The sequence below is a fragment of the Squalius cephalus genome, assembly GCF_949319135.1.
Source record: "Squalius cephalus genome assembly, chromosome: 18".
Taxonomy (NCBI): domain Eukaryota; kingdom Metazoa; phylum Chordata; class Actinopteri; order Cypriniformes; family Leuciscidae; genus Squalius; species Squalius cephalus.
The window spans coordinates 10,190,522-10,299,233 of record NC_137139.1 but is presented as its reverse complement, the minus strand read 5'-3'; the positions used below and the strand labels follow the sequence as shown (position 1 = coordinate 10,299,233).

General features: G+C 39.1%; 3 protein-coding genes and 1 long non-coding RNA gene across 6 annotated transcripts; all 4 read right to left on the bottom strand.

Moving 5' to 3' along the window:
* Positions 1 to 7,348: 7,348 nt before the first annotated feature.
* rbm10 (RNA binding motif protein 10) lies at positions 7,349 to 43,942 on the bottom strand. Of its 2 annotated transcripts, none has more exons than XM_079848544.1 (24): positions 43,816 to 43,942; positions 43,577 to 43,717; positions 42,932 to 43,005; positions 39,288 to 39,810; positions 38,876 to 39,064; positions 35,347 to 35,416; positions 31,135 to 31,208; positions 26,000 to 26,086; positions 22,354 to 22,414; positions 22,096 to 22,254; positions 21,861 to 22,021; positions 21,653 to 21,750; positions 20,456 to 20,543; positions 19,064 to 19,253; positions 18,897 to 18,982; positions 18,695 to 18,782; positions 14,909 to 15,000; positions 12,734 to 12,916; positions 12,028 to 12,201; positions 11,860 to 11,922; positions 10,845 to 11,024; positions 9,341 to 9,406; positions 9,091 to 9,179; positions 7,349 to 8,974 (listed from the first exon to the last, which is right to left on the bottom strand). In XM_079848544.1, the coding sequence occupies exons 3-24, from the start codon at positions 42,946 to 42,948 to the stop codon at positions 8,899 to 8,901; spliced, it is 2,814 nt and encodes a 937-aa protein (XP_079704670.1). In that variant the 5' UTR covers positions 42,949 to 43,005; positions 43,577 to 43,717; positions 43,816 to 43,942; the 3' UTR covers positions 7,349 to 8,898. The 2 variants fall into 2 exon arrangements, with proteins under 2 accessions (XP_079704670.1, XP_079704671.1); XM_079848545.1 differs by having other exon boundaries at positions 7,951 to 8,971.
* A 1,101-nt stretch (positions 43,943 to 45,043) lies between these two features.
* On the bottom strand, positions 45,044 to 55,477 carry rhoac (ras homolog gene family, member Ac). The gene is made up of 5 exons (XM_079848547.1): positions 55,345 to 55,477; positions 53,959 to 54,114; positions 53,167 to 53,287; positions 46,366 to 46,496; positions 45,044 to 45,925 (listed from the first exon to the last, which is right to left on the bottom strand). Exons 2-5 carry the CDS (start codon positions 54,112 to 54,114, stop codon positions 45,752 to 45,754), a joined length of 582 nt encoding a protein of 193 aa, XP_079704673.1. The 5' UTR covers positions 55,345 to 55,477; the 3' UTR covers positions 45,044 to 45,751.
* Positions 55,478 to 60,473: 4,996 nt separating this feature from the next.
* On the bottom strand, positions 60,474 to 68,418 carry LOC307146201 (cadherin-like protein 26). The gene is made up of 11 exons (XM_079850077.1): positions 68,317 to 68,418; positions 66,134 to 66,256; positions 65,853 to 66,002; positions 65,511 to 65,634; positions 65,247 to 65,425; positions 64,905 to 65,036; positions 64,590 to 64,772; positions 63,447 to 63,801; positions 61,922 to 62,146; positions 61,514 to 61,646; positions 60,474 to 61,319 (listed from the first exon to the last, which is right to left on the bottom strand). Exons 1-10 carry the CDS (start codon positions 68,347 to 68,349, stop codon positions 61,525 to 61,527), a joined length of 1,626 nt encoding a protein of 541 aa, XP_079706203.1. The 5' UTR covers positions 68,350 to 68,418; the 3' UTR covers positions 60,474 to 61,319; positions 61,514 to 61,524.
* Positions 68,419 to 73,961: 5,543 nt separating this feature from the next.
* On the bottom strand, positions 73,962 to 75,375 carry LOC307145794. Of its 2 annotated transcripts, none has more exons than XR_013819002.1 (4): positions 75,253 to 75,375; positions 74,583 to 74,743; positions 74,173 to 74,295; positions 73,962 to 74,018 (listed from the first exon to the last, which is right to left on the bottom strand). It is a non-coding gene; the product is annotated as an uncharacterized lncRNA (long non-coding RNA). The 2 variants fall into 2 exon arrangements; XR_013819003.1 differs by having other exon boundaries at positions 74,583 to 74,677.
* Positions 75,376 to 108,712: the final 33,337 nt, after the last annotated feature.

Genomic DNA, 108,712 nt, shown 5'->3' with positions numbered 1-108,712 from the left:
TTGAGTAAAAAAAACATTATTTTTGAATAATTTTGGAAATATTAAATGAAATCTGAAGAAAATTGGCACTGTTTATCACACTAGTCTACTTTAATATTTCACCAGGAATTTTATTTTGAAAAACTTTTATTTTGTACAAAATGGCACATTGTCACACTTGTGGTCTTCCCGGGTCAAAATGACCCGCCTATAAAAAATAGCTTATAAATCACTCATTATACCATATTTTCACCCAATCTTGGATTCAATCTTTTTGTCAACTTGTTCTCTTTCAATTAGGACTGGTTTTATATTTCTATTTTCATCTGATTAACCGTAGGCCTCATTTATTTGAGAGTAGGCATCTCATTTTTTGAATAAAAAAAAATTATTTTTGAATAATTTTGGAAATATTAAATAAAATCTGAAGAAAATTGGTACTGTTGATCACACTAGTGTACTTTAATTTTTCACCAGGAATTTTGTTTTGAAAAACTTTTATTTTGTACAAAATGGCACAGAATTACACTTGTGGTGTTCCACTGGGCCATTGAGGGCCATTGTTTCAATGGGCCATTGAAAGTGAATGGGAGAGACTGAAACATTTTCAGGAGCATGTTCATTGTTTCTGTACACATATGAGCATGTGATGGATTATGGTGAGTTTGGGCTCTTTTTAATCTTAACAATCTCATGTAAATAATGATGTGCCATTTTCCACAATTTATGCATGCTTCATTGAGTTACGAGTTAAAACGCGACATAAGTGCTAGGCTACATCTATATTCAAAGCTCTGTGAGCGCCTGTGGGGGTTTGTGTGTTACAACTCCATTAGGAATATCTTTAGATCCGAGTGATGGATTGTGCTGTGTTTGGGCTCTTTTTAATTGTGATAGTCTACTGAAAATAATGATGTACATTTTTCTACGATCTGTGCATGCTTCATGAAGTTATGAGCAAAAACCAAACGTGAGAGCTTCATGAGTATATACTTGGCTAGGTGCGTCTGTGGTATTTTTTGTGTTAGAGCGCCATGAGGAATATCTTTAGATCTTGTTGATGGAATATATTGAGTTTGGGCTCTTATTAATCGTGAGCTCCTGCTGTAAATAACGATGTGTCATTTTCCATGATCGATGTATGTTTCATGAAGTTACGAGTAAAAAGGCCAAGTCTAAGCTACCTTGCTTGGCTATGTGAGTCTGTGTGTCTGTAGTATTTTTTGTGTTAGAACTCCATGAGGAATATCTTTAGTTCTGAGTGATGGATTATGTTGAGTTTGGACTCATTTTAATTGTAAGCATCTGCTGTAAATAATGATGTGTCATTTTCCACAATCGGAGCATGTTTCATGAAGTTACGAGTGGAAATGTGTCTAAACTTCCATCATCCATGTATGGTTTACACATGGGTCTCTTGAAGGGCTTCTTTTACAAAAATCTCACTCAAGTTTAGAAAAAAGCCTGAAACAATTATGCTTGCTGTATTCTACTAATTGAGACCTTTCAAATGACATATGACACAGGACTATCTGAGCTGTATGATGTATTTGACATATTGCTGAATGTAGTAAAAAAGTAGTTTATAAATTATGAATTTGTTTTTTTCTATTTATCAGCAAATAACTCAGCACTACTTAGGAGTTTATCAAACTGGCTACATTCATTGTAAGTTTCAGACTCTAAGCTTTCAAATGACACCTATTTTAAGTTGATCAAGGTAACAGTTTTGAAAAATATTATGATTATTTATTTCGCAGCTAGGTGGCGCCTGCGGGGGAACACTCTTGTTTTAGAGTGATAACTCAGCTCTCGTTAGGAGTTGATCAAAGTGATTAGATGCATTAAAAAGCTGAGATTCTAAGCTTTAAAATGATACCTATTTTGTGTTGTTCCATTCATTGTTTGCATTGGTCTCTCCCATTAACTTTCAATGGCCCATTGAAACAATGGCCCACAATGGCCCTCAATGGCCCAGTGGAACACCACAAGTGTAACTCTGTACCATATTGTACACAAGTAAAGTTTTTCAAAACAAAATTCCTGGTGAAAAATTAAAGTACACTAGTGTGATCAACAGTGCCAATTTTCTTCAGATTTTATTTTATTTTTCCAAAAATTATTCAAAAATATTTTTTTTTTACTCAAAAAATGAGATGCCTACTCTCAGATAAATGAGGCCCACGATTAATCAGATGCAAATGGAAATACAAAACCAGTCCTAATTGAAAGAGAACAAGTTGACAAAAAGATTGAATCCAAGATTGGGTGAAAATATGGTATAATGAGTGATTTATAAGTATTTTTTATAGGCGGGTCATTTTGACCCGGGAAGACCACAAGTGTGACTATGTACCATTTTTTACAAAATAAAAGTTTTTCAAAATAAAATTCCTAGTGAAATATTAAAGTAGACTAGTGTGATAAACAGTGCCAATTTTCTTCAGATTTCATTTAATATTTCCAAAATTATTCAAAAATAATGTTTTTTTTACTCAAAAAATGAGATCCCTACTGTCAAATAAATGAGGCCTACGATTAATTAGATGCAAATAGAAATATAAAACCAGTCCTAATTGAAAGAGAACAAGTTGACAAAAAGATTGAATCCAAGATTGGGTGAAAATATGGTATAATGAGTGATTTATAAGCTATTTTTTATAGGCGGGTCATTTTGACCCGGGAAGACCACAAGTGTAACAAGGTATCAAAACCCCCGCAAAAAAAGTACGAAATTTTTCAAAAAAGATTTGAGAAGTAGTTATACCCTTTGGGAACAGAGTCACTAAGTTTCAGTCCAATGCGATAACATTAACTAGTATTTTTGGGAAAAAGAAAATCTTCTCCGGGTCAAAATGACCCGAAGACCACATGAGGGTTAAATTGATTTTCATTTTTAATTTATTGAGTTGTCCATGCTTGTAGAAGTGCTTAATATGTGAGACCAGCGAGTCGTTGATACTGTATATATTTTGTCCTGCACAAATTCTGTTAGAACAGCACTTGATTGAAGTGAACTTGGCAAGACTGCCGACACAAGACCCTGGGAAACCTAGACTTTGGTTTTTCTGCTTTAAGATAAAATAAATAAATAAATGTGTTCTGTTTTTACTACAGAACTCTGTAAGAATGTTGTCAATGCTCTTAAAGGAATGTTCTGGTTTAACACAAGCTCATGTGAAGCATGCTGTCGATTACCGCTCGTTCCTCAGTACTGTGTGTGAACAAACTTAACTCTTTCCTCGCCAGCGTTTAAAAAAAAAAAAAATTTGCCAGCCACCGCCAGCATTTTTTTTCATTTTCACAAAAGTTTCATGGCCCTCAGAATATTTTGTTCTATGAATATCTGACCATGCAATATATCAAAAGAAAGAACAGAGCCTCTGCTTTTAAACAGCAACAACAAACCCTGTTTTATTCTAGTTTCTTTTTTAATCAACATTTGAATATGGGTAGGTTTCATAAAAAAGGCAACATTTTGAGCAATAAGCTGAGAAAATCTAGATGGAGGAGATCAAGTCCATCAAAGCTTCACAGTCCTATAGAAGTCCTTTCATTCAGTAACATTGGGCAGTTTTGATTTATATGCTGTTTAATGTTGATAAGCGCGCTATTTTACATTATGCATCTGCTTACATATGCTAACGCTTGTTTCTGCTTTTGCGCCTGTTTTGATCAGTATTCTTTCAGAAGATGCATAATAGCGCCCTCTACCATTTAACAGTTTAACCATTTAACAGTGAAAACACAGAAAGCCAGAAAATTCCAAGTAGATACAGCTGCGGACCAAAATGGGGCGTGAACTCCAAAAGGGGGCAGAGCCTCAAAAGGGGGCGGGGTCTCACCAAACAAAGACTTGCGCTATTGGCTCTGGCTTCAGCTAATTGTCATTTCTAGTCGATCTAAAATAAAGTTATTTTTACGTGTGGGAACGTTTGGGGGGGGGGGGGGGGGGGGGGGGGGGAGAGGGGGAGGTCACATATGCGTGTCATGTCTGACTGTCTGTCTGTCAATAGGAGGAAGCCACACCCCGTTTAGGAGATCTCCAGGCTGCAGCAATACCCTTCTCAAACATTGTCAATGGCGGGGAAAGAGTTAAATGTAGTACAATAATGCACTTACAATGGACATTTAGGCAAACATTACAGAGGAAATGTGAAGCATGTGCTTAAAGCACTTATATTAGTTCTTCCTTTTGAAAATGTGTTAAATTAGCTGTAAGGTTGTAATGAAATGAAAAACAAAAATAATTTAATTAGATGAAAAACTCAACGAAAAGAAAATTTGCAATGTTGCCTAGACAACTAACTAAAATAAGTTTAAGTTAGAGCACTAAAATTGGCAATAAATAACTAAAAAGGTAATAAAAATAAATTAAACCTATATAGTAATACGTAATAATAAAAAAATAAAGCACATAACAATATATATGTGTGTATATATATATATATATACACACACACACACACACACACACACACACACACACACACACATAAGCCACTTCAAAACATGAATACAATAGTGTATAAATAATAATAATAATAAAACAAAAGTACACTGGTTAGGAGTTGAATACAAATCCTCAGATAAGTGATTTCCCCCCACTAGTCTTGTGTATTATTTTTGTACAAGTTGTGTGGCAATACTTTAAAACTTTGAAATACTTTTGTGTATTTTTTTTCAACCTAGTGCAGTCCTACATATATACACCAACTGTAAGTGCATTACTGTATTATTTTTATTTATGAATTGTTTTACTGTGGGATGAGACCGTTTTTAGATGTCACAGGTCAAACATATGGAAGCTTGTTTACACCACCGAAAAGAAGAAGATAATTGCAACTATTTTTCAGAATTGCAGGGTATAAACTCACAATTTGGACTATTTTGAGTTTGTCAAAACTCTAAATTGAAAGCTCACATCACAAAATTCTGAGAATAGTTGTCAGAATTGCGAGAACAAGAGTAAGAATTGTGAGATAAAAAGTCGCAATTATATTTTTTACTTGTTATTCAGTGGTGGAGACGAGCTTCCTCACAAACTGAACTTGCACTGATCCTGAACCGTTCCTTAAGGAAACGCCCATGTGCCATGCTGGAATACACACACCTCCTGCTTTGAATGTGTCCATCTGATGTACAGATTGTAACTTCCTGTATTGTCTGTATTTGTGGCTTAGAAGCATGTGATGTACAAGCACACGTTTTAGAAAGTTTTGGGTGTTTTTTTAAACTCTATGGTTTGAATGTGATCAATGACCTTTGACCCAGCACACCTTTCATTGGAAACATTATCTATTCATTCCTTGAATTAGTCTGTCATTTTCCAACAGGATGTGAATAAAAACATTAAAAAAATTGAGGTGTGACTCATTATTATGAATTATGACTTTAGACATTCCGATGGCATGCCGTCCTCAGGCTGTCATAAACAAAAGAGCTTCAGGAGTGTGTTTTGTGCCGTTTGTGTTGTCCATGCAGCGACTCCCTCGAGGACAGGGAGGGAACTGATTGAGCCTGTATTTCCAACCGGCCGTTGCTTCCAAGAATCCTTAAACTGGAATGAAGAAGAAAATGGTCCTTGGATTAAGCGAAAACCAACAAGACTTCACTTGTTAATACCGTATGCTGCCATGCCGACCATATATTTGTATGTAGCAGGTTCATATTCTACACGACTGGTAACGTAATCATCTCAACAGGCTTTTTGGTTCAACAGTCTTGCCCTAACAAGATCTTTCCCATGTTCGCTCTTCAACACTTGGCCTCTGCTGTGGTATTATGCAGTAAATGCTTCCCATGCACCATTTCACTGTATTAAAACTAATCACAGCCTTACCACAAAAATCTAAGACATGCAGCGCAATGAAAATGCACTGGAATGCCAAGAAAGGCGGTTATGACTCAAAATAAATGTTTTTTTGTGTTAAAAGTTTGAGATCGGTAAGATTTCTTAATAGTCCAGTCATTTTATGAAAAAAGGTTGAACAAATTGCAACAGAAGCAAACTCAACTGATTTTGTATCCTCAATATGTCCTGAGTAAGGAAAAAAAAGCCCTGAAGAATCCCATTAGGGGAAAGTTTCGAAAAAGACCCAAATATAGCCTATTCACACGCCTATTCATTCTTTGTCATAGGGTAAAAATTTGAACCTTTAGATTTCACCATGAAAATCACTGAGTTGATTACTTACATCAAGACAACGAAAAAATGTATTACAAGTTTTTTTAAATTGTTTGTTAACGTGGACAAACGGTGCATTATCTAATTACGTGTGTTAATTTGCATAAATACCACAACAGATCTAAACATTGGGTATAGCCAGGTGAAAATGTCTTGTTGAATCTTGTTGACCAATAACAGTAAAATACTTAATGTTAAGGTCTGAATGAACCCATTTAGGCTACCCATGAGCATTAATACATAGAGGCAGGAAGAAGTACTTTAGAAACCAGCCTTTATTCATTATTATTGCAGAGATGGGGTTTGGGGCTGGGTCCGTGGGACTGTTTCTGGGGATTCACTTTTTATTTTACCTACCTTTTGTCTTCTGCATTCTCCTTACTCCATTCTCTTTAGTCTCCTGTTCTTCCCTCAGACTCGTCCCCCAGAAACAGTCCCACGGACCCAGCCCCAAACCCAATCTCTTAAAAATGAATAAAGGCTGGTTTAAAGTACTTCTTCCTGCCTCTATGTATTAATGCTCATGGGTAGCCGTAATGGGTTCATTCAGACCTTAACATCAAGTATTTTACTGTTATTGGTCAACAAGATTCAACAAGACATTTTCACCTGTCTAGACCCAATGTTTAGATCTGTTGTGGTATTTATGCAAATTAGCACATCCGTAATTAGATAATGCACCGTTTGTCCACGTTAACAAACAATTAAAAAAAACTTGTAATACATTTTTGTTTGTCTTGATGCAAGTAATCAACTCAGTAATTTTCATGGTGATATCGGTTAAATGTTTTACCCTATTCATGTGAGAAAAAGAATGAATAGGCGTATGAATAGGCGTATATTTGGGTCTTTTTGGACACTTTCCCCAAATGGGATTCTTCGGGACTTTTTTTTCCTTACTCAGGACATATTGAGGATACAAAATCAGTTGAGTTTGCTTCTGTTGCAATTTGTTCAAGGTTGACCCCCATTTTGGCTTAAAATGACTAGACTATAATGTTTTCAAAATAAGTGTTTTATGCTCACCAAGGCTGCACGTATGTGATCAAAAACAATATCATGAGTTATTACAATTCAAAATAACTATATATTTTTATTTATTCCTGTGATCAAAGCTGATTTTCAGCATCATTACCCCAGTCTTCAGTGTCACATGATCCTTCAGAAATCAGTAATATGATCTGATGCTTAAGAAACATTTATTATCATTCTCAATGTTGATGACAGTTGTGCTAAATTATGTTCAGTTATGCTGTAATATGTTTGTTGAATCCGTGACATTTTTTTCAGGATTCTTTGATGAATAGAAAGTTCAAAAGAACAACATTTATTTGAAATAGAAATCTTTTGTAACGATATAAAAATAAAACGGACCCCAAACTGATGTCACACAGGAAGCTGTATTGTGCAAACGCTCTCTTTCAGTACATATTGGGTTGTGGGGGACAAATTCACATTGCAAACGTCACTGAATCATATTTCATAGCATAATAAAAGAAAAAGCTTTTTTTTTTTTTTGTCTCAAATTACAGTGAAAAAGAAGATGTATTCCCCCCAGACTGTGAATGCTGAACTGGAATGAAAATGTCACAATACAATATAAGAAAATCTTAATGGTCCTAAAAATCAGCTCTATTTGCTTTTTGTATAATTAAACACAATTTAGTAAATTAAGAGATTTTCTTTCTGATTTGGATTCGTGATGAAACGAGAACCAGATGTGTTTTTGACAGGTTTAGTGAGATCCTCTTATTGCATTGAGGCATCAATATAAGAAAAAAACATCACATTATCATCATTCTATATTCACATCAAATAATTCTCAGCCATTTTCTAAATCATAACTATCAAACAAAATAAGCTTTTAGCCTTTTCTGATAACCTTTAAGCAAAATTAGCAAGATTTACATGATTTTGTATGTATGGACATTAAAAAACAAACAAAAACATAACGGCACTTAGTGCTGATAAGGACATATACTCTCAAACTCGCTCTGACCACCATAAATTCACATTTGAAAAATCATATACATCATCTTATAAGTCATTTATGATATATACTGCAAATTAGGAAAGTAAACCATAATAATCTACTGTGCCTTTTCTTGAAGAGAATCACTAAAGAAGAATCTACAGTGCAAGTCTTCACAGACGCCTGCTGTCTGTCATTTCTGCATAGACTGTCATGTCGTACGAGACATGCGAAATGCATAGCGCACTTACATCAGCAAAGCTCCTCCTTACGGCCACCGGCTGTTGCTCAAAGGGACAAAAAGATGTATTCAAAGTCGAAAGAAACTCAAGAAATAGTTTCTGGATTATCGCAGTCTGACATCATTTTCTCAGCTTCCCAGAATTTCAACATCTTTCGCTTAAATTCATGCCATCTACAAATGTTCACAAATTGCTTTCTGGGAAGCTGACGATGGGCTAAAGTACAAGAACGCCACACAGTTGGACTGTATTTACAGTAACAGTGTGCTGTATAGTGTTTTTTTCTCAGGGTCCTGAGGGTTTTTCATTAATCAACCTGAATCCAATATATATACACATGAACATATACATATACATATATATATATATATATGTCTGCATCATTCTAATTGTGATGGTCTCTTAGCTGCATTGTTGCTCTGTACAGAAACACTGTGCACATGTTCCGCATCACAAGATTAAAAACTGCTCACGAGGCGTTTCGTTTAGTATTGAAGAAAGTCCACAGAAGTACAGCATTACTCCACTGGGAGGTTGCGAATGAAAAAGCCTTTTTCCATCCTTCCTGGAAGCATCTGAGATCCGACGCCACTGCTGACCATGTGCAAGAGCAAAACATTAGACATTATACTCAAACACCATGCTATTACCATAGTAAACCCCCAAATAACATGGTGCAATGTCTTTACAACTTCACTCGTTCCACTTACTTAGGGCTGAATCTCCTCTTTTTTGCATCGGGTTGTTGTGGGACGGCCCCTTTTTCCCTCCTTTCTGCTGCCCGGTCCCTGTATTTCAGCTGAAACGAAGAGCGCCACCCAGAGGTCAATACTTCAGAAGTGTCAAATCAATGAATCGTAGAAAAGAATAGCAGTTAAGGGGGGAATTGGTTGTTTGGAAATAATAATTCCACACTGCGGATCCTATCAGAGGAGGTTGGAGATGTAATCATGGGTTTACCTCTGTTTCGGATCGCTCGTGTGCCTCTGGCTGGCCCGGTCTGGCTCTCCTCTGCTCCAGGTTTTGCTGCACATGGAGGAATAAAGACAAGGACAGGAATAGAATGTATTATTCTGTTCATTCATTTGGTTGCTTGTTGCAGCCTGAATTTTGGATTCTTGAATTTTTGCCAGCAAAAATATCACAAGTAAAACGAGACAAAAATGAATAAATCAGACTGAGTGTGAACAATCATTTGGTACAAGTGTTTAGTTGCACAGCTAGCACAGTCGGTCTAGTTATTGCTGGTATTATTTTAGCATTATGGTATTTATTAATATTTTCATTAGTGTCGTTTTCCTAAATTCCATCAGGATTGAAAATGTTTCATTCCTGAACATTTCAGCGTTTTAAACGAATCAGTTGATTCAAAGATTCAATGATCCATTCGTAAACAACTAACTCATTCTTGAATGAATCAGCCGTTTGAACGAATCGTTTCAATGAATGACTCAATGATTCGCTCATTAAGACGGTCACTTGCCGCCACCTACTGGTGGTTTAGTTTCATGTTTAAAAGTATAATTTTCCGTCCAACATCTCTTATTTGTATTTTCAAAATATTATTTAAAACAATCTCATAACATTATCTAATGCAGTAGTAATTTTATTTTAGTGTAAATGATTTAATTTGATTGGCAACAGTCTCTTTGTAAGTGCACTACACTCGCAACTAAATGGATAAGCACATAATCAAATTAATAAATATTACACCATTTAAACATTATAAAAAAATACATAGTGAGTGACTGAAACAATCTGTCATAGAATACACTTGTGTCCTTTTATTTAGATTCAATATCTGAAGTGAATCTGCTCCTGTGTAATATTACTATTTTATTATATTTCAGCTTTTTTAAATTAAAGTCCCCCTGAGGTGAACGTCAAGCTTTTAAATGTTGTTTATATGTCTATGTGGTGTTTTTAATGTGCTTTAAGACAAACCATGTGCAAATTCATAAGTCGACAGCATTGCTGAATATTTTCTCCTTAAAACTGCAGTGAACCAAAGACAGTCTCAAAAACACGGTTTGAAATCACTGGAGTTTCTGACGTCACAAACTACCTTGTAACCAATCAGATCAACGTGTGATCGTCAATGAGTGGATCTCTGAGCTGGTGTGAGTGAGTGAGTGGAGGCGGGACTCATTTGCATATTCATAGAACCAGTATACTAAATGAGGCAAGGCATCTACTAAATGTAGAGTTACATTCAAGCTATTTTAAGGCATGAAGAATTTTTTCAAGGAAATATTTTTAAATATGTAATTTTGGTGATCAAAGATGAGTTTTAAGGGATAAAATTACTGACTACAGGGGGACTTTAAAATAATAGCACTGGTTATTGATAATATTCCTTTCAAAATCTAAATAAATGGGGAGGAAAAATGATTACAAATGAAAACAGCACTATCTTGGCATTCAGCACGGCTCATATGTTGGCAGATCTGCAGCCGTCACTCACTCTGTGAAGCTCAGAGAGCTGCTGATGTCTGATCAGAGCCTCTTTACTGGGGAACTGTCTCCTGCACAGCAGACAGGCCAGCTTAGACCAGTCCGTCAGTCTCTCCTCTCGCTCTCCGGCCTCCTCCTCACTGTCCGTCTCTGCGCCGTAGCCGGACACCAGACCCAGAGGAGGACTCAGCTGAGAGAACAGCACAAACAACCAAGACTTTTAAAACACTGCAGTGCCAATAATAGACAATGTTTTTCAAACGGCACACACACAAAGATGCACAGAATAAAACACAAAACAAAACAAGAAACAAGTCAAAATACTAAAATAAATCCCCCAAAAAACTATTGCTAAGAAACAAAAGCTAAATAATATAAGAACCAAACACCATTATGTAAATTGTTAAGGTCTCAATATACTCAAAGCGAAATCGCAGGAGGAACTGGTGTGACGTCATTTTAAAGTAAATCAGGCCAAAATAAATGATAATAGGTAATATAGGTAGGTGTGGCTCTGGGGCTCCGCCTTCTTCGACGTGTAAATCTTCTCCGGTTCATTTATTCTGTTCAGTCTGTCAATGTCAGACGCAAGTGAAAACATGAACACACTGGAGAGATGATTTATAGCAGACACTGAGGTTGTACTTCTAATTGAAAGCGACAGTAAACCTGCTGGCTTTTAAACAACATATTGTATAAAGTGTTATAGTAATAAATATGACGTGACTACTGGAGTGCCGAATTGCAGAGCTGGTGGAAACATATCCACATCGCTACGATCAGATGCTTTCTTAACTGCTGTTTTCTCACCGCTGCCATTTTTGATGTATTTATTTTGTTATTGAGAGGAAAACGCACAACATATTTACATATTCATCTAACTGTCGCTCTCAGTAGTGTGGACGGCGTTGGGATGTTCGCTAACAGTATTTCAGACTTCTTTTTACCCCTAAGCGAAGAATGGAAAAGAACTTTGCCATGAGTATATCGAGGTCGTAGGGTAACAAAACAAAAACTAAACACACTTCTCTTTCTTCTAGATGTTTGATCTGTTCCATCAGAATCTGAGGTCTCTCCAGCAAGGCACCCTGTGTGAAAAAAATAAAAAAATAAAATAAAATATATATTTCACACCATCAGTCAGACGTGATGTGGCATTTTAACAGCAGGGCATTAGTCAGACAAAACCCAACCTTCATCTCCAGGACGGCGTATCCCGCATCCGCGCTGGCAGACTCCCGCCTGTCATCGGGTCTTCCCTGTGCCATCAATCGAGAGTTAGTGCTCAACGAGGAAGACGAGGACGATCGGCCATTCTCCTTCTGCCTGTTCAGGCTTTTGGCCCACCGCTCCATGTCTTTGGCTATCTGAAGAGACATTCAGATACATCAGGAAGAGATACTCGATTTCAATGACACGCCATCTCACCAAAACCTCACCTCTAAAGTCCACAGTATACTTCGTTTTTTACATTGCCAAGGCCTGTTGTTTCACAGTCGGAAAATAAACCGATGAGATGAAACAACAACAAACTTGTGGAGATGGCAACAACAATAGACAGCCAAGATGACAAGCGTTTGTGTGAGGGGACATTTTAGTACAAAGACTTTTATCGCTCCAAAAAGCTGTGCGTTTCAGCAGAAACTGAAGTGTACTTTGGGCTTAAGATGTGTCAGTGAACCTGAACATGCGAAATGATTCACAAGCAGCGAGCATTTCTGATTTCTGAACACCTTTCATTTAAAGTCGGCATGAAATGGAAGAAGAGGAAGAAAAAAAAGAAAAAAAAAAAGTAGGACGTGACTTGATTTTGTCCATGGGGAATTGAGTGTGAGTGACAGGTTGCGCCAGTAAACACATTTTTGATTTCATGGTGACTTAAGTAGTCTGAGGGTGTACCTGCTGTGCCGTCTTATTCTTGGGCTTGTCCTTCTTGTCCTTGCCGCTGTTGGGAGCACCTGAAAGGTCAGAGGTCACTCCCGCGTCTGTGGTGTCGTCGGATGATTGTGATGGGGCAGGAACATACGTGTGGCTTTCTCCATCCCAGTACATGTACTGCTGGGTATGGGGATTATAATAGTACTAGAAGAACATCACAAAACAAACAAAACATTTGCAGTATCAGTATGCTTGTATAGAATTAGTATTAAGTTGCGCAATAAGCTTGGTCATCACTGACGTCATCAAATAAAGACCCAAGAACCTTACACAATTAAACTCTCCTGAATCAGAATTGGAAATCAATGGGGGCACCAAACTGAACAAAAAAATGCTCATAATAGATAAGGGGGCATAAAATGCCCCTGCACAATTAAACTAAATCTATTGCGACTGTTGAAATGAATGAAAAGTGTTGATTGCGGCATTACATTTAGATCTGCACGTTGCATCAGATTTATTTTTATGTGTTGTTTTTTGCAGCGATGTGCTTTATAACCAATCCCACACGCATCTGTTGAGCTTATGAATGCAGTGGCCAATCAGAGGCGTTTAGATTAGACACAGCTGAAACAGCGTAGTTTTATTAGGTGCGCAATCACTGACCGAATCCTGAGTCTGAAAACTGTTTCTGTCATAATATTGGGTTACACTTTACTTACAGCTGCAGTCCGTAACTTTTTTTGGTTAAAAATTATCCAAAATAAATTGAGCAAGTACATAATCAGCCAGTGTTCAAAACTCTCTGCTTGCCTTAGCTCGATTCAAAACGGTAAGCTTGTAATAATGTTTTTAATTCCAGTGTTAAAACATTACTACAAGTTTTGTATTTTAAATTTTTTTTCTTTCGTGGGAAATTCGAGCATGTCTTTGTGTCATTATGTCACATCTGTACACATAAAGAAGAGTCTCGGCTAGTAGGCTATGAGTGTGAGGATGTTGGAGGTGGAGATTTATAGCCTTTTCTCACAGCACTTCATATAATTAAACGTATCAATTTGATGGCGGATCCAGTGACAACTGGAGATTCACCCGTTGTAAAATGCAAAAGACTTCGGACTTCGGAGTGGCTACAGAAAAAAAGAGACTGCAACTGGCCCATGCGAAAACAAGGATATCGGGAGGGCATTAAATGTAGTCACGCAATGCTGTTGTTAACATTAACAATTTGAGAACAATGTATAATTGGCACGGTTTGACGTGATATGATCAGCGATCGTTAGATTTAATCAGCGTGATTTACTGCAATGCTTTTTTCCCCTTAGTTAGTCAGAACAAAAGTGGATGTTACTTGTTCAGAGGACATTTTCTGGTGAAAATTCTTATGTTGGTCGTACTTCCAAAAAGTAGAATCTGTGATTGCGAATGACAGCATCCACACCGGCGCGGTGACTGACAGCCGCACATTCTCCTCAAAACATCAGATTCATCCGCGCTGTGCCGTGCCGAGACACAACCCACGTAAAGTTGATAATACCGTGAATAACTGCAATTGCAGATTTCGAACAGAGATGGCGACAAAGAGGAAAAACTAAGGACTGCAGCTTTTAAGGTCAGTTACATGTAATTATGCTGATCTGTTATTACAACAGTAAGTACAAGTAACTAATCCAAAACCAAACCCTTAACCCTATAGTAAGTACATGTAGTTAATTATTATTACTCTGTACTGATTTGTGAAATTACACTGTAACAACATCACCTCAAAATTAAGTGTAACATAATATTGCTGCCCTACCTTGTAATAAATTTCATTTTTTTAATAATATAATTGATATACTTTATGTAGGCTATTTACATTACGAAATAGTGTAAATACATGTAAACCACCTTTAAACAGCATTAAACAGTCTTTCAGTGTAAAGATGACTTTTGTTGATGCTGGTACAATTTGAATAAAAACAATATTTTAAAATATGTCAACTTTTCACTATTCCTTTTAAGATGTTTAACAATATTTTATTATTTAAAAACAAATACATATAAAATAATTATATGACAACTTTATTATGCCCCTACTTCTCTGTCAATACGCGTTTGTGTGTAAATTAGCAAATACTCCAGGATACTGGTGTACGCAGCAGCGGCACAGGCTTCATAAACTGTGCTCTGCAATCCCTAAGCCTTTTTTATTACCTGTGAATTTGGGTCATAGTAGAGGCCTGTAAGAGGGTCATAATAATAACCAGAGCTCTCATCGTAATGGTATGTGGACACGTCAGGATCCGCTGAAGGAAAGAGGTAAGAATTCATTAGGTCAGCTAAAGTAACTACAAAACATTTTTGGTAAAATGAATATTAAAGTGCCCCCTATTATGCTTTTTGAATATTACCTTTCATGTAGTGTGTAATAAAGCGGTTTGTGAATGTAAAAGATTGGCAAAGTTTCAAAGATGAAAGTGCACTATAAATGGAGTTATTGGCTCCTAAAAGAAAGAACCAATTCTGAACTGCCGAAATGAGTTATTCCAGTCTTTCTTACTGCATAAACTAATTAGCATAATGTCAGCCTATGGTCTTTATTGGGTGCCCAACAATGTCTACGTTGACCCTCAAACACTGGAGTTGTAGCTGAGGCCTGGAAGAGTTTGGTTCGTGTTGTCGACATGTCGAAAAGACAGAAGAGCCATCTGACCAATCAGAGCTGAGTAGACCAATTACAACAGACTGGGCAGTCTGGACAATCAGAACAGAGTAGACCAATCACAACAGACTGAACCATCTGACCAGTCAGAGCAGAGTAGACCAATCACAACAGACTCAGTCATCTGACCAATCAGAGCAGAGTAGACCAATCACAACAGACTGGGCAGTCTGGCCAATCAGAGCAGAGTAGACCGATCACAACAGACCATCTGGCCAATCAGAGCAGAGTAGACCAATCCAGGGTTCGTACACCTTTTCCAAGGTCAAATTCAAGCACTTTTCAAGCACTTTCAAGGTCCATTTTAAAGCTTTTTCCAGCACCTTAAATTACATAAAATACATACCGGTAGTCAAAATTATTATTTAGTGTTATCATCACATTAAAAGAGATAATGCTATAAACAGCCAAAATTGTGTTTCGTAATAGCAGAAGGATCAGATATTTAAGCAAATCACAAGTTTTATTTTTCAAAATGTATCACTGTCTAAGTAGATAATGCCTATGAATAGGGCTGGGCGATATGGCTGAAAACTGTATCACGATATAAGTGTTTCATATCGGTCGATATCGATAATTATTGAAATTTTTTATAACATTTAAAATAAGGACCAGTCCAGGAGACAAATATATTACATTTAAAGATTTTTTATTTTAAACTTAACCTACCTCTGATTATAATCCCATCAGTTATGAAGGCAGAAATGTCAACACGACCATGGAAAACTCAAAAGTCTAAAATCACAATGAACACTTAACAATTATCTCTTAACATTAAGGTGCAAAATTAAAGAATACGTAAGAAATGCTTTATAAAGGGGTGGGTGATATGGCAAAAATATAATATTACGATTTCTTTCAGGAAAATCACGATTCACGATTTTATCACAATTCTTTTTTATGTTGGTTTTACTATTTTGTGACTGAGCATTGCAGCCAAACTAATGTCCATATTTTAAAAACAAAGCCTTAGGTAACAAAATATAAAATAAAAAAGAATGGCAGACAGGGGCGAAGATAAAAAATGTTCTCATTATTTTCTTTGTTATTAAATATTAAGATCAAAGATACACATTACACATACACAACTTAATATACAAATTAAAAAAACAGTGCTTTATGTTTTCAGCTACAGTAGGTGTGTTTAACAGTAGCATTGCAGAAAGTAATTAAATGAACAAATATGAAAATAAAACAAAACAGACTGCACTGTATAAATTATACATTGATACTTATTAAAGCTATTAGTAAAGTTATCAGTCCAGAGCAGTGAGTGATTTTCTCTTTACATTTTGTTGTTTTATTAACATTAAAGGGATAGTTCTCCTAAAAATTCTAATTTTCATAATTTACTCTCTCACGTTGTTTTAAACTCGAATAAGTTTATTTCTTCTGTTGAAAATAAAAGTTATTTGGAAGAATGACCAACAGTTGATGTACCCCAGTGACTTCCATAGTATATTTTTCTCCTATGGAAGTCAATGGGGACCAGCTACTGTTTGGATACCCACATTCTTCAAAATATTAATATTAGAAAATATTAGAAGGAAATGAATACAGGTTTGGAACAACATTAGAGTGCGTAAATAATGAGATAATTTTTATTTTTGGGTGAACTATCCCTTTAAGGACAAGCGGCAGCGTGTTTACTATTACTACTGTCTCTTTAAAAGAGCTGCGCGCGACGCGTCTAATATACACGCATTTATACACGCAGATTTTCTCTCAATTTTCTCAAGTTTGCTTTCACTTTAGACATATCTGACTAGTTTATGTAAACCTTGTGTGTATATAACAGTATTAGCACAATAAGACTCGAAAGACAGGCTTTTAGTGCATGTGAGCTTCACATGTAACTACGCGCTGAGAAACGCACACGCTAGAACAGCGCATCAGCAGCACGCGAATGACAGAGAAACTGACGGCATAATCTGCAGACGACATTGGTCAGACTACGGTCAGACTTGAAGTCAGGCGAGCTGACTTTTCCTGTTTTATCTAGTTACTAGAGAGTGAGTGCCTTTGTTCATGCAATCAAACTTGCTTTGCTGGTTTCTTCCGACGAAAAAAAAAAAAAATTATCGAACGTTTTATCGAACGCATTTTTTATTGATATTGATTACGTGTCTATCGCGATACATATCGTTATCGTTTTATCGCCCAGCCCTACCTATGAATAATACTTCCCATTATATTAAGTCCAAATATTGCTTCCCAGATAATGTGATTTTCAGGCTGTAAAACTGAAGCAATTTCAAGGGCTGAAAATATGAAGACAAGGCAAGACAGTGCAACAACAACCTGTAATTCCATTTTAACCCAGAAGACTCTGGAAGACTCTAAGCACAAGCACATGCCTGATAAATAGCCTATATTAATAAAAAAAAAATGTATTTCATTGCCAAGACATATATATTTCTCTACTGGAATAGAGCAGTGTAAATCTTGCATAAGGCCATCCTCAACCTTACAGTCGGCTACTTGTATGACACTCCATCTGACACGATTTCTGTTCAGCAATCAACGACTGTTGTTATGCACTGGGCTAAACGTTTGGAGTTTTAATTTGCGGGTAGTTAACGTTACAGTTACTGTGCTGTAACTTTGGCTATGTTCACTGCATATTCCACAAATGAACGTGCCATAACGGACATGCAATACTAACATTACATTATCATACCAAGTACTGTCACTAATGGCCCTTTCAGACAGGACGCGGAATGCGCTTTGCAATGAAACCCATTTATTTCAATGGCTTTAACTTTAAAAATAGTTAAACTTTTGCCGCTGCGATCTGTGACGATTACCCGCGTGGCCAATTAAAACGGGGCATCCAAACAAGTGCGGAAATCAAAATGAAAACTTCGCCTACTTTTGCTCTGGCCAGCATAGCGCAAATCGCTCTGTATCTGAAGGGCTACATTTTATTTCTCCATTTAATAAACAAACTATTCAGTCAGACAGGTATTTGTTGTGAAATTCAAGCATTTTCAAGGATTTCAAGCACCCGTATGAACCCTGCCAATCACAACAGACTGGGCCATCTGACCAATCAGATTGCTCTTGTGAAGGAGGGATTGAGAGAGACAGAATATTGTATCAAACCGTTTCAGAGACAGTGAGAAAAGATGTGATGCTGCAATGTATATTATGAGAAAATTCAAATATTATTTTTTTTTTTTTACTTGGACGCATGTAAACCTGTTGTAGGAGATGAAATTAGGAGCCTTTAAAATAACATAACAGGAGCACTTTAATGTTTTGGGCTGTGTGCTTACGGTACTGCTGGCACTCCAGAGCAGTTCCAGGTGTGGCAGGCTGGTTCGGTGTAGCAGGCTGAGGTTTCCCAATGATCTCCACCTGGGCCTTTGCACACACACACACACACGGTATACAGACAGACAATTAGTGCTTTTTTGACAATTCGAATTTTGATAGTAACAAAGCAAATCAAATAATGAATAAAATACAGAACTCTACCTGGTTGGCCTGTGTGGAGGTTGTCGTTGCAACAAGCTGGGTATGGGATGCTGTGAGCGCCAATAAGGAGGTAGCACCTGTTTCTCCTATGGTGGAAAACACATTCACACTTACTACAATAAAAGATCCACAGGCTGAAAGCAGATGCAACCGAGCTGTAGTTTTACCAGTGAAGGAAGTTCCTCCGCCAGGAGTGCCTAATAAAGTGTGGCTAATCAGTCCCGCAGCCGCTGGCCCTTTAAAGGGTTGTGCCTCTGCCCTGACACCCAGCACAGCCTCCTGCCCAAACACCGCTGCTGCCCCCTGCTGGTGCACACTGAAATCACCACTCGCAGCTGCACCCGAGAGCTGCGCCGTCTGGAACAACAACCAGACATTTGGCAAAATGTGTGTTAAAGAAGGAAATCGCATCTCAACACTGAATGGAAGACAATTATGTTCTGCAACTGTCAATACATAAGCTGAAATTTGTTAAGAGGTTCATTAGTTATTCAAAGAACAAAATCAATGTGTTCTTAAGGAAAAACCTGTGAAAGGGTTAGTATTACTGATGCACCAAAAGGATTTTTTTTTTTTTTCATTTAGCTGAAAACTGAAAAGTTTAAAAATGAATACATTTTTCAAATGTATTTGATAATCCAACACAAATAAAATATAAGTTGTTTATAAACATTTACATTATTGCACATAAGGAAGTTTTTATACTAACTTATTATTTTTCTACTCCAATTTGTTATATAAATATTTAAATGATGGCTGAAATAGCTTGTTTTCAAGAGATTTATTCAAACAAACATAAAAAAAAAATGATGAAAACAGGTTAAGTAAAAATATAATGAATATGTTATGAACTGCATACAGTATATTTGTCAAAATGCTCTTCTATAGAGTAAATTTTCCTAGCCAACTAATGAATTTATGGGCACTGAATGGTTTTCCTGAGGTAAATGTATTACGTCACTATTTTATCCACATCTTTCTGCGGTTGAAACACTGATTGAGTGATTACATTTCTGTAAGTTGGTTGTACTGTTTCTTTAAATAAACCTTGGAAATGTTCATTCAAGCATGAATGAACATAATTAAACATCACTTTTTCAGTCAATGATTTCAGCCTTAAAAATGTTTTTGACAAAACCAAAAATTCATTTTCAGCCAAATATTTCCAGTAGCATCACTAGTTATTATTGTGGTAATATTCAAAATTTTAATACAAAAATTTGATTGGTTGAGACTCATTCAGTTCGTGTGGCTATTAAATCGTTTGTTTATGCCATTAGTTAAACATCACAGATTTTCCCCCATTGTTATGCAAGTTTTGAACTAGTAACAGTGACTTTCAACAATTTCAACACAAGAGCATTTTTCAGTCCAAAACCTTGACAATTGTAACTGTGGTTTAAGTGTAATAATTGATATCAATTCAATCTGCTTTGCAACATGGCCGCATTTACACCTTGGGTGCACATTCATTATCACTAACTGAAGATCCTAGAGTTAATTATTATTTTTTTATTCTTTATGCTGTTAATCAAGCCATTTCCCTGTGCTGTGTGTACCTGAGTGACGGCCCACTGAGCTGCAGCTATAGCTGTACTCGCTACGGTCGCCACACTCACCCGACTCCCATCTGCCAGAAAAACATCGCTGAGAGAGAGAGGGAGAACACTCACAAAACTGTATAACATACATGTAAAGCATGACAGTAATAATGTGATCTGTGAACACTCTCAAATGTGTGGCTGTGCTGCATTTTCCTATTACACAACCATGACATCAGTGTAAAGGTCCTTTCACACTGGACGCGATTTTGACACACGAATAATTTGCGCGATGGTTTTATTTTTTGATCAGCTGTTTGTGTAATGAGTGCTTCCACACCGAACGCGAATGTGCTGCGGCGAAAACACGACTTTTATTTTTGTTCGCTTCTATGCCGATTTTTTTTACTTTTGCGGCAACAGAAAAGGCTTCAGCCAATCACATACTACAAGGACAACGATTTGAAAGACAATGTGTGGCATAGCATTGCCAACCAACTCAACACTGAGTATGTTGTGTGATAGTTTTAGTCGTTGTATAGTCCTGTGCTGTGTAGGCTAGCAGGCTAAACTACATTTGGGATAGAAAGCTAACACTATTATCGTCAAAGATAGAGATAGAGACCGTGTTTACTTTGAACATGTAACAAAATGTAGTGAGACTATTTAGGGCTGCTTCTAGTATACTATACATTCTTTGTGTGATATCTACAGTTTCTAGTCGAATGATTTTAACTTGTTACTTCGTGTGTTACATGTAATGTGTATTGTGTATTACATGTAAATTGTAATGTGACATTACAAAACGCACTGTGTTTAGTTGAAGACGCAAAAAAACTGTGGAAAAACCTCAGGGAAAAGGAGAGAGGAAAAGGAAACTAAAAGTGGACATTAGCATACTCCCCATCAGACTCTCTGTTCTTTAAGATTGGGTGCACCCAAAACCTTATTTTCTGTCTTTTAAAGAAAATGAAAAGCTCGTCTTCACTGGATGATGATGATGATGAAGTGTCCATGTTTTCTCAGCTGTCGGCGCGAAAGTTTTGTAATGTTGAAGCTCTGAACGTCACAGACTTCGCAACTTCGCGTCGCGGCTGATGTGAATGGTTTTGAAGCGAACTATTCGCACACAAACTATTAGCTTTTTCGTTACGCATCCGGTGTGAAAGGGCCTTAACGCTGCAGGATCAGTATTAGAAAAGCATGAACTCGTACCGTTTGGAGCCCTTGGCAAACTCTACAGAGATGAGCTTGCCGTCGATAGAGAGAGGAGGCTGCAGGGACTGGAGGATCTGAAGCAGCTGTGAAGCTTCCTAAAACATGACACAGTACCTGTTTGTGTTAGTCTTACACGTTTTTTGGGGGAGTTGTGGCCACAACACATGCAAGCAGATGCCATTTGCAAGTAGAGTCGCTGATTTACCACGATAGTAGTGAGCTGCAGAAAAGCAAACCCTCGGTTGAGCTGTGTCTGTTTGTCTTTGATGAGCCGAACATTTGAAGGGGAGAGAGTAGCAAACGGGGCCAAAGCGGACAAAATGGCTTCTAGTGTCGTATGGGGTCCCAGATTACGCAGGATCAGAGCTGAAGAGATGTGAACACAGATGTAAACACTGTCTTACCCTAAAGTAAAAGTGTTAAATGCGTGTACGACTTACTGTCATTGGCCACCTCGGCAGCCTGGGTTGAGGAACCTAAGTTGAGAATTGGAGATGCTGTCTGGTATATGATGGGAAGGGGGAGTAAACCCTGAGCTGAGTCCTTTAACTGCCCCAAAGGTAAACTCTTTGGCACCTGAAGGAGTTTCAGCTCAGCCTCTGAAAGGAAGGAGTCATATGTGGAAGAACTTACATTAATATTCATGTCTTTAACCATTTGGAGCAAAGGAACTGCAACAAATTAATTTCCATTCACACCTGATTTTGGAACTCCGCATTTGAAACACTTTTCTCTTCGTTTGAAGTTCTGCACTCCACACTGCCAATCAAAACACATGTTTGGGAAGACAACTACATCACATAGAAGTATTTGTTCACTTAAAGGGATAGTTCATCAAAAAAATGACAATTCTATAATCATCTATACTCTGCTTTATGTCGCTCCAAACCCAGATGACTTTTTTTTATCTTCAAAAATTTGTACGAGTAATTATGCGAATTGAGCAGTTTTATCCAAGTCTTCTGAAGAGACACAATCACTTCGCTTTTCACATAAACACTGATCAACGCACATACACAGAGCACATTAAATATTTAATTATTTAATGTGGTCTAAGTCTCCAGAGTTTTCTATGCAACTGTTTGGGGATAGAACTGCACCATTATGTGGATGTTTTTTCCTCATGGTCTATCAGTGGCTACGTTTACATGCAACCAAATAATCCGTTAGTAATCGGATTGAAGCCTCAATCGGACTGAAAAGCCATCATGTAAACTCCTTAATCGATCCGATTGAGCTCGATACGAATTAGATTTCGATCCGATTGAAAGGGGTGGTTTATTCCTTTTCTAATCCGATTGAGAGAGCATGTAAACACTTGATCGGATTGAAAACAGAAACTGAAAGGACTGCGCATGTGCAATGATGTTGAAATTACATCACGGCGTATGGCGTGCTGGACGAGCTGTTCTAGCTGTTCTTCCTGTTGAATAAACTGTCGTATAAATGAGTGTCCCGTCATTCTAAAATTCTCCTTTCACTCGGCATACATGAAGTGGTGCAGGACAACGTCCCACCAGTCCTTGCTTCGGATTCTCGAAAATAGGCGTGATCCTCCATCAGCAATCTTTCAAATCTGCCGGCAGTCGCGAGTAATCTCCCCCTCGCATTCGTCACGGTGTCACTGAGTGTAAAGCGCGAAAGGCGAAGCTCGAATTTACAGGTATGTCCCTCTTTGGCTATTGTAGTTTCAAGATGGAGGGGCAACATGGCGACCGGCATTCGAACCCCTCACCCGTATGCACTTTCAATGGCAGATTATAAACTTAAGAGAATACTTTATTACTTGAAATAAGTAAATATACATTAATGAGCACATATATTTTTGAAAGAACTAAGTGTTTTTTGCTAAGAATCAACTAAAAAAATTACACAGTGTAGCTTTAAACAAATCTCTGAATATCTAATAAACATTTAATTTTACAAACCTTGCAGAGCTAATGGAATCCAGCTGTGATATCTTGTGAAGTGTGCATTTGTAGCCTGCATAAACGTGCGACTGCGAGTGACGGTCGGTCCGTGCGAAGTGAGTGAATACGAATAGAAGATCAGCTTCACAGGAGACGCGATCGAAAAACTTTAAATCCTATCCTTCATTTTAAAATATGCTGCGATATATCCAGTTGCCCACTGTGTCATATTCATATTGTTTTCACTGTGTGCTGTATGTAATATTACCGTTACCTTGTCTTTATTTGAAAAAATGATTACCAGTGCGCACAATATTACCAGATTACTGCGTGCAATGTTACAGTGTTTGCTTCCTTTTTATTCACATATTCATATATTTTTAAACAATTACTTTATTTGTGAAAAATACTGTAATAGGATTGCAGATTCAAGAAGTTGCCATCTAAAGTATAAGCATGTTTATTTTAAAGATTTGTTTTCAAATTTTTTTAAAATTTATAAAATATTGATTCAAATAAATATAAAGTATAACATAAAAATATCGGCTTTATATCGGCCATCCTGCTCTCTAAGATATCGGCAATCAAAAAACCAATATCGGTCGACCACTACTTCAAACAAACCTCATTGGTTCTACTAGAGCTCAAACGAGCTTTATTAAAGGAGAACTCCGGTCAATTTTAACATTGAGCTCATTTTTTTGTACATTTGGAGTGCTGTCAATACAGAGAACAACGACAAAAATCGGTGTTGCCTACACAGAGTTATTCTATTTTTAAAATTTGCACCCTGTTGACTTCAATGGGGCAAGTACTAAACCTGCTTTTAGCCTCTTAACATCCTTGATGTGTCATTACAAGTGCACAGAAAATGTGAGTGATTCCTTCTGAGTACATCCTGTTTTTCGGTCGAAGTCCAAAGTAGTCGATTGCCGAGTTCACGAGCGTGATCATAGGTATTAAACCTATGCGTGTGAACTCTGCAATCGACTACTTTGGACTTCGACCGAAAAACAGGATGTAAACAAAGGTATTTGCGCTGGCTTAAATAACATCATTTTTATACATTTCTTTCACATCTACTGCAGTCAGACTCACTCGTGTTCACTCAGAAGGAATCACTCACATTTTCTGTGCACTTGTAATGACACATCAAGGATGTTAAGAGGCTAAAAGCAGGTTTAGTACTTGCCCCATTGAAGTCAACAGGGTGCAAATTTTAAAAATAGAATAACTCGGTGTAGGCAACACCGATTTTTGTCGTTGTTCTCTGTATTGACAGCACTCCAAATGTACAAAAAAATTAGCTCAATGTTAAAATTGACCGGAGTTCTCCTTTAATGAGCAAGAACCAATGAAGCAAACACATTTGATCGGCAAGACTGCAGACTGGTGTGATTCATTTTCTTGTAGACTCAGTCATTTTTGCGTAATCCAAAAAAACTACTACAGTGGCGAGCTAACTTTCTTTGAGTGCGGGTAGAGTGTCTCGTCAGTCAGATCCGACGACATGCTTTTACGAAGCAGTAGCAGCTGCAAGCCGCTTGTGTTTTATGACAGGAGGAAACTATCGTTGGGCTGCAATACCGCCACCTACTGTACATTGGGATGTCAACCAGATACTGGCACTGGATTATGTACATCATATTATATATGTTCTATTCATTTTAAATATTATGGTTATCGCCAATACCGGTATATTGAAACACGCTTAAAGGAGAAGTTCACTTTTAAAATGAAAATTCTGTCAACATATACTCATCCTCATGTTGTTTCAAAGCTGTATGAATTTCTTTCTTCTGCTGAACAGAAAGGAAGATATTTAGAAGAATATCAGTAACCAGACAGTTTTTGGGTCCCAATGACTTCCATAGTATATTTTTTTCCTACTATGGAAGTCAATGGGACCCAAAAACTGTCTGGTTACTGATATTCTTCTAAATATCTTCCTTTCTGTTCAGCATAAGAAAGAAATTCATACAGCTTTGAAACAACATGAGGGTGAGTATATGATGACAGAATTTTCATTTTAAAAGTGAACTTCTCCTTTAATTAAACTGATAACGAGATTGAATTTTTTTAATATAATGATCATCATCAATACCGGTATATCGCGATTCGTGACATCCCTACTTGGATTATATGAAGTGTTGTACTGGATCATTCTGTGATACATTCCCTCTCTTTTTAAAAAGCTTGCTGCTGGTCACTATTCACTGCCAGCATATGGACGAGAACGAGCAGGTTATTTTTTAACAATTCTTCTTTTGTGGCCCAATATTTAAATGGCATACTGCATTAGAACAACATCAGGCTGAGTAAATGATGACATAATTTTCATTTAAAGGTGAACTATCCTTTTAAGGAACACTAAGACTAAGTCTTAATTTAACATAATTATTTAATTATTGAAGTAAAGAATTAAGAAAGTTACCTTATTGCAGAGCCAGTCTTCATTTGCACGGGGCTTTGGGTCGCTGTAGTGCATAGATACTCGCTGTCCCAAAATAGTGAGCACGCTCTGAAAGTAAGACACAGAAGAAGAGAGGGGACAACAGAATAAAAGAGGGTAAATATCATTTTCAGGGTGGAATTGGCACACTTGAGACCTCATCTCAACACAAGAGGGGAGGAGAAGACTGGATAAAAGAGAGAGAGGAAGTCAGATATCACCATCAGCTTGAGAGGACTCAGAAAGACGCGCCGGCCTGCATGTGAGAGAGCGTTTGTGGACACCCTCTCTGGCCAAAAGCCTCAACCTCCCCCATTCAGGGGAACAAAAAAAAAGTGTCACGCTCACTCCTGCCCAACCACATTAAGCCACAAATAAAACATCCAGACAGAAGATCACAAAAGCAAATTCATACAGCGATGACAGGACACATAGAATAAAGACTTGAACGTATTACTGAAACTGAGCCAAAAATAAATCCTTAAGGACCTCAATGCGTAAAAAAAAAAAAATGCTGACAACTCCCCTCATTTGAGCTACTGACATTAAGAAAACATCCTTAAATGTAACTGAATACTTAAAGAAAAACAGCAACTATTCAATTAACCAATTTTGGGCACTTTAGAGGCCTGATAAATAAATACAAACAACATGACTCCATGCTTGTGTATGGCACCCCTTCGTACCCACAAATAAAACAGAAATAACATTAACTAACATTAGCCAAGATCTAGGCTAGTGGGGACCCCACACAGTCCATTCATGAACGATCTGCTACATGCAAAAATGGCAAGCACTGGCTGAATTCACCAATTTCTAATCTGACTGCCTGGCTGCTAGACAAATACCAGACATCAGGGTGCACAGCATGAAAGAAAGTGTGGTTTACAAGGTATTGGGTTGCTACAGCACATTTAATGAACAACAAACCAGTGAATTTGCCCAATTCTGCGCGGCTCGTAGCAATAAATTAGCAGCAAGTACACAGTTAATGTAACTTCTTTAATGTGAAATAATAGGTAGTTATTACCTCTGCGCAGACAGAAATCCCAGTTTAACTCTACATTGCCCTTTCGACGCTGAGACATGGTGTTGACACTATGGGAATGTCTTCAGTGTGCGCAGTTGTCTGAAACGTGTGAAATCACGCCAATGTTATTGGCCACGGCAGTCATATGATATCACTGGTTCGCGGGCATGACTACAAAAGGGCACCTGCATTAAAAGTCAACAGATTCTTTGTCTTTAAGAAGGCGCTTTGTTTGTGTGTGTGAGAAAGAGAAAAGGTTTGTGTGTTAATTTGTTTAAAATAATAATAAAATAAAGAAACTAAAGCTAAAAAAGAAAAAAAATTAAGAAGTTTCACTGTCCCCCCGATGTATCACAGTGGACAACACACATAAACTCGGTTTCATCTATTTGGGAGCAAAGCACACTTGGTTCAGCTCTCGGGGAGCTCTGCTGCTCTTGCTCGGCTCTCTTCGCTGGGAGCCAGGCATCGGCACCTCATGGCATGGATTGTTTCTCCCTGATCTCCATAGTAAGGTATTGAGATCATTGGGAATTCAGCTCGCATAGTCACCTCCATCACGTCAAATTATTCGAACATAGAGGGGCTATGTGAGCACAGATATGAGAAGATGCCCCAGGTTGAAGAGGCACTTTCAAGCTATCTCTCCCAAGTCTTCTCTGAAGGCACCGGTCTTGCCCTCTATGCCTTTCCAGATCTTCCCAAGTCCTACGCAGCAGCAGGTCAAGCCCTTGGAGTCCACACTACGGCAATTATGCAGGATTACCAGGCCGACCTTCTGAAGAACCTGGACCAAGGGGAGGTACTGTCTCCAGAGGCAGTCCTGGAGCACCGCAGAGCCACAGATCTCGTCCTCCATGCCACCAAGCAGATGGCCTGGGCCATCAGTCATTCTATGGCTGTGATGGTTTCCATGGAGAGTCGTCTGTGGTTAAACATTTTGGCGATAAAGGAGGGGGAGAAATCCTTTCCCCTTAACACCCCGGCCTCTCCCTCTGGACTCTTGATAGACCATTGATACAGTTTTCAAGAAGTTCAGAGCATGCGTCCTTGGAGTCTGCGAGGAATGGGTGAACTGACAGTATAAAGCCCCCTTTTGCAGTGTCAGGATGTTTCCTTGCTGAACTCACGATGAGAATAAGTGATCATTAGCCGAGGTATGGGCTACATTGCAGAAGGGTGGTCTGCACACTTCCCTAGAGGGCAGGTTTAAACAGAGCGTCCCCTGGTGGATCGGCAGCAAAAGTATTTCAAGTTCTTTTTTTGTTAAGTGCCTAGTGAAGGGCAGTTGACAGAAGGTGGGCTCTGTCTGTCTCCCCCTGAAGCTTTAACTCAGAGGTGATAGTGTAGACGAGATATGACGGCACACATCCCCGGTGTCCACTGGAAGGTTTTTCCCAGCTGGATCTCCTGAAAGTACTTTTGCTACTCTTCTCCAAGGAGGACTGAGAGTTAGAGCGGGCAGTTGATAGAGCAGATGGTTCCAACACTAAACTTCCCTCACTCTCATCTGTAGTCTTCGTCAGCTCCCCTCGATTGGGTTGCTTTTAAAGGAGAACTCCGGTCAATTTTAACATTGAGCTCATTTTTTTGTAAATTTGGAGTGCTGTCAATACAGAGAACAACGACAAAAATCGGTGTTGCCTACATCGTGTTATCTTCTTTTTAAAATTTGCACCCTGTTGACTTAAATGGGGCAAGTTTTAAACCTGCTTTTAGCCTCTTAACATCCTTGATGTGTCATTACAAGTGCACAGCCAATGTGAGTGATTCCTTCAGAGTGAACACGGTGAATCTGACTGCAGTAGATGTGAAAGATATGGATAAAAATTATGTTTATTCAGCCAGCGCAAATACCTGTATTTACTTCCCGTTTTCGGTCGAAGACCACAGTAGTCGATTGTCGAGTTCACGCGCGTGATCATAGGTAACTCAGCAATAGTGGAGAACTCGACAATCGACTACTGTGGTCTTCGACCGAAAACGGGAAGTAAATACAGGTATTTGCGCTGGCTGAATAAAAAATTTTTATCCATATATTTCACATCTACTGCAGTCAGATTCACCGTGTTCACTCTGAAGGAATCACTCACATTGGCTGTGCACTTGTAATGACACATCAAGGATGTTAAGAGGCTAAAAGCAGGTTTAAAACTTGCCCCATTGAAGTCAGGGTGCAAATTTTAAAAAGAGGATAACACGATGTAGGCAACACAGATTTTTGTCGTTGTTCTCTGTATTGACAGCACTCCAAATTGACAAAAAAAATAGCTCAATGTTAAAATTGACCGGAGTTCTCCTTTAATGAGCTTCACAAACTGGGAATGGCTAATGTGGTGGAACAGTAGCCTGCCCTTTTCCAGAGAGGGAGTGTTCAGTGGACACAGCGGAGGCTGTAGCCTCCCTAGTCAGCTCTACCCCTCGGGACTCTGGTAGGAAGATTACCTACTAAACTTTGGTCTTAGGACCAGTCTGGTCGCTGAAGCGTCCCTAACAGTTATTAGATGGAGTCACCAGAGCTGCGGAACGTTCCGCACCTCTAGGTGCTAAAGCTCTTGGTCCCTTGGTATGCATCTTGTATGGCAACTCTAGGTTCAGACCCTGGGTTTGGACTATGCTTGGTTCACTGCAGTTCATTCAAAGAACAGCTGGTGAGCAGGCATTTGTTTAGTATGGCCTCATGGGTATAGCGTCAACACCATGACACATCGTTGAGTTCCCTCGAAAGGGAATGTCTTAGGGTTACGCGTGTAACCCGGTTCCCTGAGAGGGGAACGAGGTGCTGCATCATGGTGTTGACGCTTTAACTCCGAGCCAATAGTGTAGACGAGATATGACGGCACACTTCCCAGGTGTCCAATTGGAAGGTTTTTCCCAGCTGGATCTCCTGAAAGTACTTTTGCTACTCTTCTCCAAGCAGGACTGAGGGTTAGACATGTTGATAGAGCAGAAGGTTCCAACAATAAACTTCCCTCACTCTCATCTGTAGTCTTCGCCAGCTCATTTGAGACTGGGCACTGAATACATGCTCCCCTCAGTTGGGTTGCTTTTAAAGAGCTTTACAAATTGAAAATGATGGTGGAACAGTAGTCTGCCCTTCAGGCACTCCAGACATGCCTGCATGTTTTCAATCAGAAAACTCAAAGTTGATGACATTTAATGCAGGTGCCCTTTTATAGTCATGCTGCCGCACCAGTGACATCATATGACTGCTTTGACCAATAAATTATCCTGCTTTCTCCAGAGTTTTCTGTAGAGTTGTATGGGGAGGAAACCGCAGCATTATTTGGGTCAGTTTTTTGGCATCATCAATACAAAAACAAAATTGTGGTTAATGGCTTTACAAGGCCGTCAAACCAATTCTTCCTGTTTAAGTGTGGGGTTCTTGCACAGAATAAGCAGCAGTGTGGACCAGAATTTATTCTGATGTTCTCAAGTATTCAGCCAGGAGGTTTACAACAGGTATATTGGGGGGGAGGGGACCCTGTAAAAAGTGTACCGCAAGTTTCTCTGAACAAATGTGTCTGCCACAGACTATTACTTTATTATGACTTCTTCCTGGCTTTCATGTAAACTGATATTCAATATATCAGCTAATCTATGAATGCACTGGTAATAATTGAATTATTAAAAGATACGTAAGAGGAAGATTCTGCTCAAATTCTCATGGAACTCTTAACTACCGGAACTCAAACCCTTTTTAAACCTCGAGTGGTTCTGACATTTCAAAGCCATGAGGATTTAACTAGAGAGACACAAAATAAAGGGCAGGTCTCACACTAGGATTTTACAGTTGCCAAGAGACACTTCACAGCTAACTGAAAAAGGGAGACAACACACAAACTGAGCTTTCAGGGGGACAACACTGTTGAATTTAAATCAAGCTTGGGCATTTCCAGAAAATACCCAACTAGTAACAAATATTTGTACTAGACAGACTGTATATTATTTGAATGGCAACAGGCAGACCTCATTCTTAAGAGATGGCGAAATCTGTGAAATCATAAGGAATCCAGCTATAAAGGGCATATATATCCATACACGTGTGGTCTTGTAGTGTGTATGTGTGTGTGCAGTGTGAAGTGACCTGGTTGGTCTCCATCCAGCGGCTGGCCTCCTGCAAGTGATTAAACTCGACGAAGCCGAATCCTCTGCTCTGACCTGGAGACACAGCCGTCGCCGGGCCACAATGACAGAACAACACAACGCAGTGAGGGGTTAGTGTTTTCATATCGACAGAGAGGGAGAAAGAGAGAGACAGAGAGATGGTAGAAAGAGGTATAGCTGTATTCTAACCAATAATAACACTGCTGCCTTTAAACTGCTAGAACTGATGGCTCTTTTTAATTCCCTCTGCTATTTACACCAGTCAATTTAACTAGAATCACACAGGACATTAATTTGAAAATGTGGGTACAGACAAAACTACAGGTCTATTAAATTTCTGATGTTTCAGCAACAAAACCTAACATCTGAAAACCATTATTATGCACTACCATTCACAAGTTTGGGGTTTTTGAAAGTCTCTTCTGCGCACTCAGGCTGCATTTATTTGCTCAAAAATACAGTTAAAGGTGCTCTAAGCAATGTTGGTGAAGTCACTTCTTGTTGACGTTCAAAGTATTGTCAAACAAAACAGAGGATAGCTCGACCCTCCCTCCTCCTCATCCCGTCTCCTCCCCCTCCCTTCCGTTCTTCCTGAAACAGTCATGAACCATTTAGAAAAAACAAACTGGATTTACCCTCCTGTCCAGCAAAAACGGAGCCACCTGAATGTCGGATTGGAAGCCCTTCTGCCTGCGGAGTTCTCGCCACCTTTTGAACGCTTTTCCGATGTAAATTTGGGACTTAACGTTCCTTTTCCCTCTTCTTTGTTATTTGTTCATCGGAATGTCGTCTATTTGGTCGTGTGTCGGCCATATAAAAATTCTCAAGAATATACATTTTTAACGTTAGTCGTTGTCGTTGTCTAGGACATCTCTCCTCTAGCTAACTTTTCTCTTCATGCTTCTCTCTCTTCCACTCCCCACACCCCCCTTCATGTGCACGCGCACTAACCCCCCAACCCTCACCCCCAAAATCATTCTTGTCAGTTATTGGCTGGAACACTGTTTGTTATGTTTCGTGGTCCAGACTGGGCCAGTTTGTTTTTGTTGCCGTTTGTAGAGCCTGGGGTGTCTACAGAGACCGCGTTTTTTTTACAGTGTGTTCAGGGGACAGGCAGCTAGCGGACAGTGAGGAGATGTTTGCTGTAAGTGACAAAAAATGTTTTGGCCTAAAAAACGTGTGACATCGCTTAGAGCACCTTTAAAACAACAATATTGTGAAATGTTAAATACTTTTTTGTATTAATATTAAATGAAAAATTAAATCCATTTAAAAGCTGAATTTACAGTTTCATTACTCCAGTCTTCAGTGTCACATGATCCTTCAGAAATCATTCAAATATGCTGATTTTATGCACAATAAAACATTTCTGAATATTATAAATGTTGAAAACAGTTGTGCTTAATATTTTTGTGGAAACTGTAGTACATTTTTTCAGGATTCTTTGATGAATAGTAAAATTCCAAAGAAAAGCATCTATTTGAATTCGATTTTTATTATGAAACAATGTAAGTCTTTTCTGTCACTTGTGATCAATTTAATAAGTCCTTCCTGAATAAAAGGAAATAAAATATATAAAAAAGGAAACAAATCCTACTGACCCAAACTCTTCAATGGCAGTGTGGGTATGTGTATTATTTATTATTATTATTAAATACTTTAGTAATTGCTTTACTTTACACTAATTACATAATTATCTAACATGTAACTTTTAGGATACAATTATTATTATTTTTTTTACTGTCTTATTCACAAAATTTACCAGTCTTATTTATATACAAGTCTAATTAATACTTAATTTTTATGAGCCTTGTCTGAAATCACACCAGGCGGTACAGTACAGGTCAATAATATCAGTCGGCCTGAAATGCCAAAGGACTGTGTTTAACAAAGGTCTCTGGCTAAACTGCCCACATGGGATTAAAGCTGTTTGAAAAAGGCATTCCAAGCAGTCCACTATGCATTGTTTCCTACTGCAAACAAAACATAAGCACAATACGTTTTATTGCTATAGTTAATTGATAAAAAAAGAAATTATACTTGAACCATAACCATTTTAATACAAATTAAATTGACTGACCTCTAAACTACAGTAAAAAGCTGTTCCACATGCGTTAAAAGTCAATAGCTAAGAACTTTAATCTTCTCTCCAAAATACCTTCATGCCACTGACACATAAACAGGGTGGAAAAAATAAAGGAAACACCTAATAATACATTAATATCAGGGATCTATGCAGGAAAAGAGCCACAGCTTTAGTCCTTCTTGGAATGCTGTCATACAAGCCCTCAACCGTGTGTTGTGGGATACTGCACCATTTAAGAACAGAATCTTCCCCTTCTTCCAGCAGAACAACTCGTACAGAAGATGTTTACAATTACATTTACATCTGGTAATCAGAGAGACATTTGGTATTTGACCTCCTCCTGCTGTTCAGGAAGTCATTCTCAGTTGTATCTCTGCAGGTATTATCACTCCTGGATATGGCAACAGTGTTTGCTTCTTAGGGGGGCCCTAGTCCACTGTTATATAATTATGTATTACAGCAATCAGATGCAACTGCCTATATCTTTACGGATTTTGTACAAAATTTAACAGTTAGATATATTTTTAAATACTGCGATTTATTGGTGTCCCTTGGCTTTCTTCAAATGTAAACCCATTAGAACATATACTTAACCTAATGTGACTAACCTTTGTAGTGGTGTAATCAAGGATGTTCACACTTGGTACGTTTGGTTCATTTGAAAGAACTCTGGTGCGATTGCTCTGTTAGAGTGGTTCATTTGATTAAGTGTGAACGTTGCCATTTGAACCCTGGTGCGCACCAAACAAGCGGGCCGAGACGCTGAAAAGATAGGTCTCGATCCGCATCCAAACAAACTCTGGTGCGGTTTGACTGAGGGCGTTTTTACACTGCGTTTGCTGCAGCCTGAGTCCGAGTGCAATTGTTTCTTCACAGCGCTGGTCTGGTTTCACACTCAACTTGATTCTTTCGAACCCTGGTGCGTTCATCTTACATCATCACAAACATGAACATTATCATCCCTTACATGTGTTTTACTGAACTATACATCGTATAGTTTATCGTATAGTATATTTTTCTCTTCATATTTGTTGCGATGTTCTCCATAACAGTTTGGTACAGGCATCTGAAACAGTCTTCTTGCAACAGATCTTTGTTTGTGTGTGTAACATAGGGATTCCTGCCGCTGTTTTGACATCTTTACACATTTCATAAGCTTTTTGTGAGTTCTACACTGGTAAAAAAAAAAAAAAATGAACATACAACAGGGAGCAGATTTATCCCAGAACACAGCTTTGTATTGGATGTTCGGCAAGTTCCGTCACGAAATATACAGCATAAAATCTGTTCTTTAGGTTTGGTGTTAAAAATTACAGTGTGAACGCCAAGCGAACTGGGACTAAATGTATCATTTTCTTTTTTTTGGCCCAGACCAAAAGAACCGAACTACCAGAGTCAACACGCACTAAATGGCCTTAAGAAACGAAACGCTTTTAAATGGTGTTTACCTTACTTTGTCCACCCTTTTAGCTGAGGATACAAAATTCCAAAACCTTTTCATACCCATCAAAAAAAAGCCAAAAATTGCTCATGTAATGGTCAGCCACACTTATCCTCTTAACACAGCTATTACAATATACTTACACAATACAAGGTGCAAGATCTTCCACAGACTTCAGGACAAGAGCAATCAAAGTGAATGAGGGATAAGGTTGGAAGGACATGTGAGGCAAGCTTGGCATTAGGAGTAGATGTGTTTGTGCTTGTGTGAAGGCGTATACATTACTGTTCCTTGTGGATATATCAAGTGTGTATGTGAATGTTGTCTGGTTAAGAATAGTCTGATAAGGGGTATGGTAAGAAAATGGTCATACACAATACAGAACAGGAACCAATCAGAAGTGATGGCTTAAATGAAAAGATGTGCAGGGGGTTACGGAAACATACACCTGAAGATTTCAAAACACCAGTACTATTGAGCAGCCTTTTCATTCAACTCAAATACACCAGGAGGAAAGTGAGAAAGAAGACAGAGACTGTACTGAAGTAACACACTGAACTAGGCAGACGCAAGAGTGAGCTAAGGCATGTTATGAAAGGCAGTGGAAGAGAGACTTGGAAGTCAGTCTGGGGTACAAAGAAGCCCCCCTGTTAGATCATGCTTACCTGTAGACTTGTTCCTCATGAGGCGGACTTCCCTGGGCTGGACCCCCTGCTCCTGCAGCCGAGCCCGAATCTAAAGAGCAAACACCAAACACTTAACTACACCAACACACCAAACCTCATAGCAGGACCTCAAATATGGCATTTGCCCAAAATGGGTATTCTAATAGCTGGATGACTAAATACTCCAGGTTAAATACAAGTATTAAAGCTCTATCATTTGTAGTATACCGTGTATTTAACACCAGAAAATGTTAACCTATCCCACAGTTTCTTAAAACTACATACTATGCGCAATGGAAGTTTATAGTGCAAGCAAACAACAACTGCCACAGAGAAATCTATTATAAAGTAAGTGCATTTTGTTTTGTTTTCTGTTGTAACTATCTTGTGTTCTACACTGAACAAAATTATCAACGCAACACTTTTGTTTTTGCCCCCATTTTTCATGAGCTGAACTCAAATATCTAAAGCCCTATTCGGACGGGACTAGTTTCACAGGGGGTCGTTAGAGAAATTTCTGTTTCACAGACGTACTTTGAGATTTTAATCCTGTCCGAATCTGCCATGTCTGTCTTTTTCTCACACGACCTCTGTAAAAATTCCAGAGCAAATTACCTACTGTTTTTCGTCAAACTCGGCGGTCCTCAGAGAAATCTAATCCCGTCCGAATGCGAATGTCTGTGATTGCCGAAAATGTTTTTTTCCAAAACGCTTTTTCTTGTGTTTTTGGTCACCGTGAACTACCGTACAATCTCTCGCTATCGCGCCGGGTATTCAAGTTTCTGCTTTTTGCGCACCGATAATGGATGTACGTTAGACATGTAGATGTGTTCGGTAACGTTACACTGCGAATAAATAAAAAAATGAAATCAACAAGAAGAGCCAAATCACGTAAACTGTTAAGACTGGCAACTGTAATATCAGTTTCAGGTAAGATTACTTTCATTTCTGCACTTAATTACATAACGTGTAAATTATATAAGTTAAAACTTTTTATTCCAGTGTGGGTTTATTATAAGAACCCAGTTCTATAAAATCATGATGATAAATGTATGTTTAGTTTTTTATACTACAATTTTTATAAAATGTTTACAAAACACTAAATACGTTTGGACGGTTTACTTTATATTTCAAAGTACTTAATTTCAAAATACATTTGATCAAATTTCATACGCAATCCACGCATTCTGAACACGTGATCTTCTGCAATGCCCACATGTAAAACACAGACACTCCTACCTCGGTAATAAACACGGAGATGTTAGTCCCGTCCGAATCCGTACATGAAATCACAGACGTAGGTTGATAAGAATTGTAACTCAAACGTCGTTTGGAAAACTAGTCCCGTCCGAATAGGGCTTAAGACTTTTTCTATGTACACAAAAGGCCTATTTCTCTCAAATATTGTTCACAAATCTGTCTAAATCTGTGTTAGTGAGCACTTCTCCTTTGCAGAGATAATCCATCTACCTCACAGGTGTGGCATATCAAGATGCTGATTAGACAGCATGATTATTGCACAGGTGTGCCTTAGGCTGGCCACAATAAAAGGCCACTCTAAAATATGCAGTTTTACTCTATATGGGGATGCGGGGGGCGATGCGGGGGGGGGGGGGGGGACGCGATGTGGGGGGGGGGGTCCGAAGGATCTGGTGACCACCATTTGCCTCACGCAGTGTAACATATCTCCTTCGCATAGAGTTGAACAGGTTGTTGATTGTGGCCTGTGGAATGTTGGTCCACTCCTCTTCAATGGCATTGCAAGTTGCTGGATATTGGCAGGACCAGGAACACGCTGGCATTTACGACGATTCAGAGCATCCCAAACATGCTCAATGGGTGACATGTACGGTGAGTATGCTGGCCATGCAAGAACTGGGATGTTTTCAGCTTCCAGGAATTGTGTACAGATCCTTGCAACATGGGACCATGCATTATCATGCTCCAACATGAGGTGATGGTCGTGGATGAATGGCACAACAATGGGCCTCAGGATCTCGTCACGGTATCTCCGTGCATTCAAAATGCCATCAATAAAATGCACCTGTGTTTGTTGTCCATAACATACGCCTGCCCATACCATAACCCCACCATGGGTCACTCGATCCACAACGTTGACATCAGCACACCGCTCGACCCACACGACGCCATACATGCTGTCTGACATCTGGCCTGTGCAGTGAAAACCGGGATTCATCCGTGAAGAGAACACCTCACCAAAGTGCCAGACGCTGTTGAATGTGAGCATTTGCCCACTCAAGTCGGTTAGGACGACGAACTGCAGTCAGGTTGAGACCCCGATAAGGAAGACAAGCATGCAGATGTGCTTCCCTGAGACGGTTTATGACAGTTTGTGCCGAAATTCTTTGGTTATGCAAACCGATTGTTGCAGCAGCTGTCCGGGTGGCTGGTCTAAGACGATCTTGGAGGTGAAGATGATGGATGTGGAGGTCCTGGGCTGGTGTGGTTACACGTGGTCTGCGGTTGTGAGGCCGGTTGGATGTACTGCCAAATTCTCTGAAACGCCTTTGGAGACAGCTTATGGTAGAGAAATGAACATTCAATTCACGGGCAACAGCTCTGGTGGACATTCCTGCAGTCAGCTTAGCAATTGCACACTCCCTCAAAACTTGCGACATCTGTGGCAGCGTGCTGTGTGATAAAACTGCACATTTTAGAGTGGCCTTTTATTGTGGCCAGCCTAAGGCACACCTGTGCAATAATCATACTGTCTAATCAGCATCTTGATATGCCACACCTGTGAGGTGGATGGATTAACTCGGCAAAGGAGAAGTGCTCACTAACACAGATTTAGACAGATTTGTGAACAATATTTGAGAGAAATAGGCCTTTTGTGTACATAGAAAAAGTCTTAGATCTTTCAGCTCATGAAAAATGGGGGCAAAAACAAAAGTGTTGCGTTTATAATTTTGTCCAGTATATATATCTATGTGTATCTTGTGTATCTATGTTCTAACCAGACGCGCTGCAATAAGATTCCAGTGACAAGCAATTGTCTATTGGAGCAACAAAATCGATTTAAAAACAGCCAATCAGAAGAGCGTGTGGGCGGAGTCTCTCCGCAAGAGCACTGCACTCTCAACTAAATCAATCTTTGTCATAGAAAACACTTGATTGTTCACATTGAGTTCACAGTATGAATACTCTTGTTTCCATTTGAAGATCTGAGGTGAATTATCCATTGTTGCTTTAAGTATGGCTATTAAGGTCGCACAAATATTCAAACTCACAACAAATTCATTTAACATTAAATTAAGCACATAATCAGTACCTGAGATTATCACTGTCACGTGTGTTGTTGTTGTTGTTCTAACCGTTTCTAAAATACATTCAGTGTGTATCATCGTCATGGCTGGTTGGAAAAAAAAGTCTGATTAACATTGACAAGATACCTTTTTATCGTGCATCGCAACCCGTCTGGTTAGGACACAAGTGTATGCAACAGATGTTTGGTTATTATATTATATATAATTATATAGTCAGTCAATAAATACAAATATTGACAAACCTCGTTAGCGGTTGCATTCGGTGGAAGCATTCTAAGCATGACAACGTTACTGGGTTTCTGGACCGGCTCCGTATCAGACCTGTAGTCCTGGTCACGGGGTTCTGGCTCCTCCTGGCTCATTTCCAGAGCATGCTGGTAGTTTCCATCTCTCATTTTGCCCCTAACTGATTGGACTTGGTCAGGAACACCCTAAATCAGGAAGATAGTCCTCCCCCTATTTATTACTCTTCTCAAAATTTTGTTATCATCATGAGAAATGTTTAGATATGTAAAAATGTTTAGAGCATAAACAATATAAGGTAAGTAAAGCAAATTAAGATTTAAGAATCTTAAGCAACTTAATTCATTACCTTTGTCTGTAATCATGATTCATACAAAACTAAAATCGTTTCGGATAGACAACTGTACTCACTTGTTTGTGGCCAAGATGTGTGGTATATTTGTCTTCCTCAGCACCGCATTCGCCCTGAGAGTTGTGCCGTCCTCTAACTCTGCCCCAAGTGTTGTCCTCATTTTCTTCACCTTCATCTGGCGTTTGGTCCTCCTGGTACACTTTCTGTCCTGATTTAAATGTCTGCATATCTCTCCTATGTGCATCAATCTCTGGTTCAAAATCATAATTCTTTTCATCTTGCTGGAATCTTGAGAGGATGTTCTGATTTGGGGGACTTTGGAGCAGACTTTTTCCAAGTTTGTTGTCTTTGGATCCACGGTTCCCCTTTTGGCTGAATCCGGGTCGATTATTCAAGAAATTGCCCGAGGGAAAGTCTCTCACACCTTCGAAACTATTGTCACGCTCGTGCTGTCTTGAATTTGTTAATCTGCTATTCAGTCCCAAGCCATTTTCTTGTCCATAGCCACGATAGTCCATGTCCCTATAGTCGTGTTCATCAGACTCTTTCCCATAGCGGCCCATGCGGTCACCACGACCACCCCTAGGGCATCGAAAAAGAGCAAAATTTAGGCACTAAGGCCGTGTGTCCACCAAAGCGTTTTTTCAAGCGGTTTTCAATGGGAGCGCCGCGTTTTTAAACCACCATGAGCGTAATGAAGCGCTAAGCGTTTTTCTCACGCTGAAGTGCTGACCGCTCTGCGTTTTTTAAAGGTCGCCGAAAGTTGAAGAATGTTCAACTTTGGGTAAAACGCAGCACTCATCACTGTCACTTTTTACCAAACCGTCCAATCATGGTGGAGGAGGGGCGGGACTAATACCACACCAACCAACCGCCACATTCTGCTTGTACAACGTCAACAGATGACAACAAGAAGCACAATAACGGAATAAATTCACTTAAAACAAGAGCCAGAGAAAATACGTTACATTGTATCAACATTTTAATATAGAATCAACACAGAAACAAAATATGTGTGAAATGAGATACTAGTAACACTTTCGCAGATATTCCGTATCATAACTAGCAAAGTGTCTCAACTGAAAAAAATGCTGCGCTCGTTTGCTGCCAAAACGCTCTCAAGCGTCCATAGCTAGGCGTTTTCAGCAGAGCGCCTTGCTTTTTCAACTGGCTAAAAACGCTTTGGTGGACACATGGCCTAAAAGCGATTTCTGAAAAAAGCTGTTAAAAATGAAATCAACAACCAAATTTTGTTAATATTTGCATCATCTTTGCTAGATGGTTTAAATGAATGATTCAATGACTCACTCATAAATACATCACTTGTTTCATTACTGGATGAATCAGTGTTTTTGAACAAATCTCTTGAATTAATGATTTTTTTAACAGTCACTTGTCGCTACCTAGTTGAGTAATGATGTAATTAATACAATTGTTATTTGAAACTGTTCTCTCTGGGTCAGCGACAACGCAAACGCAGATTTGAATGTTCCGGTGTGTTTTTGTCAAAGGTTAATAGACACTGGCGAATCGTTGTCATTTAAGAATAAGGTCGCATGGGTGTTTTAATCGAGATAGTGATCTTTTAACGATTAATCGTGCAGCTCTAGATCAGATCGAGCACCACAACATTCTTTTAGCCAATCAGCAATTAGGGTGGGTATCTGCTCGTGATAGGGGAGGATTGATCAAGCGGGACATTTGTAGAGAGATGGCCAAAGAGGAAAAGGTCAGAGGAATATAGGCTACGATCAGATAAGAGATTGTACTCTGAATACTGGAAAGTTTTCCAGTGCTGGAAAGACCTAAGTTGAAAGGCCTGAAAATGGATGGCAAGGTTGAGTTGTTTCCGCTCGATACGCTAGTAACATTACTTTTTAAGATATGCTGGTGTTATAATATTAGCTTAGTAATGAGACAGTCAGATGCGGCAGCTGTTAAAGTCGTTGCCTGTGTTGCAGTATTGCATAGTGCAGGGGTGTCCAACCCTGCTCCTGGAGGGCCACAGTCCTGCAGAGTTCATCTCCAACCACAATTAAACACAACTGAACCAGTTAATCAATGTCTTACTAATCATACTAGAAACTTCCAGGCTGGTGTGTTGATGCAAGTTGGAGCTAAACTCTGCAGGACAGTGGCCCTCCAGGACCAAGTTTGGGCACCCCTAGTGTGTTCGTTATTTTAGTGGTGGAGTAATGAAGGCCCAGGTGTGTTTCTTTTGGGTAGGGGTGTGTTTGTTTGGGTGTTGATTTCAAATATCAACAGTGTTTCTCAGAAATAACTTACTGGACCTTTAAAGGGTTAGTTCACCCAAGAATGAAAATGTTGTCATTAATTACTCACCCTCATGCCGTTCCAAAACCATAAGACTTTCGTTCATCTTCGGAACTCAACTAATCCATATTTGATTTAAGCGGTTTAGTACAAATTTTCTGAAGAGACTCGATCGCTTGATATGATGAACAGATTGAATATAGGCTTTTATTCACATAGAAACATTGATCAGTGAACATAAACAGAAACTAAACCGAACCTGCTTGACGCATGAGAACAAACCTCTTGCGTAAAACGAGAATGAACCTCACTGGTTCTTGCTGAAGCTCAAACGTGCTGCGTAACACGAGAATGAACCTCATCGGTTCTTGTATAAGCTCAAGCGTGCTATGTAACACGAGAATGAACCTCATTGGTTCTTGTAGAAGCTCAAATGTGCTACGTAAAATGAGAATGAGACTCATCGGTTCTTGTAGAAGCTCAAATGTGCTACGTAAAATGAGAATGAACCTCATTGGTTCTTGTAGAAGCTCAAACGTGCTACGTAACACGAGAATGAACCTCATTGGTTCTTGTAGAAGCTCAAACGTGCTACGTAAAATGAGAATGAGACTCATTGGTTCTTGCACATCAAGTGAACATGCTTGAGCTTCCAATTACAACAAATTATGTGAGTTGAATGTTGATGAATGTTTATGTTAATAAAAGCATAAATTCAATCTGTTCATCATATAAAGATATCGTGTCTCTTCAGAAAATTCTGGACTAAACCAGTTTTACGATCACTTCATGAACTTTTTGAAGTGTCAAACAATGTGTCAGTTGTGTAGCTGTCAATGAAAGGACAGAAAGCTCTCAGATTTCATCAAAAAGATCTTAATTTGTGTTCTAAAGATGAACAAAAGTCTTACGGGTTTGGAATAACATGAGGGTGCTAATTTATGAAACAATTTTCATTTTTGGGGGAACTATCCCTTTAAATCTACATGCTCTTCTACTCAAACTCAAGAACCACCAATCATGTACTGTCAAGCATGTGGTAGTTGACACATTTTAAAGCAGTGACAGAGTGAAGTGTTACATTTTATCTGAAAACTACTTCCTACATCTACATCCGTCTCATTCTTGTATAGTTATTATCGATGAAGCTTTATGACCTCTTAATTGAATTACCTCACTATATTTGTAAATCCTTCTGACTATTACACAACAGTACTATTTGAATAAGTTGCAAAAAGGTGATGTTAAAAGGGTGAGAAAAATGGTGACCAGCTGCAGTACCTTAAATATACTTCCCTGCATGCATTTACATACCTAAACTCTTTTGTAAAGGCTGTGTAATAAGGTCTGAACATACATGCATGAATCCATCCAGACCAGTGGTTAAATGCAAATTCATATTAAAAACAGAAGAGAACACTTGACCTACCTCCTCTCATAATCCATGCTTCAGTGCAAGTCGACAGAAACGCCCACTTTTTCCTCTGCCTGCTTCATTTACAACTGTTGGCAACATATGTAAAGATCAACCCTCACATTTATTAAAATAATGCATAAAAACATGGATATCATCATGTTGACTTTTACTGTTTTTTAAGCTGCCAAGCACACGAGCAGGACGGATACAGTAGTGTGTGTGTGTGTGTGTGTGTGTGTGTGTGTGTGTGTGTGTGTGTGTGGATTGACCGAAGCCAAAAACTCGTTCGCATGTCGTTTCTTGTACCCTTTACGGTTTACGCCATTTGGAAAAACTGCAAAAGGGCAGAAATGCCGTTGTCAGAAATGATATCCAACACTTTCTGCAGGGCTGTTCAGTCATGCAAATGCTAAACTGAGCCTTACACTAATCTAGAAAAAAAATTACATCTAATAAATAGCCTACATAAACAACAACCGTCAAAAAAATCTCTACCTCTGCGTAACCAAATAAAGCGTGCAAATATGCTTAATAGAGCTGCGTGTGACAGATTCAGTCCAGAGGGCACGGACACTAACCGGACCCAGCACACCGAGACACGAACTTTTAAACTACAGTATTTTAATTGCATAATAATAACAACATGAAGTCATTTACCTCTGTTACAGCAGCAGCGTCACGAGCACCGAAACTGATACAGTGTAAATGCGTGACGCCTCGCTCAAAGCTCGGTGTAAGAAGATGGCCTCAGTCCGGTAGGCGGGGACAGAACTCTCACGCTGATTGGCTTAAAGCACACTGGCATACAAACGCACAATATGTGTTAGATAAGGTGACCATTACTAACACTGAATATGGAAACATATGTTTCATTGAAATGCTATAAGGGGCCACACCTGATGCTGAAAAAGCTGCACGTTGGGATCACATGGGCAGCGTACTCAGATTCAGGCCTTGTCTGAAATGGCACACTCGTGTACTTGCGGTCTTGAATAGCTTTGCAGTGTGTGTGTGTGTGTGTGTGTAAGGTAGCTTGTCACATTTGTTGTTTCAGGTTCTAGAAAACTGCTGCTCACTAACGCCCCCTATGCGCCCTTTTGCAATGTCACACTACTGTCTCACTCACTATAGTAAATCAGTGTGTACACTATGTAGTATTGAGTAAGTAGAACTCATGGTGTAAAGTATTTGAGTAAATGTAATCACTTAAGTGTCTTTTTGGCGACTTAAAATAAAATTGCAACTTTTTTTCTCTCAGGTGCGAGTTTACTATATCTCGCAAATTCTAACTTTATAACTCGCTATTGCGAATTAATATCACGCAATTCTGAGGGAAAAAAGTCAGAAGTGCAATTTGCAAATGCAATTACGAGGAAAAAGGATCAGAATTGTGAGATTAAAAAGTAGCAATTACTTTTTTTTTTATGTTCTATTCTGTGGAGACGGATACAAGCTTCTATATTACTCCGATACATTATGAAGAGTAATGCAATTACATTTTGCAAGGCTTTTCTGTAGCAGTTTATTTCTGCTACAAATTTATTTATAAGATGAGGAAATGACTGCAGCTGAAACCAGCATGTCAGTGAGAGTAGGCTTTGACTGTTTAACTATACTTACCATTATTCTATATCTGTTATATCTGGAAGAGGCCTTTTAGAAGGATATTGGTTATGTCTTTTTGAGCACTTGAGCTTAACTGAGACTTGATGGCCTGTAGATGTTCAAGAGGCTACTGTGTCAATTGCATTATTGAGGTGTTCGGTTTCATTTCGAATTTAAAAAATAAAATATGTGATCGCTCTCCTCACAAATCAACTGTTTATCGTTTTCACTGGCATGTATCTTAGGTGTCGAAGACAAGTGTGTCTCTGAGCCTACATTCAGGCCTAGCAAAACACTTAAGCACTGTTAAAATCAGGTGCTCGAAGACTTTCACTCAAGTCGTACTGAAACTGGTGACTTGTGGAGTCATTTTCAGAGTGTGTGAGGTATTTTCAGGTACTCTTACACCTCTGATAGCACTCCTTTGCAACTACTTCATATAAAACCATTCTTATGTAAGTTGTCGCATTCAAATCAATGGGAAGACAATGAATTTGCTCAACAGAAACATTTCAAACCTGATTTTCTTAAAATTTTATTTCTAAATGCAAATGATTAAAAAAAAAAAACTGTAAGCTTTAAATAAATCAGTATCACTAAATGGTTTAGATCCCTAATGTACAGCCCAGAATCCTTTGAGACATCAGCTATAAAAAGGAAAAAGCCTGAAGTGGGAGGTTAAACACAATTCAGCCCACTTCAACGTTCAGTGTGTGCTTTAGTTGAGCACAGAATATTCAAACAGAATAAAGCCGGGCAGATACACGCATATACAATGAAGACATGGCAACCTGGAGACGGACGTGCACTCATTTGACACAAACATTCATATTCTTACATATACAAACATACATACAATCTGTCCAATGTACAAAACAGTCGCTGAAGACAGGACGCTTATTAGACAACCATTTTGTTTGGGGCTAAGAAGTGTGGAGGGGGAAGAATAACATCAAATATCATAGTTAGTTATAGAGTCCTTTTAGAAATCCGATCTCAAATTTTTTGCTTGATGTGACCAGAAAACTCTTAACCCCAAACTTAGCGATGACAGGAAATGACATCATCTTGTTCCTGAAGACTTTCCATTGGTCTCTCGTGGTTTGTCTGACATGATGTCCCAGTATCAGTCTGATACGGCCGATGACTGTACTAGGACATGAATGCTAGGCTCCCTGCTCTGAAGTCTCCTGGGCTGTTGACTGACGTCCACTCTTCTACAGGTTTCTATAACAGCAGACAGCCATTTTTTTTGCCCCGTTTCTTGGCTTGCAGCGCAGCCCTGGTGGCCATTTCAAAGACCTCTCTCACGCCATCTTTTGTCTTGGCTGAGCACTCTAAATAACCAAAGGCGTTGATGCGGTTGTACATGTCGCGCCCTTCCTCTGCCTTCACGGGCTCCTAAATGAAGATATAATTCAAAAGATATTACAAGCATGTCCATGCGACTAGCCAATATCAACACGTTTATATTGAAGGAATGCAATATATAAAATAAGAACATTTTTGTCATCATATATGCCCATTCACAATCATGTCGATTCATTCCAGTAGTCTTCCATTAAAGACAAATCAGACGTTAGGCAGAATATTCAAGCTTACAATGAAAATGGATGTGATTTACACTGTCCAGCTCATAAAAGTATCAAAAAAAGTGTTTTATAATCTAGAAACTGGCCGTACTTTAAACACACTGCAGTTTAGAAGTATGTATTAGCATTCAATTTTGTTGTATGGAAAGAAAAGTTAGTCGTCCTACAGGTTTGTAAAGACATGAAGGTGAATCTCTGACAAAACTATCGAACTATTGCTTTTAAGAATGAGTAAAAAAAAGGCCCTGCCTGTTTCATTTTGGCAAGTTCCCTTCGTGTGTGATCATCATTTCGGAGATCCTTTTTGTTGCCAACAAGGATGATGGGAACATTTGGACAGAAATGCTTCACCTCTGGTGTCCACTTTTCTGGAATATTCTCTGTGATGAATTTAAGGAGAGAGTGATCATTTTAAAACCATGACAAGCATTTAATGGCTTAACAGAGTAAAACATTTCACCAGGTTTCACAGACCAGGTTTAGGCATTAGTTCAATTAGGACATTTAAGTAGCTTTTAGAAACATTACTGATGTGCATCTTGAGACAAAACAATGGCACTGACATTATCAGACATGTTAATGAACGTTACTTTCAGTTAAAACAGCTCAAACATTCATTTCAGTCTGGGACTAGACTTAAGCCTTGTCTGTGAAACCAGAGGTAGATCTCGTTTAAACAGAACTATCACACTTAAGTTTGCATCCCGCAAATGAAACACCTCTATCTTTTCCTGTTACGTCAGCAATGTACTCAAGTGCAAAACTGTTTACTTTTTGATGCAAAGACCAGAGGAAAACCTGACCATTCTTGAAAATGCAGTTCTTTCACATGGCTGATTTCTGATAGTCAGCATTTTGCTGAATCAAAATGATTTATCCGTGCACATGATTGTTTTAAATTCATGTGCCTTATAACCTCCCTCTTTGAACAACATCTCTTCTGTTTACTGGTGATGTGGGCGGGGCAATAACCTGTCACTCTCAGGAGATCCACCAATAGCAAACCATAAACCATCCAATCAATTACCAATGGACAAATTCAAGCCCCGCCCTACATGTTTTCTTGGAGAAGACACGTCACTCGACCAGGGGTGTGAAGGGCTGTGAAATGATTAATCGCGATTAATCGCATCCAAAATAAAAGTTTGTGTTCACATGATATATGTGTGTGTACTGTGCATAATTATTTTGTATATATAAAAACACACACATGCATGTATATATTTAAGAAAAATGTGTTATTTATATATTAAATATTTATATTTATATGTAATACAAATTATATATATATATATATATATATATATATATATATATATATATATATATATACACAGTATATTTAAGCAAATATTTCTTAAACATATACATGCATGTGTGTGTATTTATATATACAAAATAATTATACACAGTACACACACATATATTTTGTGAACACAAACTTTTATTTTGGAAGCGATTAATCGCGATTAAGCGTTTCACAGCCCTATTAATTAAGTCGTTTTTTTCAGAAATTGTACTTTTTTGAGTAGTTTAAAAATTGTGTAATTTTACTTTTACTTGAGTACATTTTAAGTGATGTATCTGTACTTTTACTCTGCTATTTTCCTTCTGTTTGTGGTCGTTACTCGTTACATGCTTGTTTTAATTTTATTTTTATCCATCAACGTGATTGGATCGAGTAATCGGTCTCGTGACTGTCATCAAATCAAATTAAGCATTGAAAACTTTAACCGCCTATTCCTGCTGTTACTCGTGGCTGCTGTGGAAGTGCATTCTTCAAGCATCAGTTCAATCCAGATATCAGCGTCTTCCTCTAATATGCTATGGTACATTTCACATTTCTGCTTAATATGATATTTATATAGGCTGGCCTGTCTACAGGGCCTGACATTTGGTGTGAGGTTGGGGGTATTGCGTGACGAGTTCATAATGCGGTGAATTCCCGCTCCCATTTACTTCACAATCACATTATAGAGAGACGCGCGTCACGATCTGTGCACTGCCACGTCTCGCGCTCGCCATGCTGCCAGATTCAGTATCAGTGCACCTTATGAACCATGGCGTTAACCTGAACTGCGTTTCTGTCAGTGCGTGACTACAGCTCGTTAATAAACAACGTTTTTTGATTGATCCATTTCATACAATCCGTCTTCATTTGGCAAGTGCACTTGCGCAAAAACATTTTTCATGTTCAACTTTTGTTTTTTTTGTGTGTGTGTGGATGCGGCTGATAAAACAGCTTCGCCGAGACTACAAAGAGACATGCATTTGTGTGTGTGTTTGTTTCTTTTGTAAAAGTTTCCCGGATATAACTTCCCTATTTAATGCACAATTTTCCTTATAATACAAATTATATTATCAGCATTACAATGCGAGTAAATGTAGCCGTGTAAAATGTAAGGGATGATGCCACCCTTCTAGAACAATGTGCATTTACGTTTAAATTGTAACATAGCATGGAATTACAGTGTAATTAGTGTTAGCTCACTATCTTAGCCTTTTTCAGTGCATTAGGTGAGGTAATCTGATAATATTAGTGATTCTCATTTATCAAAACACTAAAATTGGTACGGTCTATGGACGATGCAATGCTCTGCTGATGTGAGCCGCAAGAAAGCCCTTGTCTGTTCTAAAAGGATGCAGTAAAGATATTTAATGCTAATGTATGAGGCATAGGCCTACGCTGAGTTTCATTCATTTACGATGAGATGCGCTCTAGTTCACAATGCAATGCAAGTGAACGCGGCTCGCCGGCGCCTCCATGTCACGGTTATTATATTGTCTGCTATATTTGCTTTTTATTTATTAAATACATTAATGAAGTGGTAAAAATCATGCCTGACGATTTACAAAACAAAACTTCATTAAGTGGTAAAAACTAGGGATGCACCGAATTTTTAGTTAATGCATTTGTAATTTTTAAATGTATTGGTAGAGAAACCAAAAGAATATCAATCATATTAGTTGTTTATTAAATTTAAACTTAATTTGTTCATCATATATATATTTAATGCACATATGCAAAATATTCATTACTGTATAAATTAAATATAGATGGATCTTTTTGTAAAGTTAAAAAAGGTAGCCTATTTAGTCAAGAGCAGTGAGTAATTTATTTGTTCTTTGTTTGATTAACATTAAAACACAGCAGCAGATTAATTAAACTGCTGCACCTTTAAGACCGAACGCACGGACCCCATTTGAATTATACTGTCTACGTTCACTAGAGATATAACAGACTTTGTTTACTAGGATACTCGCCAACAGTGAAAAGTGAATTCATCCGTACAAGCGCAAGACGTGAAAGACTTCCATTCAGTATCGCGCGCTGTCTGAGGCGATGGTTTTCGGGGCACGCGCTTTGGATGTTTGAAGTTCATGTAACTTCTTGACCTGCAAATGTCCTGTAATAATGTAGGCAACCACTCGTTAAACACAAATAAGGTAACAGTTCATGTTTTACTTACATATACGATTTAGTTTTAATCCAAATAACACGTGCTGAGTGAACGATCAGCAATCAAGAGCATTTCCACTGACGTCTGATGCGCTCGACCAGCTCACTGTGCCGCTTGCACGCTCAATCCACTGCGCGTTTTTCTCTTATCAGCTCGCGCACCACAGGCGTTACTATATTCTGTTTAATATTTCACTAATAAGATATATTTACCTCATAGACAGCCTTCTTTTTTATCCCCATTATAATTTCTGTTGTCAGTGTTTCTTTGTCTGGACACAAACACTGTACACACGCTGCCTGGTATCGGTTGTTGGTATCGGGGCATTTTTATGAGTACGAGTACGAGTACATGAGCTCAGTATCGGCCCGATACCCGATACTGGTATCGGTATCGGTGCATCCCTAAAAAACCATGTCTCCTGATATATTGCGCATCTTATGATCCTATCCTTTATTACAATTGTTTTTGAGCTAAAATGTAATACACATCATATATACACACACTGTTTCTCTTATCAAACATGTTTGGGGCCAGTCAAGGGGTAATTAAACTGCACGATCAGTTATCGGTAATGATACGTTGTTTATTTATTGCAAATGTTTATTGCTAATGTTTATTACTGCAAATGTTTTTCATTTGTTTAATAAATCTCATAATGATGGCACATCATATATCATATTAATAGCTTTTATTTCTATCTCAAATGATTGGCGGTCGGTCAGGGGGTACAGTTGGAAACGACGTAGACCATTAATAACACAGACTTTTAACAATTGTTTTTAATTAGTATTTAAACATTCTCTATGATAAAAAATGTTTGTAAAAAATATTTTAATAACACAGTTTTGGCGGTTACAGAGTTCTAATGACGGTGTTCAACTATAATCGTCGGTCTCACGGTTATATAATAACCGTCACACCCCTAGCTAAATGTTGATTTTTAATCTTTTAATTCTATTTAAATCTTTTTAATCTTGTGCAAAATGAAGAACCCATGTCCATCGCCGATGTCCATCGCATATGCATAATGTTTTTTTTTTCTTCTTCTTCACACATTTTGATATTTAAATTGAACAAAACAGCAACAATAAAAAGAATTAGCTAGGTTAGCTGATTACCTTAAAAGTGCATAGATATCGGTGTTAACACTTTCTCAGAAAAGCGGATGCGATGAGACCCGTTTTCAAGTTTGTTCATGTGACGTTCGACATTAAGTCTATTGCTGCATCTTTAACTTTGAAGTAAAAAACTGTTTAAACAACAAGTGAAGATTTCATGAACCAATTCATTAGAATGTTTTATTTATTATTAGCTGACTGGTTTTACCACTGTGATTGACACATTTAAGGTTACGGTGAAACAGAAGTAGCGACAGATCTTTCTTCTGTATGGTGACATATATCTGTGTTAAATCGATTAGCAAAAAATAAAAAAAATGTAGGCAGGACTTGATTTTGTCCATGGAGTTCAATCTTCTTTGCTCTGATTGGTCAGATGACCCAGTCTGTTGTAATTGGTCTACTCTGCTCTGATTGGTCAGATGGCCCAGTCTGTTGTGATTGGTCTACTCTGCTCTGATTGGTTTAGATGACCCAGTCTGATGTGATTGGTCTACTCTGCACTGATTGGTTTAGATGACCAAGTCTGTTGTGATTGGTCTACTCTGCTTTGATTGGTCAGATGACCCAGTCTATTGTGATTGGTCAAATTTCAGCTCCGGATCTTCCACAGCACTTGATATGCAGTGATACCAGCAGTAATAATGGCATTGTTTGCGGGCAGTCAATGAAGACCGTAGGCTGGCATTGTAAAAATGTATCACTAACCTATGTAGGTTCAAGCAGGAAGCAAGACTGGAATTACTGATGACTCATTTCAGGGATTTTAGAATCGGTTCTTTCTTTTTGGGAGACAATAACTCTATTTATCCTGCACTTTGATCTTTGAAACTTTGCTGATCTTGCATTCCCAAACAGATATATTATACACTGCATAAAAGATCATATCTGAAAGGCATAATAGGGGCAACTTTAACCCTTTATCGGGCGAGGAACCATATTTGGTAACTTAATCGCGCATTCAAACTGAGTCTCCCCTGCCTGTTTGCGTTGTCATGAGCGCATAGATTTCTCCTAGCCAATCAGCGAAGATCAGGCTACGTCACTGATAGTCACATGATGGCATCTGACCAATCAGAAGTTGCGCGGAGCATTTCAAACTTCAGTGTCATTCCGGATATTGGAAAGTGAGGTTATGCGCTACTACCTACTCCCACATCAGCGCTAATAACTTCAAAACAAAAAATTGTGAGTTGATGAAACTCACACATTCTATGGTTGAATAGTTGTGCAACATGTTGAGATAGGTGTTGTTTGCATAGATTTCTTGAAAGTATTGACATTTGTGGCATGAAAAATGGTGAGACCATATTTGATCATACGCCCTGTTCAGGTAAGATTAGAGAATGTCCATATTTAGACATACGCCCTATACGTATAGAAAAGCCGTACTAGGGTATTTTTTCTACAAATAATGCATTATAACCACAGTCTATGATTATAACGTAGGACAATAGTATTTACTAGTGCATTGGATGTTATCACAGGTTTGAATAACATTATAAAGTGATCCAGTGGGAAACGTAACACATTTATAGACATTTTATATTGCCATAGATATTGAAATATGTGTGGTTTTGGTCAGTTTTATGACCTTTATAACAGTTTTTAATACTTATAATGATATTTTGCACTTCTTATTATATATTTACCCTTTATGTGTAAGTTTTATGCCCTTGAAACAGTTTTTATCATAGTTAAATGCCATGTATTGGTGTTTTTTTTTTTTACTGTGAGACTTATTACTGCTAAAATAAGTGGTACCACCAGTACTTGACCATACCAAAGATCAGTAGTACAGATCTTTTATAAATGTATACATTTATTTATAACATTTATAAATGCACAAATGTGCATTTATAAAATATGAATCATATTAGATGTTCTTAGGAGCACAAACCATAAATGAATACCCTATTCATTAATTTAATGAATGTTCCTAATAATAATTTAATTTAAAATGTTCCTAATAATAATTTAAAATGTTACTAAATAAATATTTTTATGTTTGTAACAAGTTTATGTGTTTTTATTATATTTTTATATATACACTTTTTAAGGGAAAAACATTACCCTAGACTGGCGAGGAACCATATATGGTAACTTCATTGCCCTTGATTTCCAACCTAAAAAAATATATTTTTTTAAAAACTCACAAATGTTTAGAAGTCTTATAATATCCTCCAATAACACTATGGTTGAAATTTAGAATTTCCAAGTATTTCAATGAGTGCCCTATAAAGGGTTAAGCACACTAAATGATTGGAGAACTCTGTTGTTTCACCAGAATATCGAGTTATAACATTTTGATTCAATTATAAGGTCACAAATGAAACATGTGGATGTGAATGAAAACAGATTGGGTGAATTTCTATTTCATGCCGAAATAACTTTTTTCACCATTTGGAACTGAAGTGCGATGAATGGGCTGGTAAAATCTAGGCTAGTTGTTTGTGAGGAAGTCTCACCCAAGGAATCAGGGCTGTCGATGGAAAAGCACATAAGAATGACATCTGTGTCAGGGTAGGAGAGGGGTCTTAACCGATCATAGTCCTCCTGTCCAGCAGTGTCCCATAAGGCAAGCTCTACCTATAACAGGAAAGATTTTGGTACATGAACAAAACTTCACCACCAATAACTGTGAATCTTATTCTGTATATATCTATACAACTTTGCTACAAGTATAACTTACACCTATGTAACCACATCTATGCAATGGGGCAGGACTATGTATTGAATATTCTTGCTGGTGATGTATTATAAATATCATCCAAGATTACAATTTTTGTATCAAAAATGGCATTAGAGCTGGGAAGGCAGTAGAGTTAGAATTCATGTGAATCAGTACAAAATGTCTGTGAAATGAAACGCAGATGTCTCCTCGAAAACACTGATTCAAAGATGTGTTTGTCGTCACTCAGTCTAATTGCATTTTTTCACATATTAAAATATTTTACTAAAAATATAAGTCAATATTGCCGTTTATTACCATGACTTGCTGTCTTAGTGCATATAAATGAAAATAATTAACTATTATTCTTCCAATTGTTTAAAAACTGTGGAAAACATGCCTTTATTATTTAATATTAAATACTTTGTTTTACTTCTTGCATTAAAAATATAGGCTATTTGGTTACAACGACTGTTTGGTTGAAATGATGGTGCAAAGATATCATTTTGGACTGCATAAACCAATGTCACAAAATACACATGCAAGTCAATTTTATGAATAAATGTGAAGCCATTGGCAGCTTTCATACCTGTTTTCCATCAACCTCAATGTCTGCAACATAGTTCTCAAACACAGTGGGCACGTAGACTTCAGGAAACTGATCTTTACTGAAAACAATAAGCAAACAGGTCTTTCCACAGGCTCCATCGCCCACTATGACGAGTTTCTTACGAATGGCAGCCATCTGCCGAAGAGAGACAGAGACAAGGACAGACAAAATGTAAACTTCACTGATTCAAAGCATTTTGAGAGCAAATTGAAAAGCAGCTGTTTAAAGTGGAGAAGTAGTTTATATTTAGATAGATAGATAGATAGATAGATAGATAGATAGATAGATAGATAGATAGATAGATAGATAGATGGATGTGAATCATTTCTATAATCAACAGGAACCGGAAACACAGCTGCGGAAGTGCCATTTGACCGGAAGTTGCACTATATCTGTGTCGCTATGTGGTAAAGAAAGAAAGAAAAAACAAAACTTTCCACAAATACTGACAAAACGACAAAGGACATAATCATAAAACATCAGATTAACGAGGATCTACGTATATAACGTTAACTGCGTGTGAAGATCGATATATTCACGATGGGAACGCGTCCTGTCGCGAGGCCTGTTTCCGCCGCACCCGCGCCATCAAAACATTCATTCACAAACATATACATTCATAAAATAATACATCATAAAACGTCAACAAACACCTACATGTATATACTAACATGGAAAACAAGTTGTTTTTTCATATTAAAAATATAGTTTCGCACTATAAGTGATGAATCTAAAGTGGAACTGGTTGGTTAGCCACTAGCCGACATTCATCAGAAAGAAACTCTGTTTTAAATAAACCTGAAGGAATAATCGGCACATCATTACATAATGGTACAAAACTTTCGTAGTGTATAACATTATTTGATGAACACATATCTCACGATAATCTTTTAGAAAAACTGTAAGCGAAATGGCAAAGACTTTGCTGTAAGCAGATTAGACTGTGGTAAAATAGAAATAATATTTGCTCTAATCTACTGAAACACTGATTTCAACAATGTCTGAAGAGTTTAAACTCGGGATTAGACTATGTGGATTAAACTAATCGGTTAATATTTTCTCGTTAATTCATCTTATGTAGGCTAAAACAGGCTGAGTTTAAACGCATAGAAAGCAGATCGGCTTCATATTAAATCGAATCATAATCATCTGAACTATTTTAACTAGTTTGTTCAAACTAGCTGACATGAATCATCAGCATAAATGATGCAACTCGCGTGAAAAAATATATATATTTACAGTCACGGCGAGTTTCAGGCCGTTGAAATCCTACAGTGAAAAATCCACGATCTCACCATTTCCACACCAAACGCCTTTTATTTTCGTCAACTTCATGTATTTACACAAAACATTTAAAATAGTTACCGTTTTCTTTTTGTTGTGGTGCGGGGAAGTGTCGGCTTTCCTGTCTTTTCCTGGCTGATTTTAAAGTCCGCCCATCTTCAGTCCTGCCACGAAACAACACCCGCCCATACAATCACACAGCTTCATCAAGAAGAACTGTGACGAGATAACACAACCCTCTTCCACTACACACACACTTTCGTTTGTGTCCCAGGCCCTGGTTTTTATTTAACCTTTTCTTTTTGTTGAAAAGGAGGTCCATTATTTCCATCACAGACAACTAATCGTGCCCCTAATAAAGGGTTTTTCACTTAGCAAGAGAAAACAGTCATATTTCCACCTCAGAATAAAGTGATTAGAGGTGTACAAATGTTCATGACAGTTCTGAGGGGGAAAAAATACAGGATATTTATAAAATCAAATTAGTTTTCTGAAAAATTAGCACTAAGATTTGTTGAGAAACAAAATTTCTCCCCCATAAACGAATGGTTAAATGACCAAAAAAAAAAACACACGCTTAACTTGAGTTTTCTAAAACTCCACAGGGCCAACATGCTCATAGTTGAAGAAGCAAATAACAAATATTATTTAAAATATCTCACTAGTTTAACAAGACATCTTAGTACCAACTACGAAGATTTGATACTAATTTGCCAAGTCATGTCTGTCAGAGAGAATGTTTTTGACTGTGCGAATATTGCTTGATTGCCCTACTGGATTATAGTCTATTATTAATGTGTGCACTGGTCGTGTCAGTTTTTAGAAGGCTAATAAGACATTCATTTTTCCTTCTTTGGGTGCCCATACACAAAAGAAATATATTTGAAATATATTTTCAGAGTATATTTTGGAATATATGCAAATATTTGAAATTGGCCCAATAAATATATTTCACACTTAACATCATATATTTTTGTTATATTTCAGAATATATTTCAATGTCCTTTTTTGTGAATTTTTTTTTTTTTTTTTTTTTTTAAATGTGTATATGAGTATGTTTATGTATGTACAGGTTTTTTTTTTTTTTTCAATGTGTATATGAGTATGTGTATGTATGTACATGTGTTTTTTTTTTCCCTTGTGTATATGAGTATGTGTATGTATGTACATATGTTTTTTTTTTGTTTTTTTTTCTTCTATCTTCTTCTTTTCTCTTTGATGTAATTTGTAATGCAACCTCCTAGTGGATCTTCTCTGTATGTGCATGTAATTTGTCATTCAGGTGTTTCTAATTAGCACCTATAAAAGAGGAAAGTGTTTGATTGTAAAACATACCCTGAAGAAGGCTGTTTGTGCCGCTACGCGTGGGTTGTTTTTTTCCCATGTTTTTTAAAATTTTCTAACATGAAATAGCCAGTCTAATAAAGGCTTTTTATTAATTTCCAAAAGAAGAGTGCCTTGGATTTTCTTCCATTATTATTCATTGAATTCCCGACCCCAAAGAGCACCTTCTAAAAAAAAAAAAACTTTTTTGAACTCCTTGAGCACCCTGGACATTCTTCTCTTTCTAATTATTAAGCACTAGGGACGTGCTTTTTCTGGAGTTGCTCTGCTCGGATCCAGTGGGCATGGTGGAGTCGTATTATTAGCTCAAGATGGAGAATGGAAGATACAACGCAGCATTCTCATATTCGAATGAGCAAGCCAACAACATCATTGTAACTCAGTCTTTACTCGATGACACAACAAATTCTCCAGGAGCTGAGCCAGATGTGAGTAAAAAATATTTTGAACTCAAAAGAATGGCAGAAAAAGAGATTAAGCTTCATTGGAGTATCGTTAATCTGTCTGATTACTGGCGTGAGGGCCGCATTCCAAGAGGCCTTAGAATAAAAAAGTTCCCCTCGTTTGGCATAGAAGATACTGATTTCAGATCAAAATGGGAAGCCATTTTGAATAAATGCTCATTAGATCTGATTCTGCTAATCATTGAACATAGTAAGAAAGAAAAAGAAGTGGTTCAAGAAAAAATCAATGAGATAAAAGTACAAATCTCCGGCATGAGTAATGATGACACAAAACTGCCATTTGAAAATAAATTGAAACAGGACCTTGAGAAACTTGCAGATTGGGTCAGACAACAAAAGATCAAGAAATTTAAGAGAGATGAAAACGACTATAAAGATGACAGAGTGTACAAGTGGACTAGACCTAATCACAGAGATAGACAAAGACAGAGATCTGTGTCCTTCAATTTTACTACGAGCGATGAAGAATCCACTTCGATCTCCAATATGTCTTCACCAGCTGCTTCTACCATGTCTGATTTTTTGGACGAAAGACCCAAACCTATAAAACCCAACATAAAAAGAAGAAAACAAGGAGAGGCAGAAAACGGTCAAGGACAAAGACAACAACCATGGACTCTCAGGGACCGGAACAAGAACAGACGGTAATCAACCTATCAAAAACATCTCTTACCTCTGACCATGTGAGTGTGTTGTCCAAAGGACTTTCTTTTTCTCCCACTTACCACACTAATGTGTTTAATACCAAGGTGGATCTATTTAGATTCTATCGAAGTCTCCACCTTAAAGTTTGGTATCATCAATATAATCAGAGGAATGACTGCACAGCACAAAGATCTTCCTTTAGACCAAAATCATACTTCATGCCTCCAATTTCGAATGCGACTTTGACTGCTTTTACAAAAAAGGTGGATTATGATATTGAAAGATTATTTCTATCATCAAAGCAAACAAGTAGGGAAAATTTGACCAAATCCCAGAAACTTGCAATAGATCATCTGGCAAAGAATGAGTCTATAATTATAAAACCGGCTGATAAAGGAGGAGCAGTTGTAATAATGGACAGAGATAAGTATGTTGAAGAAGCCTTACGACAACTTAACAATCAAGACTACTATCAACGGCTGCGGTTTAATCCGATAGACAACATAAGAGATAAATTAAAAGCTCTGTTGCTCACAGCGAAGGATACTGGGTGGATTTCAAAACAGGAGCATGATTTCCTCCTATGTCAGCATCCTAGAATACCCACCTTCTATATGCTCCCAAAGATCCACAAGTCTCTCGAATCTCCTCCAGGCAGGCCCATCATATCGTCCAATGGTTCTCTCACAGAGCCAGCTTCGCAATTCATAGACTTTCACATTAAGCCATTGGCTCAACAACTTCCTTCCTATATACAGGATACTACTCATGTGTTGAAGGTCTTAAGCGATATGAGAGTTACAGACAATTGTTTTTTAGTCACATTTGATGTGGAATCTCTGTACACAAATATTGCTCACAATGATGGACTAAAAGCTTTACAACATTTCCTGGTGAATAGACCTTCAGACTCTTTGCCTCCCTCCGAATTCATCGTTCAGCTCACTGAATGGACACTTAAAAATAATGTTTTCCTTTTCCAGGACCTACTACATATTCAGGTTCGGGGCACTGCGATGGGTGCATGTTTTGCCCCCAACTATGCTAACCTTTTTTTAGGTCTGTGGGAGAGGGATTTTGTCTATTTAAACAGTTACAGTGACAAGATAAAATGGTGGGGGAGGTACATTGATGATATTCTTATGATCTGGGGTGGTTCTTATGATGAATTGTTACAATTTTATGATCACTTGAACAATAATGATAGGAATATAAAATTGTGTATGGAACATTCCAAAACTAGTATTAACTTTTTAGATCTAACCATTTCTATTGGCAAAGATAAGAAACTCCATACTACTGTATATCGTAAAACAACAGATAGGAACACGATGTTAAAAGCAGATAGTTTCCATCCTAATTGGCTAAAAACAATATACCTTTTGGCCAGTTCCAACGCCTTAGACGTATTTGTGACACTGATAATGAATATGAAGTGCAAGCTAAAGTCCTGTCGAACCGATTTTTAGAAAGGGGCTATCACACAGAAATTGTACAAAATGCTTATAAGAAAGCCCAGTGTATTCCTAGACCAGAGCTATTCCAGAAGAAGACAAAACGACCCTGTTTACAAAATCAGGCCTATTTTGTGACAGAATATAGCTCTTTGGCTAATCCCATAAAAAGGATCATACACTTAAATTGGAATCTCATTGAGAGTGATCCTGTTCTCAGAGAAGTGTTTTCTGCATCTCCAAAAATTAGCTTCAAGAAGGCTCCAACTCTGCGAGATAGGCTAGTATCTAGTCATCTTCCTGCCAAAAAACAGACCACTTGGCTTAAAAGACAGTTAAAAGGTACTTACAGATGTGGGTTTTGTAACCATTGCTCTAGTATTAAAGAATGTAAAGACTTCTGTAATTTCAAGACTGATAAGAGGTACAACATAAAGACATTCATTAATTGCAATACCACGTTTGTGGTATACAGGTTATCATGCAAATGTGGATGCTTTTATGTTGGCCGGACAAAGAGACGTCTCAAAGACAGAGTATCAGAGCATAAGAATGCCATTAGAAAAGCTAATTTAGATTACCCCATGGCAAAACATTTCCTAAATGTGCACAATAGTAATCCAGAAGGCCTAATGGTTGAGGGTTTAGAAACGATCGAAAAGAGTATTCGGGGTGGTGACCTTTTAAAATTACTTTTACAGAGAGAAACATTCTATATATATGAGTTACAGGCCACAGTATACCCTGGGTTGAATGAAGAAATAGATTTTAGTCCTTTTTTTTTTTTTTTTTTTAAATGTGTATATGAGTATGTTTATGTATGTACAGGTTTTTTTTTTTTTTTTTCCTTGTGTATATGAGTATGTGTATGTATGTACATATATTTTTTTTTTTTTTTTTTTTTTTCCTTCTATCTTCTTTTCTCTTTGATGTAATTTGTAATGCAACCTCCTAGTGGATCTTCTCTGTATGTGCATGTAATTTGTCATTCAGGTGTTTCTAATTAGCACCTATAAAAGAGGAAAGTGTTTGATTGTAAAACATACCCTGAAGAAGGCTGTTTGTGCCGCTACGCGTGGGTTGTTTTTTTCCCATGTTTTTTAAAATTTTCTAACATGAAATAGCCAGTCTAATAAAGGCTTTTTATTAATTTCCAAAAGAAGAGTGCCTTGGATTTTCTTCCATTATTATATTTCAATGTATTTGGAATATATGCCACATATATTTTGACACTTTTGGGGACCCATACAGAAAAAAATACATTGAAATATATTCTGAAATATAACAAAAATATATGATGTTAAGTGTGAAATATATTTATTGGGCCAATTTCAAATATTTGCATATATTCCAAAATATATACTGAAAATATATTTCAAATATATTTATTTTGTGTATGGGTGTGTAGGACCATCATGTGGAAATCAAGGAAAGCTCAAAATCCAGCAGGGACAAAATAGGCCACTTGCTTGCTACTACGTGCATGGCAAACTGAACAGCAACCACCGATCATAAAATATTAATGTTTCTGTATGTACAATATGTGCACCACACCGCAGATGTTGCATCTCCATGTATGACATTTTAATGGTAACATCTTTTTATTTTAGCACAATAAATACAATACAATTAAGAATATTAGAAAACAATAACCACAAAACATGTACAATCTCCCACTTGTATAAAATGTCTTCATATAAACACTATAAACATATCAGTGTACAAATACCATGATACAGTATCACCCGATCTGAGGGCTGTTTATGAATTTCTCAACTTTCATCTGCATAGGCTGATATAATTATTTGACACATAATACAAATTCATTCACTTAGTGCATATTCATTCACAGAATTCAGCCAGCATTCACTTAATGCAGAATAAGTCTAGTACTATTCCTTAAGTCATTCACTTCACTTTGTACATTTAGAACAAACACAATCAAAAGCAACATTGCTTTTTCCTTCACAGTGCAAAAGCAGTCCGACATGCACTGCATTGATAAAATAAATAAATCCTTCAAAAATCCTTTTTTTATCCTTCACAATGTCACAGTTTCGTACTGAAGTCTGGTAGCCTTTTAATTCCAGCTCCGGGATCCTGGTTAATGGAGGGCATTCGTTTGTCCACAAGACTCGGGTCCCAAACACTGCGGAATTTGGACCAGAAATTGAGATTAGTCCAGTTCTAGATCTAGTTCTCCAATAAGCTCTTTCAGAGAATAAAAGTCAAACATCATATCATCTTATCAAATTAAAAAGATATTCAAATAACAAATACTGCCAAAATAGTTGGGAATGGTGCAAGCTGACTAAAGTAGCAAGAAAATGTTCCTGTGCTTACCATCCATCAGATTAAGGTCCTTCGGTGGTGTCACTACTAAGAGATTGCTCGAATGTGCTCAGTGAGCTGAAGGAGTGGAAAGTAGAAGGTTTCTTTGCCCTGCGTCTGATCTGGAACGCCATCAACACCATCCCTTTTTATTTTAAATCACAAAACACACATACAAAATGAATTATTAGATGCACATACACTACCGTTCAAGTGTTCGGGGTCGGTAAGATTTAAAAAATGTTTTAATGTCTCTTTTGCTCACCGAGGCTGCATTTATTTGATCAAAAATACAGTAAAATTCAGTAATAAATAGTAATAATGTGAAATATGATTACAATTTTAAAAGAACTGTTTTCTATGTAAATATATTGTAAACTGTAATTCATTCCTGTGCTCAAACTGTGATTTATTCCTCACCCAGCAGCAGCAGGAGGCTGGAGATCACGGCAGTGACGGCAGTGACGCTCAGCTGTAACACTGCTGTTCTTCTGAGCACATGGCAGTCTGCAGAAACATCGCAGTCACACACACGAACCAACAGGCTCTGGAGTGAAACCTGGCCCCGGCTGTCAGAGATCTTAAGGGTGAGTTCATGATCGCCCGCACGTACAGCGCTCTCTTTGATCAGTCTCACAGTTGTGCCTGGGAGGAAATCAGAACATGCGTTACACCGGAAAATGAACATGGTACCTTATACAATATAATATATATATCACTGTGCCACTTTTTCTAGTAAGAGAAAACAGGTCCATGGGTTGCTATAGAGTGCATCAGTGCTCGCCCACTTTTTCAGCTGTTATTTTTTCCATTCATTTTTCCCATAGGGTTAGCCATGAATCACAACACTTCTAACTTTGAATTTAAGCAAAAAAGTATTTGAAAATCAGATAACAATACAAAGATAAAACTGTGTACTTAATGACTTTAGTTAGAGAAAGAACTACAATCCCATGAAGCATTGCGAAGTACATAATTGAAAAACAATGGCGATTGTAGAAATATAACATATATTTATCTATATTAGGGGTGGGAATCACAGGGTACCTCACGATACGATACACGATACAGCAAATCTGCGATAATCAATATATTGCTAGACAATCCATGATACCAGTCTAACTATGAAAACAAAATGCCTGTGCAGGTTTTCTCTCTTTATTCAAGTCCAAACTGTTAGAAAACAACACAAAAGGTTTTTTGGTCTGTAAATTAAACTGAACAATTTTAAGTAAATTAAACATTTTCAACGAGATCAGGGTAATGGCGTTGCAAGTGGCTTTGCATGTTGGTGGTATTACCCGTGCACTTTACTTTTAACCAGGCAGGTCTTGAATATCGTGTAGCCTACTCTTTGTCGATTTTGTGCGTCCCAACGATGTTATAAAAGCCGAAGTGCGTCCAGACTTTGGACTTAAACGTGGTTTGGGCATCTATTATTTTACTCACACTGCTGTCCACTATCCCGTTAAAAAGCTCTTTTTCTTAGGCTAGTTAACTTATGTTCACGTTTCCCTCATTCATGTGTTGAGCGCCACCTCGAGGAGCCATGAGGAAGTGAAGCAGGGAAATCTATTTAGAGCTCCTTATTTTATTAATTAAAATATAGAAATTTGGCGCCAGCGTATCGATTCTCGTATATTGCATGGAGAAGGACCACGATAAATCGCCCTATCGCTATTTTGTCCCATCCCTAATTGAAGAGCTCTTTTGCCGCAGTTTGCTTGTTGTGACTGATTTCTGGTGATTTTCTTTACAGCATCATGGGTAATGTAGTTCTTCAACACGAATTCCGCTGTTAAACATGATTATTTTCATCATCTTTAAAGGTTTAAAGGTTTATAAGTTTCCTATGGAGAAAATGAATGCCGTTTTTACTTCTAAAACCCGACTATTGCGCTTTATTACAATTTTAAACAAGATGAGTATATTTCTGATAGCCTACCATAGTTAGAATGAAGCCTCCATTCCCCCTCAACATCTCCCATCAGCTCAAAGTGGACTGACGGGCCGTACAGGTCTGGGTCCACAACTGTGATCTCAGTATTCTTCTCAGACAGACACATGCCCAATTTTTTGGCCCCCAGCATCGGTCCAGTCTTCACATGTTTCACGATCACCCGTGTATCAGGACTGGTGATGAGAAAGGATGCTGATGTGGAGCTGGACCTTCCTCTTGAGTTTAGTACATCCCACAGTCCGTGAGTGGGACGTCCTGTGATTCTACAGTAGAAGAAGGGCTCCTCGTTCTCCACAGTGACTGTCAGGCTCAAGTTGGAACTTTCTTCATAATTCAAAGGCTGCATGGGGGAGAAAATCACATAACTGAAATCAAATATTTTAAGCATTCAAAAACATGTTTTGTGCCAACCCAGTAACATTCAAAATATTTTGGGGCTTACTAGCATACATAAAAATACCAAAACACATTATTTACAGGTAATACTCCTGTACTTTGGGAAAGAGAAAAAGAAACAGCCCTAAAATGATCACAGTGATAGCTGAAACAGAAATAATATACTTTAAATGAATATACTTTACTGTAGTATATTATTATTTAAATTTATATTAGATGCAACTAGCTGACCTTTGTGCTTTTTTACCCACTTTTTTTCACATGGGCATGCAGGATGATTAAAAATGGTTTGAGAAATGTACTTTTTTTCTGAAAAAAATACATCATTCCCAGAAAGATTAAATAATTTTTTAAAGGGGAAAATGCCACGGCATAACATGGTTGAAATAAAAGTGCAGGGATGAAGACAAATTCTGCCAAAGAATTTAGTCAAAAACTACACAGACAACAAAAGCATGGTATTCATTTTAATAAAAGCAAGATATAAGTAGAAGCTGATTTTTCAATTTAATTTTACCCATTAAAATGTAATGGTGATAGATTGCAAACGGGCTGATTTTCCAAAAAAAAAACAAAAAAACATTTAATAATTTTGTTGATAAGTGAGCCAAAATAAAAGGTCAGCTGTGCACGCTGAATTGGATCCAGACTAAAAATCTTTTATTTTATAACAAAAAAAGTGCAATAGGGACACAAATATTTTTCCTGATAATGAGCCGAATCCAGTCTTACCTCCGTGATGGTTATGACTCCATCATTGGTGTCAGGATCAGTCTGAATCTTGAAGTGTCGTGCTTTATCACCCTGGAGAGAGTATTGTGCTTTCCACGCTGCAGATCCTCTGCTGTCTTTATCTGTCACCTGCAGTCGATAAACAGGTTCTCCGCTCTTCTGCACTTTCACCCATGAAGAGTCCTGTTATCAAACATATTTTTATCTTAGTGGCTATTGGTTCTCAAAAACAACCCTCATCAAAAACAGGTCAAACTGCATAACTTGACTGCGAGTGACAATAACATCTGAAAGCTTTACACTTGGTTGACTTACTGTTGTCTCGGTGAATTCAGGTAGATGGTTGTTTTTGTCGATGATATTCAGTATCACAGTGGTTGTACTGGAGAGTTGCACCTTCTCCCCATGATCCTTTGCTTCAACCAGAATAGTGTATTTTTGGCTCTCCTACAATGGAAAAGGAATAGTAAAGTTGAATACTGTATCTCTCGCTACCAAAAGTTTGAACACGCCTGATTGAATTTATGCATCACTTGATCTTTGACATTTTGATCTAAACTCTTTTAATAGCCTACTGTTTAAAAGCATCCCAGAGCAAGAATCTACGTTAAATGAGCAACTATATGTGCAACAGGAGAGAAACTGTGTACATGATACCTCATAATCCAGGCACCCCTTGAAATATATCGTCCCTGTCAATTCTGCTTCAGCTTGATCAATGAAGAACTCAGTATTGGAGGTTTGGGGAGAGACTGAAACGATTCTCAGGGTAAACAACGAGTTTGCTGAGCCAAACTGGTCCTTGTCGGTTGCCAGCACTGTGACCAAACGCTCACCTTTGGGTAAGACAATACAGCGATAAACATGGGAAACGTACACCTAGGAAACCAGTTGGTTTAAACATGTTTTGTGTATCAGTACCTTGTGGTGTCGATTCATCTATTGTGATTTCATACACTTCCTTGTTGAAAACAGGAGCGTGGTCATTAACATCCTGAATCACAATATCAACGGCAATGTTTGTGTTTTCATTAGTTAGTCTGACCTGCAAGTCAACAAAATAACAGTAAGTATCAATTAAATATGAATGAATTTAACATGGCACATCACTATTGTTAAGGCCCTTTCACATCCAACTGTGCTGTTATCATTATAGTTGTGGTGTGAGTGGACTCTGCAATTCTTTTATATTAAGAATGATTTTTAGAACTATGTCCTATCTTTATAGTTATTGTCCTTGTTGTGAATGGGCCTTAGACTTACTGTTAGCTTCTTGTACTCCTCATAGTCAACTTTTCCAAGAGCATAAACCGATCCGTTGGATTTGACAGAGATAATTCCCTTGGGATCTTTGTCAATGCCCTGTCCATGGATGAAGTATTCTTCCATAGCTGATCTCCTCTCAATATTTAACTAAGAGAAAAAAGGTGTAAACATTCAGAGGACAAACTCTGAGTCTGAAATCTGTGCTCATCAGTTGCTTATCAGTTGATTTTCTGCTATAAAGTGGCCGATTACTACAGAAAGTGTTCAATATCACCTACATCTCCCAGTTTATATGGGAAAGGCCCACTGTGCTCCTCTTCCATGTAGAGTGAATCCACAACCCAGGCTCGCTTTTTGCGTAGGTTTTGTTTTGATGCGTTTGCATAGTGAATACAGACACTCTGGAAAAGAAAATATTACACAGAAAGTTACTATTTACATTTCAAAATAATAAACATTTTTTTTATAAAGTCTTTATAAAAGTTTTATAAACTAAAAGTTATAAAATGTATCCTTTTTTTTTTTTTTTTTTTTTTTTTTATAAAACTTTATAAAGTTTTTTATAATTTTTTATTTTTTTACCTGTTAGCTATCCTGTTCTGGCGGTTATGATGCAACTTGTAGCCAATAATTAGATTGTTTGTACAAGATTTAAACGCAAATTATTTGGAAAGCTTTTCTCGTATAATTTCAACATTCTTTCCATATCTGCAACTATTAATCGTTTCCAGTTTATTGTGGCCCCCCTAAAAAGTATCTACACACTTCTACACGTCTGAAATTGGGTAATTATATTTAGTAACTAAAACCTATACCTAACTATAGGCCTATATATTTTTGTTACTTTAAATAAAATGAATGTTAGCTTAAATAAAATAAAATATACAAAAACTAAAATCTAGTTGCCAAGGCAAAAAATATATATTATGGTTTGTAGTACTTGCCTGAGGGCAACAGCTGGATAATAAATGTTACTTTTTATTAAATATGAAATGTGTAATTCATTCAAATCTTGATAAATCTGTTTGTTCAAGTGTTTAGTTAAAGAAATTTATGTTTTCAATAAATTTTTTTTTTTTTTCATGAAAATGTCAGATGTTTCAATTTGTCCATTGTGGTACAATGTTGCCTTGAGGCAACAAACTGTTAATTAATAAATAAATTTAAATGCAATGATTATGTTTATTGATACTGTTATAGTGTCCAATTTTAAGCAAGAGAAACATAACAAATTTTTTTTTCCTCATTGATATCATATTGCGTACCACAGAGGGTTAAGTCATAATAATGAGAACGTTTCCCATAATAATGACTTAGTATCTCATAATAATGAGAAATTTTCTCATAATAATGACTTAACATCTAATAATAATGAAAAACTTTCTCGTAATAATGACTTATTTTCTCGCACTTCTACGCATGCGCAAAGCAGTGGAGTAAGAAGGGACTGCCACTGGTCAAAGCCGTGTAAATGCATCACAGCAAACATGGCACGCTCTGCAAAACTATGAAGATCTATGAAGTGCAATCTGTAGTATCATTAAATAACATCAATTAAAAACCATCAGTATATCTTCCATACTTTTCCATGCGTCTTTATAAAAGTTTTATAAACTAAAAGTTATAAAATGTATCCTTTTTTTTTATTTTTATTTATTTTTTTATAAAACTTTATAAAGTTTTTTATAATTTTTTATTTTTTTACCTGTTAGCTATCCTGTTCTGGCGGTTATGATGCAACTTGTAGCCAATAATTAGATTGTTTGTACAAGATTTAAACACAAATTATTTGGAAAGCTTTTCTCGTATAATTTCAACATTCTTTCCATATCTGCAACTATTAATCGTTTCCAGTTTATTGTGGCCCCCCTAAAAAGTATCTACACACTTAAGCATGTCTGAAATTGGGTAATTATATTTAGTAACTAAAACCTATACCTAACTATAGGCCTATATATTTTTGTTACTTTAAATAAAATGAATGTTATAGCTTAAATAAAATAAAATGTACAAAAACTAAAATCTAGTTGCCAAGGCAAAAAATATATATTTTAATTTAGTACTAAAATAACTAAAACTGAAATGAAAAATGAATAAAAATATAGAGTTTTTTTTTTAAACTACTAAAAATGTCAAAATTACTTAAATGTTATCTAAAATGAAAACTGAACATATAAAAAGAAAAACTAATTCAAAATATTACTGAAAACTATAATAGTATTTCAATGATACTAAAGTAACACAGGTCTGAATTGTATTGTTTTAAATGACAAAATATGTAAATATCCAATAATTCAAGTAGAATAAAGAGTTATCTCTTTAAATCCATAGGTTTTAGATGCACAGAGAAGTGCATTTAATATTAAGTATTTGTTTTTAGAAAATGTGTGAAACATTTCATTCATTTGAAAACTGTGTTACTGAACTGATAATATGTTAAAAAAAATCACTTGTTACTTACTGCCACAAGGAAAACGATCACAACAGCCTTCATTTTATGCAGCGGGAATGGCCAGTCGCTCAGATTCAGGATCTTCTTGCTTTAGTTGTTCTAAGTGCATGTGAGGCAAGTTGACTTTGGTTCCTCCTTAAATAGAGGACGATTTAAAAACATTTCTCTGGAAATCCATTTGAAGTAGAAGGACCCTATTGTTGAAGTGCATTTCTAAGGAACTGTTTAATTGACCAGACATTGCGGAACAAAGCAATAAACACAAGATGATCCGGTTTCAGTTAAATGGAAAAATATTTAGGTCATACATTTTATGAACATTTTATATCCTTCCAAGCTCTTTGACATAAAGACTTTGACTTCTCAACCAGAGTACACCCAGATAGCAAACATACGTCGATTCAATGTTAGTTTGCACTTTCATTCTTACAGAAGAGTGATTTTCTTTTCAATTAATTCTACAACATAAATATGCATGGTCACACCATAAATATTTTGTTAAACCAAATCAATTTTACTGGTACTTTGTGGTTAACTAGATTATGTAAAATCGGGAAGACTAATTTACTAATAAGGTATACGTGCATTCAATAAAATAGACAATCTTAACTCAAAAACAATAGCTTACTGAGCCTAATGTTGTTTTTGTAAGAGTTCGATTTTAAAATCTACATTCAAAACAAATAGTTGCATTTGCTTTGTTTGTAGGCTAGGCTACTCCAAACATTATGACAAGTTTAGTTTACAGGTAAAATATGGTTTCACCACTGTATAGATTAAAGTATAGAAACCAGTGTTGCCAGACTGAGTGGACAATCTCCAGCTCAAAAGCTCATCAAAACCCGCACAAAATGTTAACTGCCAAAATAACGTGATGGAATTTTATTGCCATGTCAATCCAGATTGATAAGGGCAATTTTTATCTCCTTAAAGCAGAATAATAATATTGACAAAATCAAACAGGGATCAAAACAGGGCAAATATACAAATAGAAATAGCAAATATGACTAAAATATTCAGGAAGAAATCATTTAATGTCAACAGTAAGAAAAATCCAATTTAAGTGCAAAAAGTGTCCAATATAAGTGATAGGAATGCAGCGTATTAGCAGGCATTTCACACATGAGCACACACCATGACAGCCAAAAATGTGTCATTCATTGATTGATACAGGCCTACTGTAATACAATCCGACAGGAAAAAAATTACAACAATGCGCAACCTTTATGTTGCGCTTTAACTTCAGACAGAACCACAGTACGTCTTTCATGAAGAACATAATGCAGAACACAGTCAAAACTATTCAAGTCCAGCAGCTGTCAAGGACGAGTAGGCCTACCAGAGTACAGTACTGGACGGTTTAAAATATGACCTGATGCTGGACAGGAGTAGTGTAGTCTCATACTCAGTTTCGATTTTGATTTAATAATTAAATTGTGCTCTGATTTCAGAGCCTTCTCATCATCTCCCACCACAGGTGTAATACACACATATTGAAAGTTGGTCAGTCACCCACTCATCACTGTGTAGGGTAACTTATATTTAGGCCACTTTGGCATTGCGATCGCTTGAGACGCAGGTTGTTCAGGCATTGTAAAAGTGCAGTGCTCAAAATGTGTTACCTACCTGTGTTTTTCTGTTGAGAGGAATTGCTTCCTCAACTTTCACAAGCAGTGAGGTGCCATTAGTGAGGAAGGAGATTTTGTGTTTATGTGCTTGTGTACATGCAGGTCCTTGAGTGTGTATGTGCATTCTTGTTAGGATAAGGTTCATATTAGGATAAGGTTATGGTGACTGTTAATGTTTTACCTTGAAACAACACCGATTGAAATGTTTTGATATGATAACTTGATGATATTATGGTTTGTAGTACTTGCCTGAGGGCAACAGCTGGATAATAAATGTTACTTTTTATTAAATATGAAATGTGTAATTCATTAAAACTTGATAAATCTGTTTGTTCAAGTGTTTAGTTAAAGAAATTTATGTTTTCAATAAATATATTAATTTTTTCTTCATGAAAATGTCAGATGTTTCAATTTGTCCATTGTGGTACAATGTTGCCTTGAGGCAACAAACTGTTAATTAATAAATAAATTTAAACGTAATGATAATGTTTATTGATATTGTTATAGTGTCCAATTTTAAGCAAGAGAAACATAACAAATATTTTTTTCCTCACTGATATCATATTGCGTACCACAGAGGGTTAAGTCATAATAATGAGAAAGTTTCCCATAATTATGACTTAGTGTCTCATTATACAGTATTGAGAAAGTTTCTCAAAATAATGACTTAGTATCTCATAATAATGAGAAATTTTCTCGTAATAATGACTTAACATCTCATAATAATGAGAAACTTTCTCGTAATAATGACTTATTTTCTCGCACTTCTACTCATGCGCAAAGCAGTGGAGCAGAAGGGACTGCCACGCTAGCAACATCTGCTGGTCAAAGCCGTGTAAATGCATCACAGCAAACATGGCACGCTCTGCAAAACTATGAAGATCTATGAAGTGCAATCTATAGTATCATTAAATAACATCAATTAAAAACCATCAGTATATCTTCAATACTTTTCCATGCGCACGAAAAGGTGTGAAAGTGGAATGCAGAAGCTTGCTAGCATGGCACTCCCTTCTGCTTCACTGCTTTGCGCATGCGTAGAAGTGCGAGAAAATAAGTCATTAATACAAGAAAGTTTCTCATTATTATGAGATGTTAAGTCATTATTGTTCGACATTGTTCGACGTGTCAACTGATTGGGATCCCTACTAAGACGCCACTAGTGCTGCCACCTCCCAGTGCCTAGACAAAAGTCTCCTGATCTTCCCGCAATTTGAGCGAATAGGACAGGGCTTAGGCCAGGAAAGTCACTGCTGTTCCACAGGACAACTGGGAAGCCTACCTTTCGTTGGAAGGCAAACGCTGCGGAAGCCACATCCTGCCCAAAGGAGGTAACGTGGAGAAACACATATGGATTGAGCGACTTGGCAAGCAGTACAACATATGGCATGTCACTGAGGTGGCTCCAGCCTATAACAGGGGGGAGACGCAACTGGTCAGTGACGGCAGAGCAGGCTCTGCCAAGGGAAGACACGGGCTCGCCGCAGGGAGTCAAAACCATGGAAGAATACACATATGGAATCGCCATAGGGATCACAACATATGGACCCCACCTAACACAAGTTACACAAGCATACAAGTGATAGGTCTAGCTTCGGACGCTTTGCCACGTCCAACACCGACGGGGTGAGGAGGATCTCAACAGGGTCCGAAGAGGGAACTCAACTGGAGCAAAAAGGTGCACTTATCCAGTCCAAAGGAGGGGAATGGCGCAGCAAGCCGACACTACAAACCGGGCTAAGGTGAAGCTGGCTTCGTGTGAAGGGAACCCACGGAAGCAACCGGCTCGACACATATAGGCTAATTTCTTAGCGAATGTGCTGGTGTTGCCCAGCCCACAGCTCTTAATCTGTCAGCGAGGCACTCGTGTCAACGCCCAGGAAGGAGCTACACTCTCTTTTTGGAGGAGCTCACGACCCAGGTGGGCACGGTGCACCTTGGGAATTTCACCAAGATGATGGCAACACTAATCTTTTAGTGGGCCAACCTCTGCATGGAAACCGCCTTCCCTTCTGCTGGTTTCCGAAACAGACGAGAGCTGGAGAGGTCCTGTGACTTTTGGTCATGTTTTAAGGGAGAGGTAGGAACCTTGGGTAGGAACTATAAAAACCGTTTATTTGCGGATGCGTCTCACATATGCCCCTGGAGCCTCTGAAGTTTATTCAGTGGGACCCTTTCTCACCTCTAAGAACCAATCAGACACATTCCAGTTGAGAAACGTGTAAACCAAGTCCACCTCCGTACTGGAAAAAAGCTCATCAGTCCGTAGACGAGTTACTCTTCTCCAGTTGACCTGAAGACCCAACTGGATATGTAGCACTCAAAGGGAGGGACTTGTACTGAGACTTCGACCCCTCAACGCAAGACACAGGATGGCCCGTGTTTACGGAGGAGTGGATATCTGAAGTACGCGTCCTTCAGGCCCCACACTGCAGACCATTCATAGGGATGAGCATTAGTAATGCGTACTGTGTAGTAACTTAAACGGAAGCTTGAAAAAAGGGCCCGAATCAAGCACACAGATCCCTGATGGTCTAACTCACTTTAGTTTGAGTACAATGAAGAACAGGCCTCTCTTAGAAATCTATCTTCATATCGGCTGGAGGAACGGCTCGATCGCAACCTTCGTCAGTAGGAAGTGATGACCGCACACTCGGCGGCACAATTAGGAACACAGATGTGTAACAAACAGCGCTGCACATGGGCGGGTGCCGGACGAACTGAATCGTCTTAGCCGAGTCTGATGATACAAGAACCGGCTGAGTCGTTCGGGAGCACCTTTCAGTGCTACAACGGACCAACACAGGGGGGCCAAGGTATCAGAGACGTACTCAGAGTGAGGCAGCGGGTTAGAAACAGGGACCCAGCTCCGAAGGCCCGAAGGCGGCCCGAAGCAGGGTCTGAGTTGTTAACACCTGTCTCTAGGTAGCGGCAGAGAATGCGTGACCGGCTCCTCGAACGCACTCAATGCCAGCTAATGAAGCCGAGTCTGTAGGTACGGGGGAACCTACAGTAGTGTGTAGTGCAACTCTTACCTGTCTCTAGATAACCTCAGAGAGTGCGTGAGAAGGCGAAACCGGGTCCTCGAAAATGCAACCAACTGTTGGCTGGCGAAGCAAGAGGTAGCTGAAGGTTGCAAGGCTGTACGCAGTGATCTCAAACTCAGTTCCTGGAGGGCCACAGCTCTGCACATTTTTGCTCCAACCCTAATCAAACACACCTGATCCAGCTAATCAAGGTCTTCAGGATTACTAGCTGTGGCCCTCCAGGAATTGAGTTTGAGACCACTGGTACAGGGTCGCACACCAACAGTCTAAACCTCTATGGACTCAGGAACAGAGGAAATCTTCCTTTGAAAATGTAGGTACCGCTGCCTCCACTTTTATGAGAGCCAGCGGCGGAAGACATACACAATTTTACTTTATGACCTTATATGTGACCCTGGATCACAAAACCAGTCATAAGTAACACGGGTATATTTGTAGCAATAGCCAGCAATACATTGTATGGGTCAAAATTATCGATTTTTCTTTTATGCCAAAAATCATTAGGATATTAAGGAAAGATCATGTTCCATGAAGATATTTTGTAAAAACATTTGTGAGTGAATGCAGCAAAATCACGAACATAAATGGACAACTGTAAAGGCGATTTTCTCAATGTTTGGATTGTTTTTTTTGCACCCTCAGATTCCAGATTTTCAAATAGTTATATCTCGGGCAAATATTGTCCTATCCTAACAAACAATACATCAATGGAAAGTTTGTTTATTCAGCATGGTGTATAAATCTCAATTTCAAAATATTGCCCCATGTGACTGGTTTTGTTGTTCAAGGTCATATATGACTGTTTATGGGGGGTTTTACGACCAACGGGTGGTTTATGCTGTTTTGATCATCTGTGCTTCCGGTGTGTTTATGTTTGTGTGTTTATGACCCCCAATCTGCTTGTGTGACAAGGAAGTGAATGTTTTTTTTTTATTGCAGGTTAAAGCATCAAAGGTCGGTTGATTTTTGATCATGAAGAGCCCTGCCAGAGGGTCGGAGGCATGGTTTTCAGAATGCGTTGCAGCGTCCATAATGACTGTGAATGAAACGGTACAAATGAGTTTAAGAAGTGAGAAGCATAGCTGTTAAATAAAACATATAAAATAACAGATATATGAAATAAGAATACAATTATTAAGCATTAATTATTTTAAAGGTAGGTTTAATCTTTAAACATGTGTTGAACTTACCATCGGTGAAATGATGCGGTGTTTATGTGTCTATCTGCTAAAGTCGCAGAACCTTGAATCTCTCTGAGCAGATGAAATATGCCAGTGGTTTTGATTATTTCAGATTACACCAGTCTACAAGGTCTTTGTGAAAACGAAATGTTACAAATTAGTTTTTAAGAAATAAAAAGCATGGCAGATAAATAAACCACATAAAAGAAATGAAATATGATGTTAAATGATTAAGTATATGTATTTTAATCTAATACATCAGTGATATAGGGTCATCTTGTGGACACCATAATATACTGCCTTACATAGATAAATAAAACATATAAAATAGTGAATAATAGTTCCTATTATTTGAAATAAGATGTTAAATGATCAAGTATAAGTATTTTAATCTTTTAAATGAGTTAAAGTGAACTTACCTGAGATGATATGAGACTGTCTTTTTGTCTCTATCTGGTTAAAATCACAGATCCATGAATTTCTGAGCAGAGATGTGTGCTGTGCTGCTGCTAAACTGAAAATGAAAATTGATTCCATCATGGCAGGAGCACCGGCCCTCCCCTTCCTCTCGGTGTTGTTGCTATGTATTAGCATTTGCAATATGTTTCAGGAAACATCAAACAATTAAAAGGTAGGATAGTCCACATTATTAGATTACCCTTTGACTTTATGAACACACATAAATTACCGCTTAATGATTTTTTCTATTTTGTGCATTTATTTAAAGACTGCATGTTCCATAATACCTCACCCTCATAGAAAACTTTCTGCGTTTTTTCATATTTTTAAAAATATAAATAAATATAATTTATAAGGTGTTTTGCTCACAGGACACATTTTGCTCAGGTCAAAAATACCTGAACCACCCACACACACACACACACACACACACACACACACACACACACACACAAGGGTTTTATAAAAAATCTAAATTTTTAATTAAATTATTATAAATAAAATGTATAACGCAATGAATAATAACAAACTGTATACAATTGATTTAAACTGTTTTACTTAGTAAATAAACTGTTAAATAAGTTATTAAATAAGTTGGCTAAAATAAATATAAAGATAAAAACACCTTACATTTTCAGAGTGCTGAAGAAGAAGTTGTTTATGCAATGATAAAAAACAATCCAAAAGCAAATAGTTTAAGTTGTCGTAAACAAATCAGCCCCAGATCCTTCAGGGATAAACGACAGTGTGAAATGAAGCTTCAGACCCTCACAGAGACGGGAGGAGTCTCTGGGACACAATGTCACAGGATATGTAAAGTTAGTCTGCTTTCCACAGTTTTATTCCTACTTAATTCATTTAAAACCATAATCTTAAAAGTTTAAATTAGATCTTTTAAAATTAAAAGACTGTTTATCTCAAATCTTTAAAGTTGTATTAAAATCGTATCTTCTATTTATCTTCCTAGAAGACTTCTGTATGGTAGAAATGATTTTGCATAAATTTAAACTGGTATTATTTTTACTAAACAGCGTCTATTCAAAAACTTTACAATTTTAAAGCAAAAACTGTGCTTAGTTGTCTTAGATCAATACAAAAATATTCAAGCAGTATTTTTGTCCATGCAACATGAAACATAAGGTGACCGGGAGGGGACATGTTCGGTTCCCTTTCAAGGGAACTCACGCTGCGTCAAGCGCTGCGGGAACACCCCTGCGTGATTGCGTCATGAAGCACTCGTGAAATCAGTCCAATGGCGTGACGAGACGTTATAGGCAGGTGACGTCATTGACCAGGAAACTATAAAGCACCCCTGAACCAAACAATGTCAGCTTCTGTGTCTTCACAAGCGCTCTATGTGAAATCGTTCTGTCTATTTGATGTGTGTTTGTCTCTCAATATATATATATATATATATATATATATAAAAATGAGCAAGCAGCAGTTTAAGCAGTGTGTTACTCCCTGCCCTCGTTTTCTCACGGGTGGGGATACACACAAGCTTTGTGTGATGTGTTTGGGACCGGAGCAGGCTCAGGCAGCTCTCGAGGGGGCAGCCTGCGAGCATTGTGAGAAGCTGGCAATGAAAACTCTCCGGTCCCGCCGAGCACTCTTTGAGGAGGGCTCGGGTCCCGCTGCTGCCGAGGCACGCGCGTCCTGGGGTTCGCAGATGGATCTAACGGCGAGGCTAGAGACGGGAGATCCCCTATCTCTTCCTTTACCCGTTGGATCTGACACTTCAGTTCGCGGTTTCTTCTGCTCGCGCTGAAGTGCAGGTGCAGCAGCACTCCAGTTCCGAGGAACTGGATGTTGTAAACCTGGAAATAGATGAAAATGAAAGTTTTTCACAATCACACACACGCACACACACACAAGAGGAGCTTTTGGAGGTTGTCACTCGCGCTGTTGCTAGATTAAATTTAGATTGGCCAGCCGATGAGCAGGAAGCCCGTCAGTCAAAAAGCAAATTAGATGAACGCTTTCTGCCATCCAGATCACAACCTCCAATGCGGGGCTTACCGTTCTTTCCTGACCTCCACACTGAGGTGTCGAAGTCATGGATTAGACCGGTATCATTTAGAGTATTTAACCCAGCAACATCTGAATACTCAAATATAATGGGTTTAAAAGAACATGGTTATGCGGCGATGCCTCAGGTGGAAGAGACGCTTGCGAGCTATCTCTCCCCTGAGTCTGCATCGTCGCTGAAAGCCCCTCAGCTGCCCACTAAGCCAGTAAAAACAACATCGGTTTTAGTGGGTAGGGCATACTCGGCAGCAGGTCAGACGGCCGCCAGTTTACATAATATGGCGGTCTTACAGGCATATCAGGTGGACCTGCTGAAAGACATAGATGATGAGTGTGAAGAAGTAGGGCGAGAAACGATAGCGGAGATCAGGAGGGCAGCTGATTTGTCTCTTCGGGGCACCAGGGAGGCGGCAAAATCTATCGGCCGCTCTATGGCAGCCCTGGTGGCCACGGAGAGGCATCTTTGGTTGAATTTATCTGACATCAAGGAAAGAGATAAAAAAAATTTTGTTAGATGCTCCTGTCTCCCCTGCCGGCCTTTTTGGCGACTCAGTAAACTCGGTCGTCGATAGGTTTCAAGAAGCAAAAAAGCAGGCAGCGGCTTTCCAAAAATTTCTCCCCCGAAAAATTTATGTCTCTGGGGCTGCTGGGCCGGAGCAGCCCCAGTTGAGGACGCCCTCCTCTCATAGAGCTGAGCAAAAAGTGAGCGTGGCTGCCCGTGCTCCCCCACAGAGAGACTGGGGGTCGGGACAGCGCGCTCAGCCGAGGTCTTCCTGAGGTAGAGCAGATCTGAGGACTGTGATTATCTCCAGGAAGGCCTCGGCGAAGAATTCTGATGGCAGCCCCCTCCGAGGGGAAGCGGTGTGTCGAGGCACTCGCCTCCCCTCGGTGTCATCAGGGGGCCGTGTTGCCAACCCTGCCACCTCTGGTGCTTCAGGGCGCAGCGGCCCTCAGCGAGTTCAAATCTCCATGTCTGCCCGGAAACGTAGCGGCGTGGGGAAGCTCGCACCCTCCGAGGAGGGTTCGAAGTGGGTCAGTTCGGTTGCTTCCTGCCGGTGCGCCGTTTCAGGACACCAAGCTGGCCACTCAAATAACATCAGAGGCCCGCCTCGAGAGGCTGGTTCCCTTAGTAGATTATCTGGCAGCGTGGAAACTTCTGCCAAATGTCTCAGATTGGGTCCTGCGTACAGTAAAAAAAGGGTACAGAATTCAGTTCGGGTCACGCCCGCCCAGGTTCAACGGGGTAGTACACACGGTAGTAAACTCCGAGCAGGCTCTGGTGATGGAAGGAGAAGTACAGACCCTTTTGCAAAAAGAGGCTATAGAGAGGGTTCCTCCCCACAGCAGGGAGTCAGGGTTTTACAGCCCGTACTTCATAGTTCCAAAGAAGGGTGGAGGGTTGCGGCCCATTTTAGATCTACGCCAGCTAAATCGAGCAGTCAAAAAATTAAAATTCAAAATGCTCACGTTAAAGCAGATCGTGTGTCAGATCAGGTCCGAGGACTGGTGTGTCACAATAGACCTAAAAGACGCATACTTTCACATCTTCATCCTTCCGCAACACAGGAAGTTCCTCAGGTTCGCTTTAGGGGGTGAAGCGTACCAGTATCGGGTTCTTCCGTTTGGCCTAGCACTATCACCCCGCACGTTCACAAAGTGCGTGGATGCAGCTCTGTATCCCTTGAGACTCCAGGGCATCCGCGTGCTGAATTATATAGACGACTGGCTCATTCTTGCACAGTCAGAACATCAGGCGGCTCAGTATCGAGATGCTGTGCTAGCTCATATGAAGATGTTGGGGTTAAGGCTAAATGTAAAGAAAACCACTTTAAAAACAAAATACCACTTTTCTGGGCGTAGTATGGGACACAAAGACCATGAGAGCCCGTTTGTGCACAGGATAAGACTAGGCCAGTCACTCACTGTAGTACAGTTTAAGAGACTTTTGGGTTTGATGGCAGCAGCATCCAACGTGATTCCTTTTGGCCTGCTGTACATGAGACCCTTACAGTGGTGGCTCAAGACCAGGGGGTTCTCCCCGAGGGGAAATCCGTTTCGCATGATCAAGGAGGACCTTGTCGTCGCTTAACGCTAACGACGGATGCTTCCCTCACCGGTTGGGGGGCGACCATGAGTGGCCGCTCAGCTCAGGGTCTGTGGAGCGGCCATCAGCTTTCCTGGCACATAAACCAGCTGGAGCTGATGGCCGTATTTCTGGCACTCAGACACTTACTCCCAGACCTCAGGGGCCACCATGTGTTGGTTCGCACGGACAATACAGCGGTGGTCTCTTACATAAATCGCCTGGGGGGATTACGATCTCGCCGACTTTGGAAGTTGGCACATTGAGTTCTGGTTTGGGCCCAGGGGAAGTTGCTATCAGTTCGGGCACTTTATATTCCGGGGTATATGAACAAGACGGCAGACTCTCTGTCGAGACAGGGAGTGGTGCCGGGGGAATGGAGAGGAGCTGTACAGGAGCTCCTTTGGAGCCGATTCGGGCAAGCTCAGGTGGATCTGTTCGCGTGTTCGAGAGACAACGCACTGTCCCCTGTTGGATGCCATGGTACAGACATGGCCGAGGCTATGTCTGTATGCCTTTTCCCCTCTGGCATTACTACCAGGAGTTTTGGAGAGAGTACGCCGGGACGGGGTTCGGCTGTTATTGATAGCCCCGTTCTGGCCGGGCCGAGTGTGGCTGTCAGACATTGTGTCCCTCCTCGAGGGTCCTCCGTGGGAAATTCCGGTCAGGAGGGACCTTCTCTCCCAGGCGTCAGGGTCGGTGTTGCACCCGCGTCCGGAGCTGTGGAAACTGTGGGCCTGGCCTCTGAGGGGGTTCAGCTCATAGATTCAGGTCTTTCTACTGAGGTAGTGGAGACCATGTTGCACTCCAGAGCTCCTTCTACGAGGAGGCTTTATGCCCTAAAATGGAGAGTTTTCGTTGCATGGTGTACAGGCCAGTCGGTGAATCCAGTTGACTGCCCAGTTGGTTCAGTGCTAGATTTTCTTCAAGAAAAGTTTTCTTCGGGGTTGTCCCCCTCCACCTTAAAAGTATACGTGTCAGCTATATCTGTCTATCACGTTCCTCTAGAGGGTGCATCAGTGGGGAGACACCCATGGGTAACTCGCTTCCTCCGTGGTACTATGAGGTTAAGGCCTGTGGCACGCTCAAGGGTGCCGACTTGGGATTTGGCCATTGTATTAGAAGGCCTAGCCCTGGCCCCCTTTGAGCCTATTGGAGAGGTGCCAGAGAAATTTCTCACATTAAAAACTCTGCTCCTTCTATCTATCTCTTCTATTAAAAGAATCAGGGATTTACAAGCACTGTCGGTTGCTCCCTCGTATCTTGAGTTTGCGCCTGGTATGGTGAAAGCGTTCTTGTTTCCAAGAGAAGGATACGTGCCTAAGGTCCCCACTAATGTGGCGGGTCCGATAATGTTGCAGGCCTTTTCTATGCCTCCATTCCAAAACCAGGACCAGGAGAAATTAAACTTACTTTGCCCAGTTAGGGCTTTAGATGCATATGTCCACAGAGCAGCCCTGTGGCGCAAGTCTAGTCAACTGTTTGTATGCTTTGGGTCCCCGAGTAAAGGGAAGCCCGCATCTAAGCAGACTTTGAGTAAGTGGATAGTCGAGGCTATATCACTTGCATATGAGTCGGCAGGTCGAGCCCACTCGACTAGGAGTATGGCTGCTTCTATGGCCCTATTGTCAGGGGTTTCGCTTCAGGAGGTATGTGATGCGGCAGGGTGGTCCTCTCCACACACTTTTGTAAAGTTTTATAACCTGGACTATAACCTGGACGTGGGTTCTACTCCGGGTTCTCGGGTGCTTCTAGTATAATGTGCATGACGATTTCACATATACAGGCACTTGAGGACTATGGCGACGTGGGTATTCAGTTCCCGCAGTGCTTGACGCAGTGCGAGTTCCCTTGAAAGGGAACGTCTCAGGTTACGTATGTAACCATGGTTCCCTGAGAGGGAACGAGACATACTCCCGGCATGCCTGTGACCAACTTGTTCGACCTATCAGAAGCTGACATTGTTTGGTTCAGGGGTGCTTTATAGTTTCCTGGTCAATGACGTCACTCGCCTATGACGTCTCGTCACGCCATTGGACGGATTTCACGAGTGCTTCATGACGCAATCACGCAGGGGTGTTCCCGCAGCGCTTGACGCAGCGTCTCGTTCCCTCTCAGGGAACCATGGTTACATACGTAACCTGAGACGTTCACTTATTTTTGTCGTGGCCACAACATATAAACTCGTGGGAACGTTATAATAAGTCGTGGGAACGTCATAATATCTTGTGGGAACGTCATAATATCTCGTAGGAACGTCATATTAAGTCGTGGCCACGAGATCATTTTGTTGAGGTAACGACATCATTATGTCGTGGTCACGCGATGCAAAGTCGTGGCCTCGAGATCATATGTTGAGGGAACGATATATTTTTCTCGTGGAACGACATCTATTTGTCGTGGCCACGAGTTATGTTGAGGGAACCACAGCGGCCAATAGGCTACTGTAACCATACCATAGCCTATAGACTGGGCTACAGCAGAGATGGAGATGACTGAAGAATTTACATTTTACTTTAAATTAGGAATGTCATACAAAGATATAGTGCGGTCTTTGGCATTAAGACATGGGTACGTTATAAATGAAAGACACCTGAAGCACATTCTTAAATTGAATGGGCTTTTTCGTCGGACATTTGCGGACTTGAATGAAATACTCGGATTCATCATTGACCAGTTGAACGGTCCCGGACGTCTCCACGGATACCGCTGGATGCATACAAAATGCCTGGAAAATGGTATACGTGCACGAAAAGAAGATGTTCGATTAATTTTAAAAGAGCTTGATCCAGAAAGTTCATTACTTCGTCGTCGACGCCGACTTCATCGTCGGCAATACTTTTCTCAAGGACCCAATTATATTTGGCATGTAGATTCTTATGATAAACTGAAACCATACGGAATCTGTATTAATGGTTGCATTGATGGATTTTCTCGTAAAATCATCTGGCTTAAGGCAGCACACACAAACAGCAACCCTGCAATCATCGCTGGTTACTTCGTGGAGAGTGTGCAGCAAACTGGGGGATGTCCACGAATTATAAGATGCGACATGGGAACAGAGAATGTGATCATGCGTGACATCCAAATGTTCTTCAGACGAAACGATGTTGATGAGCGGGCAGGGGCCCGCAGCTGCATTACTAGTGTTAATACATCAAACCAAAGAATTGAAAGTTGGTGGGGGTTGATGCGCAAAGAAGGGATTGAATTCTGGATACAGTTCTTTGGAGAGTTAAAAGATGAGGGCCTTTTTGCTGAAGATTTTCTTGATGAAAGCATTGTTGCAGCTGTGCTTTCGAAATATTAATCAGGTAAGCCAAATGCTATTTAAACGACCTTTTAAACGTTTTTTTTTTTTTAGTTTATCAACTTGTAGCTATTATTATAGCCTACTTATTCATGTGACAGTCCCCATGATGTTTCTATTGATTCATTAATTGACATTAGATTAAATAATCTAATTTACTTTTATTACAAAACGTTCGTTTTTGCGGCACAAATAAGCACAAACATAGCTACAATTTAAACTAATGTTTTGAGGATTATTTCAGTAGCTTTTTTATTTAAAAAAAAAACTAATAGGCTATGTGTCTGTAAACAAATAATCAGTTTTGTTAATTTGTCTTCTACTTTTGTTTTATCTCAGGAGGAATTGAATGAGATTGCGACTGTTTGGAATGCACACCGGATTCGAATTTCAGCAAACTGCAATCCGGGATCCCAAATATCATGTTCATGGCACCTCAACTATACGGCACAGAAGACTTCATTGTACATCAGGACAGAGATGATCTACAGACAGCCGAAGACGCATGCTTGTTCCTGTCAGCAGTGCCTTGTGATGAGGAAGTGTTTGATCTGTGTACAATCTTCATGGAGGAGCGTCACTTAAGCTTCCCCAGGGACAGACATGAGGCATTAGAGCTATATGTAGAACTCAGGAATGTTGTCCGTCCCCAGATTACAGAATAATAGATAGTTTAATTGATTGGATAATGACAGCATTGAGATTTGCAAGTGAGATTTGCATTTAAAAATGATCAATTAACAGAATATCTTCAACAATGTCATTATGCACAGTGTAATCGTTCATGTACTTAGTTGTAGGTAAGAGTTTGTGCAGTTGCAAGCATGATAGGCATATTGAATGCCAACCTGAGCACTTGAGACTGATCACCTTGAATATACAAAATAGATCTTATTAGTCTCAATAGTCTTACTGATCTACATACCTGTTATTAGGTTTGGATTTTGTGTAGATAATGATTTACTGTCAATACTCAATACCATCTTCTTTAAAGTTGATTGATTTCAAAACTCTGTATAATTTCAACAATAACACTATGTACATATAGCCTAGCGTGTGGCAGAAACAAATAAAGAGGCCAATAAGAAAAAATGTCTGAACTCTTTACACTTATTTTAATAAACATTTGAATAAACTTTGAATCCATACATAAACATTTAAACATTTCTTAATAAACATTTTTATAGTTGACCTGAGATTTAAAGATGTAATTCATAAACATTTTAAACATTTCAACTTGACCGGAGATCGTTTTTGTTTAACTTTTACAATGAAATTTTAAGCTATTTTAGCAGCAGTCTCTGTAACAAGCAATGAGCATACTGGAGAACTGAACTTTTCTGGAATTTTAAAGGGTTAATTCACCCAAAAATGAAAATTCTGTCAGTAATTACTCTCCCTCATGTTGTTCCAACCCCCGTAAGACTTCCGTTTATCTTCAGGACTCAAATGTCAAAAAATGTCAAATGTCAAAAATATCTTAATTTGTATCCTGAAGATGAACGGAAGTCTTACGGGGGTTGGAGCAACATGAGGGAGAGTAATTACTGACAGAATTTTCATTTTTGGGTTAACTAAATTAAAGGTTTTGTTTACATTAAATCCGGCTGACATTAAATGCCAAGTTTAAACTGCATTTGTTCTGTACAACACTAAAACTATAAAACATATTTTTTCAACTCAAAACAGTTACCTAAAAGCAATATTATTTGGTCCTGAAATGCATTTTTTTTTTCCAAGACATTTTTGTATGAGCGCCAGCATGAATGTTTCGTTTAAAGCATGTGATTATGTGTTGTATAAATCCTAGGAGTAGCCATAACAGTTAATGAACAAATCTTTTTTTAAATGTCACATAACCATGGTGTAACTTCACAAATCAAGTCAATCAAATCACTAAAACAAATTTAAAACTTGAATTTTCAAAATATAAAATCCGAATCTTCCCGAATTAAACTAAATTTAAATAAAGAAAGAAAATATACATTCACACACCCTAAACATTTTCTAAAATAGCTGTTACTAATTTTAACTATTCCAATTATGTTGAAACAACTATACAAGTACTCTTTTACATTCAATGAGGCAATAGTTGAGGCATGTTGAAAGTGGTATCTGAATGTTGATTGAGTGTGAATCACATTCCAGCTATTGTATAACCTGAAAAAGCAATAAACTGGTTAGAAGGAGACAATTTGAACAATCTCCTTTTTTTCAGTGGTCTATGAAAATGTGTATTGTTATGTATTACAATACTCACCAGAACAACGTTTACACAATATCCATCACCCAAACTGAACTGTTAAGAACAGCATTGAAGTCACTGCGGAGGTCTGGATAGTTCTGGTAGTTTAAAGGCAACATGAGATAGCAACCACACGTGTGAGCTTGTGGGCAACACTGGAAGTGACTTGTTTCAATGAAATTCACATTAATATGATTCCCAAAGAGCAAATCAGCCCTTGTGCAGAAGCGTAAAAAGGTTTTTAAGGTGTTCTTGTCTAATTCCATGATGTATTTCTTCAGGAATCTTGATACACAGCTCTGCTGGGCTGTCATGACTTCTGGAAAAACAAGAATTTCCTTTACACGCTTAGGTGTTGGTTTTTGCTCTTGTAAAATCTTTGCTAGATTCTGTGGTGGCAAAGCACTAGCAAGATCCTTAAGAATAGGTCTCCAAGATTCAATCATAAACATAGGGGTTTGGATGAGAGCTTTGTGGCCTAACTGGTCCAAAAGTTGAGGCAAATTTTCTTCAGTGGGCCTCTGATGACAATCATTGGAATCTAGAACATCAAGAAGTGACTCATAATCAGCTGAATTGAAGTCTGCCATTGCCTCTTCAATGACATCACGCTCATGTTTTACTACGTAGTGCATGAACGAATCTTTGACACTGCTATATGCAGTACCATATAAAGCTTCTTCGAGAAATGGCAGGGAAAGATGTATAGGGAAATACTTGACTGCATGCCATCCTTTAACCAATACTCTTGCAATAGCTTTCCATTCATCACTCTGAAATTCATGTCTAAGGAATGGGACCTTGACATCTGCACCCAAAGCACATCTGGAATAGAATTCATCCCAGAATTCAGTCAAACAGTCGCGAAAAACACCTGACCCAGTGCCTTCTTCAATCTGTCCATTAGGGAGTTTCATTCGAATATTGATCTCTTTGTCCATCATTGCTGGGCCACTGAAAGCTTGCATTAGATCAGACAGAGCGTGTCCTCTTCGCACCAAAATAACAGTCTTCAAAATAACACATCCTCCTCAATTGGAATTGTATCATCTAAACTCCATTGAACCTCCTCCAATTGTGACCTCATTATCAAATGATTCCTCAAATGGTGTGTCTTCCACATAAGTTGCAATCTCTGCATTTTGTGATGTGGTATTGGTATTGAATGCCTCTAAGTTCCATTCTTCTTGCACTGTGTTCTCATTTTCAGCAGTTAAACTACTTTCCTGACTCAGTGTTACCATTTGTTCTTGGAAGATGTCCTCCTGGTTCTCCATCTCAATATGACCAATCATTGTATCAGTCTGCATGACTGATATTTGCTGGTCCATGACATTAAGTGGATCATCTAAAAATGTGAGGTCAATTGTTTCAGATTCTTTGATGCTAGAGCTGTTGGATGCTTGGTTATCTTCGGCACCTTCGTTCAACATGGCATCTGCTTCAGGATGTGTGACTGAATGTTCTGTAGTCTTCTCCATTCCGATGCACTTTGTAAAAAGATAAAGTCTAAGAATTTTAACCTTACTTGCTTCATACAAATCTCCAACAGTACATTCTGAAATCTCGAATGTCACAGTCAACACTTTTCAGATCCAGATGTTTGGATTTACCATTTGGAAAAAACAGATCTTCTGCAATTTTCTGTACATCCTTCATTGTTGACTTCACATCTATGGAGACATGTCTGGTTCCACCACCTTTTGCAGACTGAACTTGTTTAAAGTCATTGTTTCTTGCAATGAAGTTCATCCATCCCAGTTCCACACGTTTAGATTTCCTCTTGGCATTTGTGTTTCCAGCATATTTGTTGGAAATTTGTTGTCGATGTTCTTCTTTGCTGCTTGGGGTACAAACTCGTTTTCTTAATATCTCAAACAAGTTATATTCCTGGCTGTATTTTCCATGGAACACTGTTTTCTTCGACAAAATGCCACAGTTGCCACTCTGTCCCCATAACAAGGAATGTATTTGGCTAGCTCTGTCTCTGACATCAGTGGTATTACAGATGCATCAATCTGTTAAAATAAATAATTGAAGTTAAAGATTTTCAAAGTTGGCCTAAAACTTTAGCATTTCTACACATTCACAATATATTCAGTGTATAAATTATTAAATATAATTAAAAGATAATACTTTATTATAATTTTAAAATCTGATTATATTATAACAAAAAATACATGGGGTACTTCGAAATTGTACACTAAAATATATTTTCTCCTACTTTAGTTTCAAACTTACAGTTATTTAGACTTTAGACAAAAAGCAACTAAAAGTGATTACATTTTGTTTAATATTGTTTATTATGATTCCCTTTAAATTCTGAATGGCATGACACTTTTGTATTCTAAATAAAATTTTGGGGGAAAAAATTAGAGATGACGATTCTCTCATGATTCTGAACAATAATTAGCTAAACATAATTACTAGAGGTTTTGATAAAATTATAATTTCTGCAGTCAATTTAAAAAAAATAATTATAATTTGAATTAATAATTTTAAAAAATCTGTTTGAATGAATGATTCAATGACTTGCTCATAAAGACTACACTTGTTTCGTTACTGGATGCGTTTTTGAACAAATCTCTTGAATGAAAGATTAACAGTCACTTTTCACCACCTTGTGTCGTTATTGATAGCTACAATCTTTATTTGAAGAAGTTACTTTCATATGGTGATTTACTCTATTTTAATCACTACCGTAGACATCAGTGTTATATCTGAACTATAAACTTTTATCCCCGTATTTCACTGACAATTTCAATTATTGTAAGACAAAAATAATGATAGAAATAATGAGTTTTGAAATTCGCCTTTCTATCAAATCTTTGACAAAGTCACAATGGGACATAACTATTATTGTGCAGCTATTTATCAAACTCAACATACATAACGAATAAAACTGACCCCTTATATTGTAAATTTACATATTTAGAAACAATCAAATTACAAATCTTTACCTTGTCTCGTTCAATTTTGGTAATGTAGTCCTCCTTTATGTTGCGATGACTTAAAAAATCCAAAAGGTCGTGCGAATCCATGTCAGGTCACGAACAAAGTCCCATTTAAGGCAATGAACTACAACAAATTATGATAAACTTAAATTATGACCGGGGTAAAAGGAGGAGCCAGTGTACGTCGCATGTGAAGATTCAATTATTCCCACATGTAATAAAACTTGTGGCCACGAGAAATTGATGCTGTTCCCTCAACATATAAAGTCGTGGCCACGAGAAAAATATATCGTTCCCTCAACATATGATCTCGAGGCCACGACTTTGCATCGCGTGGCCACGACATAATGATGTCGTTACCTCAACAAAATGATCTCGTGGCCACGACTTAATATAACGTTCCCACGAGATATTATGACGTTCCCACGACTTATTATAACGTTCCCACGACTTATTATAACGTTCCCACGAGTTTATATATATGTTGTGGCCACGACAAAAATAAGTGAACCGAACATGTCCCCTCCCGGTCACCGTAGAAACATGTTGTCAAAGTTTGTTACAATGTTTTTTTTTTTTTTTTAAAGAAATCGGAGGACTCGACATTGCTCTTATTTAGATGCTGTATCTTTTAGAAAATTACCATACAATTTCAGAGACAAGATGTCCTCTCAATATTTAACTAAGAGAAAAAAGGTGTAAACATTCAGAGGACAAATTCTGAGTCTGAAATCTGTGCTCATCAGGGTTGCACCAGCTGTTCGTAAGTTCTTACTTAAACTGGAACGTAAAGTCCACACTAGAGGCTTAGTAGGCCTACAGTAACTAGGCCTACTAGCTAGTTTGTAATGGTGCCTTCACGTGCTATGGTAATTATGGTAAATACCAAAAGCCGACGTGGAAAATGCACATGAACCTCATGTGCCTCATGTGAATATTTCCACTGGGCAGCTCGTAGAATATTTTGATGCACGAGTTGCTGAGATAACCTTTGACCTTTTCAAAATGGCGGAGAGCAACGCAAGAGTCGTGAATACTGTTAGCGGATAGTTTTTGTAGCCTATACAATGTTGTGTCATTAACAATTATAATATAATGCGTTAACACTCAATTTTCAACTTAGCGGCAATGTCCTTGGTTCATATTAAATAATTTTATGTCGTTTTATTTTTTTTTAATTATTAATTATGTTTTAATAATCCGAATAGCACCACATTTACGTTTTTTTTGTTTTGTTTTTTTGTAAAGATAAAAAAGATACTCTACTGACACAGACCTTGCGGGTACTACATTACAACAACAAAAGCACTTGAACATAACACACTGGTAAATACCAGTTCACAAGTGGAAAATATCATCTTTTCCATAGCACATGAAGGCAGCATTACTCTGTACTTTAATCCATTGCACCATTTGTTCGTAAGGCAGAACATAGCTAGTAGGTCGTAAACTCTCCGTAAAGTAATGCGTTGACGCATATTTAATATCTATTTTCCTTAAGCCAATCACAAGCCTTCTAATAGGTAAACAGGAAATAGTCTGACCAGCGCGTAATTTCAAACTCGTTCTTGACTAACTGAAAGTTTAAAAAAGACATTAAAACAAACGTTACCAAACTCAAAACATTAAACTTTTATTTGAAAATATCTTAATAGCCCACTCATGGAGGAGAAAAGAAACAGGAAGAAAAATTTCAGTCATGAAGAAATTCGTATTTTAATTGATGGATACAAAGAAAACAAAACAGTCCCTGAAAGCAAATTAAACTCATCTGTCACAAACCGATAAAAGGTGATATTTAATAATTAGTTGCTTTTATCACTTGATATTCTGCTATAAAGTGGCCGATTACTACAGAAAGTGTTCAATATCACCTACATCTCCCAGTTTATATAAAAAAGGCCCACTGTGCTCCTCTTCCATGTAGAGTGAATCCACAACCCAGGCTCGCTTTTTGCGTAGGCCTATGTTTTGTTTTGATGTGTTTGCACACTGAATACAGACACTCTGGAAAAAAAAATATAAATATAAAATTTATATTTATAAATATAAATATAAAAAATATATATAAAATATATATAAAAAGTTTTTATATATATATATATATATATATCTTTTTTTTACCTGTTAGCTATCCTGTTCTGGCGGTTATGATGCAACTTGTAGCCAATAATTAGATTGTTTGTACAAGATTTGAACTCAAATTATTTGGAAAGCTTTCCTCATACCATTTCAACATTCTTTCCATATCTGCAACTATTAATCATTTCCAGTTTATTGTGGCCCCCCTAAAAAGTATCTACACACTTAAGCATGTCTGAAATTGGGTAATTATATTTAGTAACTAAAACCAAAACTATAGGCCTATATATTTTAGCTTAAATAAAATAAAATATACAAAAACTAAAATCTAGTTGCCAAGGCAACATTTTTTTTTTCATTTAGTACTAAAATAACTAAAACTGAAATGAAAAATGAATACAAATATAGAGATTTTTTTTAAACTACTAAAAATGTCAAAAAATACTAAAATGTTATCTAAAATGAAAACTGGACAAAAACTAATTCAAAATATTACTGAAAACTATAATAGTATATTTCAATGATACTAAAATACCATAGGTCTGAATTGTATTGTTTTAAATGACAAAATATGTAAATATCCAATAATTCAGGTATAAAGCAGAAAAAACACCTCTACTTGAACATTATAAAACTAGTCAGAGTTATCTCTTTAAATCCATAGGTTTTAGATGCACAGAGAAGTGCATTTAACATTAAGTATTTGTTTTTAGAAAATGTGTAAAAGATTTCATTCGATTGAAAACTACTGAACTTACTGAACTGATAATATATATAAAAAAATCACGTTGTTACTTACTGTAACACTGTTCAAAATCGCTAAAAACCCCGTCACTAATGATGAGCCATCACGTCTCACCATCATAAAAGACGGTAAATTGATTGACGGCCCATGTAAAAAAAAAAAAAAAAAACTTGCATCACAATAAGTGTATTGTGATTGTCAAAACATTTGTTAACTAAACAGAATTTTATTAGGTTTAGTGACAACGTTACAATGTTTATATGGTACAATGACTGGTAGGCTACTGTATTTATTCAATTCGTGTGATTTAATTCCAATCTTGATTCAATATCAATTCATTTGGATAAATATTAGGTACAGCAGATAAATGTAAATTTTTCTCAAGAAAGAAATATCTCACCTAATGCTGTAAACTAGATGATAGGTGCACTGAAAAAAATTATTCATTGACTTTGAATTTACTAAAAAAAATTATGTTAATTGGTTCCACATAATTGATCACTAAGTTCAACTTAATGCATTTGTTTAAATGTAGCTAAAATCAATTGTGTGGAACCACTTACGATAAAAACATTTAGTTAATTCATTGAATTTACTGAAATCATTGAATTTACTAAAAAAAATTATGGTAAGTGGTTCCACACAATTGATTTTAGCTACATTTAAACAAATGCATTAAGTTGAACTTAGTTCAACGTAATGCATTTGTTTAAATGTAGCTAAAATCAATTATGTGGATCCAATTAACATAATTTTTTTTAGTAAATTCAACTAGTCAATGAATCATTTTTTTTCAGTGTGTTTAGCTGGTATAATTATTAAAGGTTAAAAAAAATTATTCAAATTAAATATGCGTTTTTAATAAGAACAACGTTATAATTATATAGCTAAGTAAAATATGTAATATAATGCACATATTTAGCAAAATACTATTACTCCTCTAGCTAATTTTTCTAGCCAACTAACGTGCTATGGTCATTGAATGGCTTTCCTGAGGTAGCCTAAATGTATCGTTATGCTTCTCCAGCTGTTTTATTGACCTGTTTCCGTGGTTGACAAACACTGATTGATCGATATTATGTATGAGGCATATACATTTCGGTAAGTTGTTGTACTGTATCTTTCAACATACCTATTGTTCATTAATTTTTATTTACTATTAATTTGTAGTAAAGAGTGTAAGAGATTATCGGTTCACGTGCCGCTTGAACTGAGGCGGTCTGTCACGTCACATTTACAAGCGCCAAAATGGTATTTATTGTTTGAATTTCGTAATAAAATTGACAGAATCTGAGAGGTGAGAATTTGTTTCATATCAAAAGTAACCTGCTCTGTCTTTGCTTCGCGATTTTTCTCTGCATGAGAAAATGGATGTGTGGCATGAGAGCGAAAAGTGTTAATTGCGTGACTCTCACGCTGAATGCAGGGAGAAACATTGTTTGGTAATTAGGTGAGTTGTGCTTTTTTTACGCGAGTTGTGCTTTGCCTTCGTTGTTCTGCATAAAATGATTCTGATAAATCAATAAATAACAAAAGGAAAACAGTATTCGAAAATGCGCTGGTAAAGTATAATGTTTTGACTTTTTTTCTACATTTTTTTGTGAACCTAGTCAATGAACAGCTAAGGTGGCCCAGTAGAGCACAAAAAAAAAAAAAAAAAAAAGCAAAAAAGCAAACATAAGTTCACAACACAACGAAATTAAGCCACAACGAAATGAATCCACAACACAATGGAAAATGTACAACACAATGGAAATAAGCCACAACACAACTAAATAAAGCCGCAACACAACAGAAATGCTCCCGACCACCAGAGGGCTCTCGGAGTGCGATAAAGTAAAGCCCTGCATTTCAGCCCGAGCCCGACGGGCCCCGACTTTTTTACGCCCCTAGGGCCGGGCTTCGGGCCAATTTTCACGTCATAGTTCACATGCCGGCCGGGCCTCGGGCCTTTTTTGAGTTATCCTTCTTTTTATATTTTTAGGCATTAATTAAAAAAAAAATGAAAAGTTGACGTCGACGATAGAAAAACAAACATAGAAAGACATTTAATAATCTCATAACTTTCATAATCTTATAATTACACTGACATATGATTGACGTGACAGTCGCACGCATGCACGCACGCACGCACGCACGCACGCACGCACGCACACACAGAGAAGGTTTCCCAACAGCGCAACCAACGATTCACCTCATGTGCAAATAATGGAGAATATTAAGAGAAAAATCGCGCGTGATAGAAGAGAGGACTGGGTTAAAATCTTTCAATGTGGATGCTATTCTTTTTCTCCACGATGCTCTGTATAGACTATTCTAACTTTTCGTTTGATTGGACTTTATTTTCGTTTAACTTGGAAACTACTGGAAAAAAGAATGGCCATGTTCTGTGGTGCATTTTTGAGGTAAGATAACCTGCAAGTTTGTTTTTGATTTATTTTATTTAATTTGTTTAGATTGACTATTGCTCATTTCGTTTGCGAACGCTGTTGCGAGCAGCCTGAGCCTGCCTCAGTATTTCAAAAAAATTTTACTCACTGTGGTTTAATAAATAAACATTTAACTAACTGTCTGTGTGATATGCTTGAAGTGTTTTATATCTATGGATTTTATTGTAGATAAGTAAAGTATTAGCGTTGATTTGAGAGGCTAAATTGATCAAACATGTTTTACTCGCTGTTGGCTCGGCTTGCTTGGTCGTCATATTTTCTTTTTTTTTCTTTTTTTATGCTCCAAATATTTGTCTAAATTAGCTTAATAAAGAAATGAAACGAAAAGAAATATAACGAACAAAACGGACATATTTTAATGGCAGTCTGCCGCTGTGAAAAAAAAAAAAAAAAAAAAAACGGGCTCGGGTCGGACTCGGGCTGATAATTCTGATGAGCTGTCGGACACGGGTCGGGCTAGGGCCTAAGCATCTCGGGCCAGGGCCGGGCTCGGGCCTAGATTTGAGGCCCGTGCTGGGCTCTACGATAAAGTTAATTTTCCTTGCCATTGTTCTATGGAGTCGGCAGTCTTAAAGGGGTGGTGTAATGCCCTTTTCACAAGATGTAAAATAAGTATTTGATGTCTCCTGAGTGTGTATGTGAGGTTTTAGCTCAAAATACCCCACAGATATTTTTATATAGCATGTTAAAATTGTCACTTTTTAAGGGTTAGCAAAAACGCACCGTCTGTTCCTTTAAATGCAAATGAGCTGCTGCTCCCGGCAAAGTGGGCGGAGCTTCAAGAGCTTGTGTCCTTTTACCTCACACAGACATGCACTGAAAATTTCTTTTATGTTCAAACCGGAGTCAGATAAGGATGGAGAGACTCAAGAAGAAGTGACAACATGTAGAAAGCAACAGGACATTTCTTAATGGTTAGTTGAAGAGTTAATCTTCTAGTCATTGATTAGCATATTCTGTCATGATAATCTATAAATTGTGTTCAGGGGGAGAGGTTTATGTAAATTTTAGGGTCAGTGATGTCACTGACCCGGGAGGAATGTAGTGTAGTCCCTACCAGCCGTTTGTTGTAGTCCTTAAAAAGCGATTTCTTTAAAAGCCTGCTGACTCTAGTGGCATGTAAAACTAACTTTATTGTGCTCCGAGAGCCCTCTAGTGTTTGGGAGCATTTCCGCTTTATTATGTTGTGTTGTGGCTTATTTCCGTTGTGTTGTAGGGGAGAGCGGGGCACAACCTAACGCTTTTTGACTTTCTCAGTTTGTGTAAATCTACTTATGGTTCAGAGTATTTATTTTTTCCCACATTAATTTCCCACATGTCTAATACAATTATGTGTTTTTGTTTTATTAATACGGTATATACTTTTTTCTTGATATACCCCGAAAGATTGGAAGTGAAATGTGACAACATGCCCCATAGGTGGGGTACATTGTAACATGTGTGGGGCACATTGTAACATGACCATATGGCAGCTTAAAATGTTATCTGATCTAATAAAAAATATATAAAAAACAAACTAAAATATTTTCTAAATAAAATACAATTAAAAAACTTTTTCATATAAAATAATGGCAATTTTTAATAATTAAATATAAACTCATTTTTGAGTTTTGACTACGAACACATGAAAACACAGCTATACAACATAGTTCAAAACAAATAAATAACTAGTAATTTCTGAACATTGACTCTCAGTCTTTATTCACCTTTTTCTCACGTTTTCTCAATAAAATTAATAAAAGTATAGAATATAATAGCATATTTCTAATAGGGGTGTCATGGCGAACAAACGACAGAAGCAATATTGCAAGTAAACTCAGTTTATTGGTAAAGATGAAAGTGAAGATCCGGTGATGAGTGAGTAGCTGGTGACACAAGGACTGGGTGGTCAGCGAGATGTCCGTGGTGAAGTGCTGAAACCGTGAAACCCAGGTGAAGACGAAATCCGAAGAACGAGGAACAGGAACGGGAACATGAAACAGGAACGTCGACAAACTGGTATCACACACGGGAGACATCAACCAACGATCTGACAATGAGAGAAAAGTGCGGTGAGGTTTTATAGATGGTTGAATGAACTGCAGCTGGGGTGTTGAATGAGATCAGCTGGATCGCTGATCATCCGGAATGAGTGCCACGCCCACTCACACACACACACACACACAGAACAACAGTTACACGAGACAAGAAGGAAACAATGAATTTATGAACCGTGACAGTACCCCCCCCCCCCCCTAGGAACGCCTCCTGGCGTCCCTAGGCTCCCTTACCTGTCGATTGTAATCATCAATAAGGGAGTGATCCAGAATGTCTCTGGCAGGCACCCAACTTCTCGCCTCCGGACCGTAACCTTCCCAGTCCACCAAGTACTGGACTCCGCGTCCCCTCCGCCTCATGTCCAGAATACGATTTACCGAATAAGTTGGTTCCCCGTCTACGAGACGCGGCGGTGGAGGAACCGGGGCTGGCGGATTAATACGGGAATAAAACACGGGTTTGATTTTTGATACATGAAACACGGGGTGAATCCTCCTGTACACTGGAGGGAGGTTGAGGCGGACTGCCACCGGACTAATGATCTTGGTGACAGTGAACGGGCCGATAAATTTAGGAGCAAGTTTATTAGATACGGAGCGGAGCGGAATGTTCTTAGTAGAAAGCCACACTTTTTGACCAACGACGTATACGGGAGGCCTAGACCGGTGGCGATCGGCCTTGGCCTTGGTGCGCGCTCCCACCTGGAGTAGAGTCTCGCGGGCTCTAGTCCAGGTGCGACGACACCTCTGGACAAATGCGTGGGCAAAGGGAACCGCGACTTCGGACTCCAGACTAGGAAACATTGGTGGCTGGTAACCTACACTACACTCAAACGGAGATAGGCCCGTAGATGACACTGGTAACGTATTGTGTGCGTACTCCACCATAGACAATTGCTGACTCCACGAGGAAGGATTCTTGGAAACCAGACATCGCAACGTTCTCTCCAGATCTTGGTTGGCTCTCTCAGTTTGCCCATTGCTCTGGGGATGAAACCCTGAGGACAGACTTACAGTCGCCCCTAATAACCTACAAAACTCTCGTCAAAATTTGGACACAAATTGAGGTCCTCTGTCGGAAACCACGTCTGTCGGGAGGCCATGTAAGCGAAAGAAGTGATTAACGACGGTCAACGCTGTCTCCTTGGCTGTGGGTAATTTGGGCAAGGGAATAAAATGGGCCGCCTTCGAGAACCGGTCCACCACGGTCAAAACTACCGTGTTACCCCGAGAGGGTGGGAGGGCGGTGATAAAATCTAGCGAAATATGGGACCAGGGTCTCGAAGGGACAGGCAGCGGTTGGAGTAACCCATCTGGGGAACGATTGGAAGTCTTACCAGTGGCGCAAACTGAGCAAGCCAAAACAAAACTGTGAACATCACGAGCCATGAGTGGCCACCAGAATCGTTGCTTGACCAAAAACTTGGTACGATTAACTCCTGGATGACAAGCCACATTGGAACAATGCCCCCACTGAATAACGTCGGACCGTAATCCCTCCGGTACAAATAAGCGGTTCGGTGGGCAACCGGCCGGGGGCGTTACCCCTTCTAAGGCTCTCTTGACCTTCGATTCGACCTCCCATACGAGTGTGGAGACAAATAGATTCTCGGGTAAAATGCACTCGGGAGTAGACGGGCGTTCGGAACGATCAAAAATTCGCGATAAAGAATCGGGTTTGATGTTTTTGGAACCCGGGCGGTACGAGAGTGTAAAATCAAAACGTCCGAAAAAAAGTGCCCACCGAGCCTGCCTGGAGTTCAATCTTTTGGCAGTCTTAATGTATTCCAAATTCTTATGGTCTGTCCAGACGATAAAAGGTACCCCCGACCCTTCTAACCAGTGACGCCATTCTTCCAATGCTAACTTGACCGCCAACAATTCTCTGTTACCAATGTCATAATTGCATTCGGCAGGAGACAAACGATGGGACAAAAACGCGCATGGGTGCATTCTATCGTCTGAGGGAGAACGCTGAGAGATCACTGCACCTACCCCCACCTCTGACGCATCAACCTCCACCACGAACTGACGTGATGGATCAGGGGTAATCAAGATGGGAGCCGAAACAAAGCGACTTTTGAGTTTGGCAAACGCAGCCTTAGCTGCGTCTGACCACCTGAACGTAGTTCTGGGGGAGGTCAAGGCAGTCAGAGGCGAGGCTAGTTGGCTGAAGTTGCGAATGAACCGCCGGTAGAAATTGGCGAACCCCAGAAACCGCTGTAGGGCCTTACGGGAATCTGGAGTTGGCCATTCCACCACAGCCTTAACCTTCTCCGGATCCATCCGAATTCCCTCAGCCGACACAATGTACCCTAGAAAAGAAACAGACTGTGCATGAAAATCGCATTTCTCCGCCTTGACAAAAAGCCCATTCTCTAACAACCTCTGAAGCACTCATCGGACGTGCTGCACGTGTTCCTGGAGAGAAGACGAAAAAATCAATATGTCATCCAGGTAGACATATAGAAACTGGTCGACCATATCTCGCAGCACGTCATTGACGAGTGCTTGGAAGACTGCTGGGGAGTTGGACAGCCCGAAGGGCATGACCAAGTATTCAAAGTGCCCCCTGGGGGTGTTAAAAGCAGTCTTCCACTCATCCCCCTTCCTGATGCGGACCAAATGATAAGCATTACGTAAGTCCAATTTAGTGAAGACGGACGCTCCCTGCAACCTCTCAAAGGCTGAAGACATCAACGGCAAAGGATAGGTATTCTTTACCGTGATGCTGTTCAGCCCTCGGTAATCAATGCAAGGTCGCAGAGAACCGTCCTTCTTCCCCACAAAAAAGAACCCCGCCCCCGCTGGAGAAGAGGAAGGACGGATGAACCCTGTTGCTAGAGAATCAGAAATATATTTCTCCATGGCCCCCCTCTCTGGAACAGAAAGCGAATATAACTTGCCCTTAGGCAGAGATTTACCTGGCAGTAAGTCTATTGCACAGTCATAGGGACGGTGCGGAGGAAGAGAAGCAGCCCGAGACTTACTGAACACTTCCTTCAGGTCCAGGTACTCCGTGGGCACGTTAGATAAATCCCCTGTCTCCTCCTGAAACACAGAGACAGAAACAGACGGACAGGCAGAGACAAGACAAGACTCATGACACTTGGTACTCCATTCCAACACCATGCGCTGCTGCCAGTCTATTTTGGGATTATGTTTGATGAGCCAGGGTTGTCCTAAGACTATGGGTGCGAGAGGGGAGTCCAGTATGTAGAATGACAGGGTTTCCGTATGATTGCCTGATGTGATGAGTGTGACGGGTCCGGTGGTGAGAGAAATGTTGGGTAGATCCTGGCCATTGAGTGCGCGGACTTCAATCCTGCGGGTGAGTGGTAAGAGGGGAACTTGAAATCTGTGTGCAAACGTGTAGTCCATAAAATTACCTTCTGCCCCTGAATCCACCAGTGCTTGCCCGTCGTGCTCGTGAGCTGACCACCTCAGTCTTACTGGGAGGAGCGTAGATGTTGATGAGGTATTCTCGGCGGAGATCCCACCCGACAGTAGCCTCAGAATTACTGCCGGGCTTGCCCTTTTACCGGACATCCGAAGGCGAAGTGTCCTGCTGCTCCGCAGTAAAGGCAGAGTCCTTGGGATCTCCGCCTTTCCTTCTCCTCCCGAGTAAGCCGAGCCCGCCCAACCTGCATGGGCTCGTGATCGTAGACGGGGCTGACCGCATCTCCGCCGCTGGACCGTTGAATCTCGGCTCCTTCCGCCATTCGACCAGGCAACCTCCGTCGTTCCACACGGGATAAACGAGCGTCTACTCGAAGTGCCAGTTCTATAAGTCCATTGAGGGACGTGGGCAGGTCCAGGGCGTAGATCTCCTTCTGGATGCGGTCAGCCAGCCCATGCAGGAACATGTCCCACTGCGCCTCCTCGTTCCAATGACACTCTACCGCCAGGGTTCTGAACTCAATCGAATAATCAGAGACTGACCTCTCTCCTTGCTTGAGCTCTGCTAGGATGCGGGCCGCCTCTCTCCCGGTGCTGGCGCGGTCGAAGACCCTCTTCATCTCGGCGGAGAGTGTCTGGAACGAGGTGCAGCATGGATCTTGATTCTCCCACACCGCCGTTCCCCAGAGTGCTGCCTTCCCAGTCAAAAGCGTGAGAACGAAGGCCACCTTGGCCGATTCGCTGGAGAAGGTTCTTGGCTGCAGGGAGAAATGCATCGAACAGCGAGTCAAAAACGCTCTGCAAAAACTTGGCTCACCTGCATAGGCCTCAGGTACGGGAAGGCGCGGCTCTGACTGGGAAGCATTCTCCGGTGGTGTGGGGGGAACGGGCGGTGTGGGTGGCGCAGTGGGATTACGCAGGGTCTGTAATTGCTGGGTGAGCTCGGACACTTGTGTCACCAGCGCTTGAACTGCCCGAGCTGTGTCGTTGAGATTCTTTTCCTGATGATCCATACGTTGTATACTTGTGCTGACAAAAGTCTCGAGAGATGATGGGTTACCTGCTGCTTCCATAGCATGGTCAGATCGTTCTGTCATGGCGAACAAACGACAGAAGCAATATTGCAAGTAAACTCAGTTTATTGGTAAAGATGAAAGTGAAGATCCGGTGATGAGTGAGTAGCTGGTGACACAAGGACTGGGTGGTCAGCGAGATGTCCGTGGTGAAGTGCTGAAACCGTGAAACCCAGGTGAAGACGAAATCCGAAGAACGAGGAACAGGAACGGGAACATGAAACAGGAACGTCGACAAACTGGGATCACACACGGGAGACATCAACCAACGATCTGACAATGAGAGAAAAGTGCGGTGAGGTTTTATAGATGGTTGAATGAACTGCAGCTGGGGTGTTGAATGAGATCAGCTGGATCGCTGATCATCCGGAATGAGTGCCACGCCCACTCACACACACACACACACAGAACAACAGTTACACGAGACAAGAAGGAAACAATGAATTTATGAACCGTGACAAGGGGCACATTGTAACGCAGTGTTACAACATGCCCCGCCTGCACAACTGGGATTTAAACCCTGCTAGTGTCTTCTGCTAGTTAGCGAAGCATTAAATAACTATCTCAACTGTTAAATAACATCTTGGAGATTAAAATAATATCAGATTTGTCTTATTTTAAATAAACACAAAAAATAGAGATGAAAAATTAACTTAAGTAAGAAATTTACTTTTGCTATGGTTTAATAAATGTCTATGGATATCTTCCAAAAAAAAAAAAAAAATATTTGGCGGATTTTTTTTCCTATAAGTGTTGATATGGCAACTAGTAAATAAACGAAGTTTCGTCATCCAAGCATGTGCGGAAGTATTTAAAACAAGCGTGTTACAACTAACCCCGCGTTAGGTTGTGCCCCGCGCTCCCCTACATTTTCCGTTGTGTTGTGGATTATTTTCGTTGTGTTGTGGCTTAATTTCGTTGTGTTGTGGCTTAATTTTGTTGTGAACTTATGTTTGCTTTTTAAATTTCGTTGTGTTGTGCACTACTGGGCCTCCGTAAACATCAGTGCTACGCAAACTAAATGTAGTAGATCAGCCTGATCTTTCAAAACACGGAATAATAACACATGTATGAGGTTTCCTGCAAAATTCGCCCCGACTAGTCTAAAATAAATGTCATTATTACACGCTTACCATAGTGGTTTAGGTTAAGGCAAAGACAGGTTAGAAGATGGATTTATGATGTACTTTGTCATTATCATTTAAAGTTTGCTCATTTCAAACAAGAAAATTACACAGTGTAGTTTTAATATTAATTCAAAAGTGTAATGATTAAGTTATAAGGTTCAAGACCCTCTGATGTAGCAGGCTAATAATTTTCCACTGATATGCCTCATCTGAAATTGCTTACTGTATGAGGAGGTAGCCAACTACATTTGGTGAAGCACTTACTTCACAACTGTTGAAAATGTAGGTCACATTTTTTTGTAGTATGGATGTGTGGTATGAATAAAATCCAGACTAGCTCCCTGTCATGTTGACATTCTTGTGGCCTGCATTACATAGTTGTCATTCATTAGTTTTCAAGTAAATGTAATTATTTAGCCTACTGTACTTAGGTATATTTTTGTCTACTTTGTACTATTGTATCACACTATAATTTTATATATTCAGTTAAAAGAATGATTAAATGCAAGTATCCATCGTAAATTGCTGGCAGTGTCATAGTTTTCCCTCTCCCTATAGGATACCCTATAGTACATACATTACACTTTCCTCCCCCACTAGATTAATCATACTAAGAAATATGAAATACATAACTATAAACTTACTGTATAACATTTACAGTTAATCTAACACAATTTTGCTAACTACAACATAGCTACAAATGAAGACTTTGTGGAGGTTTTCTACATCTCTCAGGATAACGTCTCTGTAAGCCTGGGTGAGGTTCAGGTGCAACTGGAATTGTCACATCTGGTTTATCTTCATGCGGCTCAGTCGTTCACGTTAACTGAGGTATGAGGGGCAGTTTCAACAGCATCATTGTCCTTGTCATTTGAATCAGGGACAGATAAAGATGAGGATTTTGTCTGATCTACATGGCATCTCCATGTGTTATCTCCAACCTTCACTGTGTATGTCAAGGGTCCTGTTCTGGTGGTGATGGTACCTGGCTGCCACTTTTCCAGTCTGTAGTCGCATACGTGTTTGTCCAACTTGGAAGTTTCTTGTGGGTCTGTCCTTCATATGCACAAATTGTTTGTTTTCCACATCACGTCGAACATCGGGTTTCCAAGCGAGATCTTAAGTTTCTCTTAAGGAACATTGTCATTGTTGTTTGGCCAGTCTTGGCATGTATTAGCCTACATTTCTGTACATGATAAGGAAGTTGTCTACTTTGTGTTATAGCAAGATGTTGTCATTGTCCATTGCTTTTATTGCTTTCTTGAAAGTCCTTACAACCATATCTGTTCTGGCAACCCGTTCTTGGAAAATATTATTCTCAACACCAAAACAGTCTTTTCAGATGTGGTTGTCTTCATCGGAACAACTTTAGGCTATTTAGAATGCACAATCAAAAACACAGAGTCCTTGAATGGTCCAGCAAAGTCAACGTGCACTCTTTACCATGGTGTTGACGGCCATTCGCATGGATGCAAAGGAGCTAATGGTGGAGAATTTTGGGTCCTTTGACATCCAGGACATGCCTTTGCTAGATCCTCAATCCTCAATCCAAATCCTTCCCGGCCACCACACACAATGTTCTTAATTTTTACAGTGCCCAAATGTCCTTTGTGCAATGTGTTCAACATCTTACTACTCAATTATGAGGGAATGACAACTCGTAATCCACACATCAGAGTTCCTTGACATAGAAAGCTGATCTATCCTCGCTGAGAATGCTGGATAACAGTGAGTTTCCATGTGCTGGCCATCCGTGTACTGTGATGTCATAGACTTTAGACATTGTTGGGTCATTGCGGGTTTCTCTCTGAATAGTGCCATTTGTTACGTGTAGCCTAACTGACTCACAATTGTGGTATGAAACACTTCAGCTGGATCCACAGTTTGTGTCTCTTCCGTCGACATCAGTGGAAGATGCGACAAGCCGTCCGTGTTACTGTGTAGTTTAGTGCCTTTGTACTCAATGTCATATTGGTGAGCACCCAAGAAAAGTGACCAACACTGCATCTGTGCCAAGCTGTGCTGAGACATCCTTCCGAACATTGAAGATTGAGACCAAGGGCTGATGGTCTGTGTTCAGGGTAAACTGTTGACCATACAGATAATGGTGAAACTTTTTTACACAAAACTCAAAACTAAGTGATTCTCTGTCTATTTGTGCGTCCTGGCCGACATTCCAGAGTGTCGTCCAGTCATGAGTCTCGTCCCGTCATGGCCGCCATTCCAGAGTCTTGTCCCGTCATGAGTCTCATTCCGTCATGGCCGCCATTCCCGAGTCTCGTCCCATCATGGCCGCCATTCCAGAGTCTTGTCCCATCATGAGTCTCACCTCGTTATGGCTGCCATTCCAGAGTCTTGTCCCATCATGGCCACCATTCCCGCGTCTCGTCCCATCATTGCTGCCATTCCAGAGTCTCGTCCCGTCATGGCCGTCACGTCTGAGCCCTCGATCAAGATGTCCGCCGCTACACTCTTCGCTAATACAAGACCGCTTTTGGTGACCTTGCATGGCTAATGACATCAAGCGGTATGTCCAGTACTGTCAGGAATGCACTCTCCAAGGTCCCTTGCCAACTACCATCCAGAAAACTCTTCCCACTACCCGTTACACGTTGCCCCTGGTCACACCTTGGGGTGGATTACATCACAGACCTGCCAGCCTCAGACAGATATACCTGCGTCCTTGTAATTGTGGATTGTTTCTTGAAAGCCTGCAAGCTGATTTGCCATGAAGGGACTTCCAACTGCCATGGAAACCGTGGAGGCCATGTTTAATCAGATATTCTGAAATTTTGGTCTGCCAGTAGTAGACATTGTTTCAGACCATGGTATACAATTTATCTCACGTGTGTGGAAGGCTTTTTTTCCTCACTCCTAGGTGTGACTGTAAGCCTCACATCCAGTTACCATCCCTGTTTTAACAGGCAGACAGAGAGGAAGATCCAGGAAATAAGCCACTTCCTGAGGACCTTCTTCCAGAGCCACAAAGGCTCTTAGAGCTAGTTTCTCGCCGGGCCGAGTATGCTAAGAACTCGCTTTGTCAGGCTGTTACCAGTCTAACTCCAATCCTGTGCATGCAACACTCCCATCTATCAGCCCATGCAGAAAGTGTGGCTCTTAACAAAGGACATCACACTGTACCTGCACTGCCAAAAGCTTAGTCCCAATTACATTGGTCGCTTCCAGGTTATCAAACAGATCAACCCTGTCACATATATGACTCCCAACACACTACAGAATTCACCCTAAATTTCACGTATCCCTCCTCAAACCTCACTATTCACCTGTTTCTGTTCCTTTCACAGAGCCTGACCCCAGTGAAGACCCCCCAGTATTATTTGTAGACGAGGAGCCTATCTATGCAGGGAAGGAGATCCTGGACTCCCGACGCTGGGGAGGCTGACTTGAGTACCTCATTGTCTGGAAGGGGTACGGTCCAGAGGAAAGATGCTGGGTCCCATGTGATGACATCCTGGATCCCACTCTTTCTCACCGCCACCACTCAATGATCACATTGACCAGGGTTCTGATCACCTGCACCTGTCACTAATCAGCAAGCCCAATCAACCACCACATAAAAGCACACACCTCAGTTTAATCACTGTTTCGCCTTGAACAAGGAAACAGACCAGTACTGAAATCTCCTGATCTTCCGTGCCTAAGAATTGCCTCCAGCAAACTTGTCTATCATTCTTTCTCGTGTTTCTACAAGTGCATTGTCCTCTCCTGTGATACTTACCTGCATTCCATACTCCACCAAAATACTGAGGTATTACATGGGCCTGTTTTAGATAGTTTATGAAGTGTTTCCTGCAAATACTGCCTCATCATTGAAGCTTTCGTTTGTACATTTCGGCTCAGATGTAGGTTTTGAATGTGTTAAATATATAATAAAATATAATGTACAAAATTGGTTAATGCATTTTTTAATAATACATGCATGTGTTTGATATTTCAAAAATCATGTTTTCTGTTATGAGAGTGGACATTACATCAATTTTAATACCATAGTTAAAAATGACCCTGTTATCAGCATGCTAACCGATGTTTAATTTTTATTTATTTTTTATTTATATTTTAGATGTGATAATGGCGGTGACCAGATACCGGCCTGCATGTGAACCTGGACCTCAAACCCAGCAAACACAGAACGTTGGCACAACGTACCCAACCTTCTAACAACGTTTTAACAACATGGCCAAAAGTTGCTATAACTACGTTGTGTGGTGAAGGTTGTTACAGTGCGTTGTCACAATGTTGACATTGAACCAAGGGCCATTGCTTAAGGTTGAGCCAAGGGTGTCTGGACAACCACTGGACAACATATGTACTCGTCACTGCCCTGAAGTGCGAATCAGCCTTTTAAATTTCAACCGACCATTGGGCTCATTGTGTTGTCTCATTCCTCATTGAGCAAGGATACGAGATAATTGCGTTTACGTTACCTCAGAAAAATAAGATATGTAATTATTCAAACACAACCTCCTTGTCTGTGACATTTATTTGTTCTGTCTAACTGCAGGGACAGAATAATGTTAGTTGATAATTCATGATAATTCAGTTTGCGATCTTATGTAAATCACAGAACTATGCTAAAGTTAGCTAAATTTATTCAGATATCTTTTAATCCTTACCATTAGGAAAAGTCATCTTCTGGTCAGGTATGACAAATATTTTAACTTTTGCCAAAAGTTATAAGCCATGAAGCCAAAATGACTAATGATGAATAATTGAAATTTCAGCAGTCCTTGAACAGAAAGTGACTTAAGCGCCTACTTGTTGCACGTTAATGTTTTTTTCCTTTTTTGGAAATGCACAGAGAAAATGAATAAATTTGTAACCGCTCGCACACTTGTTTAGTTTTTCCTTTAATTTGTCTGCTATTTAGTCTCATTCGTTTCTTTGCTCCTCTGGATTTGTTGATGTTTCCTTTATCGCTCGGCTTTCGACGCTCCCCTGTCTTCCATGTACAGAACCCGGTTTTGTTCATGAAATGTTCTGATCTGCCTTTGCTTTTTTTTTAAATTATTATACTTAAAAGAAAATTGTATTTTCGTTTTCTTTTTCTTTTTTCACATATGTATGACTTTTGGAAATGCAATTTGATTACCATATGCAGTTTTAATAAAGTTGAATTAACGTAACCTTCTGTCATTTTTACTCTTCAAAGTGTACACTTGCAGGTGATTATAATTAATTTACTGTAAGGCCTATTAATAATAAGGATAAACAATATTTTAAAAGTATATAATTATCTAACATCTGACTAATTAAAAATTAACCTCAAAACATAACATGCTAAATGGGGGATATCTATAGCATAGAAAAAATAAATTGTCAGAACATTCTCTCGCAGTTGCTAAATGTCATGCAACAACGTTGCTACAGCCCTGACGCATCTTACAATTCGACGTTGTTACAATATTACGAGCATGTAGATAGCAACTTTGCCATAGTAGAAATGCAACGTGCCACAGACGTAGCCACACCGTAAATGTGTTTGCTGGGAACTCTCCTCAACCGTTTTTTTTTTTTTTTTTTTTTTTCAGAGAGTGTTGGCTGCCAGAGCAAATGCAAAGGTCACAGAGTGAAATGGACAAATGTGAGCATCAGTGGCTACGTTTACATGCAACCAAATAATCAGTTAAAGGGTTAGTTCACCCAAAAATGAAAATTCTGTCAGTAATTACTCACCCTCATGTTGTTCCAACCCCGTAAGACCTTCGTTCATCTTCGGAACATAAATTAAGATATTTTTGATTAAATCTGAGAGCTGGATCACTCCTCCATAGGCTGCTAGGTGACCGAAACTTGCTGACCCAGAAAAGTTATTAAAGAGATCGTTAATATAGTCCAAGTGACTACAGTGGCTTAATCTTAAGTATATCAAGCGACGAGAATACTTTTTGTGCGCAAAAACAAACAAAAATAACGACTTTATTCCACTATTCATTTCCTTCTCTCTGGGCCTCTAGTTGGTTCACGTAGTGTTTTTGCGTAGCGTGTCTGTGTTACACGTCACCACGGAGGCTCACAATTGGCCGAAGCTGGTCATGTGTGTGATGCGTGTTGACGTGCAACACAGACGCGCAGCGCAAAAACACTACGAGGCCCAGAGAGAAGGAAATGAATAGTGGAATAAAGTCGTTATTTTTGTTTGTTTTTGCGCACAAAAAGTATTCTCGTCACTTGATATACTTAAGATTGAGCCACTGTAGTCACTTGGACTATATTAACGATCTCTTTAATAACTTTTCTGGACCAGTAAGTTTCGGTCACCTAGCAGCCTATGGAGAAGTGATCCAGCTCTCAAATTTAATCAAAAATATCTTAATTTGTGTTCCGAAGATGAACGAAGGTCTTACGGGGTTGGAACAACATGAGGGTAAGTAATTACTGACAGAATTTTCATTTTTGGGTGAACTAACCCTTTAATAATCGGATTGACGGCTCAATTGGACTGAAAAGCCCTCATGTAAACACCTTAATCGATCCGAATGAAATTTCAAATGGATTGAAAGGGGTTGGTTATTTCTTTTCTAATCCGATCGAGAGAATATGTAAACACTTGATCAGATTGAAAACCGAAACTGAAAGGACTGTACATGTGCAATGACATTGAAATAGCGTAATGATGTATGTTCTTCCTGAACGAATGAACAAGCTGTTCTTCCTGTTGAATAAAGTGTCATATAAATGAGTGTCCCATCATCCTATAATCCTCCTTTCACTCAGCTTCTGTGAAGTGAAGCAGGGCAATGCCCCACCAGTCCTTGTTCTTTCAGATTCTCATCCACAGACGACAGATGATTTTGGGCGTGGGTAGGGGCATTTCATGATTGATAGGGGCATTGATGTGTGATCAATACAAGCAGCACAGCACAACAGTTCGTATGCTCATTGTCTCCAAATTATGACCAGAAATGGATAAATAGTATGCGGTTAAAAAAATAAATAAAGAACCAATGTTGGAGAATGGTTATGTGCAAACAGCAGGAAACTCTGTATCTTTGTGCAGTGTGCACATTTCAAAAAATCTAATCTGATTTGAAGCTTGTGACATATAAACACGCACATCAACATGATCACGTTTAGCGTTCATTTAAACACTACATTCAGATTCATCAATCGGAATTAATTCAGTCCGATTGAAACAAAAGCTGTGCATGTAGGCGTAGCCATTGAGCTGTATGGTGAAGGTGTGCTCACTGACTGGAAGCAGGGAAGTCTTTTTTCTCCTGAAACACCTTGGAAATGCCAGGTATGTGATATTCACATGATTTGTTTCCAGGTATGACCCTCATTTATATTTTGATTGTATTGTTATTGTCCCTCTCACATTCCTCACTGATAGGATCATTAGGGGACGGGCTTAATCTCCTCAGGTGTTAATCAGAGCATTATTCATGATGATTCACACCTCCGTGCATATGGCCTTTGTACACCAAAAAGCCCAGGAGGCTGATGAAGGGCTGGAGAAGGGAAGTGGCAGCAGTTTGGGAAGCTACGGAGGCGCCGACATTTCAGGGGCCCAGGGAGCATCGGCCTTCATGGCCTTGACCCGGTAGCTCAGCCACTATGGCCTGGGATGTATAGCCCCCCTCCAAATCTTCTTGGGAGGAGCTCATGGGCTAGAGAGGACTCTGGTCGAATTGATCATTGAGCAGATCTCAGGGATGACAGTGGACACTGGGTGGATCTCTGGGACGACAGCAGACACTGGGCGGAGCTCTGGGACTGGAGTGGACTCAGGGGCTGGAGCCTTCACTGGAGGCTGGTCAGGGGGTGGAGCTGGAGCTGGAGCCTTCACTGGACGCTGGTCAGGGGCTGGAGCCTTCACTGGAGGCTGGTCAGGGGCTGGAGCCTTCACTGGACGCTGGTCAGGGGCTGGAGCCTTCACTGGAGGCTGGTCAGGGGCTAGAGCCTTCACTGGATGCTGGTCAGGGGCTGGAGCTGGAGCCTTCACTGGAGGCTGGTCAGGGGCTGGAGCCTTCACTGGAGGCTGGTCAGGGGCTAGAGCCTTCACTGCACGCTGGTCAGGGGCTGGAGCTGGAGCCTTCACTGGAGGCTGGTCAGGGGCTGGAGCCTTCACTGGACGCTGGTCAGGGGCTGGAGCTGGAGCCTTCACTGGATGCTGGTCAGGGGCTAGAGCCTTCACTGGATGCTGGTCAGGGGCTGAAGCCTTCACTGGAGGCTGGTCAGGGGCTGGAGCCTTCACTGGAGGCTGGTCAGGGACTGGAGCCTTCACTGGAGGCTGGTCAGGGGCTGGAGCCTTCACTGGAGGCTGGTCAGGGGCTGGAGCCTTCACTGGATGCTGGTCAGGGGCTGGAGCCTTCACTGGAGGCTGGTCAGGACATGGAGCCTTCACTGGAGGCTGGTCAGGGCCTGGAGCCTTCACTGGACGCTGGTCAGGGGCTGGAGCCTTCACTGGAGGCTGGGCAGGGGCTGGAGCCTTCACTGGAGGCTGGTCAGGGCCTGGAGCCTTCACTGGAGGCTGGTCAGGGGCTAGAGCCTTCACTGGAGGCTGGTCAGGGGCTGGAACCTTCACTGGAGGCTGG

Coding starts and splice junctions, on each gene's coding strand:
- LOC307146201 (XM_079850077.1), bottom strand. CDS start 68,349: ATGAAGGCTGTTGTGATCGTTTTCCTTGTGGCA. Junction 65,635..65,852: donor AGGAGTACAAGAAGCTAACA/GTAAGTCTAAGG, acceptor GTTGACTTGCAG/GTCAGACTAACTAATGAAAA. Junction 62,147..63,446: donor GAGGCTTCATTCTAACTATG/GTAGGCTATCAG, acceptor ATTTCCTCCCAG/GCACAACTGTGAGACTGATC.
- rbm10 (XM_079848544.1), bottom strand. Junction 22,022..22,095: donor TGCCGAGGTGGCCAATGACA/GTAAGTCGTACA, acceptor ACATCTCTTCAG/CTCTGATCCTGCGTAATCTG. Junction 19,254..20,455: donor CTCAGTGGGCCGTCACTCAG/GTACACACAGCA, acceptor TTGTTGTTCCAG/ACGGCGCAGCTCTCGGGTGC.
- rhoac (XM_079848547.1), bottom strand. CDS start 54,114: ATGGCTGCCATTCGTAAGAAACTCGTCATAGTGGGCGATGGAGCCTGT. Junction 53,288..53,958: donor TTGAGGTTGATGGAAAACAG/GTATGAAAGCTG, acceptor TTCCTGTTATAG/GTAGAGCTTGCCTTATGGGA. Junction 46,497..53,166: donor CGACAGCCCTGATTCCTTGG/GTGAGACTTCCT, acceptor AATTCATCACAG/AGAATATTCCAGAAAAGTGG.